This window comes from Vanellus vanellus (assembly GCF_965231255.1).
Source record: "Vanellus vanellus genome assembly, chromosome: 24".
NCBI lineage: Eukaryota > Metazoa > Chordata > Aves > Charadriiformes > Charadriidae > Vanellus > Vanellus vanellus.
This window is the reverse complement of record NC_138929.1, coordinates 1440583-1549167: the sequence shown is the minus strand read 5'-3', so window position 1 is coordinate 1549167 and position 108585 is coordinate 1440583. Positions and strand designations below refer to the sequence as shown.

At 51.3% G+C, this 108585-nt stretch overlaps 9 protein-coding genes across 9 annotated transcripts; 7 read left to right on the top strand and 2 right to left on the bottom strand.

Annotated features, from left to right (window-relative positions):
- Positions 1–1723: 1723 nt before the first annotated feature.
- On the top strand, positions 1724–5729 carry GRB7 (growth factor receptor bound protein 7; the record flags this gene model as incomplete). Its single annotated transcript, XM_082494954.1, has 14 exons — positions 1724–1869; positions 2014–2158; positions 2263–2419; positions 2520–2641; positions 2735–2812; positions 3261–3398; positions 3474–3584; positions 3709–3807; positions 4401–4481; positions 4549–4665; positions 4752–4812; positions 4931–5018; positions 5411–5504; positions 5583–5729. 14 exons carry the CDS (start codon positions 1724–1726, stop codon positions 5727–5729), a joined length of 1584 nt encoding a protein of 527 aa, XP_082351080.1.
- A 758-nt stretch (positions 5730–6487) lies between these two features.
- Positions 6488–9099, top strand: LOC309681087 (retinol dehydrogenase 8-like; the record flags this gene model as incomplete). The annotated part of the gene is made up of 6 exons (XM_082494900.1): positions 6488–6584; positions 6671–6832; positions 7233–7412; positions 7489–7582; positions 7672–7855; positions 8860–9099. The coding sequence occupies 6 exons, from the start codon at positions 6488–6490 to the stop codon at positions 9097–9099; spliced, it is 957 nt and encodes a 318-aa protein (XP_082351026.1).
- A 7698-nt stretch (positions 9100–16797) lies between these two features.
- Positions 16798–49439, bottom strand: IKZF3 (IKAROS family zinc finger 3; the record flags this gene model as incomplete). Its single annotated transcript, XM_082494774.1, has 8 exons — positions 16798–17501; positions 23039–23155; positions 29487–29603; positions 31331–31498; positions 32181–32441; positions 45161–45271; positions 46565–46618; positions 49388–49439. 8 exons carry the CDS (start codon positions 49437–49439, stop codon positions 16798–16800), a joined length of 1584 nt encoding a protein of 527 aa, XP_082350900.1.
- Positions 49440–58150: 8711 nt separating this feature from the next.
- Positions 58151–64198, top strand: ZPBP2 (zona pellucida binding protein 2; the record flags this gene model as incomplete). Its single annotated transcript, XM_082495025.1, has 9 exons — positions 58151–58210; positions 58747–58762; positions 58966–59046; positions 59583–59708; positions 60270–60431; positions 61297–61515; positions 62688–62773; positions 63410–63587; positions 64101–64198. 9 exons carry the CDS (start codon positions 58151–58153, stop codon positions 64196–64198), a joined length of 1026 nt encoding a protein of 341 aa, XP_082351151.1.
- An 8709-nt stretch (positions 64199–72907) lies between these two features.
- LRRC3C (leucine rich repeat containing 3C) lies at positions 72908–73809 on the bottom strand (the record flags this gene model as incomplete). Its single annotated transcript, XM_082495136.1, has 1 exon — positions 72908–73809. One exon carries the CDS (start codon positions 73807–73809, stop codon positions 73027–73029), a length of 783 nt encoding a protein of 260 aa, XP_082351262.1. The 3' UTR covers positions 72908–73026.
- Positions 73810–80078: 6269 nt separating this feature from the next.
- ORMDL3 (ORMDL sphingolipid biosynthesis regulator 3) lies at positions 80079–89506 on the top strand. Its single transcript, XM_082495164.1, has 4 exons — positions 80079–80166; positions 84637–84843; positions 86345–86496; positions 86637–89506. The coding sequence occupies exons 2-4, from the start codon at positions 84670–84672 to the stop codon at positions 86770–86772; spliced, it is 462 nt and encodes a 153-aa protein (XP_082351290.1). The 5' UTR covers positions 80079–80166; positions 84637–84669; the 3' UTR covers positions 86773–89506.
- Positions 89507–93457: 3951 nt separating this feature from the next.
- On the top strand, positions 93458–98777 carry GSDMA (gasdermin A; the record flags this gene model as incomplete). Its single annotated transcript, XM_082495024.1, has 9 exons — positions 93458–93545; positions 93709–93919; positions 94471–94636; positions 94736–94827; positions 95613–95713; positions 95981–96135; positions 96560–96707; positions 97350–97423; positions 97986–98777. The coding sequence occupies 9 exons, from the start codon at positions 93458–93460 to the stop codon at positions 98214–98216; spliced, it is 1266 nt and encodes a 421-aa protein (XP_082351150.1). The 3' UTR covers positions 98217–98777.
- Positions 98778–99318: 541 nt separating this feature from the next.
- On the top strand, positions 99319–104026 carry PSMD3 (proteasome 26S subunit, non-ATPase 3). Its single transcript, XM_082495107.1, has 12 exons — positions 99319–99532; positions 100292–100482; positions 100853–100990; positions 101221–101357; positions 101466–101656; positions 101850–101953; positions 102059–102173; positions 102413–102532; positions 102645–102748; positions 103070–103225; positions 103319–103369; positions 103503–104026. The coding sequence occupies exons 1-12, from the start codon at positions 99364–99366 to the stop codon at positions 103578–103580; spliced, it is 1554 nt and encodes a 517-aa protein (XP_082351233.1). The 5' UTR covers positions 99319–99363; the 3' UTR covers positions 103581–104026.
- A 2487-nt stretch (positions 104027–106513) lies between these two features.
- Positions 106514–108318, top strand: CSF3 (colony stimulating factor 3; the record flags this gene model as incomplete). Its single annotated transcript, XM_082495022.1, has 5 exons — positions 106514–106529; positions 106889–107055; positions 107482–107589; positions 107742–107888; positions 108148–108318. The coding sequence occupies 5 exons, from the start codon at positions 106514–106516 to the stop codon at positions 108316–108318; spliced, it is 609 nt and encodes a 202-aa protein (XP_082351148.1).
- Positions 108319–108585: the final 267 nt, after the last annotated feature.

The following is a 108585-nucleotide window of genomic DNA, read 5'->3' as shown; positions in this document are numbered from 1 at the left end:
GCCACAGTGATGAGCTGACGGGTCGGTGGCAGCTCTGGGCCACTGTCCCAGGGCTCTATGGGGTCCCCATCCATCACATCCCCCGTCAGCCCCTCTGGTGTCCCCTGCGTGGCTTGGGGTCACCCTGCATCGTGTCCCACCGTGGACAGCACCACCCCACATGACCCCCGGCTGTCCCCTGTGTCCCCGGGCTCACCCCGGGGCCCGGCCAGGCAGGGAGACCCCAGCCCGGCCCCCCCGGCACTGCCCGGGCAGGGAAGAGGGGACGGAGTAGAGGGTCTGTACCGGTGGGACGGTCAGGGCAGGGATGGGGACATGGCAGGAACAGAGATGGGATGGGGATGGTGGTGGCAGCCGGGTGGTGGCATCGGTCCTGCCTGGCCATGGACTTGGACCCTGATGTGGCCGGGAGGCGGGGGACGGCGACGGGGACAGGGCCGGGCGGCAGGTGAATGATTAACCCGGCCCCGCGCGGCATCCCGGGAATGGCGGGACCTGGCGTGCGCGTGCCCGTGGCTACCAAGAGCCGCCGGCGCGGCCGTGGGCACCACGCGTGTGTTACGTGTGCCACGTGCCGGACGGCCCCGTGCCGCCACGGCCGGGCTGTGCCTGCCCCTGCATGACCCGGGCAACCGGCGGTGGGGCTGGCTGTGCCGGGCTGTGCCGAGCTGTGCCGTCTCGTGCCATGTCGTGCCGTGGCAGGGCTGTCCCAGGGCCATACACATCCCGCAGCCCCATTGAGAATCATTTTGGGGCTGAAAACAGAGCGTTGGCTGGTGTCCCCGCGTCCCCTGAGCACTGTCGCACCGTGTTGGCGCTGGCACCGGGCACCGGCAGCCGGACGTGGGCGAGGGGTGACGCCGCAGTGTGGGGGGCCGTGCCGGCGGGCGAGCTCGGGGCAGTTCCCACGGCGGGCGCGGGCGCCGTCTCCCTCGCCCCCGGCCTGCCGGCGCGGCCGCCCCGGCCCGGATGCCAGCGCGGTGAGGTGGAGCTGGGAGCGGCCGCCAGAACTGGTTTGGCCGGACCCGAGGAGGTGTCTGGGCTGGGCCGCCACCACGCTCCGCTTCCTGCTCCCGCCGGCGCCGCGCTCACCCACCGCTCCTCAGCCCGGCACGGCTCAGCCCGGCACGGCTCAGCCTGGCTCAGCCCAGATCGCTTTGGCCCAATTCGACTCAGCCCAACTTGTCCCCAGCCCAGCTCAGCCGGTGTCTCCCGGTGCCACCATGCTCTCGGCGGTGACGTGGGGCACTGGAGAGGGTCCCGCGTGGGATGTGGAGGCGCTGGGGGATTCTCAGTTGTCTCGTAGGGTGTTGTGCTCACCCTCCTGTCCCTGGACTGGGACAGGGCTGGAGGGACGGGGACACCCCGAGCCCTGGCAGCTGTGTGGGGCTTGGCCGGACCCCCGTGGGGCGTGGGGGCCGGGGGCAGGTAAGGCGGTGCTGAGTCACGCCGCCGCACGCTGACTCACCGCTTGTCTGGGCGCCGGCAAAACACCACCCGGGCAGGTGCCAGGAGTGGGCAGCCCCCGGCAGCGCCGTGGCACTGACTGCCCGCGCCGGCGCGGTGGCGGCGGCTGGCTGTGTGAGGCCCACGTGGGACCCCGGTGTGGCGTCCCTTGGGGGCCACCCACACGTGGCCACAGCCCCCCGGCCCCACTGCCCTGGGGACGAGGACCTGGAGCCTCGTGCCGTGCAGGACCCGCTCTCTCCCCCCAGATAATGCCATGGACGGGGGGGCTCAGCAGAGCAGCCTCCGGGAGCCCCCCGGGCCGGGTGACACGGAGCAGGAGGGGGTCCCCGGCGAGTGGGACGGGGGCGAGGGGCCGCCCGAGGTCAAGCGCTCTCAGCCCCTCTTCATCCACGGCAGCAGGTGAGTGGGGGGACGCGGACCCCGGGGCTCTCCCGCGGAGGTTGGGGGGGCGTCCAGTGGATTGAGGGGGGGGGGGGGGAGACAGGGACACAGGACCCGGTGCTGGGGGGGGTCTGAGGGAGCTCAGCCCCTCTCTGCCCGCAGCCGGCAGCTACCGGAGCAGGAGCCGCGCGCCTCGTCGCTGCCCAGCATCCCCAACCCCTTCCCCGAGCTCTGCAGCCCCTCCAACTCGCCCATCCTCAGCAGCCCGGCCCTGGGGCAGGGACCCCCCCGCGAAGGCGCCTCCCACGTGAGTCGGGGGGCAGAGAGCCGGGGAAGGGGGGCTCAGCCCCCGGGGACGCGGGGTTCCCTCCCGTCGGGGGCCCTGACGCCCGCCCTGGCGCGCGCCGGCAGGTGGTGAAGGTGTTCGGCGAGGACGGCGCGTGCCGCTCGCTGGAGGCGTCGGCGGGGACGACGGCGCGGCAGCTCTGCGAGACGCTGGTGCGGAGGACGCGGGCGCTGCAGGACCACAGCTGGGCCCTGGTCGAGCTGCACCAGCACCTGGCCCTGGGTGAGCCGCCGGCACGGCGCGGCGCGGCGCGGCACGGCACAGCGCGGCACTGGGACACCCCCGGCCGCCCCGCTGAGCCCTGTCCCCCCCTTCCCCGCAGAGCGGTGCCTGGAGGACCACGAGTCGGTGGTGGAGGTGCAGAGCTCCTGGCCCCCTGGCGCCGACAGCCGCTTCGTCTTCCGCAAGAACTTCGCCAAGTACGAGCTCTTCAAGAGCAACGCGGTACGTGGCCGCAGCAAAGCCCGCAGGGACCCGGGTGGCCCATGGGGACCCTGAGCACCCCGTGGGTCTCCCCTGACCCCTCTGTCCCCCCAGCAGTCCCTCTTCCCCGAGGTGATGGTGTCCAGCTGCCTCGAGGCGAACAAGAGCATGGCACACTCCGAGCTCATCCAGGTACCGTGCCCGGCCGTGCCATGGGGGCTCTTCTGTGCTGTGGGGGCCCCACTGTGCCATCGGGGCCCCGCTGTGCCATAGGGACCCCACTGTGCCATGGGGTCCCCTCATTGTGCCATGGGGGCTCTGCTGTGCCGTGGGGACCCCACTGTGCCATGGGGGCTCTGCTGTGCCATCGGGACCCCACTGTGGTGTAGGGACCCCACTGTGCCATGGGGTCCGCCCACTGTGCCATGGACACCCCACTGTGCCATGGGGGCTCTGCTGTGCTGTAGGGACCCCACTGTGCCATGGGGTCCCCCCACTGTGCCATGGACACCCCACTGTGCCATGGGGGCTCTGCTGTGCCAGTGGGACCCCACTGTGCCATGAGGATCCTGCTGTGCCGGGGGGACCCCACCGTGCCGTGGGGACCCCGCCGTGCCCCTCAGCCCTCATCTCCCCCCAGAACTTCCTCAACTCCGGGAGCTGCCCCGAGGTCCAGGGCTTCCTGCAGCTGCGGGAAGCCGGGCGCAAGGTCTGGAAGCGTTTCTACTTCTCCCTGCGCCGCTCGGGGCTCTACTACTCCACCAAAGGCACCTCCAAGGTAAGGGGGGGGGACGGAGGCACGGCCAGGGGGGTGCAGCGGGGCCGGCCCTGACGTCCCCATCTCCCCCCGCAGGACCCCCGGCACCTGCAGTACTTCGCCGACCTCACCGAGTCCAACATCTACTACGTGACGCAGGGCAAGAAGCTCTACGGGACGCCCACCGAGTTCGGCTTCTGCATCAAGGTGGGGATGTCCCTGCCTGGCTGGGGGTCCCGGTCCCCTCCATGTGCCTTCCCCCGCCAAGGGGGCTCTGCCCCCCGAGAGCCGGCTGCGGCTGCCCCGTGACGGCCCCGGCCTCTCCCCGCAGCCCTACAAGGTGCGGAGCGGCGTGAAGGGCCTCAAACTGCTCTGCAGTGAGGACGAGCAGAGCCGGAGCTGCTGGATGGCGGCTTTCCGCCTCTTCAAGGTGGGCACCGGCCCCACCGAGGTGTTACCAGCCTTGTGCTGGGGGATGCTTGAGAGATGCTGGGGGATGCTTGAGAGATGCTGGGGAGATGTTGGGGGGATGCTGGGGAGATGTTGGGGGATGTTGGGGGATGTTGGAGGGATGCTGGGGAGATGTTGGAGGGATGCTGGGGGGATGCTGGGGAGATGTTGGGAGATGTTGGGGGGATATTAGGAGATGTTGGGGGGATGCTGGGGAGATGTTGGGAGATGTTGGGGGATGTTAGGAGATGTTGGGGGATGTTGGAGGGATGCTGGGGAGATGTTGGGAGATGTTGGGGGATGTTAGGAGATGTTGGGGGATGTTGGAGGGATGCTGGGGGATACTCACATCCCAGTGCTGGGGGATGCTGGAGGGATGTCCCCATCCCTGTGCTAGAAAAGATGCAGGATGGGTGTCCCCGTCCCCATGCCGGGTGGATGTAGATGGCCCCATCCCCACACCGGGTGGATGCGGAGGTCCCCCGTCCCCATGCCAGGCGGGTGCTCCCCCACCCCGCTGCGGGACGGAGGCCCCACAGGACCCCCCCCAGCTCACGGGGCTGTTCCCCCCAGTACGGCATGCAGCTCTACCGCAACTACCAGCAAGCGCAGGCGCGGCTGAGCCAACCCTCCTGGATCGGCCCCACGCCCCTGGTGAGTGCCACCCCCCCCAGCCCCCGTCCCGTGGGCAGCCCCTCGCTCATCCCCCGCTTCTCTGCAGCGGAGCGTCTCGGACAACGCGCTGGTGGCCATGGACTTCTCGGGGTGCACGGGCCGGGTGATCGAGAACCCCAGCGAGGTGCTGACGGTGGCCCTGGAGGAGGCGCAGGCCTGGAGGGTGAGTTGGGGTGCAGGGGTGCGAGGGGGACACCCCCCCCCCCCCCGAGCCCACCCTAATGCCCTCTCCTTGCTTTGCGCGGCCAGAAGAAGACGACGCACCGGTACAGCCTGCCGGCAGCGTGCCAGAGCTCCCCGCTCAGCGCCGGTGAGCAGCGCCCGGCCACGGGCTCCCATCCCGCAAAGTCGGGTTGTGCCGAGGGGGAGGGGGGGGTCCCTGCCCCGGGCGGGGGTTCCCCCCGCGCCTGACGCCCAATTCCCCGCAGCCATCCACCGCACCCAGCCCTGGTTCCACGGGCGCATCTCCCGGGAGGACACCCAGCAGCTCATCGGCCGTCAGGGCTTGGTGGACGGGTACGGGGAGCCCAGAGGGGTTGGGGTCCCTCGGGCTCATGGCGGGGACATGGGACCCCTGGGGGGTACGTGACCCCAGGGGTTATAGGGCCCTGTGGCTCATGGGGTGATGCAGGACCCCTGGGAGATGGGGGGAGACTTGCCGGGGCGACATGGGATCCCAGGGGGTTGGGACCCCCCAGGGTTTGCGGGGGGTCTGCCGCCCTCAGGGCTACGGGAGCCTGGGGCCGGGGGGGCACGGCAGGCCCCCGGGGCTCCCAGGGGATATAGGGCTCCTGGGGGTACAGGACCCCAGGGCTTGGCGGGGGGTGGTACCTGGGACCCCGGGGGTGACACAGGGGTGGCAGAGGGGGCCCAGGGTCAGCGGTGACATCTTCCCCCGGGACTCGCAGCGTCTTCCTGGTGCGGGAGAGCCAACGCAACCCCAAGGGCTTCGTCCTGTCCCTGTGCCACCTGCAGAGGGTCAAACACTATCTCATCCTGCCGGTGAGTGCCGGCGGCGGGGGGCCAGGGGGTGCTGGGGGGTGCCGGGGGTGCGAGGGCCTGACCCACCCCCCCCGGCAGAGCGAGGAGGAGGGACGGCTCTACTTCACCATGGACGACGGGCAGACCCGCTTCGCCGACCTCATCCAGCTCGTGGAGTTCCACCAGATCAACCGCGGCATCCTGCCCTGCAAACTGCGGCACTACTGCACCTGCGTGGCCCTCTGAGCCCCGGCACCACCGGCACCGCGTGGCATGGCCGGCACGGCACGGCACAGCCCAGCCCAGCACCACTGGTGCGGCACGGCTTGGCACAGCCCGGCACAGCTCGGCACGGGGCGGCAGGATTGGGCCCAGCTCGGTGCAGCAAGCGCAGGGTCGAGGACGGCTCCCGGGTACCGGCTCTGCCCGCGGGGTCCTGGGGTGCCGGTGGCACTGGGCGCCCCCACACTCAAGCACTTTTTTACCCACCCCCCCCGCAGCACCGGCCCCGAGTGTCCCGGTGGGGCCGTGGCACTCATCACCCCCCAGGCCAGGCGGGTTGGGGGTCCCCAGCCCCAGGAATGGGGTGCTGGGGGTGGTGGGGGGGGCACCCACCACCGCGTCCCCCACGTCCCCGCGAGGCCAGTCGAACTGTGACCTGTTTTATACCAGTGAGAATAAAGGTTATTTTTTCAGAGCTCCTGCCTCCCCCTCGAAAGGAAAACCCGGGGCGCCGGGGGGGTCTGTCCCCAGAGCTCCCCACTGCCGGCGGGCGCACGGCTGGCAGTGTCCCCATGTCCTGCCGTGTCCCCGCGGTGCCCCGGGTCCTACACAAAGGCCCCTCTATGCGCCCCGGGCACCACGTGCGGCTCAGCCACGCGGCCGCTGGCAAATCCCGGTGGGATTAGCCGGGGGGGGGATTAAGTGCCTGGATTTGGGGGGGCTGGGGCCGGGCCAGCTGCTATTAAAGGCGGGGGGCCGGGGAGCGGGGCCGCGGCCGTGCCATGGCTCCCAAGACGGTGCTGATCACCGGCTGCTCCTCCGGCATCGGGCTGGCGCTGGCCGTCCGGCTGGCGCGGGACAAGCAGCGCCGCTTCCGAGGTGAGAGGGGTGGGAGGACACCACCCCACCCCACCCCCATCCCTGGGGGAGACCCCGCGCGGGGCTGAGCCGCCTCTGCCCCCCAGTCATCGCCACCATGAGGAACGTGGGCAGGAGCGGGGCGCTGGCGGCGGCGGCGGGGCCGGCGCTGGGCCGGACGCTGGAGATCAAGCAGTTGGACGTCTGCGACGAGGGCTCCATCCGCGCCTGCCTCGACAGCATCCCCGGGCGCCACATCGATGTCCTGGGTGAGCCCCGGGACCCCCCTCCCACCACGTCCCCGTGGTCCCATATGCCGGGAGCCCCGTGCCGGGGACCCTCCGTGCTGGGGACGCCCCGTGCACCAGGGACACCCCGCACCAGGGGGAACCCATGCACTGGGGACCGTCCATGCCTATGCTGGGGACCCCCCGTGCACCAGGGACCCCCTGACCCCGTGCACTGGGGACACTCTGAGCCAGGGACATCCTGCACCAGGGACCCTCCGTGCACTGGGGACCCCCTCTGCCGGGGACACCCCGTGCACCAGGGACCCTCCGCACCCAGGGCATCCCATGCTGGGGACCCTCCATGCACCAGGGACCCTCTGAGAGCATGGGGACCCCCCCCACACACAGGGGACGCCCCGCTGATGCCCCGTGCCCTCAGTCAGCAACGCCGGGGTGGGCATGGCGGGTCCCCTGGAGTGCCAGAGCCTGGCGGCCATGCAGAGCCTCATGGACACCAACTTCTTCGGCCTCGTCCGCCTGGTCAAGGAGGTGCTGCCCGACATGAAGCGGCGCCGCGGGGGCCACATCGTGGTCATCAGCAGCATCATGGGCCTGCAGGGTAGGGGGGGACGGGGTGCCCCGGTGGGACCAACCCACCCCCCACAGCCCTGACTGGGACCCCCCCACCCATCCAGGCATCGTCTTCAACGACATCTACGCGGCCTCCAAGTTCGCGGTGGAGGGTTTCTGCGAGAGCCTGGTGGTGCAGGCACTGCGCTTCAACGTGGCGTGAGTCCGGGGGCTGGCGGCCAGCACGGCCCCCCGGGGCGGGGGCATCTGGGGGGTGCCAGGGTTCCCAGCGCCACATCCCCGGGCAGGATCAGCCTGGTGGAGCCGGGGCCGGTGACGACGGAGTTCGAGGCGAAGGTGTACGAAGAAGCCGAACGCGCCGACTACTCACGGACCGACCCCGAGACAGCCGACATCTTCACCAACCTCTACCTGAGGAACTCCAAGGACGTCTTCGCCAGCCTGGGCCAGACCCCCGAGGACATCGCGGAGGTGATGGACGGGTGGGCGGGTGGCCCCGCCGGGCTGGGGGCTGCCCTCCTCCCACCCCCCCCGCCTGGCAGCCCCGGGCTGGGCTGGGCTGTCTTGAGAAGCCTCAATTAGCCCTAACGAGGAGCAGCAGCCCCCAGCTGGCAGCAGGGCAGGGGTCCTGCCCCACCGCTCCTTCCTCCCTGAGCTCCATCCTGATGGGGCTGAGCCCGGCTGGGAATGGGGATGGGGATGGGATGGGGTGGGGATGGGAAATGGAAGGGGAAGGGGAAGGGGAATGGAGATGGGAATGGAGATGGGATGGGAATGGGAATTGGAATGGGAATAGGAATGGAATGGAATAGGAATGAGGATGGGAAGGAGGTGGGAATGGGAATGGGAATGGGAATGGAGATGGAATGGAATGGAGAAGGAATGGAATGGAATGGAATGGAATGGAATGGAATGGAATGGAATGGGGATGGGAATGGGGATGGGGATGGAGATGGGATGGGATGGGAATGGGAATGGGAATGGGAATGGGATGGGAATGGAATGGAATGGAATGGAATGGGGATGGGGATGGGGATGGGGATGGGATGGGAATGGGAATGGGAATTGGAATGGGAATAGGAATGGAATGGAATAGGAATGAGGATGGGAAGGAGGTGGGGATGGGAATGGGAATGGGAATGGAATAGAATGGAATGGAATGGAATGGTGATGGGAATGGAGATGGGATGGGATGGGATGGGATGGGATGGGATGGGATGGGATGGGATGGGATGGGATGGGATGGGATGGGATGGGAATGGGAATGGAATGGAATGGAATGGAATGGAATGGAATGGGGAATGGAGATGGGATGGGATGGGATGGGATGGGATGGGATGGGATGGGATGGGATGGGGATGGGAAAGGATGAGGATGGAGATGGGAATGGGGATGGAGATGGGATGGGGCTGAGGAGGGGACAGGGACAGGAAGGGACAGTGACAGGAAGGAGACAGTAATGTCCTCATGTGCAGCACACGCTGCGGGTGATCGAGGCAGCCCGGCCGCCCTTCCGGCACCAGACCAACGTGGCGTACACGCCGATGGCCGCGCTGAAGCACGCCGACCCCAGCGGCGCCCTCATGACCGACGCTTTCTACAAGCTGGTATTCAAGTACGACGCGGTGCTGCGGCTCAGCCTCCGCGCCATCCGCCTGCTGCGCTGGAAGGCCCAGAAGGTGAAGGAGGGCGCCCGGCTGCTGGGCTTCAAGTAGCCCCCGCGGCCCCCCGGGCACCCGGCTCACCTCGGGGGGCTGCTGGGAGGCGGGGGGCCAGGGGGGCCAGGACCCGCGTAGGGTTTCGCTTCCTGCTGCCGGCCCGAAATAGCGCCCGCCGCCGCTGTATTAAAATCGGGAGTGGTATTTTTAACCAGCGCCGGGTTGAAAAAAAGCAGAGCGGCTTCCTCCGAGAGTGCAGCGGCCGTGACGGGGCTGGGAAGGGCTGGCAGCTGCCCCCCCGCCTGCCTCCCGCTCCCTGGGGGCACCCGGCGTCCCCCCCTCCCCCCCTCCCCCGGCACATGGCACCCGCTGGCATGTGGCACCCCGGTGTCCTGGCCCATTTCTCCCCCACCACGGCCACCAGCGACGGTTGCGTCCTCCTTCCCCTGGGGGGTCCCTTGCGGGGTCGGCAATGCTCCCTGGGGGGGGCTCCCACATGATGGACCATGTCACCCCCCCTTTGGCACCAAGCCCCACGGCACTGGGGCAGCTCCGGGGGCTGCAGGGCACCGCGGCGGCTCGGCTGCAGCGCTGGGTGCAGAGGGTGCAGGAGCTGGCGCAGGGAGGGGAGGAGGGTGCAAAGGGTGCGCGGTGTGTTCAGGGGGTGCACGGGGGGGTGGGGGGTGTGTGCAAAGGGGCTGCAGGGACCGGTGCAGAGCGCACGTGGGCTGCACGGTGAAGGCCGGCTGCTGGGCGCAGGGTGGGTGCTGCGTGCACGGTGGGTGCAGGATGGGTGCACGCCAGGCTCCGGGAGCAGACACGCCAGGGGGACCCCCGCACCCTGCGCTGCCCTGGGGGGCGTTCTGGGGGTGCAGGCGGTGCCTGGGGTACCCTGGGGGTGGGGGTGGGGGGTGCAGGCTGTGCCTCCCCCCCCTTCCCCGGGCTGGTGGTGGGGTGCTCGCGTGTGGGTGCCTGGCGTGACTGCGCCGGGAGGTGAGAGCAGGGGGAAACCGCAGGGAGGCCCGGCATGATTCAACGCCGCGGGGCCGTTTCTCAGAAACCTTCCTGGCTCCCACCGTGCTTCCCGGTCCGGCTGCACCGGAGCCGGGGATGCCCGGCAGCCTCGCCGCTGCCCAGGATGGAGGGTGCAGGGATGCAGGTGTGGCACGGATGCGGAGTCCCCACTGCAGACCCCTCCCAAACCCCTGCCAGGACCCCCCTGCCCAGGGGCGAGGGGCTGGATGGCGGCTGCAGCCCCGTGCACGGCGCAGCGTGCACCAGCCCGTGCCACGCACGTGGCCTCCCCGGGCTCGGCCGGCTCCGGGCGCCTTGGGGACAGGATGACTGCAGGGGGGGGAGAGGAAATATTTTTGCATTATTCCCCTTTCTTGCATAAGTTAATGGCAAAGCGGTGGTGGGGACCGCGGCCCCGGGGCTATGGCAACGGCGCAGCACCTGCGGGACGTGCAGGGGTGACATCAAAGTGGCGGTGGAGATGCAGCCTCCCCCCCCCTCGCTGCGGTTTTTGCAGATTTGACTAACTTTCTCCGCTCTGGGGGACAGGGATGGGGGGGCTGTGCTTGGTCCCGGGGAGCAACAAGGCGGGGGGGTGGGTGGGGGCCCTGGCTGCGGCTCAGCCCCCCCCCCAGAGCCACAGCCATGAGAAACGAGGCCGAGGGAGGACGGGAGCCCCCAGACACCCCCAGCCTCACGGTGTCCCCCAGTCCCCAGGGGAGCAGCAGTGGGGCTCCTGCTTGGGGGAACATGGGGGGGCAGGATCATCCCCAACACCCCTCAGGGGCAGTGGGTGTCCGGGGGCAGCAGCGCTGTGATGGCCTCAGCCCCGTTCACAGCCCATCTCACCAACGCCGGCGGTGGGAAGGGGGTCCCGGGCAAAGCGGTGGGGGAAGAGGGGGCTGCTGTGGCCTGGGCTGGGGCGGGGGGGGGGAGGTCCTCCATCGGTGGGGGCACCTGGGCCATGCTTAAGGCTGAGGAGCATCATCTCCAGCCTGGGAGCATCTTCCCTGGTGGTGGAGCACCGTTGCAGAGTGCGGGAGCATCATCCCCAGCCGAGGAGCGTCGTCCCCGTCCCACCCTTCGCTGCAGCCCCGCCGGGTGCCGGGGTGGAGGCTCTGCCCGAGGGGGGCAAAGCCGCTCGGGTCGGAAGGAGCTTCTTCTAAAAACAATCTTCTCTTGGGACTTTCCTTGCCCCGGCGAGCCCTGCGTGTGACAACTGTCAGCCGCTCCCCGCGCTCTCGCTCCCCCGAGGATTTCGCTGCGCCCCCAGGTGCGCCGGCTTGCTGCGATGCAAATGTGGCACCAGATATAACCCCGCCGAGGGAATGGCTCGGTGGCGCGGGAGCACGCGGCTCCCCGGGGAGCTTCACTTCCCTCCCGGCGAAGCGAGGGGGGGGCACCAGGCGTGACGTGAACCTGCTGCCCCTGTCGCGGTGCCGCCGGTGCCCCTGCTTTGCAGCCCGCGTGTCCCGTGGCACCTGCGGCTGGGAGCCCCGGCGCTGCAGACTCCCCCTCGGCCGTGCCAGCGTTGGGCAAAGACCCCAGCGGTGCCCCTCATCCGCTGTCACTCAGCCCTCCCCGAGGGAAAGGGGACACGGAGGTGGCCCCGTGCCCCGCTGACGCCTTGTCCCGTGGCTTTTGGGGGCAGCGGGAGGCCGGCAGAGCCGCCCAGCCCACGCGGAGAGCTGCGAAACGCCGGCGGGTCCTCGGTGGGATGGGGCGGAGGAGCGTGACTCAGTGAAAGGCTGGAGAAGTGGGACAAGGAGGAGGTGGCGGCGGTGACTCAGTCCTCCCTCACCCGCTCTTCTCTCCCGGCACCGCTGGTCTTCAGGTGCCGGACCGCTCCCCGAGGGGGAGCAGGAGCCGGCCGGGATGCTCAGAGGATGCAGTTCAGCACCCCGCAGAGTTTTATAGGATTTTATTCAGGCGTTACAAAGCGTGTTTCAACACGACGGGGTAAACGAGTTCCTCTCTGCTCTATGGCAATTACAGCATATCAGCAGATAAGGATCTCTCTGTCATAACACCAACCGAACGGTTTTATAAGCCTGGTGCTTTAAAGGGGTTCTGGCTCCAGGCAGAAGAGGGCCGAGGGGTTTTTTAGCACCAAAACAGCTCTTATTCAGGGCAAAACCAGGCTGGGGATCCGCTGCGGGACCCGCTGCCCCCCAGCCCTGACCCCCCTGCGAGCACCGGCACTGTTTCACCCAGTCCTTCAGCGTGACCTGGCGGCGTCACAGCCAGGGGAAAATAACTCTTGGCACCTGCGTTTCAGCCAGGCTGGGAGGGAAGCGCAGGTAAAAGAGAAAAAGGATCCTCTGACTTTCTTTTTTTTTTTTTTTTTTTTCTTTTGTTTCAAGCCTGTCCAGCTTCTTGTGGTAGAAGGTGTCAGGAGAGAATGAAATAAGTGTGAACAACGTCAACCTGCTGAAACAGGTGCTAAAAAAGGGCTGCGGGAGGGTTGGCGTGAGCCTCCGCCCTCCGCGCCTGCCAGGATGTTTCCGTCTGACTGATGTGCTCCGGCGCGGTGGGCGCAGCCCCCGTCACCCCACGGAAACCCGGAGCCCACCCCGCGCCCGCTGGAGCAGCCGTGCTTCAAGCACATCCCATGGCGGGTCCAGGCACATGGGGCTGAGCGTTGCCTGCGCCCCACGCGGCCGCAGGGGCGGCAGACCTGTCCCCGTGCAGATCTCGGGGGACACCATCCAGCGCTACCGGCTTTGCCGGGAGGAGCGGCAAGACCGCAGCTGCATGGGGAGAAATTTGAGGGGTGCGTGCCCCTTTCACCAACCCCTTCCCAAACGTTCCTCTCCCCCACCCTGCGTGCCGGCGAGAGGGCAGCGTCCCTCACACACGCCCGGCATCACCTGCACATCACCAGGGATCCCAGGCGCAAACCTGGCTGCAAGCATTTGCCAGTGCCACAGCTCAGCACCCGGCCAAGGCCACCGCCGCCTCCTCCGCGCTTCTACCGGAGCCCGGTTTCGCTATGACTGTGCTCGGTATCACCACGGTGAGGAGGACGGTGCTTGGTGACACATCACGTCGCAGGGAGCGTGTCCCCAGGCTGGGAGCAGCTGCCAGCCTGCACGCTCGGGCTGGAGCACAGGGCATCCCGCGGGAATCGCTTCTGCTCTACCGGGGCAAATTTGGGCCGTTCCCCTCCCTCCAACTCTTGTCCTGAGCTCGCTGGGGAGATCGGGAAAGCCGACGGCAGCCCCCGGTCAGAGAAGGGTGCGTTTCCTCGGACCGTATTGTTCATCTATTGACCAAAACTGAAGACCAACACCATTTTTCAGCAGTTAGAGGCGCAGACTCCATTATCGGTAAATCTCCCAGTGCATCAGCACGGCACCGAGTAACTAGTTGGCGTTCTGCTAACCACAGCCCTCAGCCCCGACTGGAAGCACCACGGCTCCGCGCTGGTCACAGGTTTCCTCGCATGTGTGTGATCTGCAGACGCCAGAGGGGACAGGCGGCAGCAGCTCCAGCCCTGCTGCCCTCAGCTGGCTCCTGCCCACGGGCCAGCGCTTGCCGGCCACCTCCCGGTTCAGAGCGTTGGGCTCACCTCGGCTTTCGTGGCTGCAGGGAACAAGCTTTGGTGTGGGCGAGCAGCGAAGCACAGCGCAGCACCCGGGGTCCCTTCACCTATTACGTACATGAGAGTTTACTGAAATTTTAAAAAAATTCAGTAAAGTTTTAAGCACAAGAGGATCACTTTTTAATGCTAAAAGCCCGTTCCTGAGCCTCCTCCGTGCTGCCCGCTGTCTAGGTATAATTGGGCAGTAAATAAAGAAACCAAGCGAGAGAGCCCAACAGTCGGCGGGAGCGCCTTCAAAGGGAACCGTCCAAACAGAAACTTGTTTCCTACCAAAACAACCAAACCAGGGGCAGAATAACTCGGGCTCCCAACAAATACTGGCATTTTTTCCCCCTCCATCTTCCCAGACGAGGAGTTTTGCAAAGATCCTCTGAGCTCAGCGACCTGTGCGATATCGAGCGCAGCCCTTCGACCTACGGGCACAGCCCAAGGGGATTCTCTGCCTCCCGGGACAGCGCGGCCGGGGGTTGCTTGGGGAGGGACGGGGTCAGCTGCACCAGCAGGGTCCCCCAGCGCAGCGGGAGGCGCAGGGAGGGGGCTGACCCCGGCACCGCACGGCACTGGCACATCCAGCTCTCCAGCCCCACTGCCAGGACACAGCGGAGGCCGGCGCCGGCCCCGGTTCAGGGAGTCGAGGGCACACGCTTGGCGAGCATCACACAGCAGATCAACAGCACTCATAAAAATATATATATATTTTTTAATAAATGACCGGGTTGAAATTCCACAGCATGTGATTGTTCAACTAACGAGGTTACCGCTCGCCAACTCCAGACAGAGCAGGGAACTTCTTTTGGTTCAGCCTATCTTGAAATCACGACTCTGCCCGAGCAGCGGTGGGAAAACGGTGCCGTGCGGGCCGGGCACTGCGAGCAGCTGCCTCCTTCCTCTCAAAAACCTGGCAGCACCGCTCACGCCGAGCTGCTTGGAGGCGCAGGGGTTGACTGCTCACCTTATCTGGGAAGCAAGGGTAGGTGGCTGAGGCCCTGCCTGGCGGTAAGCGAAGAGTGGGAGAGTAATTTGAAGAGTGTTTTCAAGGATTCTGTAGCGGCGTGAGAAAGAAACTGGCGGTGCTGCGTGACACACATTCGGCAATCTGAGGAGCTTCCTGTGCAAACGACAAGTTACGTTTTACTGTGCGTAACCTTATTCATTTCTGTTGAACCGTGAGGCGCGTTTTCATCAGCCATGATGGGCACGTAACGCAGTCGCTGCCCCCAAGAGAACGCAGCAGGAGAGATGGAGTTATCGAACGATTGACGCTAACTGAAGCGGGGAACTGGCTGAAGCCTTTCCAAGTCCTCAGACGACCCAGTTAAGCCCCTGGTGGAACTGCAGCCTCGCTCGCAGGACTGTCGGTCGTGCCATGACATTGGGTATTCGTCAGGGAAGAACCAACATCCACCCGCTCACCGAGTGTGCCTCATGATGGGAAACTGGTTATTGGAAAAGATCCTAAACTGGTTATTGGAAAAGATCCTAAACCTATTTGATAACCACAGGCATAGCATCACTCATGGGGCAAATTAGTTCTCCTTCCCCCCGGCGATAAGCAGGACGTAGGCTCTAGCACTTCCGCAGCACTTCAGATACTCAAGCGCTGCGCAGACTAATTTAACCTTCTTCAGACTTACCCTTACTGGGGAAAATGAGCATAACTTTATTTTTTTGTACCTTAAAATTCAGGGAGGGAGAAAGTATTTGAGCCAAAAGAGTGAGCCCAGGTCAGAGGGAGGAATGAAATTCTGTATTTCTTGATCCTCAGCACTCCACCGGGGTCTCTGGGCCGCAGCCCTCCCTCACGGAAAGGGATGGATCACCACGGATATTGTCACGGCAACGTTGAAAAAGTACAAAAGCAATGTAGATATCAAACCATACCATGGATGCAAAAAGTCCACCACAACACACTTAACTCTACATTATACAAAAATACTTCGCAAAGAATAAACATTCACTCAGCAAAACTCTTATCAAATTCGTATCTTCAGCACAGTGACTAATAATACAGCTGCAGAGCAACGATTAGATTAAAAGAACTATTTTAAAAACCAGCTTCAAAGTAATGGTAAATACTCATTTTGCAAAACAGCACATTTCACTCCGAGGGATATCCCCACGTAAAACCAGACAGTGTGATTGAGCTGTCAGCTCCCACACAGTCATGTATGCAGATTCTCACGGTGTCTGCTGCCAGGACAGGGCGACTCCCGCTCCGAGCCCAACGCCGGCCGCCCTCCGCAGGGACGCTGCGTGCCAGGGCCGGCCACCGACCGGACGGCACGGCCACCGGTTCTGCTGCTGGAGCTGAGCAGGAGCAAGGTGGTGGCACAATGCAGAGCGCGGTTTCGTCCTCGTTCCTGGCATCCATCAGAAAGGAGGACTTTCCATCAGAGAAAATCTGGATTTCCCCCAGACTGCATGGATGAGCCAGCCAGTGATCTCACTGGGTATCCCAAAAATGCATACCGTTAAAAAACCCCAACCCTAAAATAGGTCTCATTTCTTATTTTGCTATTACTGAGTAAGATGCACGTGGGAGTGACTTTAAAGAAAGTGAACAGAGGGGTAAGAAAAATGAAAGTGTGGCAGGGCCACATGCTCTTTAAGGCTTAGGGGAAAACCTTTAAAGAAGAATTAATAACCCCTCCCAGACACACGTTTTCCTTGTTTCGGTCATCAGCCATTTGAAGACCATCGGGATTGTACCAGCTAGGAAAAGCTCCTCTGATGGACTCCTGACGATACATCCGACCGAGCAGGGAAACTGGCAGCAGGGCATCAAAACCTTTTGCACTGAGTTAAAGCATACATTATAAAAACAAACAGACATTAAAAAATAAAAACATCCTAAATGGCTCTTAATTTTCACAAAAGTAAAATTCATATAAAAATCAGTCTCTGCTCCTGGTATGTTGTACAGTACCACTCACCACAGCAGCTAGCCATAGACGCTACAGAAACACTGAATTATTTATAAAAAAAAAATTGGAAAAGGTGTCACCTCCCTGTGACACTTATTTAAAACCTGGCATAGAAAAATACTCAAGAAATTTCTTTATACTAATTAAAAAACAAACAAGCAAGCCAACCCTCCACCCTAAACCAAAGCCTTTGGCCTTGGAAAACCAGTCCTTTTATTTCAGTACTACTCTGTGCTCTCCTCGTGCTATGTGTGAGGAAAATTCGTATCGGTCATGGCTTCTGTACCCGCAGACATTGCACTCGAAGGGATCGCGGAACCCATGGCAGCCCATGTGGATGGTGAACATCACGTAATCCAAAAAGAGGACACGGCAATGATCGCACCGGTAGACCCCGATGGCTTCCCCTTCCTTGTTGATGACCTTAAAGGCATCGCGGGGGCATATGGCAGGTGGCTTGATTATGTCATAGGGCCTTGGGAAATCCTTCAAGGACTGGAGGCCATTGCGGGCCTGAGTGGGGATCATTTGGCTTTGATGGAAGGTGGGATTCTGCCGCTCCTCGTGGTTGCTGTCAGTGTCTGTGGAGTCTTGGCCGCTGTTGTTCGGGGAAAGGCCTCTGTCGGAAGACAGGCTTTTGTCCCTGAGGTGGGCATGGCTCTTCTCCGCATCCTGCGAGGTGCCGTTTGGCACGTCGGTGCGGGTCAGCGGTATGGGGTACAGACTGCTTATGACGGGGACCATTTCGGAGGTGGGAGCTGGTGGGGTCTGCACAAGAGGGCGCAAGGCTTCAGCCCCAAGGTAGGTGATGGCATTGTTTATGGCCTGGTCCATCATGCGTCCTTGCATTATGTCGCTTTCCTTCTCATACATGAAACCTGAATTATAATTAACATCAAAACTATGTCGTTTCTCACCTGCAAGAGAGGAGAGGTATTAAATTACCTGGGTGGGTAAGGAAGTATTTAAACTCTGTGATGCCCTTTCTAAATGGCAGTAGTTTCTGGAAAGAGGCATGAAATGTTCTCTGCTGAAAGAGGCTGTTCACGTACACAAGTAGCTTTTGGGGGGGCTGTGTGTGTGATTGTTTTAAAGCCCAGCCTTGAAAGCAAAAGAACCTAATAGAGGAGGTGGTGAGGATACTTAGGGGACAATTCATCATTATTTTTTTTTTAATTATTCTGGGACTTAAGGGGAAGAATATTATCAAAGCTTCCATAGATTAACTTCTCTCACCTTTTTTATAGAAAAGGGTAAATAATCATTAATGAAAATACTTGTAAAAGAGCTAACGGATAATGAACCAAAATAGCCCATTTTCAGGTCCAAGACTGCAACCTTTCGTTCTTGGCTTGGCCCCCGAGAAGCGTACCCCCCTCGAGCAGAAACAGCGAAGACGAGGGCCGGCTGAGACCTGATGCACTTTTCACTGCTTTTACCCATCTCATAGAGCCCTCTTTTATACGTGCTTGGACACTGAAGTCAATTTTGCCCACTGTCCTCTGACAACTACAGCTTCCTCTGCAGCGCGCCTGGTTTCTTTGAACTCAGTGCGGGTTTTCAGACAACATGACAGCGGCAGCTATGTACATATGTACAGAAGAACACATTTAGGGCCACTTGGTACGGGGCTAGTGAAAGAGGAGTGGAAGGTATCCCTCTCTGGGTGTGCTGGGGCTTTGAAAGCACTAGACTAGACAACAGGAGGAGAGCTAAGAGACTGGACCTGAAATTCCACTCACGCCTCTTCCAGCAAGGACTAGGGCAGGGGAGGCTGGGCAGCACACGGCAACTAGTTTTCTCCACGCCAGGTGCAGGGAGGAAATAAAACTGCACCCCAAAAGGACTAAAGTCACTTTTTTGATGAATGTCTAGAAATAAGTAAGCGAATTTTGTGGTTACATAAACCATGAAATTGTTCATAGCTTTAAAAAAAAAAATGGCCCAGACCAAATGTTTCATGTGCAAGTGACTTGCAAACATCAGATCCACTAATCTTTTAGTTACGGTAACTCGAGTAGTGCAGATGTTTATCAGTCACCTGTCAACACCATGACTCAATGTATATGAAACTCATTAGGTTTCACTGCAGAGGCAGAAAACCAGGAACTCACGTTTCTCTTATAAAACACTCAAAAAGGTTAGTGAACCACAAGAGTGTAACTGCTTCCAACCCTCAACAAAACTTGCTATCCAGCTTTACACAGAAGGAAACAAAACAATATAGCACATTTTATGACTCATAAAACCAGCTCCAGGCAAGTGAAAGATATGAACAAATTTGAAGTTTAAAAAAAAAAAAAAGGGCAACAAAAGCAAAAATAGGCAGGACTCCCTATAAATTCTGGGTTAGGATTCGCTGTCATAATGTAAGACACAAAAAAAGGCAATGTATGATCACTGAGGCTCTCACAGTATTCTGTTATTCCACTATCCTGGTGGCTTTTAAAGTCCCCACGATAGCTCATTCTGTCTCACTTAAATTACCAGTTATATCAAATGAAATGCAAATACCCAAATTTTCTTCTGACATACATTCATGTGTCATGTTGCTGTACGCTTTTAAAAGGCCACGGCACATCAGATGCAGACTCCTTATGTGACAGGGCAAGAAACGAGGCTGTAAACTACACTGCGACATTTCTAAGACACTTTGGGAGGAAAAGGCATTACATAAAGAATGGCTTCTCCCTCTCCCTCCCCCCCACTGTCTCAGCAGACACCTCAAGGCAAGCATGTGTCTGATTTCGATACCTCGGTAAGATGCCTATATTTAGGCAGGCTGAATCTGCATGAAAGTGCCACAGAAAGTGCTAACCGTATATCCAGAACGTCAAGCGATGGCACCGGATCGCAATCAAACAGAGTGGGGGGGGGGCGGCAGGGGGGGGGAACCTCTTAATTGTTTATTTTGTTTCCTCTCAGTGAAATACAGCAAACCTCTCCTTGGAAAGAGACAAAAAGCCAGACCAGCGCTTCACTCAAAACCGACAGCAATCAGTCAGGAGAAAGTTGATCTCAATGATTTTGAAAAAGGGAAAGGAGTATACGGGGACCGGGGGGTGAGTAAGCCGGACCGTGCTGAAAGCAGTCCATGTTTGATCTCTGCAGCCGGCAGGCCAACGTAACAAATTATTCTGAGTTAAGCCACTAAGTTATTGAAAAACACTACATTAAAAATTAAATTTACAGGTTCGCTAGTGTTCATTTACAAAGCAGCCGCTGGTTAGCAGAACATCGTTCCTGGGGTTTTTTGGGTTCTGTTTGTCTCAGTGCAATGCAAAAGCTTTCCCCCTCAAAATTCACACATGAGCCATAGCATATGACACATACTCATGTGCTGCTCAGTGATGCTTCGCTTACTCTAAAATGTACGTAGAGTTCTGCAACCTGATGAGATGCGGACACTGGAAACGGGGAGTGAACCTGCTTCCTGCCGCTGTGCTAACCAAAGCAGGCGAATTCTCATTAGACTCTGCACACTGGGGGATCACGGCGGCTGTTGCTCTGTCAGAACCGCACCAGCACTTTGACCACTATGGGAAATAGATTTGTACTCCGGGTCTCAGGGAGAACTTGTTTTTACAAAGGGAGAAATAGAGAAGTCTGTGGGTCAAGATACTCAGCTGGTGGAAACTGGCAGAAACGCACTGACTGCACGGGTTCCTTCGCCTTGCGTCAACTGAAGATACAGCCCCATGAGCGTTTGGTACAGCAGCGAAGTGCCACCAGCACAGGCATCTATTCTGCTGGGCTATTTTCATGTGTTGGTTTTCTTTTTTAAATACCTTTTCATGAATCAAACCAGGAAGTACAAAAAGTCCGGGTTTGTAGGTTTGGTCCCTATACACGCAAAATGGAAATCCGCAGCAAAATAGGAAACACAAAATCATAAACGTCCATTCAAATCCTTGTTCCCTCGTAACTAAAGGAAAAGCTGAGGACAAAATCTTTGCAGGAGAAGCCTTTGAAGGGGGGCCCAGTGTAGAGGTTAAGAGTCAAGTCTACGGTCTGCTGATCTGTGTCCCTGTTTGAGGCTTGTACTTAGAATCACACAATCATAGAACTGCTGAGGTTGGAAGGGACCTTTAAGATCATCAAGTCCAACCATTAACCTACCCTGACAAAACCGCTTCTAAACCATGCCCCCAGGTACCACCTCTACCCTTTTTTTAAACACCTCCAGGGATGGCAAATCCACCACCTCTCTGGGCAGCCTCTTCCAATGTTTAATAATCCTTTCAGTGAAAAATTTTTTCCTAATATCTAATCTAAATCTCATCCGACATAACTTGAACCCATTTCCTCTCGTCCTATCACTTGTCACCAGGGAGAAGAGGTCAGCTCCCATCTCTCTACAACCTCCTTTCAGGTACTTGTACAAAGCGATAAGGTCTCCCCTCTACTTGTGCACGAGGTAGCTACTGAAGATGAAAATGTGAAAAAATAAAGTGGGCAAGACTCCTGGTACTTGTATGGATCTCTGTAGAGCCCTCAAATAATAATAAAGTTGTTTCTTTTTTTTCTGGTCAATAGACTTCATTCACAGAAATGAGCCAAACAAAGATGCCTTGTTAGTATACATCTCTATCCTGTCTTCCTGACAAAATGAAAAATCAGCAGCCGTTCTGAGAACGCCGTTTCCCAAGAAATCACAAAGCTGTCCTGGCAGATTTGCACTCCTACACATACAGTTCAGAAAGTCACAGAAGTCAAATCAAGGTCGGGCAGACCGCTTTTGCAAACGTACTTCCCAGGGATAAAAGGGACCAAGTGAGTAATTTTTTCACACGTCACCCAACAAGAACATGCCAATCACATAGGTTCTAGAAAAACACTAAGTTTCAGAAATCAGTTATTTTGTTCCTTTAGGTGAACTGCCCTGGATCCTCCAACTTCTCCACAAAACCCCTTGCATGACACGGTATCAGTTCATGCCATCTGCAGACCATGTTACTGAGCACAATCACAAATCAAAAAAGGATCTATTCCATACGGTAAAACAAATCAGAAAACCACTCGTGCTTAACTTTAAGTGTAAGCTGAGCGGTTGCGTCCTGCTGTAGGATGTGTTTAATAAAATACATAAAGATTGACTTGGTAACAGTTGTAAAACAAGATAGGGTGAAGCTGATCTCAGTGCTAAAAAAATAGGAAGCCCAAGATTTTGAAAAACATTTGCATTAGTATTACTGTTTGAATCACAGCATGACATGTAAGGTCTAAATCACACAGTCAACAGTTTCAGTATTAAGTACCCAAAGGCGCTCGGATGGAGTGTGCTGGGGTTACTTCACTCCCGTACAAACAGGTGACCTTTTTAAAGCCATACTAAGATGTCTAAATAAAAGTTACCAGTTTTCATAGATGAAAGTCCAGTGCTACCCACCAAATCCAGCAAGAGCTCCATTACCTTCAAAAATTAAGTTGCGTTTATGGATTTAGCAGCATACCTTTACCTAGGTTTGGCCCTTAGCCCCAGACGTTCAAGACAGGTCCTCAGAACATCCCTCTTCCAGGTGGGGCGGTCCGACAGCGCCCGATCCCCGCCTGCACACGCAGCCCCACGCTTCTCCCCTCCCCAGTCATGTGTGTCAACACCCGCCACCACGCAGGCCCCTGCTCTGAGGGTAACGTTTATATTAAGAAAAAGAAGCGCCCGGTACCTTTTGTAACCCTACAGAATATAACAATTAAGGCATTATTAGCGCTAATATTATATAACTGCTGACTAAGTCAGGTCTCTGCTCAGGACACAAGAGTTGCGTTTTATTTTCTTAAAAGGCAAGTTAATGAACTAAGACTAGCCAAGAGGATCGGGCGTGCGCTGAAACACAAAACCTGCCAAACTAGTATTTAAGATGCATGCAAAACTCTGATCATATAAAATCAAATGCAAAGAGAATGCTGTGGAAACGTCTTGTTGCTTAAATTACCACAAGAAAGGATTTGATATTTTTTAAACATATTCAAATTCAGCAGGATGACTAACAGAAATCCAATACTTTTCTGTCTTTAGGCCTTATTCCACACATGCATCCTGCAAGCATCTTCAACTCCTGATGACTAGAAAGGCCGCTCAGCTCTTAACAGCATTAAGCCTTCCCGTTCTTTTCCTGCAAAGAGCCTAGCAGAGAACATTTCAAATGCACAGGTACAGAAAACAACACATGGAAACTCATAAAATATATTTATAAATTGCCTACACAAATAGACACAAAGCACAATAGTAGCTGCCATCTAACGGAATATACTCTTTTTATTTTAACCAAAACCCCGCAACAAATCACTAAAAACATATCAGAATAATTCAAGTTACTGTATTTATATTCTTTTGTATTAGATTAGATTATAAGCTTGAGAAGGATATTTAAAATAAGCAGAGGCATTGTACTATAGGTTACCAACTTGCACATATTTAACTGTTGCACATGAAAAGGTTTTTTGTTCTTACCAATAAATTTCTGAGGCATTGAGCTTTTTCGCTTTGCCACGTTGCTTGCTAGCCTGTCCAGCACAAGGGCTCTTTCACTCCCCATCTCTGCCTTGATGTGCCTTGCCTCCACGCTTGCTAGTTTGGAAAATGTGAAAAGAGAAGAAAAAAAAAAAAAAAAAAAAAAAAAAACCAACACGTAGGTGAAAAGGAAAAAAAAAAGAAAAAAAGAAAAAAAAAAAGGAAGAGATGAATGGTTTAATCTCCGGAGTTTGCCACACCAACTGGGAGGAAACAGTTTGGAGATCTGATGTAAACTTGTTTTGCTTTTTCTGTCGTCTTTGCTCTTTGCATCTTGGGCACCAGTTGCGGTCAGTGGAACCAAGCACAGAAACAGACACTAATCTTGCAGTCCTGAGCTCATGCAAGGAGAGCATAAACCATACAAACCCAATATCTTCATTAGCAAGAGGAAGTGTAAAACAAACTGGCTGGAAGGGTTGGTTACAAAACGTAGATGGAGACAGAACCTCCGTCAGCCTTTCTTTTTTATTCTGAGTAAGATTGTGCGACACCTGCGGACTGGCACAGTGCTTCAAAACTTCAACATAAGATATTCAGTGCTCCTGCTACACTTTTTAGATATCAGTCATACGTAGATGTCTTCTTAACTAATGACTAAGAAACTTGTATAAAATATATCAGTGTTTCATTAAAATAAAAATATTATAATCTTTCAATATTCACGTCTAACTCCTTTTTTTTCAGGTCTCACTATCACCAAATGCTACAGCTAAAACTAATTAAGAATGTTTTCTCTCTGGCACACTCGTAAGCATTAGCGTTAGGGGTTTTAAAGCTCGTTACAACCTCCAGAATTTCTAATTTTAGGAAAAGTACCCGTGCTGTATGACCACTCCCTTGAGACTGGGCCACTGACTGTTTTAAGGATCTTCCCATTTTCCAGCGTCCTCCTTTAGCCGTGCTCACCAGTGCCCAGCATTTCACGGAAATGACTGTTTGCTCGCGCCTCATGGAGGCTGCACAGGCTTTTGAGTTGGATCAGCCAAGCTGAAGGACTGCCACCTCATATCGTTACCGCCAGACTAATATTGAATGTAACCGCTGCGGCTTCCCCCCAAAAAGCTTGTTCTCGCCTGAAGAACAAAGTACCGGTAGTGGTACTTTTATATTAAAAAGTAGCGCTAGGAGTTTCAGCATTAGGGACCACCATGGTGAAAACCGGACACATTTTACGAGGCTGCCCATGCCTTTAGGAGTTGGTATCTAAGCAGAGGAAAACAAAGACAAGGAAGGGTGATTTACTTTCCCAAGGTAACACAAAAGGTTAGATCTGACCGTGAAAGAATCCTGGCTGCTATGTTGTTGTCCTATTGCACCAGCACACCTAAATATATGAAGCATACGTAAGAGAGAAGGAGGAAAATGATACAAGCACTTTGGTATCACTCCAGTCCTGTTTTATTAAGTATAGGACTTAAATTGCAGTTTGCTAAGCACAGCGAGGGATAAAAATGCAGTATCATCCTTCCATAGCTTAGTGTGCAGCATTTCCCTATGCATTTCAAACTCAGTCACTCCTTACTTGTTTATTATTGCTGTTATTGATATCATACGAGTTTCAGTCAGCACAAACCATGACTCACCAAACCTCAGCCAGAACTATTTGTTAATGTTTCTTCAGCATTTTGAAAATGTAAAGCGCTTCATAAGTACTCGATGCCACAAATGCTAGCTACGAATATGACTCAGGATGGATGGGATAACAGGGCTCAACTCAGCACCACCTTAGTCCTGTTTCATCAGGGCATAACCCCACGGTATACACGTTAACTAGAACCACAGAGGGCATGCGTGCACAATGCCTTAAAGGTAATAACATGCTGCCTTTCTAGTCTGATTTTTATTCCAACCTACTCTCGTACCTTTAGAGGCTTACATAAATATATTCATCAACTGCTAAAAACGCATCCGCTTCCAGCATGAAATACCAAGACGCTACGTAAGAGTTTACATAAAGTGAGACAAAACATCAGATGAAGTTGAAACTATAAGGGAAAGTTAGGTAGGCAGATAATCATCCGTTTGGATTTTGGCCAGAAGTTCTAGTTAATTCTTGAGAATAATGTTAATTTCAGAACTTCTGTTTAACTCTCATGCTCTAAAAACTGGAATAGGCTTTCTGAGCTTTTTATATTATCTTTAGATAACTGCAGTTCAAGGTCTGAACTATCCCTAACCCAGAAAGCTTGTAATCTCGACAGGATCACTGCAAAAGTCATTAATAATAGTAATTTAAATTTTAAAAACCCCAACAACTCACAACTACCCTGAACAAGATAATAATACAAACAGTGCTGTATATTCAAAAATCTACTCAAAAATCTATGTTGTAAAGAAAAAAAGAAGCAAGCAAGCACAATTCACCCGTGTCATAAAAGCAGCTCCTCGGTCCCTACCATTTCTCCCTTTGTCTTATTCTTCTAGTTCCTCTTTTTCTCAGTCTTTAACTTCATGAGTTGTACTCATGTTCTATTAAAGCTTTAATTTCACATTGTCAGAATCTTGTTCTCTATCTGCTGACAGAACTCAAAGAGTGGAGTTTCTCTAAGTCCTCTTAGCCAGCCCTACAAACACACTGGGAGTGACACGTAGCATACCAGCGACTGCTTGTCTTGCCAATGTTATTTATGTGCCACCGAGGGAACTTTATTAAATTAGTGTCAAGAGGGCAGACCAGCGGCTTCCTGCAGAGGTAACAATAGTCTTTACTCAGACAAGATTGCTGAAGAGACAGTAACTATTGACCTACATAATATGCTCTGGGACATCTGTAAGTATCAATCTTCCAGCTTGATGTCTGTCTGCCATTTTATTTTAATGCTGAGGGTCCTTCCTTTCACATTAAGGTTTTCTACTCCTTGCTAACGGCCATTTTTGCCTGAAAAAAAAATAAATCTCTCTATTTATGGGCCACAAAATGTCTTTGACAACGTCTTCATAATGCAGCCTTAGGGAAACAGTATCTGCTCCCATTGTGACACAGTGGTTACACTGGTTCTCTCCCACAACACTGCTCTCCTTACCCAAAAGCTAAATTAAAATTATCTCACCATCTCTTTCTTCTGGATTACTTGTTAAACAATTCAAGAATAATATTTAGTATTTAGGAAACATTTTAATCCCTCAAAATCCTCTAAAGACTTCTTGACAGAGAGAAATAATCATGCTCTGTCTCCCTCTTCAATGACCTTACCCACTAGATGATTCCACTGCATATTGTGACATGAGTTTAAAGAATTAATTATCTAGCTATTACATATATCTAAAATAAATTTCAGGCTGGACTGACAGAAATGGTCAAGTGCTTTGCTCAAAGTTACATTGAGAAAAAATGAATAGCTATAAAGAAAATCTAGACTTCCAAAGCACTTAACCTATTTCAGCTTGTGATCTCAAAATGTCCTGCGAGCTAAATACTTCTGATGGTTCAACTGCATGGCCAGAAACCAACTGAAACTCTAAGGATGCTGAAGGCAAGTCTGCAGACCAAACAGATCGCCCTCTTCCCTCCTCTTCAGATCTGATCAGTGCTCTCGCATGTGCCTCTGGAATTACATAGGAAGTTAAGCTCCTAACCACGGTGTTTTACGCGCTGGTAGGATGGGGTTTAGCTCCAATGTCCTGACCACCTTTAAACTTGGGTCACCGTCTCCTACTTAGCTAACGCTAGCAACTGATTACGGCCTTCCCTGATCACCACCTGCGATGTCTCCGTGGTGCTTCCGAGTACTGTTGCCTACCTCAGTGCTGCGTACGTCTCAGTTGTGATCTTACCTTTATAAAACACTTCCAGAAGAAAATTTTTGTGCAAATGTGATTTACCCGTTATGAATGACTACTTATGTTTTTGAGTAATCACTGGCTGATGAGCCACCTCTCTACAGCAGTGCTGTCACCTAGCCATCATGTCATGCTGTAGATGTACAGAGAGCGGATACTCTTCTTCCAGCCCAAAGCACGAACACACGATCGTGTAGCTCGTACTGAATTGTTTCCATAATGTGGTTTCTGTCACACCGTAAATGTGAGCATAATTTTTAGAACATGCGGGCATCGTTAACAAAACCCTAAAGTACAAAGCAGAGCTCAAATTAGAGGCATTGCTTCCTGTAGCATCTCTATGTGGTCACTAAATAATGGAGAGTGGAACAGAGAGGTGGGTTATTGTGCAATGAGAAGAATGTCACCAGAGATTGTTATCAGGGACTGAGCAATGCTCTAGCAATATTGTTACATAAAACCTTTATTTCAGAAATATTTCCATACTGCTTCATTTGGAACATGCAAACCTCATACTAAAAAGCAACTAGAATGGTTACTGCAGTCCTGATGCTTTTCAATGTCTTAATTAACTATTGGATGATGGCACGTAGAGCATACTTGTGCTTAAGGATTGCTCCAGGTGAGAAGGTTGCAAGGACTTCAGAAAAGCACCAAAACTCTAAGAGATGTGTACAAGCAGGAAAATGGTCAGGAATCAAAACCCGATGTTCACTAAACATAAGTGCAAAATGCTACACCAAATGAGATGCACTAAATGAGCTCCTCAGGTCCTTTCCAGCCTTCTCTCTCTCTGATTCTGTCCTCTAACATAGTGCTGATACCAGAGAATTGAATGGAAATGCCTGAGCAAGACTGGAGTTCCTGTTTTTCATAAAACTTACTACTCTACTAAAAAAACTGCAATATTTTTGAAAATGCGAAGAACTTAAAGGCATAGGGTACAGCCACATCATGTCGTACTGGAAATTTACATTTCCTCTGTGACCAATTTAAGGCATACTGTACCAGTGCAGTGAGTACTGCATAGCAGATTCTGGATAAGTGAAATGTTGCTATTCTGAAATGAATATAAACCATGAGAATCATTTAAAAGCAGAAATCTATAGTAGGTATCATGTTTTCCATTTTCACGTGGTGGACATCTCCGAGTGATTGCCATCATGGGAGTATGTACTGTAACATAAAACCACAGTTACAATATGTATGGGTTCTCATGAAAACCAAAACTTGCTGACATTCTGATAACCATTTACTTTTACTAATGCTCTAAAAACCATGTCATTTGCTGAAAAGAAGATAGCCCACAAAAAACTATAAAACTCTAACTTTGTTAAATCATTGTTTCTTTATGGCAGTTTTTGTGTGCGCACGTGTCATAAAGCCTGATACACCAACCTACTCGCTCTGCACAAGAACTCTTGTACCCACAGAGCTCTCATCGTATATCAACGGGTCTTCATACTGGTTTTCAGGCCCAGCTTGTGATGATGCCTGCAGAACCTCTGCATGATAATCATATACTAAATACAATGGTTTCTTATAATTATTAAAGGGCCTTGGTAAACATTGTCGTCTCTCTAAGTATATTTTTACATTTTAGTTTTCTTCTCTGAAAACTCAGTCTAACATTTTCCTTGTAAAGAAAGTTCTATTTGAAATTCCCAATCACAACTCGGAAGCTCCAGTCCTTAAACTATTGTTTAGTTTGTTTTTTTTTTAAGGCTGCATAGCGGAAGAACGGGAACCTGAATTCTGAAATTGTAGCCTCAGCTCTGCTACAGACTAGTGGTATAATCTTTTGGGAGGTCACGGCCGCTCCCTGACTCGGAATGGAAAAAGGAATTCTTTCCTGACTTGCTGGCCTCTTGTGGGACTTAAATCACACAAGTTCATTTTAGGATTTAAGACATTCAGGTGAAGCAGGCTCAAAGACTATGGCAGTTATTTTTCCTCAAAGTATTCTCCGAGCTGCAGCACTGAGACTGTGAAAAGGAAAATAAGAAAAACTGTGTTTTCAAACATTTTACCTTCAGCCTTTTTCAAAGACAGCTCTATACTTAAAGAAGTCCCTCACCTCGCACTACCTCCTGAGCTGATCTATCAGCCACCTGCAGGATACCACACCATTTCCATATCCTAGATCCATGCCACTAAAACTTCTGCAAATTCTAACTGATTCTGACCAACAGAGCTTATTCTAAAGAAAAGGAAGCGGACTGAGACATATGAACAACTGTTGTCAACAACCATGGGAATCAGCCCATCCAATAAAATAAGCCACATAATAGCACTTATGTAGGAATAATTTAACTTACTGCGAGTGTCACCTACAGAAATGCTGCGCACAAGGTATTTTAGAGGTTTTATTCAAAGTAACTGTGAAATAAAAAAGTGATTAAAATAAAAGCATTCTTTAACTAGTTGCCTGAGGGATGCATTAAACCAGACCCTTGTATAAAATGTTACAGCCCCTCAGGTTATTGAAAATGATTGTAGTAAAAACTGTTCTCAGGCTGTGAATTAACAGCTTACCAGATGCCCTTTTTTAAGCACTGTAATGTACCGAAAAAAACCCAAAATCGCTGTAATGTTATAAACTCACCAGCCTCGCACATGCCAGCATTCTGCAAATAAGTACGGCACCGCTCCTTGTGCTCCTCTAATGAGCTCCTTTGCTTGTAGCTCCTTCCGCAAAACTCACATTTGTATGGCTTCTCCACTAGAAAAATAAGAGAGCAGTATAAAATAACTACAAGAGACTACTAAAACACTGTCTCTCTGACATTCAAGCATACAGTTACTAATAGCATATATTCAGCTCATGGAGAATGCTTTAAATTTCTGTTAAGTTTATGAGCACTGTCGTCATCACAAAATTAGAGTTACATAAGGGTGAAACCCACTGCACACGCAGAGTTCCTGCAAGGCCCTCTTCAGCCCCTAAGCTCAGCACCAGAAAAGAACAGGACTTAAAATCAGACACTGTTCCCAGGAGCTCAGGTTCCTAGAGCCCTGCTCCAGCTCACAAGTTTTCTTGGCGTAACTTCCAGAGGGAAGGCCAACTGTACCGCTGCTAAACTGGGACTGCAAGTGTCCTAACTGCCTGACCTAGGTCTGTCTACGCAGGGTTTTTCAAGGATTTCATGAAACTGATGCAGTTAAACCAAACCAAAACCATATGTGAGGTTCATTTCATTTCCAAAGGCATTTATTGTAAAGTGAATTATGTTCCTAATTCATTTAAGCTAAAGTGAACCTGTTTGAAACTCAAGCTCCCCACACAGCCTTTCCCAGCGCCTCACACACAAGGACTGGAAGCACTCCCTAAATTATCTCACTACCTTTTTGTGAACAGACATCCTCTAACACACCTAGGCAAAATACCATCCCTGTACAGCACAAATAAAACTAGCCTTGCCTTGTATACGGTGCAAAAAGACCATACTCCCTACTGCTAATGCAATTGTTCACTTATTTATGTGATTCACTTGAAGAGATTTTCGTTATACTGTTTAATAAGCCAGGTCTTAAAACTTCAGTCACAATAACCACACGATGAGTCTGAAGCATGATGTTTTTAGCATTGTGCTGGTGGGGGACAGTCACCACCACTGTGCTGGGTCTTGATGAAATCAGAATCTCATTTATCCATGTCAGATAATCTCATTTTTAACTTTGATTCTTTGTGAGGTTGAACTTTTTTTTTTCTGTAAAGTGCAGAGCAGAGATAACATCTATCATCTAGAATAAATGTTTTCTTTCTAGGCCCCTGCGTAACACAGGATATACACAAATCAAAGGGTAAGCACAACTTGGCTCTTGTAGAACCGGGGGAACTAAGATTAATCAATTTGTACCTGGCTTGTTATTCAAGTCACCTCAGCTCTGTGCCTCCATTTCTCCCGTCTGTAAAATGGATGGAACACCCTAACAGTCTTGAGAAAAAACACTGGCATTTGTCGAGCACATTAAGACCTTCAGATGAAAGGCACTACACAACAGCGAGGTGTTAACTGGCAATAGAGTTGTGCTGTCCTGTATTATGCTCCTAGAGCTATCCCAGCAGCTCAGGATAGGAACGGAAGGAAGTCCCAGCAAAGCACATCTTCGTGCAACTCCTCAAGTTCAGAGCTTGCTGGCATAGCTAGCTCCACTCATTGGAAAATACCAAGGAGTTATTTTGTGCGAGTGGGTATCGAGTCTGGCCGTTTCTCACAGCATGCAGCTGTGACAGCGCGTTTCCCTGTGCCTTTTTTCTGCATTAAGAGCGGAGCTGACTCCTGAGATGGTTCCATCAGCACAGCAGGCAGAGTGAGTGGTCACCGCTATTTGTTGACTCTTCAAAACTAGACCGGCTGAGCAAACTTTGCTGACTGACTATTTTCCACGCCTAGTGTCCTAGTGACACACATGTAAAACACATGAAGTGTCTTTGAAGTCACTTACCAGAATGTGTCCTTAAGTGACCTGTTAGCGCATCCCTCCTTTGGCAGGCATAACTGCAAAGATGACATTTAAAAGGCTTTTCCCCTGTATGTAGTTTAATGTGGCGGAGGAGGTTACCCTTCTGAGTAAAGGAAGCTCCGCACTGATTACACTGGAATGGCCGTTCACCTTAAAATGACATACAAAAAAGGACATTTAATGGTTACGTGGGTATCATGCTATCCTCATACCTTTCCTTTTTGGAAGAGGAAAGAATGAGATACTGGATCAATTTCTTTCTATAGAAACACACACAGCCTTTCCGTTGACTTCAGTGGGAGTTACATGCAGCTCTGGTGTCAGAGCTTCTTGTAACGTGTGTATGACTATGGAAAACACTGTACAGTTTTTCCATGGACATAAGTGTTCTGGCGGAGGCTGATTCCAACAAGCTAGCAATTTTTAGAATAAAAAAAAGTCTCATCTTACTGCAGGTCGAAACTTAAGATGCTTATTTGTTTGTTGCCAAAGTACAGCACAAAGAGAAATACTTATACAGACTGACAATGGCAGCACAAAACCAATCTAACTTGTGGTTTGTGCCTGACATACTTAAATGACATAGTGCCTTTCATCCAAAATTCTTAAAATGCCTCACAAATATGCTTTTACTAACATTCAATCCTGATAAGAAGAAAGGTGGGTAAAGTGAGGCACAGAAAAGCGAGCAACTTGCTAGGGATCATGTGGCGTCAAGGACTGAACAAAGAAATCCGGATTTTGGTATCCTTTTTTAAAATAAGCAGTCTAGATTACAAATTATTATCCTTTCAGAATTCAGCTCTTACAAGAATAATATAGGGATATTTACCAGTGTGGCTACGTTTATGAACCATCAAGACATTGAGGCTAATGCAGGCTAATCCACAGATATCACAATTCATTTTTCCACTAGCTGGCCTGACGTTGTCATATGAACCAGAATGTCTTTCCAGTTTAATGCTTTCGTATTCATTATATTCTCTGGGATAGGTGTAAGGCATTTCAGATTCTTCTGCGTTTTCCATAGGCTCTGAATTTAAAGCACTCTCCTCTCTTTCACTGTATTCACCTTTCACTTTAACCACATCATCTGCAGGTAAAACAAAGCATAAAAGTGAAAAAATGCTCATCTTAGGCACAATGAAGTATCTTAGGAAAAAAAATCACCAAAAATTACATAAAATTACATTATCCATCTTCCTAAAAGTTTTACTTCAACACCCAAAGATGCAGAAATGCAGTTGAGACATGGAGCTTCATTGGTCATATACACTTAGTGATACTCACTGTGAGATAACCTTTAAAAATATTGACCTGCCTGTTAATTACCTTTGAGGGATAATTTCCTCCTACAGATTATAAAAGTATAATGCAGTACAAATGTCTCCTGCAATTACAGGGTACTGTTCAGGATTCAAAAGAAAGTACTTATTCTCACAACTCACAATTAGCCTACAGAAATTAGTGTCTCAGGCTGTTCCTGTGAATTGGAAATACATAAAGACACAAATTAAAAAGGATACTCGTATCTTCCTGTGGAACCTCTGGTGCTTGAAACATGCCCAGGAAATACGCCTAATCCAGTACAAGACTTCCAGTGCTCCCATGGTATAGATTTTCATCAGGTAATCCTAATCAATAATCCTAATTTTCACTTGAAAATTACAATTTTTATCCAAAGATCTCAAATGTGTGGGGAGCATCCAATAATCTTGATACCTGAACCATAAGGTTACTATGTGAGTAAAACTAGCAGAGGCAGTGCAAAGACTTCCTGATGAATAAACGTAACCCAGAAACGTTAAAAGATTTGTCCGAAGTCCTATTGCAAGTGTGTGGCAAAGAACCCAAAGACTCACGAAGATCAGCGTCCATGGCCTTTGAACGGGATCCTGGACCTGGAGCCACGTCCAGAGAAAACTAAAGACATTGCCTTAAATGATTGCAATTTCATGACAAGAGGAGAATGTAACAAGTAGCTAATAATTTACTAACAATAATGCTCTGATATAAAAATACAAGCAAATTGGTCACACTATATAAACAGCTGACGATTTCCAACTTAGGTTGCGGAATTTCCTTCCCACTATTAGCTCCGGCATTACCCTCACTTGCATTAAAATCCTTATTAATTGACAGGACAGCTTTTTTTCTGCTTAAAGCTGACTTTTCCATCTAGACAAGAGCTAGGCTATGGATGAAACTTGGGTTATGCCTCAAGCTACCAAGTGAAGAAAAGCACGAAGAGATAAAAAACATAGTTTCCTGTTTGAAAGTATTGTTCTCATGGCCACCTGCTCCTCTCTCAAACTGAGGGTTCGACAGTTAAATATGGCACTTAATCACTTGTCCTTTCTCCAAAGTGCAGAACATGGACTGCTGAATATGTATTAGCTCTGGTTCTGAGTAATAAACCACATCAAATGCCGAGAACAAACAATGGGTGACAGTGAAAATGAGGTGGCAACATAAAAGCGGCACTAAAAAATAAAGATCTGGCAACAAATACTTTAATGAAATCAAAACTTTCAACTATATTTTAGCGATAAAATCACTCCTCTATCCTAAATGCTTGCACTAACCCCAGCCAATCTATCTTACTTTGGGTTGAAGTGAGGTGGAAGAAACAGGTGGGTGATAATTTCTTCATTCTATGCAAGAATCCACAGTAGCATGGAAAACTCTGAGATTCCCCTTGGTGCTCTCCCTGGACGATGATATCCACAGAAGGATGGCTTTTTCCCCCATATTGTGTGGTTTTATCCCCCTATCCGAGATGTTTTTTACAGGTTGGTATCGGGACTGACTTCCCTGTTCCCAGAAGAGCTCATGCAGGTTTGGAGGTTTTCTCAGAGGGTCACCGGGAGGTTTGGATTCACCTACAAATGCGCCATTTTTCTCTGCGCCTTCTTCAGTACTAGCTCTGCTTCACACCCCGGGGATTCCTACTTCCACTGAAACAGGGTTTCCTCTGCAGGTACCTTCTGCTGCCAGCTTCATGTCTGAGGGTGCAAGGGTGATCCTGCTATCAAGACTCCTTCAAAATTAGCTTATGCATCCATTTCCATCAATCTAAGGAAAAAATATTGCCAGTTGCTGAAATCAGCTTTCAACAGAATCTCTTTTCCCAAAAAAAAAAAAGGTTTTTTGGTGAGTTGGTTGTTTTTTTCCCCTTCTCAAAACAAGACAGTTCCAAAATAATTTGCTACATCCTGCACAGCATGGTAAAAGGAAGTACACATTGCAGCTGCACCTTGCTGGTACTTTCAGAAACAATTTCAATTCCCACTTTCTACTTAACGTCTCACCTTTCGTCCGCATCAAATGCGATTGCTTAGCAGCGGAGGACTGGTTGTAACCTCCAACGGAGAAGACTTCTCTACCGTTTTCTACTGTTTCTCACCACAAGTTCATGGCTCACAGCTTTTCACTCTTTTACAGAGCTATGCCAGTGCTCATGTAGCATAGCGAGAACGCTGGTTTGAGTTCCCCGTGGCAAGCACTTGCTGACTGGCACAAACTGGGCAAGCCATCCTATGGTTCCACTGAGGAAAATAATTACCTCTGCATTTTCCACATTGCATGCTGACTGCTCGCAATACTTGTGTTTTCTTATAGTAGCAGAGAAGGACGCAGCTGAGTTCTGAGCAAGGCTTTTCCACCACCGCCTCCCCCCAGCAACCACCACCGCCGCTCCAGCTGTCGGTGATATCCCACCAAAGCCCGAGCGCTCTTCAGTTTGCATGTGGGCACTTGAAGAACCTCAACGGAAAAATTCACCTTCTGATGACTGAGAACAACAGACAGCAGAAGGAAAGAGGCTTATTTTTAACCAAAGACATGTTAGAAGGGTTGGAATTTTTCTGTCCTAACACACCTGTTATTGTTTATAGAGTCTACCCTGCCTTCCTGACAGCAGTGCGGAAGCAAGCTTTGGCACAGAGCAGTCTGAGGAAAAGACAGCTCGGTACAGGCCAACCCAAAATTAACCAAGTGGTTGCAGAGGTCTGAAGCAACCAAATTCCTTTTTCAGCCCTGACTTTTTCTCTGCGTACTGGCACGCACAGGGAATACTGTGAGATCGGGAGATTGGCAGCTGTGTGGAAGGGTTGTATCTGTCACTAAAAAATCATATCAACATATTTTGATGAGATTAGGGAGTTTCCGGGCTGGTCCAACTGAGCCAAGAGGAAGGCGGCTGTAACTTCAAGTAGAAAAGGGAAATTTAGCTGAGGAAAAACACAATTATCCCTAACAACACTAACAAAGTTCCTCCAGTTGAAAAAAAAAGAAGTGCTTAGGAAAGCAAAGAGGTTGTAAGAGGAAAAAACCATTAATGGTGTCCGACCCAGGTAGCTATTTTTCTTGAGGCAGTTCATGAAGGTAATATACACTGCAGAAAAAAATGTTGTAGATTTTACACAACAAAGTACCAGTGTGATGCGTTAAGGCTGATGCACATGGTTTCATTTCCTGGGGAGATGATTACAAGATGAAAGACGTACTCCAGAGTAATATTTTTGTTTCACCTGAAACACTGTAAAAACAATGGGTTCTGGAAAAAATCCAAAATAAAGCTGTGGTGGCAACTTCAGACTGAGTCACCACATGAACAGTGATTGTATATGTTCTATAAAATGCATGAATAAAAAAAGAAGTCAATAGGAGCAAACAATTAGGACAAGCTAGAGTGTTATCTTAGCTATTCTCTCTAGGAGGAAGTCTCCGAAGGAAAACCCCCTAATTACTATATTTAATCCAAGACCTTGGCATCAAATATAGAGAAAAGAATGTAAGTTTTGTACTGTTGTTAAGCAAAGTTTGCCAGTAGTGTTATGAAAAGCACAAAGAATAAAAACCAGAAGCTATTAAAGACAACGGCACAAAAGGGTGATGTTGCTCAAGTGTTTTACAAGGAGTGGGGTCATAATCATGAAATCCTCAGCACATGCAAAAAGTCAACTGGATAACAAAGAAACTTAATCATCTTAATGTGGCATTTTAATGATGCTGCTGATTTGCTATGCCAATTCAGAGATAATGAGCCCCTAATGCTACAGATGTTCAGCCAGACTAAAGGAAAAAAAAAGAAAAAAGAAAAGCTTTTCTTGTATGCCATTTCCTAACTATCCAATTAAACAAATTGTGAAAGCATATAAATAGTTTACCAGGTTTTGACAGCTGTTAATAGGATTCAGATGCCAAAGAACAAGAAGGGAGTCTATACGTGTGCATATTGAAGGATTCTTGTGACTACCTGGATTTGACAGGTATTAACAGATGATTCATCACCATTATCTCCACAAATTGTTCCCAGAAATAGCAGTATAAAACGAAAACTGAGCGTACACATACTAGAGTTGGTCCCCTCCCAGAATGCGAGATTCCTTTACCTAAACCAGCTTAAAACAGAACAGACACACGTGGTGAAACTCAAAAAGTCAGCAGAGTTTTCAAATTAAAGTCAGTATCCTGCACGTTTATGAAAAACACCTCTACAACGGAATTAACGCATTGTGGGGGAAGATATGTCATGAAGCAAAAGCCATCCCTATTCCTTAACGAATAAAGAGAGGTTTGCAGTACATCCCATCAAAATTGTAAACTGGAAAAAAAAAATCAATGCTATATCTAAGCTTTTTTCCTTAAATAACTAGAAGAACGCAATTACACATGATATACATGTATATATTGAAAATTTTGAGACTATAAGCCACTGACTCCAGTGATGAGCTCCCTTTTTGACAACAGCAGCGATGCTTTTATGAGATCATTGTTTGCCAACAAAGGAAGAAGCAATCACCTAGAAGCTTTCAGCTAGACAGCAGTGGCAGCAACAGTCATGAAGACGTAGTGGCAATGAACAAGTACTCCCTCGTACAGTGCATACGCCACTGGACTTGTCCCACTCAGGTGTCCCCACAGCGGAGGTGCCCTTTTTGTGTCACTACAGGCCAAAGCAGATTCTTCTGCCCTACAAATCCCCAGTACTGCATACAGTACTTCCATTCTACAACGCACTGGAAATCCACAGATTTCACTTCCTTGACTTACTAAAAATTATTACTTGGACAAACTGGCTTTGATTTTATTTTATCATTGTGCCTTCCAGTATTTTCTTACTACTGTTGTTCGCTATCTGTTTTTGTACAAAACCCAAGCATCTATTTTGTCCAGATGCTCTATAGAGCATACTTAAGTGGTAATTCCTAAATGAACCAGTGTAGTATGCACCTGGTGGAAATTTCACTTCTAAAAATAGGAGAGAAACTTTCATAATTCCCCTTTGTGGAGTGCATGCTGTATGGCAATGAGTTTCCTTGTTTTTATTGTGACTTGAAACAAAAATAGAAACAAATCAAATTGAAATGCAGCACTGAGAGCTGGGAAAAAAAACCAACCAAACCAAGCAACGTTTTCCAAGCACTCGGATGTGTATTTTCTACTTCATTAAAACCAGTATCTTTCCATCATTAAAACACAGTATAATTTATCTAATTGTATAATTAATTGCAACAACAACAACAAAAATCAAACAACACACATCATCTCCAAGCTCATGTAAGCCAGGAAACTTGAATTACTTAACTGGTTGAAGCATCTTATTCAAATTCAAGGATTTTTCTTATTAAATTGTATATTCCTGTGTAAATCTATAATTTCATACCTGATATTTCCCATCTATTACCGATTTCTGCCTAATAATAATCTTTCATTCAAAAGGTTTCCAAAATATGTTATACTAACAGAAATAGTGATAAAGGAAAATTGTTATCCAAAACTGAGTGCTACCAAAGCTGGAGTTAAACAGGACGACTGCAGAGCAACACCAGGCCATGCTTTAGGGAAGGAAATGAAAAATAAGGCATTTAAGTGAAACTACAAACAGAATTTGGGGAAGCAGAATGTTATTACCTGAGACAATATGACTAGGGGCTAGAAAACTATGGTTAGTAGTATGCTAAAACTATCACAAGGTTTATTTTTTTTTATTATTAAAAAAGTGTCAATAGCTTGCTGGTCTTCCTCAACTGCCTCTACCCCCAGTGTTGCACAGAGGACCAGAGGGAACACCATCCCACATCCCCGGGCCTACAGTGCCCAGATTTTCCAAACCCTGTCCCAGATGAATTTTGTTTCATTTATGACACCTGTTAACATTATCCTTTCCAATCTTAGTATCTTTAAAGTCTCCCTCTTAAAAAAAAAAAGTAAAACACAGAAAAAGATGAAACAGTACAAGTTCTTCCCTTCTGTTACCGTTAAGATAACATCACTCATAGAAAACATTTCTAAAATTACAATTCCTAAAGTCCAGAAAGCCAGATACAATCACAACCGTTAAATCAGACTTCAATTAGACAGTTAATCAGAGAACATCTGGACCTAACAGTCAGACTGAAAAAGGCCACATGTTAAATTCAGATAATCACCTTCATTAGTTATATCAAGGGACCTATTACTAATCTGACCACTCAGGCATGATGGGCTCTGGTCAACTGCTTTTTCAAATGAACTTCAAATCTGAGAAGTTGAAAGTGTAGTTTCATTTAGCCTTTTTTAATTCTTCTCCCAAAAGTCTTTCTTACAATGCAATATACTTTTGTGGTTTAGACTAGAAAATTATCACATGAAGAGAAAATATAATATGAAGAAGGGGGAAATACATGATAAATATCAATGGAATTTTAACACCTATGAACTGAAGACAGGAGCTTGGTTAAGATGTTGCTCAAAATCCTTGAACACCATAACCTTCACAAAACTAAGTGTATTGATTTGTGTATTGATTTGATTCAACTATAAAAAAAAAATCCAGTAGTAAATAATCTACATTCGGAGACTTGAATTTTAGATTACAAGTACATTCTCTCCAAATTGAGGTTTTTATAATTAAATTATTGTGATTTACTTTTAGCCTGGTCTTCTATAGAAGCGTATGCATCCACTCTGTGTTCCCTTAGTCACATTCAGACCCGTACACCAAATCCAATCCTTTCTGGCAGAGGGGAAGGCTTCTCCAAATTACTCTATTCTGACAAGCGGGCTGTTCAACAGACGGCCCAGGAGTACCCACATCTCCCAGAACCACTCCTGGAGGTGGTGCTCCTGCATCAGGAGAAACAGCCGCTGTGTCTGGAACACTCGGCAGGTGAGGTGTAGCAACAGACTATTCAACAAGGATATATGGAATTGAGCTCTGAATTAAACTAAGTTCATAACAGCTTCTGCAGAGCAGCGGAAGGAACAAAACCAGGAACAAGAACTGGAGCACTTGAATGCAGAGTGATGGGAGACGGCGTTGAGAACACGGCAAAGCTAGCCTGAGGTAGCACAAGTAAAACATGGCATTGAGCACACTTTGCATAATTCAATTAGAAGTCAGCCAGCGACAAGACACAACCCCACTGGAAACTGAGCTTCATCAGTTCCAATGCTCATGGAACTATTCGCTGCATTTTAGCAAAGTTTTGACCCTTGTGCATTTATTTCTGCTTTCCGATACCTTTCCAGCAGCACAAACAGTAGTAGACCAGCTCCTTAAACTCACACATTTTGTACCAAACGAACAGTCTAGTTTGGGGGCAAAACGTGAGTCATCTTAATTAACTGATTGCCTTTCCACCAACCCATATTTCTAAAAATGGATTATTTTCTACAATGACATGTGATTTGAGTTCCTAGGGCCGTTTTATTCATTTTCACTTATTTCCTGCGGGGGGGTGAACACACCACAGCTCATCTGCCCTGGACTAGATTTTATTTCAATGCCAAAGGAATAAGTATTCCTCCCACCTTTAATTTCAAGGAGTTCTTTTGTATGAAACCAAGACACACATTGTAGAACAACTGAAGAAAAATGCAGTTTTAAAAGTTACGGAAAGGAGTCCATCTGTTGAATAACGCTGTGCATCCATTCTCCTTCCAGACCTTGTCTTGTCTGACAGCTTACACCCACAGTCAGGGTATCTCAAAAGCTACTTCTATTTTCTGCTATTATGGGTTAATTAGAATAAGAAGTAGCTGCACTTTTCTGATTATTTCAAGGCAATCGGAATATCCGAGCTTCTGTATCAGCCCTGGGTGCTCTGGGCCACCCATTGTGCAGGATAGTCTAAGCTGATGTCAATCATTACAGGCTGCGGTGACACAACTGGCTGTGTTGATGTCACTGAACGTGCTTGGCAGCATTCCTGCCGCTGACAGTACAGTACTGTAGAGCTAAAACAAAGTCAAGAGGATCTTTTGTTGATAACACTCGGATGCGACTTTCAGTTCATGCGTAGCCACCAGAGCAGAGAGACCTGACACAGTTAAGCAGCACAGACTCCTTGCCTGGTTTTAACACTTACAGAAATCCCCTGTTAAGTGAACTTCAGCACAGTGCTGCTGATGTTGTGAGATAACCCCTGAGTCCCATGAGCGGTAGGGCTCGATCTGGGCTTGGGAGATGTAATATTCTGATAAAAAACGGCACTTCCTTTTCAAGCAGATAAGTGCGTGTGCTAGCAGCACCACTGGAACCTCAGTACGCGCCTAAGCGAGGGTTTGTCATCCTCTCCTGTCTCACTCCAGCCTCTTAACCACCCCCTTTCACACACCTAAATGCAGCAGCAATTAGCATCCATAAACCGCAAATGTGGCTTCTATTTCTTTTTATTTCACAACCATGAAAGCTAGCTAACATTCGTAACACCCAGAAAGTTGTCTGCCTCAACAGATGAGGGAATTAAGACATAATTAAACACTTGTGCTTGCCTGTGACTCCCACAGGAAAGAACGTGGCTTTTTTTATTGAATTTTTAAATTAAGGTAGCTTCAACTTTGGCCACCAAAAGTAACAGTGTTGGGGGCGCACAAAGAAACAAGGGAAATTAAGTGCCTCTTCCCCTATCTGCCTCATTGCTTGTCTCTTTTCAGACTAGATACAGGAAGCACCATGGGAACGGCGTATTTTTATGGTTGCAGGCAAGCACACACCATGTGCACCACAGCATGCAGCTTCCATTCCCTTGAGGCAAAAAAAAGGTTTTTTCTTTCTTTTTTTTTTCTTGTTCTCCATCAAGCTTTTAATTAACATATTACTATCGCCTTCTGCCTGATTGTTTGCCCTATACTTAGCGATCATCATAGCTGAAGCCCTTTTAAAAGGGGTGTATAACAGGACACAAATTGGTCACCTCCATCAGCTATGACACAGACAGAATGAACGACATGTCAGCCAGTGCGTTTGCATGTGCTCAGAGAAGTATAAATATGGAATTGTTTCCTGAAAAAGTGGATTTTCTTATACGAAAAGAGGACCGTTTGTGACGGCATTTCAGCCCTATACCCTAGTTTACTTAGTGCTTTTATGAAGTTTCTGTAGCCTTTTGAAAGGACCACAGAACCAGTTTTTGCAGAGTTAGCATAAAGGCTCCACCAAACTAGAGTTAGACTACATCTAGATTTGACCGGGCTCCAACTTCTGCTCAAAGTCTCAAAATAAGTCCCCATGATGTATTTAGAGTGTGACCCATTAATAATGCAAGATTCACAAAAAACGTATAGTCCACAAAACTGGAAGATTACTACTTACTATGAATGCTTGACAAAACATGGAAAAAACAGACATTATTGTACTGAAGGAAAACATGTTATAGACATATTAAGGCGGTGGAAAGTGGGCTATCAAATGCTTGATCTCACTCTATGAGTCAGCGGCCTCATGTTCTTATGGTGGCCCTCAGCAGATGGAACAAACCCTGCAGGCATGGATCATGCAGGGCTTCAGGATAAAAAAAAGGAGAGATTTGTGCAATGCAGACTATCATCATCGATGAATTGTGAAGATACTGAAGTGGAAGTGCTCCCTCACAAAAGGGGTGGATCACGAATACCACAATTAACACTTATGAGAACCACACAAATTATTTCTCTTTAAATTTGATATGCAATGAGGGTATTAGTGACCACACCTGGCAAAGTGCCAAATAGATCTGGGTTTTTTTCTTCTTCTTCTTCTTCTTCTTTAAACAGAGAGACTTTTCAGGTGTAGGCAGGACACAGTCTATTTCCCAAGAGCCATCACCGATACCGACAATATTTCTATTCAGTGATTCTGGAGAATACTATATATTCATTTTTACCAGGGTAAGTGATCCCCGAATGATAATACTCCCACCAAGGCAGCACTGCCAGAATGTGGTTTCACTTATCTAGAAGTAAGACGGATAGTTATTGACCCACAAGGACTGCTCAGTGACTAACGTAGCTGCCACTGTTGATCTGCAATTTATATAGTAGGCATGACATGAAAGCTAAGATTATTTCTCAATTTTAGTATCCAACAACAACTGAACTGGCGCTGTTAGGACGAAATTTAAACGCACCTACTGATAGTCACACAGCCTAAAGTCCTAGCACAGCATGCTTACATATTTAAGATTTATTGTGCTTCCGGTATCAGAATGACTGTAGAGAACTGTATGTGAAGCAGTGAAGTAAACACAATATATATAATTTTGTGCCATTTTTACACTGAGATACCGTAGCTATCTTTTTTTGTACATTTAAAACAGCTTTCTCCTAGCAATCATCTCTTTATTCCTACGGTGAGAATCAAAGAATAGAGCACTGTGGTACTGAGTAGGTTCATACTCACTTTAGAAGGAATGGACGCTCTAATGGTAAGGGAGTCTATCAGACAGTGACCTGATGTTTTATTGATAGTTATAGCATTATCTTTGAGATGTAAATTTTCAGGATTTGCATTCCAGAACGAATTTTAAAGAGATTTTAAGAGATCAGCAGCAATATAAAAAATGAATGGTATATAAGAGCAGTATCAATATAAACATTCTCTCACAAGTCTTTAAGTTGTACCTGACTTAAATGTATGGAAGAGAGCCTGAGAAATGGTGCTGAAGGGCACAGGACAGTCAAGGAATGGAATAAAGACTTGCTTGATGCCATGACGCTATGCGTGCCAGTGGAATAGACAGCGCTCCTGGAATGGGAAGGTGGGGAGAAGCTAGAACAATTCCTCTTGTACGGTCAATATTGGGGTGTTTGTGAAAGAAAGCTGGCTTGCCTTATCCACAGCGTAGGGACAAGGAGGAACAAAGGGCACGGACACTGGGAAAGCAGAGGCAGAAGTGAGCTAGCACGAGTGGAAACGGCATAAGGGATGGACAAAATGCTGGAACATGGCTGTGAATATTTTATGGGCTGTGGGATCTGAAAGAGAGATCAGATGGCTTGGATGTAGACAAGGCTCAGGCCTTCCATGTTCTGTGGATAAAAACATTAAACTTCTCTTTTTAGGGTAAGCAGAGCAGAACTCAAGCCCAAGCTTTGGGGACACGAGGCATTTCATCTTAAATCAGACACCCAAATTTGGTTAGAAGATCTGTGTGCTCTCTCTCCATTGACTGTCAAGAAAGGCCAGGTGCCACTACAGTTCCAGACAGCAGTGCTGTAGATACCTAAGTGAGATTAATTTCACTCCCCTCATGCACTCTTGCTAGTGCAGCACCCCCTTGAGTGTTTTACGTTGGTTTGTACTTTGTTAATAAATAGAAAAAGTTTAATCTTTAATAATGCAAAAGTTTAACCTCATAACATTTCATTGTAGTCCAAAATAAAAGTAATCACATGTATTTTACAGGGAACAACCAAGGCTACTCGGGCAACCAAAACAGAGACAACTCTTTAGTGATTTACTTGATTCATGCGATACGTAAATGCTACCTCAAAACTACTAACCAAAGCCACAAACATAATTTGTCTTGACACTGCTGTACTGCCATGGACATGCAGTACTTGAAAGGCATCGTGAAACTGGTAAAACAATGTATGTCTTTTCCCCAGTATATGTATACCACATCCTTTACCAGGCAGCATTTTTCACTGTTTGTGGTTGAGAACTGGCATAAATGAACACGCTCAGCTCACTGGCAGGAATGTTTATTAATGCTGTGATTTCAGTTTATGAGCTTCTACATCAAGGAAGAAATTCAAAGTCTCTTGCTCTGCATCGATGTCATGTCATATACATATCATATACAAATCCTGAACTCTGAGGGTCTGTAAGACTGTTGAGTCCAGGAGCTGCTTCTTTTATCTTTTGTCTGTAAGTGAAGAGGGCCTGCCAGTTTTTAAAGATACACAGAAATATACATTTATGTAGGACCTCTTAAACAAAAAACAATATTATTGCTTTAATATTTTATTCATACCCGTGTCTTCTGTCAGAATTGTATAGGAAGGGTTTACTGTTCAAATTTAACAACAAACATGGTAAACTGACCAACCTTCTGTTCACCCACAGTTTAAAGTATGGGATTACTGCTACAGTTTTAATTTTTACAGGACTGAGTTGTCCTATGAATTTGGGGTACCTTGTCCTTTCTTTCAAAAAAAAAATTGCCAAGTTATTTTTCAGATATGAGAGTAGGTGAACAGCATTAATAAAAAGTACAGTTCTAACACACACATTTGTCATATGCAAACTACTTTTAAAAATTGGTATTCTACAACACACATTAAAAGAGCTCACCATATGCACGTGCTTTTTTATCTTGCTATCCATATTTCATAGATCCTGCAAAAGTGACCTTTATAAAATGCACATGATGGAAAACAGTTGCTCCTCCTTTAGAGCATGTTGAAATGTTCTAAACAAATTGTATCACTATTCCTTTAACAGACATGCAGGAAAACCAGAGCCACGATCCAGAATAAACTTTCTAATCACTCTCATAGCATAAAAAGATGAATAAAAATGCAAAATAGAACTTATTTTTCAGAATCCAATCTCCACTTTACCTCCTGCTTCTTCATTAGACTGGTTGTGTTCCTTCATATCTTCCGCATTATCCATACTTTCCATTTCCTGGGATTTGTTCAGATTACAGTCTGTCAAAACCTCACGTCCTTCTGAAATACAAAAAGCCACCAATAATTAACTATTAATGCTTCAAGAATATTTCCAGGCGATTACCTTAAAGTATCTGCAAACTCCCAATATTGCTCACAATGCCCACAATGTTCTTCCTATAGATGCATTAGCTGCAGTTTGGTTGAATGGATTTGCTTCCCAAAGTCATATACAAACTCTCACACACAGTACACACCTTCAACGAAGACTTAAGCTTCTGCTCAGATTTAACTATTCTTCAGGTTGTTCTAAATGACAACAAAGCAGGAAAAAAACCCAGTATATGTCACTCCATATATCATACGTATTCTGACAACTGCTGCTGGCAGGTAAGCAAGCAAGCTCTTCTGAGCATGGAAAAGGAATCACAGCTCTACTTTGTTCATTTGGGCAAAATATTAATCATTCTGGCCCCTGGCCAGGAAACTGCTCAGGCACGTTTAATCAGAAACCTCTTTGAACCCAGTTGCACTTCTCTGCTTATTTCACATATGTCTTTTTAAACATCAACATTATCAGAAAGTTTTCTGCTGATCGCTGTGGCAGCAGTACAGCCCAGAAATCCAAGCCCCTCTTCTCTGAAATAAAGCCAAATTTTTAACTGTAGTGAAATTTATTTGGGTAAAGTTTTTCAAATAAAGCCTCTTTCATAAAACCCATAATACAGACTAACTCAACATTATGCGTATTTCTGTAAATTTCAGATCAGTATTTTGTTTAAAAAACTGAAAGTGTTTTCTTTCAACAATCCTGGGAATTTTTAAAGTTCACAGTAACACTGTGAAATTGCTGTTAAAATTGTTTAACTTACTAACGGTTGGATAGTTGAAAAACCCAATCCTTCTCAAGCTAAATATTAAATTTCATCTGAAAAATAATTTTATTTTTTGATGTTTTGTTAAAAAAATTAAGATGTTAATCAAAGAAAGTGAAACACTTGTCCAACTCACACAAGAGGTTTGTTTTCGTATTTTCAGAAAAGCGGTCAACCAAAAGAATCACATTATTCTTGCTTCCCTAATCAAAACTTCCAGCTTTTTTTCTGAAAACATTTCCTTTCCTACTACACAGTCTTTTTTCCCGTTAGTATCATTTTCCAATGTTATACTGAACTTTCACGGTTTTACTTCAATTCTAGAATTTACTGTTTGTCTTTAATGCCCATCTTTGTATTTGTGACTGCCATTCAGTGTCCCGGGAATATAAACAAGCTGCAATACATATATTTTTCTCCATTTATATATAAAGTTTTCAAAAGAGTGTGAAAAAACATAACTCGAACAGCACAATACCTGCAGCCATGGGCTGTTCCTGAGAATTGCTTAGGTCCATACCTGCCTGTGAATCTGCAAAAGACAGAAAAGCAGTCTGAGTTGCTTAGTATTTGCAACCATTCATGACACAGTTATAATTTTTTAAATTCCCGTTTTCTTGACTGAAAGCAAAACGGAAAAAGCAAAATTTTCAAAGAAATAATTGCCAAATAATTGTTATGTTTCATAACTTCTTTATATCTTGAGCACTGGCTTGTGCCCAGAAAAGGGATTAAGTATTATTTTCTAACTTCAAGAAATTATAGAACATAATAAGTTACACTTTCGATTTAACATCTCATTTTGCACCCTGTGAGCACAGCATAGCGGTAGTAAATCTGTATGAAATGAATTTATACAGAGCACAAAGTACAAGATATTTTTGCATTCATTTTCCAAGACAAAGGGAAAACCCTTTTACCTTCACAAGATCTACTTGGTTTTCATGGGAATGCAAGTCTAATTCCCATTTAGAAATTCTGATAGGGACCAAATGTCGGGAATTTTTCAAAAATTGTAGAGGACCCCATATGTGGCTTGGTTTCCAAAAGTGCTGAGCACTCAGCACAGCACTCTGAGGACAATATAAGCTGCAGATACTTACATCTCCCACTCCATTGCCCACGTCTAGGCTGGCGGGTTTAACTGGAGGCACAGACCTGGCCTGCCCAGTTAACTCTTTACACAGTGCCTTGCTGTCTGGAGATTTCATCGATATGAGCCTTGATTTTCTTAAGTGTCACAGCTACCTGCTTCCTTCCTCCTTTCGTTCCTCCTGCTTTTTTTTTCCTCTTTTTTTACAAACCAGAAAATCTTTTATCATCTCTGAACATAAAAAATAATAGCTCCAGGACTCGTAAAATTCATTCCTGGCAGTTACATAACAGAAATACACATGCAGTGGCCATGAGGTGTTAACCACGAGTGACATTTACCCCATAATTATCTATCTTTACCACCACTGCATATGGAAAATTTCTGTGGTCTCTGCAACGTCAAAGTATAAAGCTCTGTTAACTCTACAGCAAAGCAGCCTAGTGTCAGATGAGGCTATCCAAAAACCTGCATGAACAGAGATCCTGATGCGCCCAACAAAATAAAGGCAAACTCAGAGAAGAATAAAAAGCCACAATAGAACTATCCAGGAAATCTTTTTTAAATGTTTGGTTCTGCTGTCTCCTGAATGAAAGCATCCAGCTCCCATTTCTCAATAATGCGTCTAAGAGTTACATTATGCATGGAGTTCCCATTACTCTTAACTAGTTATTACCAAAGAGCAGCGAGAAAAAACAACACATTTAAGGATAGACTTATTAATGATTCAAGCCATCCAGCAGTGGCCTGAGCTCTTCAGGGTGTAACTCCTGACTGGGGACAAGTTGTTAAGCTATTAGCACTTATGAAACATATCCTAAAATTAAATCAGAGCTCCCGTCCTTTCATGCAAATTTAGCATGAATGCAAGCTTTTCATTAAGTGTCTTTTAATAGAGCTAAAAATGTTGCCTCGTGTCATAAACAGTCACAGAATTAAATAACAAAAAGTTCAAATATTTATTAAATCTGTATTTTAAAAATAAATAAGTAAGATCAAGGAAATCCATAGATACGGCTCTTAATTTGTCTTTGTTTCATTTTACCACATCAGGAACAGTGAGATACAAAGAAGCAAACGGACCAATTTATACTGTGAATAATGATGGGGAAACATCAGTAAATACAGGGTGCATGAACAAAATTCTCTCTAGTATTGATTTTAATTTTACATTGCAATAATAAATTACACAAACCCTTGTAATTGTGCAAATGATTAAGCTTTGGGCAAGACAATGAAATCCCCATTATCCTGTAATACTGGAATTGGACTTTAATTGCATTGAGAAATCCTGTGCAGTTGCCCCATTTGTGTGATAAAGCACCGAACTGGTCAAAGCCCCAGGATTAAGCAAAAAGGGTGCCTGCCGGGCGGGGGGAGAGGTGTGGCTTGGAAGCTGCAGCAATTCTGCCTTCCCCAGGGTTGCCAGGAGGTCTTGAAACAAAGAGTTAGAGCCCCTCCATGGCTGCTTCAAATCAGATAATTCTGCATGTATTCCTTTACAAACATATTATTTTAGAAACCATTTTACTCCCCAGGACACCTCCTGAGCGCACAGTCACTCCACTAAGGATGCAGACATTGCTATAGCTTATGGGGTGAATCGCAGCAGCGCAAGGTTCTGCGTACAGGGCTCAGTGCGACGGCCCGAACAGTCGGTCAACTGTTCTGAGCGCTCTGAACTGCAGCTACAGGGTAACTTGCTGGAGAACGGTACTGCCTGACCCATGCGACAGCCCAGCAGGACCTGTTCAGCCAGTCCTCCGACACTCATCTGTTTAATTTTGAGATCATCTCTGCGTATTTATTTACAATTTGTTGAGCGTAACAGGTTCCTGCCCATGATGGGCTGCTGGGCAGTACAATCCTTATGAAGAGATAAGAACACCACCACACCATATAACGTTTCTCTTTTCTGTTGAGAAATATCCCAGTCTTTATATCACTTTCAAGCCTCCAACATCCACTCATCTGTACCTGGTTTCTTTATGGTATTAGTCTCAAGCAGCTTCTTACAGCCTTAGTGGACTCTTGATACTTAATCTCAGGTTTCTTTCACAAATAAAGTATTTTAAGACAGATCCTTCACTGTGTCCTCTAAGTGTGCTACAGGGAGAAGGTCTAGGAAGCTTCCATCCCCGATTCTGTACAAATAAGACCATGTTTCTACCTAACGTTCAGAAAAGCACAATGCAGGAAATCACTTACAGAACACGTTAGTCTTCCCAAGCTTCAAAGAGATCCACTGACTAGGGCGCATGGAAAGGAGACACTTGTCTTGTGCGTGTTGCAGCTGACGCACGATGTTCATTTACAAAGCAGAAGTAAAATTCATGTGCTTTTGAAACCAATCCTTAGCCATCTTGTGTTCTACGCCAATAGCCAAAGTGAGCAAAAATATTCAAATAGCTTGCTAAAAAAGTACTGCGGCATTTTAATGTAGAACTGTATTAATAATTTATCCTGGTATTTGATCAGTTAATAGAAGCAACAAAACAGCCTACCTGTATTTTAACTCCCCTAAAATAGATGTTTTTCAGATAAATGATAACACTAATACCCTTCTATCATCAATACGGCTGTAGGCAACGGAACAGGGAGTACGTCCTGAATTATTATAGTCTTACCTGTTTGCATCCAAAGTGAAACCCAGAACATTGCCTTTTTACTGCCAGCTGCAGTTTTCAACCCAACAGCATTGTGAAGGGGACATCTTTTTAAATCCCATATACTCTTAGCCCTTCTATCACAGCATATGGAGCAAACACAGCTTGTGTCCTTGTCTTTGTGCCATCTTAAGAGGCGCAAACAAGCCCAAGTAAAACACACACCAATCTCGGTCACCGCCTGGCAGGTAGACTCCCACAGCCTTATCCCTAAATGCTCGCAGCAGAGCCAGTGCCTTTGCTATGTACAGCAGTCAACCTCTGTCACCCCAGCACGTTTTTCACCTTCAGCCTGCACTGTACAATTAAAGAGAGAAAGCCTATCTAATTTCCCCACTGAATGGCCTTCTTCAGCACTTACAGTCTTGATGGCTTCCTGAAGAAGGTACCTGGATCAAATAAACTCTTTGCACTTTTAATAATAGGGTCTCTAACGCTTTGCTGCTCTTAGGCGCCATGTAATGTTTGAAATGACACAGGCATTTTAAGTGCCCGTGTCATTTTGGGAAAAAATCCTGATCAAAAATATGTGAGTAAGGGTAACATTTTTCTCATCTTGTAGCATATGACCTTCTGAAAACAGCAGAATACCTTCTGGTAGTTTAACATGTTCATCCCAGTACAGCAAATGGAAACGACAGCATGAGGTCAGTTCTTGTGTTCGTGGCAATAATAAAGAGTCATGAAGAGATACAACCCAGTAGAATGCAGATTTGGGCTTCCTAGACCCAGATCTCAAACACCTACTCTTGCCAGTGCCCATTTCTCAGTCAGTGTCCGTACTGAGCTTCCTCACACTGAGCACAGAAGCTCGAGGGCCGAAGTGTTACCCCTCTGTCCGCAATGGCAAATTTCCCATCAGCTCCAGTGGAACTAAGATTTTCCGAAGACCCATGAAAACAGAGACACGCAGCAATTGTATCCAGAGATAATACAGTATATCACTGTCTTTTCCATTAACTTCATCCCAAACATAACAAGCTCAGGCACATTAACTCATCCTCAAAATCCCCACATACTGAACCAAACCCCAAAGGATTATTTGCATGTTAACTTTAAGTGTACAAGAAATTGGAACACAAAAAAGAGACTTCTCAAATAATTTCAGCTGTAGTGCCAGAATGCTTATTTTCTAATCAGAGACTAAAATTACTGACATACCTAAAGAGCTTTCTCCTCCCAGCAGAGATATACAGTGGTCCTGACTTGATCAAGAAAATGAGGCTGCATTTTTAAGTACCAAACCACCACCAGACCCATTCTTTCAAAACATTAGTTACATCTCTCAAGCAGCGATAGTCTGTTAAGTCAGATTCTATGACAGTAAGTATTTAAATAAAAACATTTTAAAAACCTTTATCAAAGAATACATTTTTAAATAGACAACTGCATCTTACTTAAAATAACCAAAAAACCTCAAGTCATTGAGACATAGCAGAATCTAAACTTAAATCCTTAAAATGTTGACTTGAAATAAAAATATCCACCTCCGAAATAACAAATCAAGCTTTGCTCGCAAAGCTTCTTTGCCAGGCTTGTTAAAAACACGGGTAATTTTGTTTTTCTTCAAAAGAGAATTACGCTGTAGCCCAAGATTAACTCGCAACTCGTTTTTTGCCAGCTCTGAAAGTTATATGCATGTTTTACAACTGAAAAGAAACCAAGACGCCCTTTGATTCGTTAAAACCTAGCGTACCAACAGTAGGTAAAGCCGGCTCTAAAACCCAACTTTATCATACACGCTGCGATGCTTCTGAAATTAAACAGAGAGGGGGGAAAAAAGCCCCGTTCGTTTCCTGCTTAATTGCAACACGCGATTAGAGGCTGCAATCTGTTTGCAGAACGCTCCGAAGCAGCCGCTCGGCAGTAAACGGGAGGTGGAGCGCGGTGCCGGTGCCCCGAGCGGGGTCGGCGGGGGGGACACGGGGAAAGAGCGGGGTCGTTTCTCACCTTCCATGCTGCGGCCGCGGCTCCCGGCTCCACCTGCCCGCCCGGGCTCGGGGACTGTCAGCCGAGCTCACCGGGCTGGCCTCGCCTCCCGCGGGCACCGCCGCATCCGGCCCGGCGCTGGGCGGGCGGAGAGCGGCGCCGGGCGGCGGCCAGCGGAGCCGACCCGCTCCCAGCCCCGGCGACTTGCCCGCCGTGGAGGTCGCCGCCGGTGCTAAAGCGATGGGTGCTCGGTGGGGGCACCCGCGCCAGCGGTGGCTGAGGGGGTGTGTTTTGGGGGGAGGCCCCAGCCATTCTCGTAAGACAAACAGCATCAAACTGCGAAGAGCATCTCCAGGCAGGTCAGCATGGGCTCGTGAAAGGCAGGTCCTGCTTGCCTCTCCTGATCTCCTTCTGTGACAAGGTGACCCGCTTAGCGGACGAGGGAAAGGCTGTGGATGGTGTTTACCTGGACTTTAATAAAGCCTTTGACACCCTTTCCCACCGCATTCTCCTGGAGAAACTGGCTGCTTATGGCTTGGATGGGCATATGCTCCACTGGGTCAAACCCTGGCTGGGTGGCCGGGCCCAGAGAGTGGTGGGGAATGGAGTGAAATCCAGCTGGCAGCCGGTCACCAGTGGTGTTCCCCAGGGCTCAGTGCTGCAGCCAGTTCTGTTCAATATCTTTATCGATGATCTGGAGGAGGGGATCAAGTGCACCTTCAGTAAGTTCACAGATGACACCAAGTCGGGCAGGAGTGTTGATCTGCCGGAGGGCAGGATGGCTCTGCAGAGGGATCTGGACAGGCTGGATCGATGGGTTGAGGCCAGTGGTGTGAGGTTCAATCAGGCCAAGTGCCGGGTCCTGCACTTGGGTCACAACAACCCCATGGACGCTACAGGCTTGGGGCATAGTGGCTAGAAAGCTGACAGGCAGAGAAGGACCTGAGGGTGTTGGTCAACAGCCGGCTGAAGATGAGCCAGCAGTGTGCCCAGGTGGCCAAGAAGGCCAACAGCATCCTTGCTTGTACCAGGAATAGTGTGGCCAGCAGGACTAAGGCAGTGATCATCCCCCTGTCCTCGGCACTGGTGAGGCCCCACCTCCAATACTGTGTTTAGTTTTGGGCCCCTAATGACAAAAAAGACATTGAGGTGCTGGAGCGTGTCCAGAGAAGGGCAATGAGGCTGGTGAGGGGTCTGGAGCACAAGTCTGATGAGGAGCAGCTGAGGGACCAGGGGGTGTTCAGCCTGGAGAAAAGGAGGCTGAGGGGAGACCTTATCGCTCTTGCCTGAAGGGAGGTTGTAGCAAGGTGGGTGTTGGTCTCTCCACCCAGGTAACAAGTGATAGGATGAGAGGAAACAGACTCAAGTTGCACCAGGGGAGGTTTAGGATGGATATTAGGAAAAGTTTCTTCATCAAAGGGGTTGTCAAGCACTGGAAGAGGCTGCCCAGGGAAGTGGTGGAGTCACCATCCCTGTAGACGTGGTGCTGAGGGACATGGTTTAGTGGTGGACTTGGCAGTGCCAGGGTAATGGTTGGACTCAATGATCTTAAAGGTCTTTTCCAATGTAAATGATTCTGTGATTCCAGAACAGGAGGCTGACACCAGTCGAAGCACCGTGCTGTTCTCCTGCAGCCTGGTGAAGGCTGTAGGCGAGGCCATCCTGCAGGAGGAACCCAGCGCTCAGCAGGCTGAAAGACAGCATGGGCAGAGGGTGAACCCTGGGGAGGCAGAGCCTGGAGCACCCCTGCTCTCGCACAACGCACTAAGGACACTGGAAACCCTGTGCTTTAGAGAAAACATCCCTCTTAACTTCATGGTTTAGTGGTGGACTTGGCAGTGCTAGGTTAACAGTTGGACTTGATGATCTTAAAGGTCTTTTCCAACCTAAATGATTCCAGGATTCTATGGGAAAGAAGCTCCTTCCCCACCATCAGAGGTGGCTCCACAGGTAAAGAAGCCACGACAAGTCCTTAGACAGGGATACCATCAGGAGTGGGACCAACGGGAGCAGCTCCAGGAGCAATAAACCAACCAAAGAGGAGTAACCCTACTCTCAGAGCTTAAACACGCTGCCGCATTCAGGGCCGAGGCAGCTGGGTGATGGCACAGATCCCCAGCTGCCCACCGCATCTCAAGTGTGGTCAACTGTCCCCTCCAACCCACGTCTCTACTTGCAAGCGTAGCTGACAAGCAGCATCCTCCGTCTCGCCCCAGCTCCCTCGGTGCTGCCAGGTGGGAAGCCTTTTGACAGCCCCTTCTGCAGAAGGGTCGCCAGCGAGACAAATGGATCTGCCACCTGTTATGGAGAGCCAGTCAAAAATGCTACTTTGTGTAGGGAGAATTAGGGAGCCCTTCATCTTTAAAGCCTGCAGCAAGCACTAACACCCAAAATAGCGCGGGAAAGCCATTTGTGATGACTTGGGTTAGGTCACTCAAGGGACAATAGCTATTCATATGGAGAGTTCAGCAGGGCGACATGGAGCTATTTTGCGTTGGCAGGCTTCTGACTCACTTTATTTTACGCTGCAGAGCTAAGTAGTCTCAGCCTTTATTAGAACTGGTGTAGCAATTGTGTGCTGAGATGCCCACACACATGAAAGAGCAACTTCTTTGCTACATCCTGAATTTCCTCTGTGTACAATTTGTCCTGGCTCTGTCTACACATCAAGTAAACATGGTAAGGCAGCCACAACTGTTAAACAAATACTGCTTTCTTTGCGTTATTCGTTAACAGATCGCACTCCTCAGACTGCACATTAAAGTTAAATGACTGAGATAAGAGTAAAATAAAACTTGTTAGTTGTTTTTCTTAACATAATGGCATTGCTCTTTAGAAGAAAATCAAGTTACAAAATCACTTAATAAAGCAAAGATTAATTTCACTCATAGTATGCAGGGGATTGCTAAATGACAACTTTTGTACATTTAAGTGCCCTACACAGCGCTTGGACAGGGCTTTGAGCATCCTGACCTAGTGCAGGATGTCCCTGCCCACGGCAGGGGGTGGCACCAGATGACCTTTATGGGTCCCTTCTGACCCAAACCCTTCTACGACTCATGAGGAAGTGTGAGCCGTGCCAGACCAAGGCAGCCTTGACTTCATGTGCAAGCTAAGCACTAGTCGTGGCATTTTGCTTCACCCAAAGCCCACAGCTATTTACCAAGAAAAGGCCTAAAAAGATAATAGCTGGCCTAGATCTCAGATCGCACAGAACATCAGCACAGAACAGGCTGTACCTGGGGTGCTTCGACAACACCACAGCTCGCTTTTGCAGCTTTGAACTCCGGCGAGCCAGAAACAGCTGAGAGAGAAAAAGGAAAACACCAACCCCACAATGCTGTAGATGGAAGGCTCACTGGTGATCCTCAGCATGACCAGGGCAGGTAGACCCTAGGGGTTATTGCTGCATCTGTTTACTACAGTTTTATACTTATTTCAACACATTGTGCTTTTGGTTTGGGTTGGGTTTTTTTGGCCCTGCAATTCAGCTATATTTTAAAACCGAGAAATTAATGTTTTGGGGTAAGAAGATTGATGGAGGCTTAATGCATTTTTGTTCCTTTACTACATATGTTTTGACAAAGGGGTCCAGAAATCAGTAATACTACTCATGCGACTTGAGAGTCTAGAAGCTAATGAAGTGGCAAATGGAGTTGTGACCTGACCTGATCACTTAGACATAAAAACAGTGAGCAAGTGTGAATTACCATAGCTCAGGTGTGTGATAGCAATACAACACAGAAACATGATTCTCCTACTTACTTTCTCTGTTGTGTCGACTGCTTCTTAAATCGATGCTTTTCCATCACTTGGAAAAAGATTCTGGCAATAAAATGTTAAAAAAGATATCCAGGGTAATCGAGACCAATTCTCTGCCATTCCAGACAATTCCATATTCCCTTTCCAGAACCATTTAATAATTAGGAAGGTTTCTTGCTCCTATGAACTTTACGGAAGCCCTGGAACCTACTGTGTCATGATCAGAAACCTCTTCCTGTTTCCAGCCCAGGATTATTCACGGCCATGTTCTCTTACTGCCAGATTTGTTCTCTAATTTAAATCTTTACTTTCCTTCACATTTACCATCAGATACTCAATCACATCTTCTCTCTGCTTCTGTTTCAAGGGCAGAAATCAAAAGCGCCTGCCAGCCGATACAAATTACCACTATCTTCAGCGTGCCCTCCTTTGCGTTATCCCCGCTTTAGATCACCCACCTTAAAGACTAGAGACAAAACTTGTGTTCTGCATCCCAGATTCACATGACCCTGTATTCCTGGAGATATCTCTACTTATTTCCTAGGATACAATTTTTGCCTTTTTAATGATCAAATACCTATGCGCACCAGGATTGACAAGTTTACAAGAGATTTTTCCTCTTCTATCATTTCCTACTGACAGACCTTCTAGCCGTTAGCAAAAACACCTAGTATTCATGAATACGTGACTTCACATTTTGTCCTATCAAATCCTCTGCCCGCCAGTACACTGTTCTTAAAGATAACCAGCTTTTTTCCCCTGACTTTACAAATCCGTAATGACAATTTATCAGGCTGTAGCTTAGAAATATTATAGACTGAAAAAGGAATGAGTCATTTGACTAAAGACACAGACTAGGAGCCTAAGTTTATACAGATCCAAAACTGCAGACAAAGGCTTATAGTAAAGGTGCTGTTTTATAATAATTACCAAGCTGGGGACTGATGGGCTGTGTAGGACAGTTACGTGGCAATAGGCTATAAACATCCTTAGGAACAGAGGATGTTCAGACTGAAATATGACTAGTCTATAACAGACACGTTAAAAACTGAATCATTTTGCCTATACGGCATTGAGTGCAAAATGTTAACTTTGAGTAAAACCGAAAACATTCAACACATGGGAACGCTGGATCTTTTGGGGTGGTCCTAATTATGAACTGTTCAGCAGCTTAAGGAAATTAAAAATGAAAACCCTGACATAGTTCTTATACCTTAACCAACCACTTGAGAGTTAATATCTTGGTCTAAGGAAGCAGAAAGTGTGGCCGCTTCCCTGCACAGAGAGAGAAGTGCAATAATGAGGCAGCGGACACGTTTAGTAGAGCAATACGTTTTGCAAGACATGAAATGAGAGGGACGCTACTTTAAAATGCCACCAGGCTTGAGTAAAAGCATATTCCATCAATAATTTGATACCTTCTTTTTCACACGTTTTTTTGCTATGCTTTATTAAAGAAAATAACTTAAGTGGTTTTTTTTACATGGAAGCGCTGAATAAAAAACTTTTGCAGCTAACTACAAAAATAATGACCATTCCTGTGTTGGCTGGCTCCGTATTTGTTATGCAAATACCATTACATCATTTTCTGGACACTGGCGTCGCCTGGGGCTGCACGATAAATATGATTTAGCTAATTACCAGAGGCTTGGCCACAGCTCCCGACCTGGAGCGTCGCACCATGTGCGGTGTGGTCAAACCCTCCTCTCCCTGCTCAGCTGTGTTCCCTGAGTATTTTTAAGACACCCACTCTAGAAACAAAATATTTCTACTTTTAAGAGTTTAAAAGTCATAAGGAAGTCTTCCAAAACATGTAACTGACTTAAAAACCACTGAGTACTTCAAGTAATAATGTGGCATTCGGCTCTGTTTTTGAGCCAACAGGATACGCCCGGCTCTTATTTTCAGTCTTTCTCACAGCAAGTGGCAGGAATAGGGTTTTTTTGTTTTTCAGCTGAAAGTACGTGTCCCATAATGACTTGCTCCAGAAACCTGCAGCTGAAGAACACCCTGGCGTGCAAAGCTTGCTGTTAACTCAAAACTTGGGAGCTGGAGACGCCAGCCCGGCCGTACCCGCAGGTTCAGGGCACCCAGCAGCCCGACCACAGCCTGTGCCTGAGCCCATTCCCTCCTCCCCCTGCAGTTTCCTACCCTTGCCCACGCTGCTGGAAACACCACCTTAAGAGCCGAAAAATAAATTTCACTACGCACTGTGGAAGAGCGAGGTGGTAGTTTCTCAAGCGTGGCGGCTGAGGCGCGACAGCGCCAGAGCCCGGGGGGGCGGGGGCTGCCACCCGCCGTCCTCCACAGCCTGCAGGCCAGAGGCAAAAATAAATAAATAAATGAATAAATAAATAAAAATAATAAAAGAATTTTTAAAAAGCACAGGGTGTGGGTGAGGAAGAAAAGACTGAGGAGCCGGGGGACATCCCCCCCCCCCCCCCCCCTTCCTGCCCGAAGCGCTGCGGTGAGGCACGGAGCGCCCGCCCGCCCCCGCCGCTGCTGCTGCTGAGGAGAAGAAAAAGGCGGGAAGGCGGCGGGCGCGCGCCCGTGCAGGGCGGTTGGCGGCGCGCGGCGGCCGGGCCGTTGGGGCGGGGGAGGGCGGGAGGGCGGTATGGCGGGGGGCGGCGGGAGGCCGCGCTCCCCCCCGCGGGCTCTGCTGGGGCTGGCGGCGGTGGTGGTGGTGGTGGTGGTGGGTGCTCCGAGCGGAGGTAGGGAGGGAGAGAGGGAGGGAGCGGCGGGGGGCGGCCTCCCCCGGGGCAGCGGCCCCTCAGAGGGCGGCTGTGGGGCCGGGGCCGCTGAGGGACGTGGCGGGGGGAACCCCTCAGCCCTCTGTGGAGAGTAGTTGTGGTCTGCGGCACCTTCCTCCAGCCCTAAAGCCACTCAAGTGGGAAGGGGTACGTTCCAGCGGCGCCCCATCTCCCTCTTGAGTCCTGGAAGGCAGCGGTTAGACTGGGCCATCCTAGTCTGCCAGCATGGCCTGAAAAAGCACAAATTGTCATGATTTTCACCTCTGCTGGGGGCTCTCATGACGGAAACCCTCATGCCGAGACATCTGCCCACTGCTTCCCGAAAGGCAAAGGCTCACAGGCACTTGGAGACTCAATACCCTCCACGTTGCACCCGTCCTGGTTCTCCTCGGGGTCGTGGTGAAGAGCCTTAGCTTTACAGTTGGATTTTATAAGCCTATTTTATGGGCTTTTTGTAAAGAGAAAGGCTCAGCTAGGTTGGAACCTGCTATATGAAGTCAGGTTTGCAACCTGGGCTCTAAAGCAACAAAAACAGGCACATTGCAGCTCATGTTTTTGAGAAAAGGGTGTGGGGAGAAAGAAAGAGGCAAGAGACAGAAACTCACTAGGACAAAATAAATTGTTAACAGTCACACATTTAGATTTCCCTCTGTAACATTCTAAGCCCTTTTCCCTACAGTGAGAGCTGTACCTAAGGAAGAGCAACATTCTGTTGATATAATAGAAAGGAATTATGTTTATGGCGATACCAAGCATGAAGGTAAACTTGTCTTTTTTATCACTTTTTTAGGTCTTACTAGACTTTTAAAATGGAGTTTTAAGTACACTGATCACTATGTACACAACGCTGCACGTGGAAGTGACACCACCAAGTTTAACTAAACACCGTGCTGGAGACCCCAGAATACGATCCCGATAGCGTACAGGAATGAAGGGGCTGGGTTTAGAAATACATTTCTCCCATGGTGCTACTGTAAGCACTTCTGAAAATTTAACGTCTACAGGAGGGTCTCCAACTCAGCAACAGGCTCAAAACCTGTGGTCACCTGATTTTGGTGCCCAGCAAGGCGATTTGTGAGGGACGGACGTGGCCCCTCGGCGCAGTCAGCACCAACCGGGCTGTGGACAGTTCCGTCATATTAATAAGAGCAAAAGGCGATAAAAGATTAAGCCTACACTTCCAAACATGAAAAATAAACTTTGCATTACATTAAGTACATATTTGAAATGAGTATTTTGGTGATTTAATTCAATATAAGCATTTCATGTCATTTCCCTTATTCTCTTGCATTCCAGTTACCGTTTACGTGAAGGTATTTACAAATAGCCCATTTCTAGTATGCATGGATTTGGCTCATTCTCGAGAAGAAATAATAGATCCCAAGTATTTGTGGATTGGTCCAGATGGAAGAAGTTTAGAAGGTTAGTCACTTTGTTGGGACTACAAAGGATTTCCACTCTGCCTGCCTTAGCCATTTTTTCCCCAGTCACTAATAGAACAGGCTTTGTACAGTACGTTTTCACAAACTTAGAAACAGCCTCTGCCTCGGGGGGTGGGGAGGCAATCAGGAAAATATGCTGAGATAGAGAAATAGTTTCTGTTTTCTATTTACAAGGGAAAAAGTCAACCACAAATGGCTAAGTAGATTACTGTACATGAAATCACATATTTTCCTTATTTCTATTGATGCCACCCTGCAGTAGGATGGTGAGTCCAAACAGTCACTTGGTCCTTTGTCAAATTTTTCCATGGGGTCTGACATTAGACTATGTTTCTCTTCTCCCTCTAAAATTTTCAAATGGTTGAGACAGAAGGAAACTTGCAATAAGTCCTAAAGGTCATAAATTTTAGACTGTTTCAGGCTACTGTGAATCAGTCTCATTATGTACAAGAGCAAGATCTCATCTTCAAATGTTCTAAATGAGCTGAGCATCAGAAACCAAACATTTCCAGTAATCAAGTATTTCCTGTTTCTTTTCTAGGGCGAGGGTATGTGAATCTTACAGAAACAGGAAAGCTGATGGTGATGGGTTTTAAGGAGTCTATGTCTGGAGCCTACACTTGCACTCTTTCTCACAAAATCATAGAAACTACGACACAAGAAGAAAGAGAAGTGTTTGAGGCATATCAATTTATGCTGTACGGTAAGCTTGCTAAATTACCAGTAAGCTAATGCGCATAGCCTTTGGTGGGTTTGTGAAGTGCATGTTTATTGCAAGGTTTAATTAAAAAAAAAAAAAAATTCCTCCCAGAATAGAAAATATTTTTTTTATATATTTATACACACACCCCCCTTCTCCCAGTTTTGGAAAAAGTTTTAAATAACTGCTACCAAGAATATACAGTCACTCAACAAATAAAATAATCTCTACCCTCAATAAGAACAAAGCGAACTACAGTAATTCCAGTGATATCCAAGATCTGAAAAGGAAGCTCCTGTCTGAGTGCAGTCTGCCGTGAGAGAGATTACCAAACGGACCATACGCTGATGCAGAACGAGCCCTCTGTCCAACTGCTTGAGCTGCACACTCGAGCCTTCTTCCACCGTTTGCGACCACCATCCACCAATATTACCTCCCCACCCACATAATAACATTTCCAAAAATGCTTGAGAAACACTAACTTTTAAAATAATTTTTAAAAATGTTCACTCCTACACCATAACTGCATAGAGTGTTTTTGAATAATCCCCATCCATTTCAGTTACACAACTTTGTGTTATTTTACTATATGCCTCCTTTTTTGTTTCAATATTTGGGAGCCTGGTAACAAGCACATAAATTCCTGTACATTTCAAACTAAAACGTCTCTTACTATTTGAGTCAGCTATGACAAGGACAAATTTGTTCTGTTATGGTTAATGAGTAAGCTTTATTTATTTGTTTACTTTTGAACAAGAGCCTGTATTTCAGATACAAAGTAAGTACACTGATATAGATGATAAGGTTCTGTATAAGATTCAATTTGTGATTACACTGCAGAACTTACACACAAACTATTTTCTTAAAGCATACAGAGAAGCTGACCATGCATATCAGGTATTTGTTCGCTTTACTACAAGGGAATGCGAGCTGGAAGCTAATGACCTGTTCTTTGAGGAACTAAAGAAAATCTTAAATAACATCATCTCTGATCTGACGTGTCACATCATAGAGTCATCCTGCAAATGCCATGCTGTCAAGATACCAAAACAAGACCTCCTGCATGAACTATTTGTTAGTTTTCAAGGTAACAGATTTCAGTGTTTGTTTGGGAGGGAACATTTATTTTTATGAACAACCTGAGAGTACTATAAACAACATCTGATATCCATTGAAGTCGAGCGTACCTTCAGAAGTTGTTTCCCTGCTTTCTTTCAGAGTCCCTGTATTTTTTCTTACTAACCCACAGATGGAGCTAAAATGCAGTTTATGTGTTGAATTTGTAGCACTGTACTTCTTACAACCTTAGCGAGAAATGTTACTCTTCAAGGTGTGCAGTTTGGAATGATTGGTGAATGGAGATAACTGAAATGATTTTTATTTTATTTGGTAAAAAAAGAAAATGGATGTATTTGCTTTTCATTATCTGATTTTTAATAAGTCTGTGACCTCTGTGGTTTTACTTGATTCTAGGAAGCTGCACAGAGGTTAAAAGCAAGAGCCTCACAGTTCCCTTAGGGTAATACTGATGCAGCTGTACTGCCCTGCAAAACGGGTTAAATCAACCCTGATTGCTGCCCTAATTTAGAGATGTTTTATCACTGAGGAAATGAAGTTTTTCATTAATGCTTTGACCACAATCTCTCCTGTATCTGTTTTTGTCATGTCCCAAGAGGGACCATCCAACAGGTTATGGAACAGTTTTGTGGCCATTTTCCCCTCAGTAAAGCCAAGAAACATTCAGAACAAACTGAGGACCCAAAGATTTTAAGTTAACATAGAACTTCAGCCCTTTCTGTAACCTGAGGATACTATGTGAGAATTTCATTCCATTCTTCCTGTCAGCTTAGCATGTTTTTCTCCACATTATTTTACTGTTTGACCTCTGACTGGAACAAAGCAATTTAAGTAACTGGATAGAAACCAACAGGACCAAATCTGTTTTTTTCCCCCCTTTTATCACTCGTTTTTCAACATTCAAATGCGCCCAATCGAAAGCACTGTTTCAAAACATGACCTTGACTGCAGACAGTGACAGGTGAAAGGAAAAAACCAAAATCACCATTCTTCACAAATTAGAGGCAAAATTAAGAGGTATGATAGGATGAAGCAAGCACCACAGGATGCTAAAAGCAGTAACGTATTTTATCTGACGATGTTTTTTGAAATGAACCTAAAGATACCTGCTTGAGGTATCCAAGTTCATTGTAATATATTCTTCAACACATGTACATCTATCTTTTCCCCCCCCACCCACAGTAAATCCTTTTGCACCAGGATGGGAAGAAGTTTGCCACCAGGTTCCTTATGATTGTGAAGACGCGACAAACATGAGAGTTCAAGAGGTTCTGTGTCAGCCACCCCTGTGCCTCCTCTGCGTATTTAACTCAAATTTCTGCCTTAGCATCTACAGATTTGACTGGTAGTAATCCAGCTTCACCCAGATTTTATGGGATTAATATCATTGTAAATGACAATTCATGGATTTCAAATATTGGTTCAGGATGGAAAACTCTTTTTAAAAGTCAAATTGATCCAAACAGTTTGAAAAAAATAAATCAGGCTTATTATTTCCTTTATATAAGAATAAAGAATTATGGCAGGGGGGTTGGAACTAGATGATCTTTAAGGTCCCTTCCGACCTAAACCATTCCATGATTCTACGATTATAAATATTAATATTTATATTAGTATACTGAACTTGCTGCTCTCTAAACTAAATCTTTGATTTATGATTTGGTAAATGGAATACAATGTAAAGTCTACTGTAGGTGATTTCTAAAAATCTATTCTCTCTGGCTTCTTAATGGTAAAACACGCTATCAGACTGGGTCTGACCCCAGGAAGCCAAAGGAAGACTCCCCGTTAAGGTGACAGGTCAGTGTGTGAGGGAATCAGGACTATAAAGTATTTACTGATATTTTTAAATCAAGAAAAAACAAGTAACTGTTTCTTATTCTTCCACTGTTTCTGAACTTCAGGCAAGAAATCGAATTGGAGAGTTTTTCAGTAAACAGACTTATGCTTTGAAGCGCAAGTTTCAAACCATTCCTACAATACACTACATGGACAACAGTTTCTCAGTTACTCGCATTGACAGTTGTCGACCAGGTTTTGGGAAAAACGATATCACCCACAAGAACTGCGCTAGTTGCTGTGGTAAATATAAAACACATTGATTTAAATATTGCTTATTAGCTCCGATTACAGGTTTCTCTGAAGAATATTTGGTAAATATCAGTGTCAAAAGCAATGATATTTCCATTCATCTTTTGGAAAGTCATTCACATCACAGATTTAAAAAAAAAAAACAATAGGAACATAAAAGGAGCTGGCAGTGTGTGTTAGTGTGCTCGTAGGTGTAACTGTGTTTCCAAGTAGAGTAAGTAGAAGCAGTGAAGTGGGTTTTTTTCTTCCAGGTCACCAGTGAGTGACTATGCTCAGGTTATAGAGCAAATAAGACCTCGATGGTAGTGCTGCTAGAAAACAGCTGTTTTAAAAGACCTTTTGCCAGCAGCACCTACTGCTGGTTCTGGAGTTTGAGGTATTTAGTGAGGGGCAGGCTCAGGGAGCTCGGGAAGGTCGAGATCTCACTGACAGCATTGGGAAGGCGCGTGGTGGAGTGCGATGCTCCCAGCCCTGGCTGAAACGCTGCCGGTGTTCTCTTCGCAGTGGTTTGTGATCCCGGAACTTACAGTCCTAACAACGAAGTGACCTGCCAGACTTGTACAAGGCCTCGAGTCAAGAAGTACGGAGCAAGATCCTGCTAATAAACTGACGACAGAAATTGGAAAAGCGAAGAGCAGCTGTGAAAGCATTCTTGGTTTTGTGATGTTCTTTTCATTTTTAACTGCCAGTTCTGGAATCCTACATTCCTTTTCAAACAATCGCAAAACATCGTCATTCATGCACCCCTAGATTTTCTGTGTTCGGGGACCACTTAGACTGTAAAAGTGATGCATAAAATGAAGCGTTCACACAAGGTAGAGTAACTCAATGAAAAAAAAGGGACGTTTGTCACGTGGCTGTTAATGCAAAGAGTGTGTTTCTTGGTGGTGACACCAGACACACCACGGCTTTGTGCTGCAGTTTGCTCAGAGAACATAAAGGAGCTATAAACAATTCAGGGAAAGATGGCAGATAGTTGTAGTGGAATTATGTGCCATAATGACATATGCCAGGATCTCCATGAGCGATTTCTAGCAGATATTAATAGAAGTATTTAATCTTCGTGATTTGAAAACATTAAATGTCCTTCCCTTTGTTTTTGCCCGTTTTTTTCTCTGCGAGTGAAGTGTTCCAGCCTGCCCTGAGCAAAATTGTACAATGCAGTAGTTCATGGCCACCAACCCACTCAGGGCTTTCCGTAGAGCTGCCGCCAGTGGGAGCTCTGCTGATGAGCCGACACCGAGCAATGGGAAGTGAAATCAGGTCTCCGATTTCAAGAGAGCGGGTTAATAACAAATTCTACAGCCCAGCAGTCAGGAGGATTAAGCACCCAGCTTTTATGGTTCTCTTCTTGTCCGTTGCTCCTCAGAAAGAAGCGGGCATGTCCCAGGGAGGGAAGAGGAGAGGCCGCAGAGCCACCTCTGCCTGCTCGCTGCTGCGTCTTGTCCTTCAGCTGCATCCAGTCCTCCTGGCAGAGCTCTGCTGGCCCCAGGTGCTGTGCTGTACGAGCAGATGATCCTCTTACACCAGCTGTAAATTCCTGTTAAGTTCACCGGATGAGTAACAAGTCAAGATACAAATTGCCAAAGTGCTGAGATAATGGGAAAGTTTTCTTCCCGGAAAAGACTTGCTCCAATCTGCTTTTGAAGGTTTGCTGCTGGATCTGAGCAATTGATCATTTTGCTCATAAAGCACGAGTAGTAACGATTATTGTACTACTCTCAAGAGCTTTACAAGTAACTCTGAGTTCTCACCAGCCCCGGTAGGTGCAGAGCACGGGCTGCACGAGCCCCCCAGAGCAGCCAGCCTACCGCTGGCTTCTGAAACCACAGTAGAGCTACCGGAACACCAGCTTTTAAAACTTGTTTTTAAGCTTTGTAAGCTGTTCCTTGCCAGGAGCTGCTGCCTTCCAGGCTCGTTTTGTCATAGGACACCAGAGAACCCTCGCCCTCCTTTCCCTCGTGAAGCACAGCCGGCCTTTTGAAGCCACTTGTGCAACAGTGGTGTAACCCCCCTGCAATCTGAGCGGAGGGGACTCCACGCCCCACTGCCGGCACACACACAGCCATGGAAAGCCGTGCCCGGCTTCCCGGCACAGAGCCATTCCTTTCTTTTTTGCACTATATAGGACTAAGTCAAGCAAAAGAACACCTCCTCCTCCATAACTGCAACTTCTTACGGCATCTAGAAATTCCTTGCTGGGTATTCATCCAAAAATCGACCAGATTCAACCCAGTTTAACTTATCCATTTTGACAGGAACACAGCAGGAGATGGTATGGGCACAGACCATGCTCCGAGCTTTTCAGAATCATTACTTATTAAATACTGACGAATAAAATGTACTGTAACGAGCATTTAAACTGCCTGTAGGCTGATTATCTTAGCTGCCAACTGGACACTGTGTGCACGGCGCAGGCTTATACAGATTAAGCAGACGGGCTCGGCGATTGCTGCTTGCGTCTCTTGGCCTATTTCACAACAGCGGAATGCCACATGCATAAATTATTATGAGGAGAAAAAAAAAAAGCAGTAAGTAGGTACTAAGTGCAATGGCAAGCGAGTCACAAACACTTACTCCCTGCTTCTAAAAGCTGGAGGTATAGGAAGCTCTTACAGTGCCTCAAGTTTTTCAGTGGGCCTCAAAAGTAGAAAAATAGGTCAAATATTTCAGTATTGCGTCGCAGAGGAATTTGTGTCATTAATTCTGTGGAGACTTTCATGAAAGACTGATGTGAAATGGCTTCACGCTGACCTTTCCTGTGCAAGTTCTCTCCAAGCAGCCGGAGCTCCCCGCCTTCGCTGCCTGCGACGGCCCCAAATGCAGCTGAATCTTTTATTTATGACACCCCGTCCCTCGCAGCTCGCTCCCTTCCCTTCTCCTGAGCTGCTGAATCCCTGTCACACTTCAGATTTTACAAATCGCTGTCATCAGTTCTCACTTCACCTCACCTTTACTTTTTTACGATCGCCCTCTACCTCCCCCGGCTGCAATAGCTCATGAGGAATTGCAAGAGCCTTCCTTCTGCCTTTAAATCCTTTTTTTTTTTTTTCTCTGCTCTGTTTTTACACACCTTTCTCTCGGAAACTTGGGCTGTAGCCAACACTCTCAACGCAGCGGGGGAACCCTTGGTACCTCCTGCGAGGCTCAGCCCTTTAAAGCACAGCTTTAACCTGCCCCAACTGCGCAGCTCTAATCTCGCTTTCTGCAGAGGATGATTGCAGCACCTCGAGAGCAGCGACGAATTCTCACAAATAATGAATTCGGAGCTTAAAGCTTTCTGTCCCCTTCTCTGCCCGGGCCTCGGGTAACTCAGCCCTTCCCACGGGCTGTGTACCAACAGCACACCAGCGCTTTTAAACATCCACGAATGACAAAAAATAATCATCTGCCAACTGGAAGCCGCAGCCCCATTGTTTTAACATCAGAGCTGCCTTTTCCCAGCCTGGAACAAACCACTTGAGAAACACTTAACAAACAGATGTTAAAACACTCACTGCAGAGCTGCCGCGCCAGCTCACCGGTTACGGACCGCGTCTGCCGGGGTGACGGTGACACCTCCGCTCCGTGGGAAGGCTGTCTGGTAACTCCCCGCAGCATCTCTGCGAACTCACGAGCGAGCTGCTCCTCTGAATTTTGGTGACCAGGAGTTGAACAGGGCGCAGGGCCGCCCGAGACGCCAGCGTGACACGCTGCAGCTCACCTCGACGCGCCGAGGAACACCACCAGCCTGCCCGGCAGATGCTAAGGAGAAGGGCTGTGGGGAGGGAGGAGCAGGTGCCCTGGGATCAGCTCATCCCAGGAACTCATCGCACCTGCGATGGGGGGGCTGAGCCATGGAAACACTGGGGGCAGCCCCGGCTCAGGGAAAGGCCCCTGGCCTTTCAGTACTTAAAGGGGGCTACAGGAAACATGGGGACAGACTTTCTAGCAGGGTCTGTTGCGATAGGATGAGAGGTAATGGCTTTGAAATAAAAGAGAGAAGATTTAGGCTAGATATATGGCAGAAATATTTTATGCTGTGGCTGGTGAGACCCTGGCCCGGGTTGCCCAGAGAGGTGGGAGATGCCCCATCCCTGGAAACATTCCAGTTCAGGTTGGACGGGGCTCGGAGCGACCTGGTCTGGTTGGAGATGTCCCTGCTCATGGCCTTTAACAGGCCCTTCCCGCCCAAACCAGTCTGCGATTCTAATCCATCCACTGGGAATTCCACCAGGGAGCTGGTCCAAGAGCCACTTTGCTGGAAAGTGGTTTGAAAACGAAGCCTGACCAAGAGTCGAGGGTGTCATTTCTGTCCCCAGTAATCCCCCGGGGACACTGCAGGTGCTCTGGGCTGGGTGGCATGGGGACATCCTGAGATGCAGCTCTGGGCCTCAGTAAGGACACGTGTTAGGAGAGAGGAAATCCCACGTGCAGAGATGGGAGGAGGGCTGGGATGTCGCGCTCGAAGGGGATCGGCTGTTTGCTGAGCCAAAGCCCACGGCTGGGAGCCGAGGGGCTCACGTGAAAGGCAAAGTCTATTTGGGTTCAGCAGCCGCAGTGAATTCCTCGATGGGCCCGACCATTTATATAAAATTACACATATTTTCAAGTGCTCGGCTGAACTGGATCCATGGGAGAAAAAAAAGAAAAAGAAGCTTGTTCTGCTTTCTGGCACCTAAATCCTGGCCTGGAGCGAGGCCGTGGGCAGGCGGTGGGTGCCAGAGCGGCAGCGCACAGCCCGGCGGTGCTCCCACGGGAGGACGGCACGGACACGAGCGCCAGGCCCAGCCCACGGATACCGACAGCCCCACACCTCCCGCCGAGGCAGGAAAAGTGCCTGGAAAGACGACGTTTCCCTCTGACAAGGGGAAGTTTTGCAGGTCCCCCTCTTTTATTACCAGGTACAACCTCGTCTTAAAAAATGCCAGTCAGAGAAATGATCCTTCTGCCCCGCGATGCCCAGCTTGCGCGAGGGATGGGAGGGAGAATTAACGGCGAGTCAGGAGGGGAGCGTGCGGTTGCCTTAAACGCTGAGCTCTTACCCACACGCATGGGAAGAGATGTGATTTTTTAGCTCTGCTTTGGTTCCCTATCCACTGAAATTAAATTTCCTCCTGCTGAAGTCCAGCGACCACATTTTCTGCACAGCACCGTTCCTATAACGAGCAACATCATCGGATTAGCGAGTCCTTTGCAGGCAGTGAATAAGTATGATTCATTATTGGCGGCGATGCCACCGTAAATGGATTTTTTTTTGTGGTGAAAATAAATAAATAAGGCAACATAACTGCGGGGCTGTTGATGAAGTGTAGACCAGCTTTAATCACAGTGTAATTGCTGCCATCAGTTCTAATTATTTATAAATATTTTTATAATTGTGGAAATTAAACAATTAGACATCCTTCCTTCCCCCTTCTAAATCTAATCAGTTAAAAGTTCAGGATGCGATCTGGGGCCATGGCTGCTGAATACGCTTCATTCGCGGGCTGAGAAAAAACATTCCTTTACCTTTCTCCTGAAACACCCAAACGCTCGTCCCCGGTGCAGAGCAGAGCCTCTGTCACCGCTGCTGCAAGGACGGGCCCGCAGCCCGGCTGCCCGCCAGCCAGCTCAGTAAACCGTCGAATATCCGGCAAAGCCGGGAGCGACGCGGAGCCTGGTGTCCCCGGGAGCATCGCCCGGTCCCCAGGCTCCCGGGGGGGGTTCAGCGCCAGGCGGACAGAAGAGGTATCACCGCCAGCGAGGACCCCTTCTTAAATCTTGCCCCAGTAACACATTTTCCTCCATCCTGCGGAGGAAGACCGGCCCTCCCCGGGCAAACCAGTTAATTACCCGCCCGGCGCGGGTGGGCAGAGCATCCTGGAAGTTAATAACAGAGATTTACCATCGTGCTGGAACGGTACAGAAGGAGGTCACGCTGCTAATTCTCCCGTTGCTGATCCCAGCAGATAAATCTACAGTACATCAGGAAACGAATTACCCAGAAATGCGGTATTAAAATGGATGATTATATTTCCTCGCTTAAGGAGAAGTGTTGACTTTAACGCTGAGCCCCCCCCGTACCCACCGCCACCGCCGAGCGCCGGCTCCCGGCTCCCTGGCGGGAGCTTGCCCCCCGCAGCGTGCTGCCGCAGAGTAACCAGTGAGATGAGAAAAATCCCTCCCTGGGATGGGAGCACCCCCTCCCGTGCTCGGCCAGATCCCCTCGACACCCCTCCGACACCCCGGCTCGGCCACAGCCACCTCCTGGAAATATTCCCGGTTTTTTGCTCTTCCCCATTCCCTGCAACACCTGATTAAATATCCAAGATTACTGACAGCATAAATCCAGTGCAATTCAGTCCATCCCAGACCGAGTGATCTTCCCAAACCTCATTGCAGATTTTTACAAGGTTTCTCATATATTTTATCCCCCCGTACGCGCGCGCAGGCTGTTCCACAACCAGCCGACCTCCCTCATGGCGGGGGCCGCCACCGGAATCCACCTCCTTTCCCCTGTGCTCATTAGTGTAGGCTGTAACGAGCCGGTGGTTTCCATCTTCATAACTCCTGGGGCAGGAGAGCCGGAGCAGGGCTGACCCCGGGGGCTTGGTGTTACCCAGCGCAGTGGGGGGGACACCGGTGGGACCCCGCGGACGGGGTGGCAGCCAGGGCCCCCCATCCCGCTGCGTCCCCAGCCCACCCCGGCTGCTCCCGGGGCCGCAGGAGGAGGGTCCCTGGGGAGCGAACCGAGGCGAGGGACAGCAGCCATCTGCTCGGGAGCCGGGGGTCTGCGGGCTGTCGCGGCCACACCGTGCCATGCTGCGTCTGGAGACAGCTGAGTGACAAACAAAGTTAATGTCCCTCGAGCGGGAGCTGTCACTCCACGTTAGGTCACGGGTTTCACCCTCCGCAGCACCATGCTTCGGCATGCACCGCGCAGGGAAAGGTGCCGGTGAACCAGCATGGGGCTGCTGCGGGTGTCATGACCATTGTGGGGACTTGGGAGGACCGTGGGCATCGGGAAGGGTATGTCCCCCCCGGGGCATCGTAGTCCCTCCCTGTGTGCCACGTGATGCCCAGGTCTGGTCTGGCGGGGACGGGAGGGCAGAGAGTGGAGTAGGGCCCCCGCAAACCACCCCACAGGGTCCCGGCACGACGCAGCTCGGGGACCGGCACCGTGCCAGTGACCTGAGCCGCGCTCGCAGGAGCCGAGCCGCCGGGTGTTCATTTATTGAAGGCGAAGGCAGTGTTACCGGAGGGACCAAGTATCGTGTTTCTGAAAGCGCCAGCCCGCGGCACCCAGCGGAGCCGGACGTGGCTCTGGGAAGACATCAGCTGTCGTGGGCACCCGTCGCCCTTCCCTTGCGGCCAGGATGTCACCGGGGACGGGGGTGGCCCTGGCGCAGGGGGCTCCCACCCACCAGGAGCAGCACCCTGTGCCCCCCGCAGATGCACACACAGCACACGTCGGGCACGGGCTCCAAAGTAAAAGCCAACTTTATTGTCGTATAAAGTAAGAACGTAAAAGGTCCCTTAAACAAAACACATACTGGGTCAGACAGTCCCGGGCGTCCCCGCACGCCGCGGGCACGAGAGCGGCCACCCGGGGATGCCCATGGGGGAGCAGTGCCCGGGGGCCGCGGTGCAGCTGCTCACAGTGGCTCGGTCCGGTCCCCCCCAGCCCCTTTTCTCCGCAGCCGGTCGTATTGAGGTGGGGGAGAGCTGCCGTGGGGCTGCGGGGCCGGGGGACGCCTGGATCGGAGCTGGGACTGAGGCGCTTGTGCGTTGCAGAGCCCATGGTCTGCGCTGGGAAAGTAGGCACTTGTGGAAGGGCGCGGGCGCCGCTCCCGGCCAGCTCCGTCCCACGGCTCCCACCGGCACCGGGGCACAGGAGGACGGGCAGCAGCCGGGGGCCGAAGCCCTGCCTGCGCCGGACCCGGCAATAAGCCCCCACTGTGCCGCGGCAGCCGGAGCCGGGTCGGGCCTGGCACGGAGGATGTTCAAGCAGCTTTGGTTGGTGCTCTTGGTGAATTAAGGCAATTTAGCTTCAGTTGGTTTTAAAAAAAGGGCAAAACCAGCAAAACCAGCTCTCTCAGGGGCCAGACGCTCGGGTGGAAGAGTCTGGGTCTGCTCTGGCTTTGCTCTGAGTCGCCGCTTGGACGCTGCACACCCGAAGGTGGGCACTGACCCCCAACCCGCGCCGGCCCCCGGCCTCGCCTCTACCTACCGACACCAGGAACCTGCAGCCCAATACTGGAAGTGTCAAGAAGGGACTTTGGGACATTTTAGGGGAGATTCAGGCTCCTGCCAGCGGCGCGGGAGAGGGTGGAGGAGCTGCGGCAGCTCCCTCGGTCCCCTCTCCCATCACAGTGACCGGTCGGCAGCCTTGTGAGGAGTCCTGGAGTGAGGGCTCTCCTCCGGCGGCAGATGGGAGCCGGCTGGCGAGGGGTGCTACCCTGCCACAAGCACCCACCCGCGTGGTCCCCGGGGAGCACCAAGGGGAAACCCGCTCCCCCCGACATCCTGGCAGGGCCGGACCCCTCGGTGCCCCTCCATCAGCACCCGCATCCCTGGGTGGCCCCGGAGGGCTCAGCCCCGGGGGAGATCATTTCCCATTCGCTTCTTATTCCCCATTTGCTTCATACAGGAACTTGGCGCTCCGAGGGGGAAGGTGCTGACGTTGCCCCCCGTCCCCGAGCAGGGAGCCCCACGGCCCTCATGCCGCCGGCAAAGGAGCGGGGAGCAGCGGGGGCTGAGACGGGACATGGGGTGTCACCGTCCAGCACGAGAGCTGGCGCTGGGCACCCCCGGCCCTGCCTCTTCCCTTTCCCAACCGATGCGTCCCCACCTCCTGCCCCGTCCTTCCGTCCCACCGGGCTGCGGTCACAGCCCATGACCTTCCCGGGGCCGGTGACCCGGCAGGGCACTGGCCACCCGGCCGTACCGCTCCTCCCCACGGCCCAGCGCTGCCCGCTGCCCGTCCAGGCAGGGAGCCAGCCCCAGGCACTGCCGGGAACATCCCTCGGGTGGCCGAGGGTAAGCCGGGGAGGGATTAAAACACTGATTTCGTTAATGCCCCAAGGGATCTCTGCAAAGGAAATAGAAAAGTTTTAAATGAAGTCCGAATGTCCAGGTTGGTCGGAGCAACGGCCGCGTGCCGGGGGATGCTCAGGGACTCTCCAGTCCTTCGTAACGCAGAGGCAGCGGGTGGATGCTGCGGCCGCCCTGTGCTCGTGGCCGATAACCGCCCCTGACCGCAGCCGCTTCACCGCTCGCTGTGCCAGAGCCCGGCACTCGCCAGCCACGGCTCCTGCTGCCAGGCACTGCTTCCCCAAGGAGAATAAAACATCCATGATTATTTCTGCGCGATGACAGTGGCTCATGACAGCTCCCGCAGCCACGGCAGCCTGTGGAGCAGCCGATCTCCAGCTCCGCCGGTCCCCGCGTCCTATGGGATGCCGGTGCCTCACACCACGGTGCTGATGGTGGACGACTCCTCCGACCTCCGCTGCTTGCTGGGCAGGGACTTGAGATACTCCAGGTGCCGCCGGGCGTCCTCCTGGTTCTGCCGCACGTAGTAGACCAGGTAGGAGATCACCATGGCGAACCAGCCGAACATGGTGACCAGCATGGCGATGTCCGTGGTTTTTTTGTACACATTGCAGAAGTCCGTGTCGGCGATCACCTGCAGGAAAGCTTTGCCGACGTGCTCCTCCTGCGCGGAGGAGTGGCACACGATGCCGCCCGAGGAGCCGGCCACCAGGTCCACCGTGCGGATCAGCTCCTGCAGCCGACAGTCACACAGCCAGGGGTTGTTGGAGAGGTTGACCTTGGCCTTCAGGTTGCTAAAGGCGTCTTTGCTGACCGACACCAGCCTGTTGGAAGACAAGTCCAGAGAGTGCAGGTGCTCCGCCAGGCCCCGGAAAGCCCCGCTCTCGACGCTGGCGATGGCGTTGTGGGACAGATCCAGCTCCAGCAGGAGCGGCAGGTCCCGGAAGGCGTCGCGGGGCAGGAAGGGGATTCGGTTGGAGTCCAGGTAGAGCTTGTTGGTGTTGTTGGGTATGTCTCTGGGGACCTCGGTCAGCCGAGCGTTGCTGCAGCGGAAGGTCTTCAGCCCCTCCTCTTCCGAGGGGTAGCAGCCCTTGGGGAATGCAGTGGCTGAGCGGAGGCAGGAGGCCAGGAGGAGGAGGCTCTGCAGGAGCAGCCACATGGTCACCGAGCGGAGGAGGACCCGCTCTGCCACAGGCATGGTGCCACGCTGGCTTTATCACACAGCCGCTGGCCCGGTGGCTCTCGCCCGCGATGGTTTCAACTGGACTCGGTGCATCTGAGATGAAGACATGAAGGGGACAGCATCAGACCAGGGGTGCCAAGAGGCAGAACCGCTGCTGTGCCACCTGTGAGCACCACTCTTGCCCACTGCAACCCGGCCATGGGACAGGGATGGGGGTGAGGATGGAGACGGGGACAGGGACAGGGATAGAGCCAGTCAGCATGGCTCACGTGTCCCCCCATCCTCTACCATCACCAGCCTCGCTCAGGGTTCCTGTGCAGCAGGATCAGGCCCCAAAGGGCCGAGTGAAGGCACATCTCCCGTGTGCCGGCAGCTGGGCTGTAACAAACGGAGACGGCTCGGGCTGAGCCAGAGGCGGGGGTGAGCTCCCAGCCTGCCAAGGTCACCAGCAGTTTGGTCACTCGCTCGTAGAAGGCCAACGCATCCTGCAGCGGCGGCTGGCGGGACACGCCGGCAGGCGAGCACTGACTCCAGGCATGCAGCCGCTGCAGGCGGCCCCCGGGGAACGCGATGGAAAACATGTATGGGCAGAGGCAGAGCAGGTTCCCGCTCCCCAGCAGTGCCCGGGACACACGCAGACACACACCAGGTTTTTCCCCTTTCGAGGGGACCGGCGCAGGTGGGTGACTGGACACTGCTGTCCCCTGCCCGGTGCCACCCGGGCCACGGAGCCCGGCTGCCCACACCACCCGGTAACCATGGTCCCCATCCAGCCCTTTATTCCAGAGGGGAAAAACGTCAGCAGGAAAGAAACAAAAACAGAAAAAGGAAATTCACTGGAGCTGAGTGTGTAGCGAGTTCCCAGGGTGGTGGCAGCAGATAAGGGCCACGTCCGAGCCCTGCGAGCGCGCTGCCCGGCTCTACAGCCATGGGTCCCATCGCGTCCACGGGCCCCAGACTGTTCCCGGCCGGGCTGCAATGGCAGAGCCACCAGGGCAGGATGCAGGAGCTCTCCCCACCATCCCCAGCATTCAAGACACCGGCATAAAAGGGCATCCCGTGGCACCCCGTCAGGCAAAGCTCTGTGCTGTGCAAAGCCTTGCGCTGTGCCACCCGGGCACCTCCTGGGCAAGCCCACCTGCTGGTCCCACCAACCCCCAGCTCCCTGGAGCACCCTGCCACCAGCAAACCCACTTCTGGGTGCTGACCAGGGCTCCTCAGCGAGGGACAGAGGTGCCCACCCAAGGGTGGCCCTGACAGCGCCGCCGGGACCCCAGCCCGGGCGAGCACCCTGACTGCTGGGCACCATAACGCAGCCCAACTGCACCGAAACACCCCAAGGTCACACCAGTGTGGCGCCAACCCCTGCGCTGCCGGCCCCCCCCCGGGCTCCTCGAGGTCCCTGAGCGGGGACAAGGGCTCAGAGTGGCCGAAGGGCAGCAGGAACCCCAGCCTCATGCCGGCACATCGGCGTGGTGGGGGTACCGGCCCCCAAAGTCTGCCAGAAGCAACCTGGGGCAAACGCTGATCCTTGGGACCATCCTCCCGCTGCCGGGGGACACACGCAGAGCCGGACACTGCGGGAAACCCACCGGACCGAGCTGGGAGCCGCTGACCCGGGACAGGGGGTGCTTCATCCGTGGGAGCGGGGAGGCCGGGGCACCCCCGCGGGCGGGATGTGCCTCCCCGGGGCCCCGCGGTGGGCTCGGAGGGTCCCCAGCGACGGTGCTCCGGACCCCGCACCGCAGCGAGGACGGGCACCGCCAGCCACAACGCCGCTGTCCCCAGCCCACAGCAGGGCAGGGGGGACCCCAGCCCGACCCCGGGGGTCGCCGCCAGCCCCGGGGAGGGCGGTTGAGGTTCCGGGGGGGGGGAGGGGGAAGCGGACAGGCTGCCGGCGGCGGGGCTGTGCGGGCACCGGGACCCGCCGTGCCCCCAGCGCGGCCGGGGATGCCCGGGGATCCCCCCGGCCCCCGCTCTGGCGCCGGCTCCGCTCGGCACCGGGGGCGTTGCGGGCGAGGGAAGCCCCGGTGCTTCCCCGGGGGAAGCTCAGCGCGGCGCGGCGCTGCCGGGGAACCCCCCCCAGCCCTCCCCCGGCTCCCGCCCTGCCCGCTCCCGGGACCGGGGACCGGGGGTGGGGGTGGGAGGTCCCGGTGCGGACTCACCTGCCGTGCGCAGCCCCGTGGCGGCGGAGCGGCCCCGCGCCCCGGGCCGGAGCGGCCGCGCCCCGCGCAGCGCGGCGGGCCCGGAGCCGGCGGCGGCGGCGGGGCCGGTGGGCGGGATCCTTCGCCCGGGGCCTCCCCGGGGCTCCCCGCCCCCGGCCCGCCCCGCCGGGGGGGGGCCGTACAGCGCCGAGCACCCCCGGCCCCGCACCCGGGTCCTCTCCAGCCACCCGCCCCCGGGAGAGGCTCTGTGCCGGGACCGCAGCACCGGGGGGAGGTGGGAACCGGGGAGACCCGGCGAGCAGCTGCCGGGACCCCCGAACCCGGGGCAGGCGGCAACAGCGGCTCCCGGAGGGCACCGCGCCCCCGCCCCACCGCGGCCCCCCCCGACCCGGCGTGGGAGCAGCCCCGGTGCCGCCGTCCCGGTCCCCCCCTCCCCGGGCTCAGTGCACCCCCCGGCTCTGCCCCCGCAGCCCCCGAGGGCTCGGGCACCCCCCGCCCCTCCCCACCTCTCGGGGAGAGCAGGACACCCCCCCCGGAGGGGTCACGGTGCCCCCTCCCGCCCGCCCCCTCCCCGCCCGGCACCGGCATCGCTTACCCGGGGAAACCCGAGCCGCGGCGGGCAGCGGGCGGGCAGGAACCTGCCTGTCCCCTCCCCGGGGGGGGGCACAGTGGGTCCCCAGCCCAGACCCGGTCTGACCGGGCCGCGGGTCCCTGGGCTGGACGGGGGCTCGGCGCTGCGCGGGGCTCCGCCGCCCCGGGACACCGGCGGGGGCGGCTCAGGACCATGGAGAGCGGCCGCCGTTACCGGGCCGGGCCGGGCCCCGGTGACCCCGGGACCCCCCGAGCGGGGCGAGGGCTCCCGCTGCCCCCGCCAGACCTCCCCTCCGTCCACCCCCGCCTGCTCGGGGCACGGCCGGGGCTGCTCCCCGCCAGCACCGGGGCTCTCCCCGGCGGGACACCGGGCAGCGGGGCCGGGGGCCGTGCCCTTGCCGTGCCGCAGCAAGGACGGCGGCGGCCACTGGCGCCCCGTGCCCGGTTCTCCTTGGCGGGAGAGCGCAGCCCTGCGCATTGACATTCTCCCGCTGCTCAGGGAGGATAAACCGTTTAGCAGGCGCCTGGCCTGGATCTCGGCTCAATTAGGGAGAACAAAACCTGACGGGAAGGCGCAGCCTGGCAGAACCGCAGCCAGACGCTCCCCCGGGACCCCCGCGCTCCCCCGGGAGCTGGGCCGGGAGGACAGGACGGGGCCAGGGCCGAGCCGGTGGCGCAGAGGGAGCCCAGTCTGCTCGAGGCTCCGCATCTCCGGGTGCTGCAGCCAGCGAGGGTTTGTCGGGACAGAGCGTCGGCACATGCCAGGACAGCCATCGGTCTGGGGGGGCTGTGGAGCTGCCAACAAGGTCTGTGCTCGGGATGGTCCGGACGGTCTGTCCATCGCTGGGGCTGGGACATGATTTTTTATGCTGAGGGTGATGAGACACCAGCCCGGGTTGCCCAGAGAGGTGGGAGATGCCCCATCCCTGGAAACATCCCGGTTCAGGTTGGACGGGGCCCAGAGCGACCTGGTCTGGTCAGAGATGTCCCTGCCCATGGCAGGGGGTTGGACTGGGTGGCCTTTAACGGGCCCTTCCCACCCAAACCAGTCTGCAATTCTATGACCAAGCCTGATGCTGGGCTGGGGCAGGGGGTCACCGCGCGGGGCTGGCCTGGGACACCGCCGGGAGCCAGTGGGCAGCAGCCGGGGAGCCACGGTGAGTGCTCTGGGGCACCTTCACCGGCATCTCCCCATTTGGCCGGGGAGCGGAGAAGCCCTGCACTGCCCGTCACCAGTCCCAGTGCCACCAGGAGCTGTGCACAGAGGTGCCGGGGCTGCGGCAGCACAGGGCCGGCTCCGCATGGCACAGCCACCCACCGCGGGATGGGGCCTGCAGGCACTGAGGGGCCGCGGTGACAGGCAGGTGCTTGAGGGGTGCTTGAGCTTTCGGTGAGCCCCGGCTCACACTGGGATTCGGAGGGGTGGCAGGTCACCGCGGCAGCGGGCAGAGATCCTGGGAGCAGGAGCAGCACCAGGGCTGTGCCCTGCGGGGATCCCACGTGCTGGGACACGGCACCCGCCAGCCCGAAAACCCAGTGCCCGCAGTGCAGCACGACCCCACGCGGACCCTTCCCCGCAGTGGCAGAGGGGATGGCTAAAAATAGCCAGCACCATCTTCTTGCTGCCACCGCGGTGCTAAATATAGACGGTATCGACCGGGCAGCGGGACCGGCAGCCTGGGAGCAGGAGGGGAGCACAGCCCCCCCAGCATGGGGGAGGCCAGGAGCGAGCGAGGCCTGGGAATCCATACGGGAACAGCCCCGCTGAGCACCGGGGAAGTGCTGGTCCAGGCAGCTGCCGTCCTGGGCTGCAGATGGGGCCAGATGCCCCCCAGGGGAAGCCCCCGCCCCCGGTGCCGGGGTTCCCTGGGTGGTTGAATCCGGTCTGGGGAGCCCAGGGAGCGGGTACCCCCCTCCCCGCGCTCGCGCCGGCAGCAAGAGGCTGCCTGCTGCATCACTGAGAGAGATTAATATTTATGGGCGTTTAAAAATAGCTGTCGCATTGTGCTTCCCCCTCACGTGCGGAGTCAGCGGGGTGCGGGGAAGCTGCTAAATTAGATGTCACCGTGCAGAGGGAGCTGCTCAGTCAGGCAGGAGCGGGGATAAAAATAGAGCCTGCCGTGCGTGCGTGGCTCTCCTGCAAAGCAGGGCCAGGTCCCGCGGGATCCCCCGCCTCCGCACGCCGGCATCCCCACACCTCGCCTGCCACCCACCGCTCCCACGGGATCCCCCACCTCGGCACACCGGCATCCCCGCACCTCACCCTGCCAGCAAGGGCACACCGGAGAGGCCGGGCAGGGACAGGGTGCCCCTGGCTGGCGACCGCAGTGCCCATCAGCAGCCCTACGGCTGCTCTAACCACGTGTGTGTTCCCCCACGGTGCCCACAGCTCTCCAGGAGCAGCTCTGGCTCCAGGAAGCAGCCCCGGTGCCCTGCCAGCGGCATGGCACAGCGCGTGGCACCCAGGCCACCCCGTCCCTGGCAGCCGGTGGGGTCTCCGTGCCCTCGCTGTGCCCAGCTGGCATGCAACCACCCACCGAGAGCCAGCTCAGGCCTGGAGACGGATGCACGGCTGATGCCGACGCCAGATGGATGCACACAGGGAGAGGATGCAGAGCTCAGCCGGGAGCCCCACGGGGGATGCTGCTGCAGGAGCCAAAACTGAAACCCCACGAATGGGCTTTGCCGAGTGGCCAGGGAGGGTCGGGAGCGGCCGTGCGTAGCCACGAGCGACACCAACAAAGCTGTGTGTGCAACAGTAGGCAGACAGGGAGCCCCATGCTGCCGGGCTCTGCACGGCTCGGCCTGGGACACCAGCACAGCTCCGGATGGAGGATTCGCAGCACAAAACGGCTTTGCTGTTGGGCAACGGCACTGCACCCTCCACTGTTGCCGGGCGGCAGAGCTGGCGGTGGCTGGGGCGCACAAAGCCCTGCACAGATGGCCGCGCGCTCCGAGGGGCCGTAGCAGCACCACGCTATTCGCTTTGACGGTTGCACAAATAAAAGCGGGGCCAGATGGTCTTCCCCCACGCTCCAGCGCAGGAATCCACCGCTCCCAACCCCTGATCACCTTGGTTGGGCTGTCCCGGTGGCACGTTGCCGGCCTGCCCAGGTTGCCCACACAACGTCCGCTGCTGAGGTTTTTCCACCGGGAATGAGCGGCGGGGTGGGGGGGAGGCAGCCGACCCTCCCCGAGCAGGGTGGAAGCCCCCCACAGGGTGCAGAGTGGGGTGGCTGCAGCCCCCCAGAGCTCTGCCGGGGCCACTCGGGGGTGAGACACCGTGGCTCGGGGGTGGGACACCGGCAGCTGCTCCCCACCAACACCGGGGCTCTCCCCGGCGGGACACCGGTGGCGGGGCAGGGGACCCTCCCTCGCCCCCCCAGGTTCGCCCCCTCGGCCGAGCGCTGCGCGGTCACCACGGGGCTCTCCTCCCCCGGCGGTGCTCGGCGCTGGCGGAACTACAGCTCCCGGCGTGCCGCGGCGGCGGGGCGGGCCGTGTCCCGGTGCCCGCCGGGAGCGCAGCCGGGGCGGCGGGGAGCGCGACGGAGAGAGCCCCGGCCCCGCCGAGCCGAACCGAACCGAACCGGGCCGGGCCGGGCCGGGCGGAGTAGCGGTGAGTGCGGACCGAACGCGGTGGCTCTTCTCCGGTGTCCCCCCCGGTGGGTACCGGGACCGGCGCGGCGGGCCCGGGCGGGAGGCCTCGACCCCTCCCCGGGAGCAGGCGGCGGCCGGGCCGGCGGGAGCGGGGGAAGGTAGCTGGAGCGGGTCCGTCCCGAAAGAAAAACACCCTCCACACACACGCACTCCCCCCCAAAAAAGGCAACAAAGCAGCTGCTGAGGTGGAGGCAGAGAGCTGCGGGGCGCGGGGGGTCCCCGCGGAGGAGGAGGGTCCCCACCAGGGAGGGGGTCGGTCCCCGCCGTCCCCGGAGCGCAGGTCCTTGCATGGGGGTAAGCGGGGTGCAGCACCCCGAGTGCCCCAGAGAACCCCCAAGGCACAGCCTTCCCCGGGCGTCAAAACTTTCCCTCTAAATTCTGCAGAGAAGGCGATGGGGAGGCAGAGCCCACCCGCTCCCGCTCCCGCTCCCGCCTGGGACGGCTCCCGCTGCTCCTCGGCCCCGTGTCTGCCCCTGCGGTGGCACCCCAGCCCTGCGGCCCCCCAGTCCTACGGCACCCCGCTTTCTGCTCGGCAGCCACCCCTCCCTGCCCTCCTGGCAGCTCTTCCCGCTCCAGGCCCTCCCGGCTTCCCGAGGAGGAACCGGGCAGCTCCGGGGCTCCAAGTGTCCAAGTGTGGGTGACTCCGGGCTGGACCGGGACACCGAGCAGCGCTGGCTGGGTCTAACCTCTCACACAGCTCCCTCCAAACAGCCGCGTTTGTGAACATGTTTGATGCACTCGATGCTCTGGTTCAAACGCCGATGCCGTCTTGCAAAGAAAGGTTTAAAATATTTATTTGCTTGGGAGACGGTGATTGCTGTTGCTGCCAGAGATAGGGATCTCAGCTCCTCGGAGGCTCCGTGGGATCATAATCACTTGTATTCTGGGAACACTGGGGAAGATCGACCGAGATAAGCACCCTCCTTCCCTCCACCAGCCCTGGTGAAGCTCCTGCCAAGGGCTGTGGCAGAACGGGGTGCTGGGCCCGGGGTGCGATCCTGCAGTGCCCCAGGGAAGGGCTGCGGGATGAGGGACACAGCTGCTGAGCACGGACAGGGTGGGAGCGCTGCTGAAGCCCGAGGGGATGGGAACAGCCGTCTGTCACACTCCTCCGGGGGCAAAAGCAAAGGTGGGGAAGGAGCTGTGCTTTGGGGTGCTGCTGTCGGAGGCGGGGGGTCCTCCAGCAGCTGATGAACGACAGTGTGAGTCAGGAATGGGGCGAGAAGGATCAGGCAGAGGAAGGGCTCAGCATCATCGCAGCCTGCTATTTGCCTCTGACCACAGCTACGACTTTTCCCCTCCTTGGATGGACACCATCCAACGTCACCGCAGTCCCGACCTTCACACTCAGTCTGGTGAAACATTAAAAAGCTTTTCTGTCCCAAAAAACCACTGCACAAGTGGGAAAGCTGAGCTTTGCAGCCAGCTGCTGCGAGGGGGGGGGGGGCAGGGGGAGCTGGAGTTCCTCCCGCTGTTGTGTTTTGCCTTGTTTTTCCTGCAGGTGAACAAATCCCCGGTGTAAAATCAGAAAGCAAACACCACGGGATCCGGGATGGGGGTCAGGCCGGGAGCTCTGAGAGCTCGTGCTCCCTCAGCCAGGCTGTTGCAACCCTGTGCAGAGCCGCATGTGCAATGCGAGCACAGGGCGAGGGCTGCAAACGCCAGTTCAGGAGCAGAAAAGACTGGCAGACGAAATATTTTTAAGGTGGGGAAGGAAAGAATTGGAGAAGCACATGAAATTATCCTCATCGTAGGACGGAATGCTTGACATCTCCGTATCTCTCGCAAGAATGAATTAACCTCTTGTTTGTTCTAGCATTTCACCCGTCTAATCCTTTTTTAAGAGCAAGGAAACTGAGGCGCGGGGCTTCGCGTACAGCTTCTAAGCTTGGCCCTTCGTCACCCAGCTGCAGGTTTGCCACTGCCCTCCTGTGCAGAGGGGACCAAGCAGAAGTCGCTCATTAGTTTTTGAAAATGACACCCGCGGTTGTCCTCAAATGGAAATTCCACTTGATTACTACCACGGGCAGGGTGCCCCTCTAGCCGTGGGACTTGCCGCAGGTCTGCTGCCTTCTTGTAGCCTTTGCATAACGGCACGATTTCAAGAAAAGAGGGTCCTGAAGAGGCCACTCGGGTAAAAGAGGAACCTTATTTTTTTTCACTGTTTATGAAACTCAACATTAAAGCCTCCAGCAAGACCACTGACCACGTTCCATGGGCAGTCCCTTCCGTCAGTCCTTCTGCATTACCGAGTTGCCCCGAGTCTCAGTCGCGCAGTTCCCTCCGCTGCGCAGTTTGTCTCCCTTCTCAGTGCAGCTCTGTTGAGTGTTTGAGGACTGTTCCCCCACGCCTCTCTCCAGCGCTCTCTAGACTAAACAAACCCGTTTCCTTCAATCTGTCCTTGCAGGTCATGTTTTTCCTACACCTCTGCTCATTCTCACTGCTCTGCCCTGGCCTCCCTCCAGCTCCTCCCAGAACTGGACCGCATTCTAGCCGAGGCCTTACCAGTATCTCGCAGAATTATTTCCTATGTCTGGCAAATGGTGCTCCTGTTTACGCATTCCACAGGGGTGTTTGCTTTTTGTTGTTGTTGTTGTTGCAACAATATGACTTTTGACTCCTGCCTCACTGCAACCCTAGATTTCCTTCTGAAAGCCCATAGGAGTTGCACCAGATTAAGGATGGAGCTGCTCCCCCTGCTAGGGCTGAAGTGCTGAACTCTGGCTCCCAGTCCTGCTTCCACACCGAGCTTCGGGCTTTTCTCTGGACTATCCAGTAGCCCATATCCTTTGGCCCAGGAGATGGGTGACAAGAAAACGAGCGCTCCGCAGACCCAAAAGCCTCTTTTCTGCTAACAAAAACCTGCTTCAGCTATAAGCCCCCTGACTGACAGCCAGGTAGCAGAGGTAGGTGAGCATTGTTTGGCTCACCCAGCAGCTCTGCCTCACTGGAGCTGCCTGCAGCAGCGAGCAACAGCCGCCTGCGCGGCTGAAAGAGGTTTGGAAGTTAGAGCGAGCGTCCCAGGAGCTGCAGAGTCAAGCGTTCGCTCTGTGTCCTAGCCCTGGGCAGGAACAGGGGGGAACGCCAGCTTCTGAAAGAAGCCAGGCCCAGCGCTCCGCGAGGGAACTCACAACAGCTGGCAGCGGCAGACAGAGCGTAATGTTAGATCTGGCTCGGACTCGCCTCCCGAGACCGAAGGCTGTGAGAGCTAGAGAGAACAGCAACGCCGTCTTCCAGCTGTGGGAACCAGAGCAGCAGAAACACAAGGCCAGACATCAGGAAACAGCCCTCTCCTTGGGGTCCTCCGTACAAGGGGAGACAGACTGTATTATCTAATGAAACTACATTTCCGTGGGACACGGGCAAAGATGATTTTATGCAAGAACTTCCCTGATCTCAGTGTAAAGATACTCAGCTTTACAGCAGTTCTAATTTGTGCTGTTTCCTGTAATCCCTGGAAACAGGTAAACCAGAGCTCTCATCTTCACAGAAAGCCTTAAAGCCAACCAGTACCCGCTGCCGCTATCGGTGTGGCAGTCCAAAAAGCCATTTCAATACCTGCGCTGCCCATAGGGCACCGCTCCAAAGACTCACTCTGAGAGGATGACACTGTCTTGCTTTCTCACCTTCCTGGTATTGTTTAGAAAAACATCTCTCTCTGCTCCTCCTACGTGGCAGCTGTTCCTTCCAGGTAGGGGAAGAGCCATCTCCTCTGCAGCTCTTGCTACTGAAATATCCTCCCAATGCACTTTTCCTTCTTATCTCTAACTTTTTATGTTCCTCAAGAAGAAACTCGCTCCTTCCCTGCGGGGGAATTTTTTTGTTACTTTTAGTTTTTCTCCCCTTGTAAGTCTTCAGTTGGAAGGCAAAACACGTAAACCAGACCAGGAGACCAGCAAGCCTCTAGAGCTGTGCAGACCCCTGTTAATTTAGTAGGAGTAATTAGGAGATTTGTTGATAGAGAGCTGCCATGCCCTTACTCTGCAGTCACTTGTGTTCTCTTTTTGAGCCTAACCCGTAAACATGTAAGAAGTTTCGTGTGCCAAACGCTTCCATGATTAACACTGTGGTGATGACTTAAAAACCGCTTAAGAGTATTTGTTTGAGTCTTGTCAGGCAATGGCAGGATTGAACCTTGACTTCTTGGTTCCAGGAAAACATTTCAGCAGATCACAAGTAGTTTCTGTCACAGACGGGCTTCCCACACATTATTCCCAAATTTCACCCGCTCCCGGATTTAGCTTCCCCTCAGAAACGTCAGCTCTACAAATGCAAATGAGAAGTGAACTGACTTTCACTTTTTTTATAGCAAACAACAGATTTCAGGTTCGCTTGAACAGCAAGATGGTGCTCGACCCCTGCTGTGCTTCCCTGAGCAATTTCCACGGAGGGCTACTGCGACCTGAGGACTGACCTGACTCTGCTTTAGTTTCAGGAGTGCCCGTTCGACACAAAAGCCAACATGAATGTGGGAACAGCACACAGCGAGGTGAATCCCAACACCCGTGTCATGAACAGCCGGGGCATCTGGTTGTCCTACGTCCTTGGAATCGGCCTGCTGCACGTTGTGCTCCTGAGCATCCCCTTCTTCAGCGTCCCTGTGGTTTGGACTCTCACCAACATCATTCACAACATGGTAAGGGAACAGCGTGGCTGGCTTGACTTCCTGAGGCACGCAGAGGTAATCTCGCAGCACCAGCTGTTCTTTTGAGAGCAACCTAGTGAGGTTCTTGTTGAAACAGTTCCTTTCTCTGTATTTCCAAAGATGTGGGGTAAATTACTCAACTTCCACCCCTCAGACTGCACCTTTGCCTCTAGGTCATATATTTAAATCCAGCCTAGGTACCGATGAGACAGCAAACATGTGGTGATGCTGCTCAGAGGGGACACTGAATTCACTGCCTGCAGGGTAAGTCCCTTTGTCATGTCCCCCTTAACAGAGGAATAGTTGTGACGCCACAGAAGCTGGTAGGACAGCTTTTACTTTGGTTGATACAATCTGAATTGGCCTCATCAGAGTTTAAAAAAAATAAAACAACAACCCCAAACCAAGATTAAAACGCAAGCTTTGTTCTCCTTAAAGTAAAAGATTAGTTCAGGAAGAGATTCTCCCCTTCTAAGGATCGGGTACTGAAATGAGTGCTGTGCTAGGGATGCACAGGTAAGCACAGCACATGTCACAGACGCACGTTCTGGGGGTGTGGGGCACCTGCATGATGCAGAAGCCGCTGTGTTTCACTGCTCCCTTCTGTGCCTCCACCATCCCACCGCATGAGTCTTGGCACGCTGGGGTCCTAGAGCCGAGGAGCAGACCTCTTGGCAGCCGTTCACCCTCAGGCATAGGGGACAGAATACTTTGGAGAGGCAGCAATTGCTTTTGTATCCTTTATTTTAAATAACATCTCAGGCCATGAATATTCCAGAGGCAGAAAGGACACCCTTACTGGGGACACTCATACTAACTACTCGTGTCTCTAGCAGGAAGGAAAAAAAAAAAAATCCAACACAAACCCCCCAGCTGGAGCTGCCTGGAGCTCAGTTCCCAAGCTGCCTGCTTTTCATGCAGCTCCTTCCCCTTCTCCTGCAGCTTAAACAATTAGGTCCTGGGAACAGAAAGGAGTTGAAAAGCCAGCAACGGCTCTACTTAAGAGACATGTGATGTAACCAGACACTTGCTGTTTATCTGGGACTTGTGTTCCCCTTCAACAGGTTAACTCGTAATCAGAGCGGTAACAGACCCTCACTGCCTACAGCTCTACCTGCACTTTTTTTAGAAAGCACTTAACGTTTCTGTTGCACGGTAGAGCGAGTCCGTCTGTGCTAATCTCCTGATCCCAGAGATCCCCGTGCTGTAATCTTGCAACCACCTCCTTGGCTTACACCCAGGAGCTGAACGAGAGGCCAAGGCTGAGCTAGCCCAGCCTAGCGGCCTTTCTCCCTAACTCTCGCTGCTTCATTAGCCACTGCGAGTTCGAAGCGTTTTCCAGCAGTGACGATGCATCCCTCTAGCGGAACAGCGCGCCAGTGCAATCACCCACAACTCTACTGTTCACGCTGAAGTTGAACATTTCTGGTGGCGTAGCGAGGGGCGTAGAGAACATTCCGTGTGCTTCATGCTGCCTTTCTATTTGCCACAGAGTATGTACATCTTCCTACACACGGTGAAAGGAACTCCTTTTGAGACTCCAGACCAGGGGAAGGCTCGGCTGCTCACGCACTGGGAGCAGATGGACTACGGCGTGCAGTTCACAGCATCGCGCAAGTTCCTGACCATCATGCCCATTGTCCTGTGAGTACTTCGGGGCAGCTGAGCTGTCTCATGTGCCTGTACCGCTCACCGCTTCTGCCGCACATGCTGTCCTGGGAAACAAAACCATGAAGTGCTGTAATTCAGTTTCCCCTCTCTCTCTCTGTTCCCCTCCTTTCCAGGTATTTTCTAACCAGCTTTTACACAAAGTATGACCGGATACACTTCATAATCAACACCATCTCCCTTATGAGCGTCCTGATCCCCAAACTGCCTCAGTTTCACGGAGTTCGAATCTTTGGGATCAACAAGTACTGAACCGCATGGCTGGAGCGAATGGAAGAGAAGCAGGGGAGAGGGGGAAGTTCCTTCTCTCTAGCCCTGCTTCTTCACCCCCACGCACACTGGGATATAATTTCACAGCGGCTGTTTAAATGCAGTATCCAATAGACATATACCGCATGCTGGATCCTCATGCCCAATAAGTCTAAACAAGCTCCAGAGTAGAGTTTAGCGCAGAGCAGGATGCATGACGCTGGATTCCTTTTATTCCAGTGTCATAAATAGATGCAGATACACTGAGACTTCAAGGTACAACGAGGATGAATTCTGGGGAGACTGTCATCTGTCCCAGACATTGAATGAAGAGAACAGGGATGAGGGGAAAAGCTTTTAGTGCTGGTACTATTGCTGTGGTAAATGCACTTTAAAATACATTTCCCTTTCTGAAGCTAGGTGCTTTAAGCGATACGTGGGGGAAATTCAAAAGGATACAGCCAGACATTCCCAATACTTGATTGTTTTGGGGTTTGAGTTCTATTTTTGGGCGGGGGAGTGGGAAGAGAATGACAGATTTTTATTTTGCAATCTTTTACTCCACTGAGAAAGGAAGTTCTTTTACTAAAAACAGTACAGGAAGGAATGACCTGCAATTTGACAAAGCTTTCCATTTTCTACGGTACCATTCGTGTGGTTCAGGGAAAAGGTCAATAGATCCTAAATCATACTTGTTATTTTCACCTTGTACCAGAACCTGCCTGGGTAACTCTGCTCCCCGCCCCAAACTGCTCATTTTCAAGCGTGGTGAGGGCTCAGGCAGTACAGCTTTGGATTAAGGGCTGGGGTGCAGGTCACTTTAACGATGGACAGCAAATGCCGCTGAGCTACTTGGCACACAGAGGCTGCAGGAGCATGGGAGAAGCTGAAGACTGACTGGTACAGGCCAAAGGAGAGACGGATAGCTGCTTCCTAAAATGAGTTAGTGACTATAATTGGAATTTTTCTCCTCAGTCCAGCTCCTTGGTCTCTCAAGTCTGTGTACACATTACTGAGATTTGCCAGTGGACTTCACTCAGTTTCCAAGGAAGTGTTTGATTTCTGGCTTACCAGGAAGTCTGTTGCTCAGCTCCACGCACAAGCACTGCAGCAGCATCCCCTGAGCCCTCAGGTGGGCCCTGGCAAGGGTGAGGGAGCCGCAGGAGAGCAATACTAACGAGCAGCACCATCAGCCGACTGAACTGACCAACAGAAGGATGTGACAGGTCACTGATAACAGATTATTTAGTGCAGAAACAAAATTGAGCCTTTTTCCCATAAACTTACCACCTAGGTAAAGCAGGTTTGCAGGTTTAGATTTCCTGGCTGATATCTCTCTCTCTCTAATGTTCAAGGCAATCGTTTTTTCTTTTGGGTTGTGTGCCGGATGAAATGCGTTTTTCCTCATGCTTCCCCTGTAAACTCATGAAAGCCTGTATTTTTGTTGTCTTAGTGCTTATATTGTCTCACGCTTTTGACAATGGTATAAAGTTTTTAAATATGCTATTTTTGTTCCTGCATTAGCCAATTCTAGTTTTAGAAGTCATAGTGGATATTGTTGAGTTCTGTTTGATGATCTGAGCATAGGACATGGATAGGGGAACTTCAGGTTTGTATAGAAGATCTAGTACTACTCCATGCATAATTTTAGGCAAGCGGCTTTACTTCTCTATCTCAGATTTACTATTGGACTGCTGCAGAGAAGGGAAAAACATTTAGTGTACCTCAGAGGGCTGCTGGAATGCATAGAGAATCATTCCCTAATATGTTTGAAATGTGGAAATATTTTAAGTGAAATGGAAGTTTTGAAGAACGTAGAAGGAGGAAAGAGCCTGGCTTGATACCCGAGTGCTGTTCTCCAGCAAGGGGGTTTGACAGATGTGCAGTTTACTTGATGAGGGGGTTAAACCTTTTAACCAACATGACATAAGGACTGCTGCTTTAGTTAAGGTACTATATACCCTAAAGCTAATATACTCTTTAAGCTACTAGACAATGACTTTGAGAAAAAAAAAATCTTGTTTTCAAAATAGAGATATTTCATCAATCAGCTAAGTAGCTTTGAAACGACTAAGAAACCAACAGTGTCAATGCCCAGTATGCTTAAGGAAAGACCACTGCCCTCAGAGCTGTAGGGGCTGTCCTTAACAGGACGGCTAAGGCTATATCCCTAATGCGGACTGTATGTTGCTTAACAGCTCTGAATGTCTGCCCGCAGACACAGCTTACATGCCAATGGTAAATCTCCAGAGGAAAGATAACTATTTATTTATTTTGGTAGAATACAAGGGCAAAAACATCAGCTTTCTTGCAACAGAAACAGTCCCTATAAAAACATTACTTCTACATAGACGAACATATACTGATTATTTCTAAGTATATGCACATTACACAAAGTCAAAGCAGCTTTGATATTTTTAACTTAAGTATAAACGGAAGGTAGGGTCAGCTTTTCTCGATGAAGTACAGCACTTCAGATTTTCCTTGAAGGCCTTGGCATTACAACAGCTGAGGGTTCAAACATGTTATTTGTGCTGTTAACTGACACTATGGACATCTGATTCTGTTTTGTTAAATTAAAGATCAACTGTAAAACAGAATGGGGTTATAAACGTCTTTAAAAGGCAGTTTTTAAAGCCTAAAGTGTAAAACTTCTCATTAGGCAAAGCCTTAATTATAATAGTAAGCTTTTCTGATTTACCTCGTTCACGCAAATGATTAAAATAGCCATTACACAGGTATGTTAGATGGGAAATGACATCCTTTACAACACAGGGATAGCATTTTTGTCAAGAAATAACTGAAGTTAACTTGGACTCATACAGTTAATCCAGCCGAGGGAATTATAAATGAAAACTGGAGAATTATGGAAAGAAGTAAGAGAGCTGAAGAAAGATTCCATGTTAATAATGTGGTGTGTTAAGTATCTACATAAGATTAATAATTACTTGAACAATTATACATCTGAGACTATCTTCCTTAAGATCCCATCTTAAGGGCAGGTATCAGAATTACTCAAAACAGAAAAGAAACCATAAGTTAATTGTAATTAAACCACAGTTGCTACTTATTAGGTGTACCTGAGGTAGTTTTAAGTGAGAGGGCTTTGGGTACTGCTGGTCAAGCCTCCCTCATACACCAGTTGCGTGGCTCCATCCTGTTGGTGTCACAGAAGTGAGCGGTACCTGACTGAATTTCGAACTGACCATCTCCACTGCGGTGGTGTGGAAGCAACGGACATAGTTCTAGGTCTCCTGGAACCCTGTACTGAAACCACTTCTGATTTATTTGCATTTGTTAAATTCACATAGAAGCGGGTTCAGCACTCGCAGGCTAATCTTGTACACACACAAGTTAAAGAGCATAGTCAAAACACTAACACTGTCATGGGTTAACTAATTTCTGAGGAAACTGAGACCTGCCCAGCATGGGCAGGATGAGGGATTTTCAGACATGTACTTGCAGCTAACATAGCAATGATCCAAGGATGAAGCCTACCTTTGGCATGGAGAATCAGAACATGAGTGCAAAGACTGTCCATTCAATTTTCTCCAAGTACCTGTGTGAAGGAGATAATTGGTCGTTACTGATTTTAAATGGGATTTTGATCACAACACACTCTACAGATTTTCCTCTCAAACTTATACTGGCTTCCTGTATAGTGACTAGGGCAAACATGAGCAGGAGAATTAAAGATGGGCTCCACCTTGTGACTAAGAAACAATTACTGGCACTTAAAATGCTTTTCTTTTTTCTTCTGCAATGAATGCGGAAGGAGAAAAGCTTTAGAAAACCACCACTTGAACTGTTTACAGGCACTGGCAGAAGCTGTCCCTCTGCCCCATCTTGTCCTGGGCAAAGCCGCTTCTAAGTCACTGTCAAGACCTGGCACGTATTCACACCGTGTGGCAGTCGCTGCACCAGGCAAGTCAGAATACAATTAAGTACTACCAGCCCAATGCTTCTGAGTTCAGAATCCTGCCTTGTGGTTTGTTTAACATCACTAAAAGGATGTCATACAGTCCAACTCTTCGCAGGAAAAAGCCTTTAAAAAAAAAAAAAAAAAAGCCTGAGAGCTAGGGGTATTTAATTCCCAAGTACTTTTTTTTTTTTAATCATTGTTTAATTTTTTTTTTGTTTTAATAGAAGCATGGTACTGGCCCTTGAAGAGGGAACAGCAGCTGGTTGCCATTGTTAACATACTAATATTTCTTAGTGTTACTTACATTGCTCTATCATTACCTATAATATCTTTTAAGCATGCAAGTGTGTGTGTGTATATGTATACTCCTTGGATCAGTTCAAATGAGATAAATTAGTTGGGTTTTTTTTAATGGAACATTCTGACATTGTACATAGTTTTAGGGATTTTTTTTCCAGTAGCCCTTCTTTTTGCTGTGTATACAGAAGTCTCATGCAGACAACTTTCTAAAATAAAGTGTGAATATTTTTATTACTCCTTTGTACAGCATTCTAAGAGAAACTAATAAAGTAAGTATTAATGTAAAAACTTGTGTTTGATTCCTTGAATTTTTACATGAACGGGTTTTGCTTTAAACAAGCATGGCAAATGAATACTGTGTGGCAATTCCAAGCCCACCAAGTGATAGATTGCAGTAAAGCAAAGAGCTTGCAGCCCACTACATGGATTCCTTCACAGGGTACCGCACTGGCGAGTTCACACAAACCTCTTGCTACTAACAACGAGCCATAAATCATGGAAATGTGCGTGCACCACTGGTCAATAAAAGTGCCTCCAGAAACATAATATTGTCCCCTTGTCTATACCACACCTAATTAGTTAGCTGTCTCATGGGTTTAGTGAAATCCTCCCAAACCACAACACACTGCTCCTCATCCTAACAGATCAGAAGTATAAATGAAAACCAGAATCACACTAGAAATGAAATCTCACAGGAATGATACATCTGTAGAACAAGTTATCCACAGCCGCTGTAACAGATCATGACAAGCTGACTCAGGCCAATGACTGAAACTTTTCCGAGGAAGAATTATGCAAGCAACAGGCTTTATGTGCCCTAATTTAGCAGGTACTTCCGGATCTCAGAACAGAAAGGTGGGGAGAGAACAATACGCCAGCCCTGCTGCTTTATAGGCACCATATTACTTCAGAGGCAAAGCAGACCGCTCTGCACATTTCCCCGACGGCAGAGGAGAAGCCATTCACTCCACAAACAGGCAAGTACATTTTTAAGACCTTTTGGTAAGGAAGAGGGGTGGAGCAAACTGTTAAAAGTGTTCTTGTTTAGTTTTTATCTCTTTTTGAGGTCTCCTAAAGGAATGAGTCCTGTAGGTACTACTAAAATGATCCCACATTGAGCACATGAGACCATTTCCCCTCCTCAGCTCTATCACATACAACACACTGTCCTTTGGGATGTGACAGTCTTTCTACTTTCTGGAAGAATTGGACTAAGTCAGACTCATTCTTCAGACCCCTGCAGGACATGAGGGAGAGGGAAGATATCCCCACACCCACTCATTTGAACTGTAAATGGGGATCAGTGTCTTTTCTCTAACAAGACTGGATAAAGTAGGGTGCAGAAGACAGGAAAGACCTGCACTCTATTTAATAAGCGTAGGGTGTTTTTTCACCTGTAGGACAAAGTCCTTCTTCATGTTTTAAGTATAGCAACTGAAGCAAGCAGATAAACAAACTCTGAAGTAAAACCAAGATGCAACAGGAAACCAACAACAATTTTGTCTCTGCCTCTCAAACACCCCTCTCCTCTGCAGGGGACACAGGCAGAGTACCACCAGCGCGTACCCAAGTAGCTGTGCTGGGACAATATTTTTATATTTTGGGGGAGATGTGCGGTAGAACAAGCTCTCCTACTTCCTCCCTCAATGCAGTAATCACCTCTCAGCACTTTCACTTCCTTGCAGCAAGACTTCAACAAAACCATTTTTCTAATGCTCTATTTTGAAACAACGCTAAACCATTCCTGTCTGCCAGGCAACAAGACGCACGGGGAAAATGCAGAAGCAGTAAAAACCGGCAAGAAATTGCTCAAGCTTTTTTTCTTTTTAAACTTACTTCAGGGCAATGCCTTAATTAAAGATTAAAGCGTTTAGGACCGTGATAGGTACTACATTAAGGAGCAAAGTCTAGTTTAATAATGAAAATTATTATGGTTTGTACTGGTATATGCAACAAAATATCTTAATTGAAAGAACAGTCACAGACTCCTGTGCTGAAGATCAGCACCCTCAGAAGGGGCTAGCTGCGTTTTCAGTCTGCCCCACGACTCATCAGCAAAGATGGATGAGTCTAATCAAGCCTCATTAGCAAAACAAAGCTCATACACCCACCTCTCCAAATGCTTCCCTATACACAATCCTGTGAAAGCTGTGTCCCTCCACAGAACTACGTGGGGGTTTTGCGGTTATTACCGACTTTGAAAAGTTCTTAGTAACTATAATTAACAGATAGTTTGTTACAACCTTCTGCTTGTATTTAAAGTCATTTTGCCTAACTTGTCTTGCCTCTTTTCCTAAGGCACTTTGCTTTGGTTCAAAAATTATATTCAGCCTCCACAGAATGTTTAAAAGAGTCACCCAATCCATAGTAAATCAAGTGGATTCAGAAGGAGACCTGGTCCCAGTCCACAGCATCTTAGACAATCAACATTTCAGACCGCTCTGCTTAGTGATAAAACAAAGGAAAATGACGTTCTTCGGATCTCCACGCTACAGGCATGCATTTTGCAGATTTGACGAAGTGCTGCTGCCTGCAGGAGATGACAAAAGCACAGGTAAAGCCCACATTGATCAATCTTAAGTTCACAATTTCCACAGACAAAACTTTTGGATCATTTGTTGTTGAACTCTACCACATCCCATCTTTCTTGTGTGCATAGCAGTTATAATATTGAGTCTGTGTAATCACACTTAAACTAATGCATTGAATTATTTCAGAGTCCCTCTTTCTCAAAGGAGGCCACCAAGCTTCAATGCAATTTACAGTCAAGAAACGTGTCAGTGACAACGTTGATGGGAGTGCAAGCGTTTCTGTTGACCCTGCAAGCGCAGAGCTGAAAGGAGCTGCCTCCTTGTCCAAAGAGTGGTCCGTCAAGCTGCAGCATAACCGCATACCAGTATCAGAACTTGAGGCACTGAAACTAGAAAGGTAAGGCAGACACAAAGGGAGAACGCACCCTCCAGTCATCCTCCTCTACCCCATGCCAGGTCACGCAATGGTTTTTCAACCCAGATTAAGACTCGAGAGCATCCGTTCTCCCGAATTATGAATACTTCTGGAGGACAGGAAAGAGAGGCGATAAAGATTCCTTAACAGCTTTGTAATGCTTATAGATTTCTTTGTAATTCAGAAAGTAGGAACACCTCAACACGGAGGCAAGACATCTTTTCTCGAAGTTTGAACCTGGAGAGGAGCACACAGATCAGGTCAGATCACCTGTATGATCTGCCAAGCCATGGTCTTGCTGCCCCGGTCCCCCTCAGACATAGAAGGGGAACACGCATTGAGGACAGCAAGAATTGCAGCCCATTTTCTACCAGTTTTTCCCCCAGAAGCCCCTGACATTGCGATATTTACATGTACTCATGTAACAGGAGCAAGGAGGCAAGCATAAGGTTTCTGGCTCTGAGTAGACTACTGTACTTCTGTCATAACTCACAGAAAAACAGCTAGGATATTGCAACCTTTTTCTCTTTTAGAAAAATAAATATGGATCACCCCTTCATTCAACAACTACAGAAAAAACAACAACGTTTATACATGGTTCATGAAACAATAGAAACCTTAGAAGACACCATCTACCAGGAATCCACAGAGGGAGGGGGGAGCTTCAAGATCCGGGTTTATGCCACGTTATGTGCAAAGGTTTGATTTCTCTTCAGGCTCAGGACTCAGTCCTTCCCAAACATCTGCACACCATCCACGCCTAGTAACAGGTTTATTTATTTTCTTCCCATTGGCCAGGGCACCAGAGAGAACAAACAAAGCATAACTATACCCAAAGGCTGCACCCTGGCATTCAAGGTAATCCCGCTGACCATTACAGATGGATCATGGTGTAAGTAACTTTCAGAAACTACCGATTTCTGCATTCAGGAAACAACGCAGGAGAGGGAAAACATTTTCTGAATTATCATTCAGCCTTGTGGGCACCCTTAGCTCATTTGCAAGGACGTGGACACACGCACTACAAGTGACAGAAATTGCCTGGGAAAGGGCCATACATAGTGTGTAAGTTAAAAGAAAAAGATGGGAAAGAGATGCAGTTTGGGGGGGGTGGGGGGTGGGGGGTGGTAAGGAAATGAAAGAGGGATACTGGGAGTCCCAGCTCTAAGGCTCAGGAACTGCAGAGCTCCTGTTGAAAAATGGCACAGAGGGCAGAGGTCTGTTTTCTTTTCCTTTCCTACTCAGAAGAAAAAAGCCAGGGAGAAAAAAGGGCGGCTGACCCTTCAGTGGGAAGACTGGCATAAAAGACACTTATGCTGGATAGGCAGAGAAAGAGAAGATTGAGATCCACAAAACCTGCTGCAGGATTTTAGAGACCACATTTGGTTCGCTTCCCCTATGCTCTGCGCTTCCACACCTGCATGGATCTTGTTGAGTATAAGCTGTCATTTTAATTTACTTGTATTTTAACATGCTTACTGGCTGATACAGACCCTAACATAAGGCACGTGACAGCAGGGAATAAGGTCTAGGAATAACAAGTTTTAAATAAACAGGCAGAAGACAGATGCGCTGGAGAAGAGCGCAAACACCAGTCTGACCCACAACTAGCATGTGAGATTTCAGACCTGGGATACCGGTATCTTCAGCCTTAAAAACAACACTGGTAAAAAAGTACCTATCCAGTTTTAAGTATTCTCCTAAATCGGCCATGCCCTTTTTATCCTGTTGCAGATCTTGACCATTTCACTGATAGAACAATGCTCGTATCTGATGGTAAGCAATGTATTTTACTACTTTGACTTGCACTGCTTTTACCCTGTTTGGGTACGATGGAATTTCTCAAGATAAACACAAACCTCCAAAAGCAATGTGTTTTCTGCCTATTACCCAAGACATGACAACTGTCCAGCTCAAAACTCCATATTGCTTTTGAAAATATTCATAGAAATATTTCAAATTCTAAATTTAGGGGTGCCAGGGAACTTCTAGTAGGGTTGCCTAGTTTAGGAGTGACACATTTGGACTCTTTCTGGTTTTCAGGTTTGCCAGAAGGAAAATTAGGAGAACTGAAGGTAGAAGTTAAAGAGAATTGTCAAATTCTCTCCAAGTTGTCTCCTGATATGTCCATCATAATTTTAAAAGCCATCAAAGCTGTGATGAAAGACAGGAACCTCTTTCAAGAACTGACCCAGAAAGTAAGTAAAGTTCTTACTGACAGGATTTATAAATACAGAGATATCCATGATCACACCTCTTGCCCCAGAAGTCATCTCTCCTGTGCCACAACTATCAATCCAAAAATCTTTAATTCAGCACATCTGTCTGGTCTCCATCACCATATAGAGAAAGAAGGTGCTCAGGACAGAGTCAACTGCTGAAGTATGTCCTGAATATAGATTAGCAGATTTACCTGCAGGTATCAAACCATTTAAGTTTCATATTCTGTCTTTAACTGGAGCTGGTGTGAATGCTAAAGCCTCAATTCCAGCCTCATAAATAACTCGGGGAAAGGAGACAGATATTACATGACTGCTCATATGCTTCTGTAGTTAAGAGTGCAAGGGATTATCAGCAGCCTTTTCTTTTAAATCACGAAATTGCTTTTTCTTACCCCCCTAGATGGAAGCAATTCTTGATGAAACTGATAGTTGTGAGCTGAAAACAGAAAGCCCAGACTTAAAAGACCTGTTGAACACCTTACGGTATTCAAGACATCTTCTCCTTCAGATGGCACGAGCAATTGCCTACACTCTTGACGCGATAGATGGTAAGGCTTTCTGGCCATTTTCACAGATAAATCCAGTAGTGCCAGAATATTTGGAGAGCATTTCTACCAACAAGACTAACAGAATATAGAAAATTTACAGAGTGAGAAACTTGCAGAGGATTTATGTAAAATAATTTCTTACATTGTGGGAATGAAGGTGGTTTATGCTGATAGCACAGCCCTGTCTATAGCAGCTGCTGTTCAGCAACGGCTGGAGAGTCGCAGAGCAGCGGCTGCCAGGAGTCTTACACCGAATTACCACGGGGTCCACAAGGGGATGCCTGAAAAGAGGGCTTGAGATCAGAACTGAAACGTGGGTGAAGATAGCAAGACCATCTTACAGAAAGAGCAGTGCAAATTCCGGGGTTCTTTTCCCAAGGCTGCCCCAAAACATGGTTTGAACTTCCCCTCAGCCCCCTTGGTCTCTACGCTCAATGTCACCAACATCTATACCCACAGTAACAGCTGTATTTGTCTCACAGGGGGGCTGCACTAATCATTTTGTTTAAAACATCTGAAGAACTTTTGACCAAACTGGCATTCCCTGCAGGACAGTTGACAGTCACCCTTCACAGCTCGCCAGTTGTCTCTGAAACATTGCTGGGGGGGATTTTTTGGTACAAACCTGTTTTAATTCTGCAGAGCTAATGGAGGATCAGCTGCTGCTATTGCTAGAGTCCTTGGAAGAGAAGATTGTGCCCCAACAGCTGAAGCTGGTAAGGGAACATACATCACATTTGGCTCAAAATGAAGGGGGAAGGGGGGTGTTATTTTACATAAAGCAACATTTAGATAATAGTAGTAGCATCACAACTTAAGGTAACACTGGGAAGAAGGGAAAGAATAATTGCTTCAAACTTGTCAGGGATCAAAATACTCACTTTGAGAAAAATTCCCCCAAGAGATGAAGACCTAAGATTTCTAACAACTGTTTTGCTGATAATAAACATTAAATTGGACACAGCTGACTACCATTTTTCTTGAAATGGCAATCAGCATTTTCTGGCTTCTTTGGCTCCAGATTTCAAAAAAGAACACAGAAACACACTACAGTTTTAATTTCTTGGACATATGGAATTCACAAGAAACTGGGAACTGAATACATGAGCATGATAATCTTTCAGGGTGGAAAGTCCCATATATAGGTGTGGGTTATTTAGCGCACCTGTAAGATAGTAAAGCACCTCACAAAACAAAGAGATCATTTACTTACTTAATGACTTCTGCAGATAAAGGCATTAGAATACTGATTTTGCTTGTTTTGTTGTTGTTGCAAAGGTTGCGAGTATCTTGGAACACGATATAGAACAAAAGAAAGGGAATTTCAGGGTGGATGCCAGGTTGCTCTCCTTCTCACAAGAGAAGCAACAAGAATTGACCATCGCAATGGTTGAGATGAGTGGAGTGACACTCCAGAAAGACGGATCTTTTGTCTGTATGGAAGATGCCTTCTCGGCCGTAGCAGCCCTGTGCGTATCTCTGTATGTCCTCAGTCTTCTGAGTAACTAGACTATGTTACACGTGTCCTCCCTTCAGGAATGACTTAAAGGGAATGACTTGACAGGTCTGTTACTGCAAGCCAGTTTCTCTCTCCAAACTTTACACCTACATCTGTGAGGCACTCCTTATTAATGCTTAGTGCTGATTCGAAATGATTATGAAAAGCAGGCTTAAGGCAAGAAAGTTCCTTATGGAAGCCAGATACCAAAATTGATTTTTCTTTCCCCCCATACGAATGCAGAGCGCCAACTAAAAAATCCAGCAGCTCAAATACTCACAAGGCTGTCAACTGCACTTTATGTGATCCTGCTCTTCCTAAAAAATGCTAGCACGCAGTCGCTCATGCAATCAATAAGGCACAAAGGAATCAATTAGCAATAATTTGCTTACCCTGGTTGCACTGGTGATTCACATGTGACTCAGTAAACTGCTAACTGTTAGAAAGCTGTGGGATGCCACACACCTGGTGAAACAGCACCTCCCCCACATGCTCACACACCACACCAGCAAGGAACAAACTACAACACTGCAGAACAATGGTACCAATACTTTGATGACTGCTTTATAAATAAAAATAATCATTTCACAATGAATAACTACCTGTTCTTAAAGGCAATTTTTTAAATTTGTAGGTATTTTCAGTCACTCAACGATGCTGCCAGCCTGGCTCCCCTCAGGCTCCTGGGGGAAGGGGGTGCCCTCAGCCAGGGGCAGTGCTGCTTACCTGGGCGGTCACCGACGGCTCTGGGGGCACCACCAGCACCAGCGGCCTGCCCGTGCTACAAGCCAGCCATGAGAGGAGCCGGGCCCCGGCCCTGGGTCCCCCAAAGGCCTGTAGGGGAACGGCGGCCGCTGGCCGGGCCCAGGGCCTCGCACCTCGCCTCAGCGCGGCGGCCGAGGGGCGTCAGCGCATGCGCGGCCCCACGGGCGGGAACACCCGAGCCCGGGGCGGAAACACCCGAGCGTCTGACGGAAACACCCGAGAGAGGAGCGGAAATACCCGAGCGATCGTCGGAAGGAGCCGAACTGGCATCGCGCTCGGCGTTCGACCGCACGGGCCTGGCGGCGGTGAAGCCGGCGCGGCTGGTCGTGCCTGGCGACTCCCGGCGTGCCTCGCGGTTGTTGCAGTGTCACGGCCGGCCCGGCGCGCCCGGCCATGAAGCAGGAGGGCGCGTCCCGCCGCCGCGGCGACAAGGCCAAGGCCCCCCCCGACGGGCCGCCGCCCGCCCCCCCCGACGTGGAGATGCAGGAAGAGGCGGCGTCGGCGGCCGAAACGGCCGGGGAGCGGCAGCCGCAGCGAGAGCTTGACGCCATCACGTTGGAGGGTGAGGGGGGGCACGGGGCCCCCAGACTGAGGGGAGCGGGGAGGGAACGGGACTGGGGAGGGGTCCCTGTGGCGGGAGGTAGCTGAGAGGGGCCCCTGTAACGGGGATCTGTGGTGGGGGGTGTCGGTTGGGGGCGAGAGGAGCCAGGGGCAGCTCGGGTGCGCTTCCGTGAGGGATCCCTGTAGGAGGGGGGCTGGGGAATGGGGGGGCTGTAGGGACCCCGGGGCGGGGGGTGTCCCTGTGGAGGGGGGGGGGCTGCGGGGGAAGGAAGGTGTGAGGGGGGCGTATGTGGGGGAGAGGTGCTGGGAAGCATGTCAGAGGGGAATGGGGAGATCACTGTGGGGCAATTTAGTTGGGGGGAGCTGTGAGGGAAAGAGAGGTGGGAGGTGTGTTTTGGGGGGATCCCTGGAAGCGTCGCTGTGAGGACAGGCTGTGAGGGGCAGGGGGAGCAGCAGAGATGCTGTAGTGGGACCGTGCAGGGCTGCAGAGGGAGGATGGAGCCCACAGGGAGAATGGGGGGGGAAGGGACTTCTGAAGGGGTCTTCCCCAGCCCCCTGCTCCGAGCAGGGACAGCCGTGGAGTCAGGTCAGGTCAGGCAGGACACTGAGGCCCCAGTGGTATGAGCAGAGTAACCCAACAGCAGGAGGATGGGGCACCTTGTACCTGGAGGGATCTTGGCACCAGCTTTGCTCTGGTGCATCCTTCAGCAGAGGCCTCTAGGAGACACGTGCTGATGGCCCGTCCCTTGTGCTCCCACAGATATCAAAGAGCATGTGAAGCAGCTGGAGAAGGCCGTGTCGGGGAAGGAGCCGCGCTATGTCCTGCGTGCCTTGCGGGCTCTGCCCTCCACCTCCCGCCGACTCAACTCCAACGTGCTTCACAAAGCCATCAATGGCTTCTTCACCTCCAACAGCACCATGCGGGATTTTCTCCTCGGCTTCCTGGAGGAGGTACGGCAGCAGGGGATGGGCAGAAGTGACCGGCTGCGGAGGGGATGCTTTTCCCGCACCAAGGAGCCTGCGGAGGTGCTGCTGTGCAGGGCAGGAGGGCACCGCAAACAGCAAGGGCTTGGGGACGTTTGGGACATGCAGCCTGGGTTCTCGGGAGCATGTGTGAGATGAGATGGGTTGCTGCAGCTCTTGGCAGGGATGGGACTGGAGTGCTGGCAGCCCGGGCTGGTTCTCATGTCACACCTCAAGCAGAGCTGTCACCGAGGACAGGTTTGGGACAGGCCTCGCTGCAGGCAGAGGTGTGAGGAGCTCTGGGCGGGCAGCAGCGGCATGGGAGGGACGGAGGTCCAGCACGTCTCTCTCCCCCCAGTCCATGGACACAGAAGCAGAGCTGCAGTTTCGCCCGCGGACAGGGAAGGCGGCCTCAGCCCCTCTCTTGCCAGAAGTGGAGACATACCTCCAGCTGCTTCTCGTCATCTATCTGATGAACAGCAAGAGATACCCGGAGGTGAGATTCCCTGAGCTGCTGGCTCTGAAGCTGAGCTCTTCATGTAGTGCTTCTGCACCAGACAAGGTCTGGAGAGCCTCAGGGACCTGCCTGTCTGTGGCCCTACACTTTCCCCTTTGTTTCAGCTGTGTTTGGAGGCAGCTGCTGGGCTTGGTCCTGCAGCCCTGGCTGTCTCTCTGCTCTTCCCGGGCAGCAGTTCCTCTGCTCTGATCTCTCTTCCCCTCCTGCAGGCTCAGAAAGTGTCTGATGACCTGATGCAGAAGATTAGCTCCCAAAACCGCCGGGCTCTGGACCTGGTGGTGGCAAAATGTTATTACTACCACTCCCGCATCTACGAATTCCTGAATAAACTCGATGTGGTCAGGAGGTAGGGTGGGTCCTGGGTGCGGGGTCTCCCTGAGCTTGGTCCCACGCACCCTGATGAGCAGGGCTGTTTGTTTCCTCCTCCCCGACATGCTGTCTCCTTTTCCTGCAGCTTCCTGCATGCCCGGCTACGGACGGCCACACTGCGCCATGATGCAGATGGGCAGGCCACCCTCCTGAACCTGCTGCTGAGGAACTATCTCCACTACAACCTCTATGACCAAGCAGAAAAGCTCGTCTCCAAGTCCGTGTTTCCCGAGCAGGCCAACAACAACGAGTGGGCTCGGTACCTCTATTACACAGGTGAGAGCAGAGGGTCCCGCACAGCGCTGGCAGCTCAGGCTGCACTCAAGTTCGAGGGCTCTGGTTCCCCAGAGAACCCGCTTGAGAAGCTGGAGATGGGGCTTCCAGGCAGGATTTGAAGCCCCATCTGGGTGGATCAAGTTGGATTCACTTGGTAGCTTTTCCAAACGCCTTCTGCCCCGTGTGAATGCAGGGCGCATCAAGGCCATCCAGCTGGAGTACTCAGAGGCGCGGAGGACCATGACGAATGCCCTGCGGAAGGCACCGCAGCACACGGCCGTTGGCTTCAAGCAGACGGTGAGTGGGGACGGGGAGCCTGTGGGGTTCGGTACCTCCCGGGTCCCCAGGGAAGCTGCCTCGGGGTTGGGCCCTGCGGGGACTCACAGTCTCTTTCTGCTCAAGGTGCACAAGCTGCTCATCGTGGTGGAACTGCTGCTTGGGGAGATCCCAGACAGGCTCCAGTTCAGACAGCCCTCCCTCAAGCGGTCGCTTATGCCCTACTTCCTCCTGACTCAGGGTACGACAGGCCCCTCCTGCCCGCGCTCGGTCCCTCTCTGGTGTCTTGGCACAACGTCCCGTGCTATGAGGGAGCAGTGGGGGTTTCTCTCCTCTCCTCTCCTCTCCATGGGACTCAGCCGCAGACTCCATGTGGGGAGGAGGTGGCAGCCTCTAAGTGGAGGGAGTCAGCCCTGCCTCACTTTCCCCACCGTGCCCCGGCCCTCGCTCCTTCCCCGATTAACACATTCTCTCCTCCAGCTGTCAGGACCGGGAACCTGGCCAAGTTCAACCAAGTCCTCGATCAGTTTGGGGACAAGTTCCAGGCTGATGGCACCTACACTCTGATCATTCGTCTGAGGCACAATGTCATCAAGACGGGTAGGAGACTGCCACTGTGGTGTTTGGGGACCCTGTCGTGGCCGGTGCTGTGGGCTTAGCGGGTGCGGGGCTGCTTGGCCCGGGAGGCTCCACTCTCATTCCTCCCGTGCAGGTGTCCGTATGATCAGCCTCTCCTATTCTCGCATCTCCCTGGCTGATATTGCCCAGAAGCTGCAACTGGACAGTCCGGAGGATGCAGAGTTCATTGTCGCCAAGGTACCTGCCTGTGACATCCCGTCCCATCCCTCCGGATCCTGGGCTGCCCATGGCCCCTGGTTCTCGCAGCTGGCCTCGCTCTCCTGCCGGGCTGCCTCTGCCCAGTCCCCGCAGCGCTCCCGTCCTGGGGCAGTCACTGGTTTTAGGTTGAGGCCCCTCCCGGGGCTCCTGGGGACACTCAGGGTACCAAGCCCCTCTCGGTGCGCTGTGTCCTGAGCCCACCGCTCCTGTCGCAGCAGCCAGCTCTTCCCTTCATTTTAAACTGCTGCCTCAGCCCTCCGAGACAGCGGGTGCCCTGACCGCGTGCCCTCCGGCTTGCAGGCCATTCGGGATGGCGTGATCGAGGCCAGCATTAACCACGAGAAGGGCTACGTCCAGTCAAAGGAAATGATCGACATCTATTCCACCCGGGAGCCCCAGCTGGCGTTTCACCAGCGCATCTCTTTCTGCCTCGATATCCACAACATGTCCGTCAAGGTGAGCGCAGCAGGGCCCGGCTGAAGGGGACAGAAGGGCAGAGCTGAGGCGTTTCACAGCTCAGAGCTTCTCCTCCCCCCTTCTCTTTTCCAGGCCATGAGGTTCCCACCCAAATCTTACAACAAGGACTTGGAATCTGCAGAGGTGAGATCTCATCTGGGTCTCTGCAGCCTCCTGCCAGAAACCGCTTCTGCTGCGGCGCAGCGGCCACCGAGGCCAGGGGAAGGATGCGGCTTCTGTCCCTCAACTGCCACCAACCTCTGCATTTGCCTTCCAGGAGCGCCGGGAGCGCGAGCAGCAGGACCTGGAGTTCGCAAAGGAGATGGCAGAGGACGATGATGACGGTTTTCCATGACCCTCTGGCCTGGCTGTATTTTTTTATTTGTCCCTAGGGAAGATGCTGTCTGAGCGGAGCCTCCCCCCACGCAGCCCCGGTCCCCCCGTCTGCCTTTCTTTTATAAATACCTGCATGTCTGTACTGTGGGAGGGGGACACAGGGCTTCCCTGGGCCCGCAGCCACAGGCCCCGCTCTCCCGTCCCTCTGCCACCCACGGCGGGAACCCCCTTCCCCAATAAACATTCTTTTAAGGTTGCTTGTGATCAGTCGTCGCTGAGCCCAGCGGAGACGCAGACGAGCCCATGAATTGGGAGCTCCCGGGGAAACGGGGCCAGGGCAGGCGGGGGGCAGGAGCACGGCTCCGCGGGGACCGTGGGTGCCCCCAGCTCTCGCAACAATAATGGGGTCAAACTTTGTTAAGCTTCAATTATGACTTTTAAAATAAAAGTTGGAAAAACACCAGCCCTGGGTTTTTTGGTGTCAGTGTGTGTGTTGGGCTGAATTCTGTGATCTGTTCCCCTCCGCAGGGTTAGGGACTGGAGCGGGGGCCAACGGTGGCCCAGGCCACCCCCGGGGGCTGCAGCTGACAGCCCGGCTGTGCTGGGACCGGCACCGGCAGGTCAAGGATGGGGTGTTGGGGGCTCTGGGACCCCCGGGGCAGCCCGCAGCTGAGTCAGGGGCGCCCGGTGCTCGCCAGCGGCAGCAGGGCTGGACAGGGAGGGTCCCAACTGGCACTGATGGACACCGTCTGCTCCAGCCCACGGGATCCTGTTTCCCAAAAGCTGCTTCGTTCGGTGGCTGCAGGCAAAGGCCAGAGCGGGGATTTCGGGGACCAGTACTGTGAGCCCTGTCACCCCCTCCCCCTGCCAGGAAAGGCATGGGGGGGTCAGGCTGAGCCCTCCTTGTGCCTCCCCAACCCCACAGACACCAGCAATGGGGACGGGGGCCATGCAGCCACCTCGGGTAGGACCCACCAGCAGCTGGGACCAGCTGGGCTCATCCTCTGGGGAAATCTGGGAATCTCCCGGCACACCCATGCTGGGCTGGCGGCCAGGGGCCAGAGTTCAAGTGTGGGGCTGCCCCAGGGTGATGGATACGGCCTGTCCCTGCTTGGGGGCCATCCCTGGGGTCCCTGGGCCAGACCCCACTGGTCAGGGTGCAGCAGGAAGTGCTGGATGTGGCATGGGGGACACAGGGACTACCCTGGCAGCGGTCGCTTCTTGGTAGAAGCCAGAAAGGCCCCGCAGGGAGGAAGGTGGCCACGAGGCAGAACCACAGTGGGGTGGGTGTCCGGGATAGTCCCGTGGGCAGCACTGGCCCCGTGGTGGGGGTGTGTGCTCGGCCAACTCCCCTACCCGCACCCCAGCACCCACAGGGTTTCAGGTCCGGCCACCACTTCCTTCCTTGGAAAGCTGACGGGGGCTTTGGGCTCCACCAGGCGCTGATTCACGTCCCCCCCACCCCAATTCCTGAAAGCACTGACCTGCTGAGACAGCAGCTCCGCTCTGGGAAATAGAGTGATCTCCAGGCACTGGGGCACACCACGCAAAGGGCCCTCAATGGGCACCCGCTTCGGAAGGGCCCTGGCTTCCCTCAGCTCCGGGGAGGGCAAAGGCAGAGCGGGGGGGTTTTCTCCCAGGAAAGCCCATGAGCAGACTCTGCTATCAATGTCCTTTCACGCAGCCTGTGAGGGCAGAACGCTCATGCTGCCAGGTCCTGGGAAAGGAAGTCATCATTAGGTTTCAGAGTTAACACCTGCCCTGGGCTTAGGGCTGGCTCTGCTGGCTGTACCCCGCCGGGTGTGCAGCTCATCCCGGTACGCACTGTCTACGATGTGTGAGGACAGGGGTCTCTGACCCCATCCCTGACCCCATGGCCTGCAGGAGGACAGTGAAGGGACCCAGGCCCATGGCTGGCAGGATAAGACACCCCCCCCCCAGCACAGCCTGGCCCCAGGGTCGCCCTGCCCGGACAGCTGTGGGTCAAGAGGGTGCCTCTCGTGCCCCAGCCGGCCCGTGCCGGGCAGGAGCCAGCCCAGCTGGCACCGGCCCAGCAGATCATCCTGGAAGCACTTGCGGGAACCGGCACGAGCCAAAATTCCCACGTCAGCGCGGTGGGGCCGCAGCGGGGCAGGGAGCAGCCGGCCCCACTCCCGGGGCTGTGCTGGCAGCCGCTTCCCCGAAGAGGCCGGCGGGGATGACCCCTCACCGGGGGGGTGTCGGGCCCCCAACATGGCCGAGTGCTCAGCACTGCACATGGGGAGATGGTGAGCATGGCCCCGCGGCACCCAGCGGAGCAGGATCCGGCCCCGGGGTGCTGAGCCGGTGTGCCGTGACCCTGGGCAGGCGCCTGGATGGGGTCTCACCTTGGGCACCTCTGACTGGTCCCACCACGGTGACGGTCACACTGCCGGTGCCCGCCCTGATGCCGCAGTGAGGGGCTCGGGCAGCTGGTGGGGGTGACGTCCACCTGGGCTGGGGACGGTGACAGTTTTGGAGGGACATTGGCTGCGACAAGTCACCATCCCCTCGCCTGGTCACCCGCGAGTGACCCTGCGGCACTGGGTAGTGGCCAGCCCGGCCAGTGAGGCAGGAGCCCTGCCAGCGGGTTAATGAGTCACCGAGCCACTGCCAGCACCGTCCCCAGCACCCGGCACCTGCCCCGGTGCCAGGGCTCTGCCGGGCGCCCACTGCCACACCGAGGGGCACCGCTGCCCCGGGAAAGCCCCACAGGCAGCGAGGTGTGGGCAGCGGCCGGGAGCACCCGGCTCCCAGGATTTGCATGTTGGTGATTAAGACAATGAGGCAATCGTCACTGTTGCCACATCAGTGTGAATCCCCGGAGCCCGCTATAAATGCCCTAATCGATGAGGCCGCGCAGAGCCGGGGCAGGAGCGAGCAGTGCCGGCCGGGCCGCGATTGCAGAGAGGAGGAGACGCCGAGCCGGGCACCATGTGCTCCCTCACCCGTGAGTACCCGCACCCCAGCACCCGCCGCACCCACTGCTCCCACTGCTCCCACTGCACCCACTGCTCCCACTGCTCCCATGGCACCCAGAGCACCCATAAAACCCACCCTACCTGTAGCACCCGCTGCACCCACAGCACTCACTGCGCCCACTGCCATTGCACACCCAGAACCCGCTGCCCCGTGGCACCGGTGGGACACAGGGATCGCCCGGTCGCTCTCTCCCCTTTCGGGGGTCTCTGCCCCTTCCCCGGGCTGCGTTGGTGCCGCCATCCCCGGGGGGCATCTGGTTGCTGAGCCCGGCGCTGTGTTGGGGATGGGGGTGTCCCCAGGGTGGGTGCTGAGCCGCTGTCCCCGCAGGCACGCTGGCACTGCTGGGCGCACTGCTGTGGGCGTCGTGGCGGGCGCTGGACGGGGCGCCGCTGGCCGAGCTCTCGGGGGACCAGGACTTCCAGCTCTTCCTGCACAAGAACCTCGAGTTCACCCGCAAGATCAAGGGGGATGTGGCCGCGCTGCAGAGTGTGGTGGTGAGTCCCGGGTGCCGCGGTGGGGGGGAACGGTGGCCGTGGGCGCTGCGGGGTCGCAGATAAGGTGACCTTCCCCTCCCTGGCCTTATCAGCACCACGAGGCCGGGAGCCAGCAGCGTCCCCTGCGCCTCAGCCTCCTGCCACGCTGCTCAGCACCGCGGTCCTGGGGCACCCACAGGGTCTGTGACCACGCACAGCCCCGCTGCTCCCCTGGGGACACGTGGGGACCTCCCCAGGGCACGCGCTGGCCAGGGCAGCCTCGCCACTGTTGGCTCTTGTCCCGTCCCCATCTCACCGGGTGGCAGGTTCACCCCCTCCTCTCCCTCCTCCTGGCTGGGCTCAGGAGGGGTCCCACACCCCGGGGATGGGCTGTCGGGGGGCAGCAGGGTCCTCCGGCCACCCTGACCCTGTCCTCTTCGGCCGCAGTGTGACACTTTCCAGCTGTGCAAGGAGGAAGAGCTGCTGCTGGTGCGGCAGGACCTGGGCATCACGCAGGCACCGCTGGAGCAGTGCCACAGCCGCACCTTCCAGGCGGTGAGTGCTGGTAGCCCACCCCTGCCACGAGCTGGCCGCTTTCAGCCCCGCCGGCTTCGACGCTGCTTGGGGCAGCTCAAAGCCTTCCGTGGCTTGGGATGCGGCGGCCGGGCTGTGCTGAGCCCCCCTGACCCCGCTGTGCCCGCCCGCAGGAGGCCTGCTTCAGCCAGATCCGCGACGGGCTCCGTACCTACCACGGCTCCCTCGCCGCCATCCTGGAGCTGCTGCCCGGACACGCCGGGCTGGTGGAGACCCTGCAGCTGGACGCTGCCAACCTCTCCTCCAACATCCAGCAGCAGGTGAGGGGGATAACGGGGGCCTTGGGGGGGACAGGGTGGGTGTGCACGGGGTCTGCACCCCTGGGGGGGACAGGGAGGGCATGGTGGGACATGGGCTCTGCACCCCTGGGGGGCACAAGGGGACAGGAAAGGCACAGTGGGGACATGAACTCTGCATCCCCGGGCTTGCACCAGCTCCGCGGGCACTGCCGGGATGCTGCCGCGCTCCCGGGGCATCCCTGCGTGCGGAGCTGATGCCGATGCCTCTGTCCGGCTGCAGATGGAGGACCTGGGCCTGGCCACGGTGACGTACCCCACGGAGGGCCCGGGCCCCCTCCCCGCCTTCTCCTCCCGCTTCCACCACCAAGTCGGCGGCTTCTTCATCCTGGCCAACTTCCAGCGGTTCCTGGAGACGGCATACCGGGCGCTACGGCACCTCGCCCGCCTCTGACCCCCGGCCCCGCACCCCCGCACCCTATTTATTTATGTCCCGGCCTGAGCGACCCTCCCCGGGAGTGCCCGGCTTCTCTGCTTTTTTAATATTTATCGCTATTTAATATTTATCTGGCTGGGGATGCTCCCCCGCCCATCGGTCCCTGAGCAGGGCGGCCGGCCCTGCGGTGGCATCCGCGCACGAGTATCTGTGCGCAGCATCACCCTTGTTTAATATTTAAACAAAAGCGTATCTCTGCTATGAGGTTCGGGAGCTGGGCTCAGC

Bases quoted from the DNA above. Each gene is read 5' to 3' on its own strand.
- PSMD3 (XM_082495107.1), top strand. From the start codon at position 99,364: ATGAAGCAGGAGGGCGCGTCCCGCCGCCGCGGCGACAAGGCCAAGGCC. The intron at 99,533-100,291 runs GTGAGGGGGGGC...GTGCTCCCACAG, and splicing joins TGACGCCATCACGTTGGAGG to ATATCAAAGAGCATGTGAAG. The intron at 101,358-101,465 runs GTAGGGTGGGTC...CTTTTCCTGCAG, and splicing joins AAACTCGATGTGGTCAGGAG to CTTCCTGCATGCCCGGCTAC.
- ORMDL3 (XM_082495164.1), top strand. From the start codon at position 84,670: ATGAATGTGGGAACAGCACACAGCGAGGTGAATCCCAACACCCGTGTC. The intron at 84,844-86,344 runs GTAAGGGAACAG...TATTTGCCACAG, and splicing joins CCAACATCATTCACAACATG to AGTATGTACATCTTCCTACA. The intron at 86,497-86,636 runs GTGAGTACTTCG...CCTCCTTTCCAG, and splicing joins ACCATCATGCCCATTGTCCT to GTATTTTCTAACCAGCTTTT.